This window comes from Bos javanicus, chromosome 5, assembly GCF_032452875.1.
Source record: "Bos javanicus breed banteng chromosome 5, ARS-OSU_banteng_1.0, whole genome shotgun sequence".
NCBI classification, from domain to species: domain Eukaryota; kingdom Metazoa; phylum Chordata; class Mammalia; order Artiodactyla; family Bovidae; genus Bos; species Bos javanicus.
The window spans coordinates 100,393,652-100,519,895 of NC_083872.1; the positions used below are offsets into that span (position 1 = coordinate 100,393,652).

General features: G+C 37.9%; 5 protein-coding genes across 13 annotated transcripts; 4 read left to right on the forward strand and 1 right to left on the reverse strand.

Annotated features, from left to right (window-relative positions):
* The first annotated feature begins 6,658 nt into the window (after positions 1-6,658).
* Positions 6,659-22,508, forward strand: LOC133248144 (C-type lectin domain family 12 member A-like). 4 transcript variants are annotated; one of them, XR_009736624.1, is made up of 7 exons: positions 6,659-6,880; positions 11,820-11,918; positions 12,607-12,795; positions 14,200-14,357; positions 16,428-16,531; positions 18,928-19,194; positions 19,321-22,508. XR_009736624.1 is itself a non-coding variant. In XM_061417919.1 (7 exons), exons 2-7 carry the CDS (start codon positions 10,896-10,898, stop codon positions 19,100-19,102), a joined length of 765 nt encoding a protein of 254 aa, XP_061273903.1. In that variant the 5' UTR covers positions 6,794-6,880; positions 10,774-10,895; the 3' UTR covers positions 19,103-22,508. The 4 variants fall into 4 exon arrangements, 3 of the variants coding, with proteins under 3 accessions (XP_061273901.1, XP_061273902.1, XP_061273903.1); XM_061417919.1 differs by adding an exon at positions 10,774-10,935 and having other exon boundaries at positions 6,794-6,880; positions 18,928-22,508; XM_061417917.1 differs by having other exon boundaries at positions 18,928-22,508.
* On the forward strand, positions 19,440-55,560 carry LOC133248146 (C-type lectin domain family 12 member B-like). 5 transcript variants are annotated; one of them, XM_061417920.1, is made up of 11 exons: positions 19,440-19,527; positions 24,332-24,380; positions 30,225-30,547; positions 33,991-34,189; positions 35,923-36,024; positions 44,429-44,527; positions 45,927-46,037; positions 47,363-47,440; positions 48,929-49,104; positions 52,587-52,695; positions 54,092-55,560. In XM_061417920.1, the coding sequence occupies exons 4-11, from the start codon at positions 34,102-34,104 to the stop codon at positions 54,106-54,108; spliced, it is 780 nt and encodes a 259-aa protein (XP_061273904.1). In that variant the 5' UTR covers positions 19,440-19,527; positions 24,332-24,380; positions 30,225-30,547; positions 33,991-34,101; the 3' UTR covers positions 54,109-55,560. The 5 variants fall into 5 exon arrangements, with proteins under 5 accessions (XP_061273904.1, XP_061273906.1, XP_061273907.1 ...); XM_061417922.1 differs by lacking the exon at positions 47,363-47,440; XM_061417923.1 differs by lacking the exon at positions 35,923-36,024.
* Positions 55,561-61,858: 6,298 nt separating this feature from the next.
* Positions 61,859-72,694, forward strand: LOC133248142 (C-type lectin domain family 2 member F-like). Of its 2 annotated transcripts, XM_061417913.1 has the most exons (5): positions 61,894-62,607; positions 63,104-63,196; positions 68,418-68,602; positions 69,364-69,470; positions 72,512-72,694. In XM_061417913.1, the coding sequence occupies exons 1-5, from the start codon at positions 62,514-62,516 to the stop codon at positions 72,624-72,626; spliced, it is 594 nt and encodes a 197-aa protein (XP_061273897.1). In that variant the 5' UTR covers positions 61,894-62,513; the 3' UTR covers positions 72,627-72,694. The 2 variants fall into 2 exon arrangements, with proteins under 2 accessions (XP_061273899.1, XP_061273897.1); XM_061417915.1 differs by lacking the exon at positions 63,104-63,196 and having other exon boundaries at positions 61,859-62,607.
* An 18,397-nt stretch (positions 72,695-91,091) lies between these two features.
* Positions 91,092-101,677, forward strand: LOC133248770 (C-type lectin domain family 2 member A-like). The gene is made up of 5 exons (XM_061419078.1): positions 91,092-91,230; positions 94,728-94,814; positions 96,886-97,061; positions 99,516-99,619; positions 101,507-101,677. The coding sequence occupies exons 1-5, from the start codon at positions 91,092-91,094 to the stop codon at positions 101,619-101,621; spliced, it is 621 nt and encodes a 206-aa protein (XP_061275062.1). The 3' UTR covers positions 101,622-101,677.
* On the reverse strand, positions 101,592-120,677 carry LOC133248143 (killer cell lectin-like receptor subfamily F member 2). Its single transcript, XM_061417916.1, has 6 exons — positions 119,870-120,677; positions 116,342-116,440; positions 114,413-114,460; positions 109,790-109,938; positions 108,826-108,941; positions 101,592-104,399 (listed from the first exon to the last, which is right to left on the reverse strand). The coding sequence occupies exons 1-6, from the start codon at positions 119,955-119,957 to the stop codon at positions 104,282-104,284; spliced, it is 618 nt and encodes a 205-aa protein (XP_061273900.1). The 5' UTR covers positions 119,958-120,677; the 3' UTR covers positions 101,592-104,281.
* Positions 120,678-126,244: the final 5,567 nt, after the last annotated feature.

Here is a 126,244-nt window from a genome sequence, read left to right on the forward strand (position 1 = left end):
TTATCCGTCTCTTCAATTTTATGGTATGGTGATTTGCCCTGTGACCGCGGTTCTCTGATGGATATAAGAAGGGTTGCTTACTTTTAGTTTTTTTTTTTTCTTAAACTTGTTGTATGAATGGGCATGATCATGTCTAGACTCCTTACATGTCAGACTAAAAACCACAAATATGTAATTTATTGTGTAATCTTAAAAGATAAAGGCAAAAGGAGAAGTGGACAGCAGAGGATAAGATGGTTAGATAGCATCACTGACTCAGTGAACATGAATTTGTGCAAACTCTGGGAAACAGTGAAAGACAGAGGAGCTTGGTATGCTATAGTCCATGGGGTTGCAAAGAGTTGGACATGACTGAGCGACTGAACAACAACGACTACCATTTCTGTGATTAAGCATGCTCATTGATTGACTGGCTGGATAATGAATAAGTAAGTGAATACAGTAGGAGTTAAGTAAAAAAAGAAGCAACTAGAGTCATATATGACAACATGTTTTTATTCCCTTAAAAATATAAAATGAATCCAGAAAATAATCACTTTAGCTTTTTTTTTTTTTAATATGTAGGATTCCTCAGCAAATAGTCTCTAAAATTCTGAGATTTCTATGTAGAAAATTTAATGCTATATGTTCTTGAGAATAAGCACTTAGAGGGTAGACAAGCAACACTGGATAAAGGTAAAAGTTCATCCATACAACACAGTTGAGGATTAGGCCTCAGCTGATGAAGGTGAAAGTGGAGAGTGAAAATGTTGGCTTAAATCTCAACATTCAGAAAACTAAGATCATGGCATCTGGTCCCATCACTTCATGGCAAATAGATAGGGAAACAGTGGAAACAGTGTCAGACTTTATTTTTTGGGGCTCCAAAATCACTGCAGATGGTGACTGCAGCCATGAGATTAAAAGACATTTACTCCTTGGAAGGAAAGTTATGACCCACCTAGACAGCATATTAAAAAGCAGAGACATTACTTTGCCAACAAAGGTCCGGCTAGTCAGGGCTGTGGTTTTTCCTGTGGTCGTGTATGGATGTGAGAGTTGGACTGTGAAGAAGGCTGAGCGCCGAAGAATTGATGCTTTTGAACTGTGGTGTTGGAGAAGACTTGAGAGTCCCTTGGACTCAAGGAGGTCCAGCCAATCCATTCTGAAGGAGATCAGCCCTGGGATTTCTTTGGAAGGAATGATGCTAAAGCTGAAACTCCAGTACTTTGGCCACCTCATGCAAAGAGTTGACTCATTGGAAAAGACTCTGATGCTGGGAGGGATTGGGGGCAGGAGGAAAAGGGGACGACAGAGGATGAGATGGCTGGATGGCATCACTGACTCGATGGACGTGAGTCTGAGTGAACTCCGGGAGTTGGTGTTGGACAGGGAGGCCTGGTGTGCTGCGATCCGTGGGGTCTCAAAGAGTCGGACACGACTGAGCGACTGAACTGAACTGAATTGAATCCTATAGGGAGGAGAAGGCAATGGCACCCTACTCCAGTACTCTTGCCTGGAAAATCCCATGGACGGAGGAGCCTGGTAGGCTGCAGTCCATGGGGTCGCGAAGAGTTGGACATGAATGAGCGACTTCACTTTCACTTTTCACTTTCATGCATTGGAGAAGGAAATGGCAACCAACTTCAGTGTTCTTGCCTGAAGAATCCCAGGGACGGGGGAGCCTGGTGGGTTTCCATCTATGGGGTTGCACAGAGTCAGACAATGACTGAAGCGACTTAGCAGCAGTAGCAATCCTATAAGGAACTCTGGAGCTAAGCTGGTCCTTCAAATTTGCATCTCTGGAAGCCAGAAGGCTGAATCTTTATACCCTACACCTGTTACCTTGTCCATTCATTTGATATAGGCTGTCCCTGAGAAGGGTGACTCACTTTGGCAGACAACAATTCCCAGAAAAAGACTCAGCATAGAATTCAGTTGCTAACCTTCTCAGTAGCTTGGGAAGTACATCAGTCCTGATGGGAGAATCTTGGTAGCAAACCAGAGTACTTGCTGTACTCACTGCTTGATTTGCTTGATTAGTATGTGACTTTCCTTTACCAGCCCCTCCAGTGTCCTATCCAGTCTCTTTTCTTGATGAAACTCACAAAAAATTAGTGGGACAAACTACACTCCCAATCGTTGCAGCCTGTCCTGAAACGGCAACTAATATTCATCACCTTCCTATCCCACTACAATTCTAGTTCCATGACCCTTGACAACACCTTGAACTAGACCAGACGTTTCACCTGGTAGGGTGACCAAGGTACTCATCACTAAGGGGTTTAAGCCCCTGTATATAATACCCCATTTCTACTGAACTTACCTATTTTCTGTCAAAACTTAACAGGGGACTATCAAGAGATATCTAGTGGATCAGCTTGGAGTCAAATACATGCTTCACTTCCAGCCTTAGGCAACAGCCCTACATTCTCCTGATAACCAGGATTAATGAGTCCTGTTAGGACTGTGACTCATTTTCTTTCCTGCTGGGCTCCTGGCATAAGAAATCCAGAGGAGCAAACATAGCTTAAAATTTAATGAGATTCTCACCGTGTTGCCTGAGTTTGCACTCAGGAAACCAGAGCTTCTGACAGATCCTAAAATGGTGAGGACATAAGCACAAATTCCCCTTTTACTAGCATAATCATGCATTTCAGAAAAGGAAATAATCAGACCTTTCAGAAAATACTAGTCTCTGGCTCTGAACCTATACTAATTCCAGGAGACCCATAACATCATTGTGACCCACCAGACAGAGTAGGAGCTTAGGGAGGTTAGGTGATCAGTGGAGTTTCAGTTTAGGTCCATCTCACTGTGGGCCCAGTGTTTCCCCAAAATCCATTCTGTGGTTATTTCCATTTCCAGAATGTACAATTGGAATAGATCGGCTGGCAGAATTCCCCCTTACCAGGCATTTGGTCCTGTCCAAAACATCCATAAGACCCATACTGAAAGGTCTTTGATACTTGGTCATACTGAAAGGTCTTTGATACCTGGTCATATTTGGTCTTGTCTAAAACCATTTCTTTCAGTCCAGTGTTTCTCATGATGTACTCTGACTATAAGTAAATAAACAGGGTGACAATATACAGCCGAGACGTACTCCTTTTCCTATTTGGAACCAGTCTGTTGTTCCATGTCCAGTTCTAACTGTTGCTTCCTGACCTGCATATAGGTTTCTCAAGAGGCAGGTCAGGTGGTCTGGTATTCCCATCTCTTGAAGAATTTTCCACAGTTTATTGTGATGCACACAGTCAAAGGCTTTGGCATAGTCAATAAAGCAGAAATCGATGTTTTTCTGGAACTCTCTCGCTTTTTTGATGATCCAGAGAATGTTGGCAATTTGATATCTGGTTCCTCTGCCTTTTCTAAAACCAGCTTGAACATCTGGAAGTTCACGGTTCACGTATTGCTGAAGCCTGGCTTAGAGAATTTTGAGCATTACTTTACTAGCATGTGAGATGAGTGCAGTTGTGTGGTAGTTTGAGCATTCTTTGGCATAGCCTTTGGGATTGGAATGAAAACTGACCTTTTCCAGTCCTGTGGCCACTGCTGAGTTTTCCAAATTTGCTGGCATATTGAGTGCAGCACTTTCACAGCATCATCTTTCAGGATTTGGAATAGCTCAACTGGAATTCTATCACCTCCACTAGCTTTGTTTGTAGTGCTGCTTTCTAAGGCCCATTTGACTTCACATTCCAGGATGTCTGGCTCTAGGTCAGTGATCACACCATTGTGATTATCTGGGTTGTGAAGATCTTTTTTGTCCAGTTCTTGTGTGTATTCTTGCCATCTCTTCTTAATATCTTCTGCTTCTGTTAGGTCCATACCATTTCTGTCCTTTATCGAGCCCATCTTTGCATGAAATATTCCTTTGGTATCCCTGATTTTCTTGAAGAGGTCTCTAGTCTTTCCCATTCTGTTGTTTTCCTCTATTTGTTTGCATTGATCCCTGAGGAAGGCTTTCTTATCTCTTCTTGCTATTCTTTGGAACTCTGCATTCAGATGTTTATATCTTTCCTTTTCTCCTTTGCTTTTCACTTCTCTTCTTTTCACAGCTATTTGTAAGGCCTCCCCAGACAGCCATTTGGCTTTTTTGCATTTCTTTTCCATGGGGATGGTCTTGATCCCTGTCTCCTGTACAATGTCACGAACCTCATTCCATAGCTCATCAGGCACTCTATCTATCAGATCTAGGCCCTTAAATCTATTTCTCACTTCCACTGTATAATCATAAGGGATTTGATTTAGGTCATACCTGAATGGTCTAGTGGTTTTCCCTACTTTCTTCAATTTCAGAAATATCAATGGTCTAGTGGTTTTCCCTACTTTCTTCAATTTCAGAAATATCAATAACCTCAGATATGCAGATGACACCACCCTTATGGCAGAAAGTGAAGAGGAACTCAAAAGCCTCTTGATGAAAGTGAAAGTGGAGAGTGAAAAAGTTGGCTTAATGCTCAACATTCAGAAAACGAAGATCATGGCATCCAGTCCCCTCACTTCATGGGAAATAGATAGGGAAACAGTGGAAACAGTGTCAGACTTTATTTTTCCGGGCTCCAAAATCACTGCAGATGGTGACTGCAGCCATGAAATTAAAAGACGCTTACTCCTTGGAAGGAAAGTTATGACCAACCTAGATAGCATATTAAAAAGCAGAGACATTACTTTGCCAACAAAGGTTCATCTAGTCAAGGCTATGGTTTTTCCTGTGGTCATATATGGATGTGAGAGTTGGACTGTGAAGAAGGCTGAGTACTGAAGAATTGATGCTTTTGAACTGTGGTGTTGGAGAAGACCCTTGAGAGTCCCTTGGACTGCAAGGAGGTCCGGCCAGTCCATTCTGAAGGAGATCAGCCCTGGGATTTCTTTGGAAGGAATGATGCCAAAGCTGAAACTCCAGTACTTTGGCCACCTCATGCGAAGAGTTGACTCATTGGAAAAGACTCTCATGCTGGACGGATTGGGGGCAGGAAGAGAAGGGGACGACAGAGGATGATATGGATGGATGGCATCACTGACTTGATGGACATGAGTCTCAGTGAACTCTGGGAGTTGGTGTTGGACAGGGAGGCCTGGCGTGCTGCGATTCATGGGGTCGCAAAGAGTCGGACATGACTGAGTGACTGATTTGATCTGATCTGATCTGAAAACCATTTGGCATGAACAAAATATGTTCATGGGCTTTTTGAGTAGCTCAGCTGGTAAAGAATCCATTTGCAGTGCAAGAGACCTCAGTTCCATTCCTGGGTCCAGAAGTTCCTCTGGAGAAGAGATAGTCTACCCACTCCAGTATTCATGGGCTTTCCTGGTAAAGGATCCACCCACAATATGGGAGACCTGGGTTTGATCCCTGGGTTAGGAAGATCCCCTGGAGGAGGGCATGGAAACCCACTCCAGTGTTCTTGTCTGGAGACTCCCCAAGGACAAAGGAGCCTGGTGCACTACACATGGGGTCACAAAGAGTTGGACATGACTAAGCACAGCACAGCACAAATATGGTCATGGACATTTCGGATAGGAGGAAAATGTCAAGAAACTTTTTGCATGGACCAGATGTCTCATGGACCTTTTGGCAAGGATCTAATGTGTGCTAATCTCCTGACCTGCAAAGCTATTTCTGGGACTTTCGGTATACTGACCCTAGCCATCAATATGCATACTCCCTGGTATGGTTTTCTTCTAGATCCCTTAGTATATTTTTTGTTTTTAGAGAAACTAGGTGTTCTTTGGCCCTTTTAGGCTATCCTGTACCTGTGTATCAGGGTGTAGAGGTGAGGCTTTCCTTTTAAAAAAAAATTATTTATCTATTTGTATGGGCTCTCAGTCACCTGACATGGGATCTTCATTATATCATGCAGGATCTTTCCTGGCAGTGCACGGACTATCTAGTTATGGCATGTGGGCTTCTCTCTAGTTGTGGTGCATGGCTCCAGAGCATGCAGGTTCAGTAGTTGTGGTGCATGGGCTTAACTGTTCTGCAGCATGTGGAATGGGTGGCTCAATGGTAAAGAATCCACCTGCAATACAGGAGACGCAGGTTAGAGCCCCTGGAGGAAGAAATGGCAATCCACTTCAATATTCCTGCCTGGAAAATTCCCATGGACAGAGGAGCTTGGCAGGCTACAGTTTGTGGGGTTGCAAAAGAGTCAGACATGACTTTGGCAACCAAACGAATGTGGGACTTTAGTTCTCCAACCAGGTATTGAACCCATGTCCCCTGTGTTGGAAGGTGGATTCTTAACCACTGGACTAGCAGGGAAGTCCTGGGGTGGGGCTTTGCTCTCCCTCTCTCTGTGCATGTGTGATCTCCCAGCTAAGCAAATCTCTCTATCAAGACCTCTGCCAAGACACATACAGAATATCTATGCCAAGTCACTGCTGTACACTAGTGAGAGTTTGAGGGCCGTGTCCTTTCTGTTATTTTTTTTCCTTGAGAGATTTTCTCCAAGAAACTCCATGTTATATTTGCACCATGTTAACTTGTGCCCCTTTGCACAATACTAATAATACCCAAACACAATTTTAAAAAACACTTTCTGTGGTCCGTAGATTCAGAGAAATGAGAAAGGGAAGAGACAAGAGGAAGAAAAATGCTCTCTGTTCTTCTCTGAGGTCACGTATAGCAGCTCATTTCCGGAGCTGTGAGTGACTGGTACTGTGGATTTAAAAAACAGAAGTTTAAAGATATGTTTAAACTTTGGCTTATAAACAGAGATCGAAATCACAGCTGTTTATTATCCAACTCTATTACTTTGTCCTCTCCTTTTTTCCAGTTTGTTGGGCTTTCTTTGCATAACATCAATGTCTGAAGAAGTTACTTATGCAGATCTAAAATTCCAGGACTCCAGTCAGACAGAAAATATCCAGAAGTTTGACAAATTTGAGAAAGAAGGTAAGATTTTGAGCTATAGATGTGTTGTAAGGTGGTCAGGGTGTACAAAGTGGCAGAAGCGTTAAGAGTAGGTTCCACTTGGATGTTAGTGAATTGGCAATGATTTCTCTATTTGAATTTTTAATTAAGCATCTTAATTTTATCCAAACTACCAAAAATGTCCATACAAAATGACTGTAAAGTTTTTTTAAGGCAATGATCAAGGTACTGGACACTTAATCTTTTACAAATTTTCTGGGTTTTTTTTTTTTTCATATCATAATCAAGATAATTATGATAGGATAATATTTTCATATGACTGGATTGTGAAACATTTTTCCCCCATGAAAGGAAACTATGGAACAATGAACATGTGCTGTCCAAGAAAGTCAAGGCTTTGTACCTTCTTTTTCTAAATAAATGCTAGTGTGTATGTGTGTGTGTTTGGGGCACAAGATACCAGAGAGACAGAGAGAGAGACAGAGAGGAACTTTAGAGGATTTCATTTGAAATTTTTTTTTTTTACCAAACTGAGCCTATATTAATCTCTAAAATTGTTTCTACTTCTTTTGGAGATCTTTTCCCAATTTAGTAAAATAATAGAAGGGGTTAAATTAAATGAAAGGATACATCAAGTATTAAAGGAAGAAAAGAGATAAAGAAATATCAGAAGAGACACATTCAAATCCATCCTATGCCAGGAAGTTTGATATTTTTTAATCCTAATTTATTTATGAGATAAATGGACTACTTGTGTTTACTTCCTATACTGTAATTTCCATCTTATTCACAATTATGTATTTCTCCAATTGTATGTAGCTTCTACCTCCTGGCTTTTTGTCTTTTGGATGAAATCTGTCCCAGAATATGCAAACTTAAAATCAGTGTGCATAAATTAAACAGTAGATATGGATAACACGAAAAGTTGGTAGAAGCAGTGAAATTAGGAGACAGAACCAATAGAAAACTTCTCATATAGTCTTTAAGTGTTCTCCCTCTCCCCAAAATGTAGCATTCTTTGAAGTTCTAACTTTATTGTGAACAGCATTTTCATTGTTGAATCTTGGGTCCATTTATCATTAGCATTGTAAATCCTGAGAAGGGATAACACCTTAATTCTGTGGCCTTTTCCTCTAATACAAACTTTTTTTTTTAAGGACAGGAAGTTAAGGATTTTACAATACTTTCTGCCAACTTCCTTGTTGGTATTTCTCCTTTTATATGGTTTGAGAGGAATGGAACATATCATGAACTTAATATACCATAATTGCTCTTAACATATCTCATCACATTCTATCTCATTTTCTGTCCTACTAATTGTCCTTATTCTAAATTTCCACTTCAGAAATTCTTTGACTCCAAAAAAATCTTGAATCCATGTCTTGTTGGCTTTCTCAATTTTGTCTAAGTTTCTCATTATTCAGCTTAAAGTTTATACTGTATAATATAAACTTTGTATTATTTAACATCTATCCCTTAGTCTCATATGCTCCCTCCCTGTGCTTTTTCCTTGAAAAATTCCAGTTCTTAAATATCTACCCACTTTGTGCCCCATCTGAGCAGCTGAACATTGCCACATAAAAATGCACAAACTCTCAAACCCAGCTTACTCTCATTTGCCAATATATGTATATGTGTGTTCAGTATTGTCCAACTTTGTAGCCTCTGTGCAACTCTATGGGCTGTAACCCACCAGGCTCCTCTGTTCATGGGATTTTCCCAGGTAAGAAGAGTGAAGTGGGTTGCCATTTCCTTCTCCAGGGAATCTTCCTGACCCAGGAGTTGAACCCATATCTCCTGTGTCTCCTGCATTGCAAGCAGATTCTTTATCGCTAACCCACTGGGGATGTCCATTTCATTTGACAAGCTTTGCTTCTATTTCATTCTATCCCTTTTCTTTCTACTACAAAAATTTCTATTCTGCTTTATTTTGACTCATACTCTCTGTTTCACTTCTAGATGATATTTACAATATCCTGTTTCACTCATCAAAAACCAAATCTTTTCATTTGGTTCTAAATTTCAATCCAAGTATCCTTCTCAAACACATTTCTTCAACAATTTTCAACTTTCTCTCTTGCTTTATTATTCTCTCTCCTTCCTTTAGTTCATTACCCCTTTCTGGTACAGCGACATACTTTTTGGTGGCCATGGTGGTTTAGTCACTAAGCTGTCTCCAACTCTTTGCAACCCCTGAACTGTAGCCCACCTGGCTCCTCTGTCCATGGGATTGTCCAGACAAGAGTACTGGAGTGGGTTGCCATATACTACCCCTATTTTAACAAAAAATAATCCTCACTTGACCACTTAAGTCTCTCCATTTTCCCTCCATTTCTTCATCTCCTTCCACAACTCAACTTGTTGAACCCATTGTCTTTGGTCACAGACTCCTAGTTATCCCTCTCTCTCTTCTCATCTAACTCTACTAGGTTTCTGCTCTCAGTGTTCCATGCGGATTATCCTTGTTTCAGTCATGGATGACCTCATCCCTGACCCATTGTGACAGTCACATCTCTGCTCTAATCTGTCTCCTGACTTCTCCTTTGACCACTTCTAATATCATTTCTCTTGGAAACAGTGTCAGGCTTTATTTTGGGGGCTCCAAAATCACTGCAGATGGTGACTGCAGCCATGAAATTAAAAGATGCTTACTCCTTGGAAGGAAAGTTATGACCAACCTAGATAGTATATTCAAAAGCAGAGACATTACTTTGCCAACAAAGGTCCGGCTAGTCAAGGCTATGGTTTTTCCAGTGGTCATGTATGGATGTGAGAGTTGGACTGTGAAGAAAGCTGAGTGCTGAAGAACTGATGCTTTTGAACTGTGGTGTTGGAGAAGACTCTTGAGAGTCCCTTGGACTGCAAGGAGATCCAACCAGTCCAATCTAAAGGAGATCAGTCCTGGGTGTTCTTTGGAAGGAATGATGCTAAAGCTGAAACTCCAGTACTTTGGCCATCTCATGCGAAGAGTTGACTCATTGGAAAAGACTCTGATGCTGGGAGGGATTGGGGGTAGGAGGAGAAGGGGACGACAGAGGATGAGATGGCTGGATAGCATCACCGACTCAATGGACATGAGTTTGAGTGAACTCCGGGAGTTGGTGATGGACAGGGAGGCCTGGCATGCTGCGATTCATGGGGTCACAAAGAGTCGGACACGACTGGGCAACTGAACTGAACTGAACATCATTTCTCACCTTGGCCACAATTCTTTAGCCACTCTGAATCTTTTCTGTTTTTTTCAAACAGGTAAAACTTTTCTCCAAATTAGAGTCTTTGAATTAGGTGTCCTTGCTATCTGCAATTTCTTTGCACTGATTTTTCATTCCCAGTGGCCATAAGTTCTGAACTAAATGCTCTTTATAATATAGCTCAGTTTCAAACCTATGCATACCGTTTAACAGTTAGAGATATCTCTCAGCTCTCTCATAATTAAAATTTGTCTCCTGTGAAAGCAGGGGCTGGTATGTCTTGCTCACTTTTGTATTGTTAGTATCCAGACTACTGTCCAGTGTCCAGATATATTCAATAACTATTGATTAACTGAATATATAAATAAATTAGAAAAAGCATGTAAAAATAATAGCACTTGAAGTCATGTTTCTGACCTTAGAAATGATCTTGACTATGTAATCCTTTCACTGTTAACTATTGTCCAAGGTCTAAAAACATTGTTTCACATTTCATTTTCAATTCTCTCTCTATTTCACAGTATCATGGTATCACCAACTGTGATATGAAGGACATAGGTACAGTATAGTAAGTATAGTAAGGTTATGTAATCTCTGAATTATATTTTCAAGAAATATCTAGTATCCATTTATACAAGTAATGATTATTTAAATCACATAGTAATTTAATAGCAATTAATTTATAATATAAAGTTTATAATTTCTTGAGTTTTTTTTTAATAGGGAAATGATCTTTTCAACAAGTGTTCACAGTTCAACAAAAAAGAAATATTCAATCAAAGTTTGCTGCTCAAAGCATGAAAAAATTCTGAGGAAACTATTCAGTCTGACCTAAGAACTGGCTGATGGGAGAACACCCAGGACATTACAGGGACACTTTCTCATGTATGTTCCACAGCCAAACTCTCAGTATTTTCTGGGGAAAACATAGACAAAGGAAATTATTTTCTCTGATACCCCACATTTGTCAACTCAAGGAAGGAATGCTTAAATTGACCTTGCTGTTAGCCGCTTGCTGCTCAGTTTCCCCAGTTTTGTACAGACAAGATATATCTTTTTCAGATTAATTGGTCTTCTCACTTCTTTTTCTTTCTCTTTTTCATAGATTTACTATTTATTTTTATTGGAGTGAAATTGCTTCCACTGTGGTGTTAGTTTCAGGTGTAAAGCAAAGTGAATCAGAAATGCATGTACATATGGTCCTTTTTTGGATTTCCTTTCCCCTTTGTTGTTGTTTAGTCACTCAGTCATGTCTGACTCTTTTTTGACCCCGTGGACTGTAGCCACCAGGCTCCTCTGACCATGGTATTTCCCAGGCAAGTATACTGGAGTGGGCTGCCATCTCCTTCTCCAGGGGATTGTCTCAACCCAGGGATTGAATCATGACTCCTCATGCATCTCCTGCTCGGCAGGCAGAGTTTTTACCATTTGGCCACCTGGGAAGCCCTTTCTTTCCCCTTTAGGTCAGTACCTTCTCACTGGTTTTTCATCCCCATTTTTGCTTCTGTTTCTTGAATCAGCCTACCAATCCCAAGCTTCTGCTTTGAAAACCAGTTTGCATGCAAAACAATTAACAAAATGTTTTTTGACTTCTTCTTGACTTACTTGGTCTTTAAAAAGTTATTTTTAAATGCCTTTGAGTTTCTAGCAAAACACATTCCTTTACCACAGACCTATGAGGAAAGAAATAAAGACAACATAAATGAACACATGAATCGAATTAAAATGTACACCGTTCTAAGTGTCTTTACTAATTTTGCTTCCCACAGACCCACCTGTTCCTTCCCACGTATGGCGTCAAGGAGCCTTGGCTCTGACTCTTCTGTGCCTTCTGCTGCTGATTGGCCTGGGAGTCTTTGGAGCCATATGTATGTATTCCCTATGTTTTTACTGCCAGGGAAAACACTTAGAAGTGAGTTTTGCTCTTTAAATCGAAGCCTTGGAATAGGTGATATGTCCACAAAGGGACTTAAAACTAGGCAGTTACAACATGGTACTTACTCTCTTTCTAAAATTTTACAATTAAAAATTTTTTAAATGTAAAATTTTATTTTTAATTGGAGGATACTTGTTTTACAATATTATGTTGGTTTCTGCTATACAACAGGGTGAATCAGCTATATGTATGCATATATCCCCTCCGTCTTGAACCTCCCTTCCAATGCCTCATCCCTCCCCTCTAGGTTAGCACAGAGCATCGGTTGAGTTCCCCATGTTATATATAGCACTTATATGTAAATACCTGTTTATTTTACATATGGGAATGTATATGTTTCAATGCTACTCTCTCAATTCATCCCACCCTTTCCTTCCCCAGGTGTGCCCACAAGTCTGTTCTCTATATCTGCGCCTCTATTCTTGTCCTCTAAATAGGGTCATATGTATTCAGTCTCTTTCCCTTACTTCTGTGAAATAACTGCTTCCCTAGACATTTAATGTTCTTAATTCAGCGGAAAGGAGATGATGGTTGTACTGAGAGACTGCAGTTTTTTTGTTTGTTTGTTTGTTTTGTTTTTATCATTTCTCTTTTCTTCAAATGTGACATTCACATATCAGATTTAAAAACTTTGAAGACAGGCATGGAAAAATTGAATAAGCTACAAAATTTCAAAGAAGAACTTCAAAGAAATCTGTCTCTACAACTCATGCAGAACACAAATAGTTCCCAGAAAATCAGGAACCTTTCTATCAAACTTGAAGAAATAGCCACCAAATTATGTCGTGAGTTATATACAAAAAACAAAGGTAATCCATTATTTCTTTCTGAATTATTTATTAGACAATGAACTAAACCTTGGAGTCACTTGATCACTTCACCAAAAGCTAGCAGCCTTTCCCAGGAAACTATTATTTGGAAGAAAGAATTAAATGTGGGTGATTGAAGACCCATTGATGTTTCTGTGCAGTTAGAAGAAAAACAGAAAAATAACTATAATTCCCAAATTATCAGGAGATGATACTTACTGAATAAGATGGTCTGCAGTTTCTATATTCTGACGTTTACCACTACTATTTTGGGCATGGAAGTCAATAGAATATAGAGAGGAAAGGATAGATCACCTCTTTAATTTATTTTCCTGTGGGGTTCAGTGGCAAAGAATCCACCTGCAATGCAGGAAGTGTGAATTCCATCCCTGGGTAGAGAAGATCCCCTGAAGAGAAAATGGCAACCCACTCCAGCATTCTTGTGGGGAAAATCCCATGGACAGAAGAGCCTGGCAGGCTACAGTCCATGGGGTTGCAAAAGTCAGACACAGCTGAGCATGCATAAGGCACATCTGAGCACTATATGATTTTTGGCTACACTGAGTCTTTGCTGCTGTGTGCAGTCTTTCTCTAGTTGTGACAAACAGGGGCTAGACTCTAGTTGTGGTGCATAGGCTTCTCACTGCAGTGGCTTCTTATTGTGGAGCCTGGGCTTCAGTAGTTGGTGCACGGGCTTAGCTGATCCATGGCATATGGAATCTTCCAGGACCAGGAATTGAACCCATGTCTCCAGCATTTGAAGTTGGATTCTTAAACATTGGACCACCAGGGAAATCAGATCACCTCTTTATGTTTTTTAAAAAGAAGAGCAATAGAAGATATATCACCTTTTTATAGATGACCTTGTTCCTAAATGTCACTCAATGTTTGATAAGAGTTAATAGAAAAAAAAATTCAAGTTTAGTCTTACCTTTGGAATTGGGAGGCATTAGTCTTTTAATATCTCTAACAGTTTCTATAGTTATTATAACTAAAACATATTGTCATCTTAAGAAGTCTCCCGAATATTCAAAAAGTCAAAGAGCTGGAAATGCTCTAGTTGGAAAAGGCAGTATGTCTTGTGATTGGCCTTTATTGCCATGTAGAAATACACAAAATGACAAAGTGAAAGAAGAAGATTAATTAGTTGCTAATCAGGGCTCCTGAGACTGGAAAATAGACTGAAATCCAAGTGTTTAATTTCAAATGTGTTCAAATTATGTTTCGGACACATTGTGGTTGTATATGGGAGCCTGGAATACAAGATTTATTTTCTTCACTTTTGGTGTTAGAAGAAGAAAGACAAGTAAATATGCTTTATTTTTTTAAACTGAGAGGACAATGGGAATAATAAGAATTATGAAGATATCTACACAACCAAACGAAAGTATGCTCTTCTTCCAGAGCACAAATGTAAACCTTGTCCAGAGGAGTGGATGTGGCATGATGACAAATGCTACCTTCTACATGCCTACCAACGTCAGGAAACGTGGCAAAAGAGTGATGAGATTTGTTCTGACTACAATGCCAGCCTGTTGACGATTAAAAGCAAAAGTGTGTTGGTAAGATCACATGGATCTCTGCCTGTAAGGGAAGAAGTCACTTTCCCCAACATAGAATAGAGGGGGAAGACATGTTGGGGAAGATTTGTATTAGTCCAGACATGAATCTGGCTTATTTTAGTTGGGGTATGAGGTGAACGGAACTTAGTATACTCATATCACGATACCGAGTCAAGACAGGCCATGTGAAACTTTAGCTTAGCACCTTAGCATCAGTGGATTCTCAGAGGCTGATGGGCAGATGGTAGATGTGGAGTCCCCAGAATCTTTAGGTCTGTGAATATTTCCAAACTAGAACTTTAGAATCAATTCTCAGGACATAGGTTTGAGCATTTATCTAAAAACAGAAGATTTGTAATTATTTCTGAGTTTTACCAATTCTGTAAAATCACACAGAAGGAGGTTCACCGTTTCCACCCTTTTGCATTTGCATTTTTTTAACTAAGAGGAAAAGGCTACATATACTAGAATAATGATGCTTTCGAACTGTGGTGTTGAAGACTTGAGAGTCGCTTGGACTGCAAGGTGATCCAACAAGTCAAACCTCAAGGAAACCAACCCTGAATATTCATTGGAAGGATTGATGCTGAGGTGGAAGCTCCAATACTTTGGCCACCTGATGCAAAGAGCCAACTCATTAGAAAAGACCCTGATGCTGGGAAAGATTGAAGGCAGGAGGAGAAGGGAAAGACAGGATGAGATGGTTGGATGGCATCACCTACTTGATGGACATGAGTTTAAACAAACTCTGGGAGATAGCAAAGGACAGGAAGGCCTGGTGTGCTGCAGTCCATGGGATCACAAAGAGTCAGATGTGACTGAGCAACTGAACAAAAGAATTAAGATTAGGTGGCAAACGGGAATCCCCTGGAGGTCCAGTAGTTTAAAGACTTGGCTCCTTCACTGCTATGGTCCCAGGTTCAATCCTTGGTTGGGGAACTAAGATTCCACAAGTTGTGTGGCACATCAGGGCCAAATAAGTAAATAAAAGAGAGATGGCAAAGGCAAGTGCCAAGCAGATATATTGCACTGAGTTCCTGGGTCCCAGGAAAAGGGAATTCTCTGAAAGATTTAGTTATTTATTTATCTTATTTTTTTCTAATATTTAAATTATATCTCTATATTTTGGAGAATATAAAGAATCCCATGGAAAGAGGAGTCTGGTGGGCTATAGTTCATGGGGTCTCAAAGACCTGGACACAACTGAGCGACTAACAAACACACACACACACACACACACACACACACACACACACATTTGGACTTCCCTGGTGGCTCAGCAGTAAAGACTCCACCTGCCAATGCAGATGTGGGTTTGACCCCTGAGTGGAAAAGATCCCCTAGAGTAGGAATGGCAATCCACTCTTGTATTCATTCTTGCCTGGAGAACTCCATGGACAGAGGAACCTGGTGGGCTATAGTCTGTGGAGTCGCAAAAGTGTAGGGCATTACTTAGCAACTAAACAATAACAACAACAACAACTCTCTAGAGTTTACTTATTCATTGGCATTTGTGGTTTTTCAGATAGTAATCCCATATTTATTTTAAAACAAAAATATATTTTTTTCAAAAGTCTCAGCTTCCTTACTGTCAGAATTCTTTTTCTTCTTTATAAAAGGGGGGAAATCAATCTAGTTTCTGCCTAGTCTTATTATTTTCAAATGATCCATTCATAGTTATTTGCTTACCAAATGACTGGCATATAAGAAAAGAAAAGAAAAAAAAAAAACTATTACTTTGGCTACATATCTCTGAACTGGATTTGAATTCTAGTCTATAACCATTCTCCTCTGACCTTATTACATTTTTCTCATACTCATGTTTCTCTTAACTTGGGTTTTTTGACGATGAACCATCTCTTCACCCCCAGATAATAACTGAGATATAAATGTTGAAAGACATCTCTCAGTAAGGGGCACTCTGTCTCAGTTTTTTTTTGATGGCATAGAAAATAGTAGAAAAGTGTCAAAGATGTCACCTTGACATAGTAATTTGTAAGAAATTACACTGTGAGGTAATTTACAGAAAAGGGAGACAATGATTTTAAAAGCCACCTTTGTTTCCTATAGGAATTTATAAAATCTCTGAAGTTAAATAACTATTGGTTGAGATTATCTCCCAGGAAAGATAACACAAAATATGGAAACTTGGATACAATTTTCCCCCTCAACTGGTAAGTCTTTATTCTTGTTGAATTTTAATAGCTGGTTTCAGTAAAGGTGAATTTTCTCAGGGGCACTGTAGCTTCTACTGAAATTGTATCCTCAAAGAACCCTTTCCATCAGACTTCTATGATGTGTTTAATAATGAGAAAATTATTGCAAAGGGCTTCCCATTATCTTGACAACTACAAGCCAAATAAGGAAGGATTTCTGTGAATAATGCTTTTATCTAAGAAAACTATAGAAGCCAACACAATTCACTGGGCTTGAATATGTACTTAAAATTGTGCAATGCTAGGATTCTAAAACAAGTGAAAGAGGATGCACAGACAAATTAATTTAACAGATGAAAAGAATAAAATGTGTAAATGCTTCAGTAATAATACTCAGAATAACAAAAAATAGATTTTATCTTTGAAATTTATGTTATAACTGAAATTTGAAGTAGACATTTTTGAATAAAAAATTTAGAGATTGACTAGAAGAGCACTTCTGGTAAAGAGAATAAACTGAACATGGGCATGATATAAAAAAATATTTTGTTGCACAACATAGTAAGAAATTGGTTATAAATATGCCAGTATAAGTGGACTCATATGTTGTATTTGTTCTGCTTATAATGGGGTGGGGTCAAGGCGTATATAAAAAGAATGCCAAAATTCATTTGTGTTTTATAATTCCTTAAATTTAGGAAGCAGGCAGGATTCAACTAAAGAAAGAAACAACAGCCTCAAACTGCTAGATGTTGTTTAGTTGCTAAGTTGTGTCTGACTCTTTGTGACCCCATGGACAGTAGTCTGCCAGGCTCCTGGATTTCCCAGGCAAGGATACTGGAGTGGGTTCCCATGCACTACTCCAGGGGATTTTCCCAACTCAGGCATTGAACCCAGGTCACCTGCATGGCAGGTGGATTCTTTATCACTGAGCCATCGGGGAAGCCCACTGGATACCCTTACAATCTCACAATTTTGTACAGATTTGTTTGTTGAGGACACATGAAGCTGGAGTGAGCTCCATACATATGTGCTGGGGTGCTGACACTCTGAATCTAAACCCCGAGATTCCTCCATATACATGACGTTGGGCAAGGCAGCAAATAGAATCTTTGGTTGTGTTTTGATTATTGTTTTGTTGTGTCCTGCTTGTTTTTTTCCATCAGATAGAAATAGTATGGTAGGAATATGGGTCAGAAAGATACTGCAGCTCCATCTTTGTCAGTCTGCAATAATAGCACAGAACAGGGGATATGCTTAGTTGCTCAGTCCTGTCCAACTCTTTGTGATCCCATGGACTCTAGCCCGCCAGGCTCCTCCATCCATGGGAATTCTTCAGGCAAGAATACTGGACTGGGTTGCCATGCCCTCCTCTGAACAGGGGATACGATTTGCACAAAGGAGAGAAAGATGTATATTCTAAAGGTCTCATTTGGAGTGAAATTCTAGAAGTAAAGGTAGTGTGAGCATAAAGGGACAGTATAGATGTAATCTTGTTTCAAAAGCTAGAGTTTCCTTGTGTTTATTTGTAATTATTGCTAATGGGAAAGTAAACTATAATGGGATGGAAAATGCAGTGGCTATTTCAAATCACAAGAAATAATATAGAAATAGAAATATATCCTAGTATATGTATATAATACACTTTTATATGTATCATGTACATATAATATATGTAATTTTTTTTTAATCTTTGATGTTATTTTGGGATTTGTTCCTGGAAATTAGCTAGGATTAATATAATCTGTGTTATGCTACTTCAAATAGAAAATTAAAGTTATTTGAGGAACTTATTTATTAATAATTGTTAGTTATTAATCCAAGTGGTGATGCTACATTTTTTTCCCGAAGATAATGTATTCAGTTTACAAGTTTGTCTTTGATCTCTAGTCTCTCAACAGTCATCTTGTGTTAGGACCTGGCAGTCATTCAGGGCTTCATCGTAAAATTTCTGGAAAATGGCTGAGGGAAATGTCACTTGGAGATGATGCTGAGCTTAAGGTATCACAGATGAGGTTAATTTCTGATTTTGGTGATTATGAAAAATATTTGAGGAGGACAGCCTCAAAATTTATTACTTGTCCAGTTTTCCTGAAGAATCTAATGGAATTGCATTACTTTATTCATTCTAGGTGCTGTGGAAGGGAGGTGCTAGGTCTGGAAGAAAAGGACAACAAATACTCCAGCTGTGAGAAACTAGAAAAGCCTGAGAGAAATCAGGCAGTGTGTGGCATTGCACATTTGTCCATAAAAATAAGTAACTTGGACACTTGCCATTCTAAATAATAATTAAAATTCATTTTAGACAACACAGACCATAGGAGAAGTGATATGTTGGAAAAGTGATTTTTTTTTCTGGGACTGTGTTTCAAATGTTTGACTTGCCAAGTGTAATTCTTTATTTTCTCTTTCAGGTTTACAAGAAATACAAGTGTCATAAATGATCAGATGTATTGTGGATATGTATATTATGCAAACTTTTATTATATTAAGTGCACTGAAACTAAAAATATTATATGTGAGAAGCTTGCCCAACCAGTGAAGACTGAGAGTATACTAATGAGTGAAATATTGGATGGAAGAAAATAGTGCACTTATTTTGTCCCAAGTATTATCTTGCACTTAAAGGACACTTTGGGGACCATACATCTTATTGACCACATCTATAGAATAAAGATACAGTACAACTACATTTCTGCCTCCCTCCTAACAATTTACATTTTCAAACTTTCTTCTTTCTCTTCATTTGCTGAGTGAATGGAGCCTAACGTCATAGTTATATTTTATATTTCATTCACTCAATCCAGATACTGCTGAACATAAATACAGTATTTTGGGTGAGAATACAGAAAACCGATGGAGGAAATGGCAACCCACGCCAGTATTCTTGCCTGGATAATTCCAGTGGACAGAGGAGCCTGATGGGCTGCAGTCCATGGGGTCACAAAAAGTCAGACACCACTGAGCACACACAGAAAACAGAAGCTAATTTTTCTTGCTTCTCCAGAAATAAGGTAAATATAAACTTTACAGAAAATCAATGAAAATGAAATCTTGGAATATACAAAGAAGATAATACCATCATGACCAATTAGGACAATACAGGTTGATTTACTTACTTTTGAGGAAAAAAAAATAAAAGAGAGAATACAGTGCCATTTCAATAGATATAGAAAAAATGTTAGATAAAGTTCAACACCAAATCTCTTAAAAAACTAGAAGCAGAAGATATCTCTAATCTGATAAAGAATGTTAACATTAAAGAAAAACAAAACAAAAACTAACAAAAGCAGCAACAGAAACCCCTAAGCTTAACATATTTCTAGTAAAAGAGTAAAAGTTTTTCTTCTGAATCCTGGAAGAATATAGAAATTATCGGTTATTTTATTCAACAACTTCTACTGTCTATTGGAGGGCCTGAAAGTGAAATAAAGCAAGAAAGAGATTAAAAATATTAAAAAAGAGACAGAAATAAGATTTTATTTGTAGATCATTTAATTATTTACATAGACCAATATAATTTATAAACTATTAATTTAGCAAGCTCAGTGATAAATTATATATAGTATATTCCCAATTCATGCACATCATCATAATTCTATATATTAGCAATAAGTAGTGCAAAATAAAATTTACAAAAGCAATACCATTAATAATAGCATCCAAAAACATAGTAATAATAAAGATTAAAATGTGGAAAACCTCTATATGTAAATATTATATGCAGTGTGATCCTAATACCTCACCTAAAGTTACACTTCCTTCTAAAGATCTGTAAATCCAGCAACTGGTAATAGCATAGCAAGGGCCAGGACTCCACTGTCATGCCTTAAAGAAAACTATAAGCTGTTTGCTGCCAAATTAGCTAATATATACCCATTTCACAATGGAAAGAGCTTTGACAGGAATAGATGCATATTTGGGTATGGAATTCTTGTCCTGTCCATAGGGTTCATCCAGAACCATTATCCACAAACTGGAATAGGACCTTACATAACATCATGTCTGATGCTCTCTAGCATTCAGATAAGGGAATGGAGGATTGACCATGGGATCCACTAGTTACATAAAAACAGAATCAACACACAGCTTCAAGTCAGACAGAGCAATGGAAGGCTAAAGGTCCATTGAAAGCACAGTTGGAGATCCATCTCAAGAGTTAATACTACAACATGATGCCATCTTCCAAGTTATAATGTATCCTTTAAACCAATAACCTTTATATGGTACTGTGTCTTCAACAGATAGAATACATGGGTCTGGAAACCAAAGGGAGAGGCAGGAGTGACCCTTCTTACCATCATTTCCAGTAACTAACTTGGGAGATGCATGCCTTCTGTCAGAGTAACTCTGGGTTTAAGAAAATCTTGTCTGTAAAGAACAAAAGCTTCCACCAAGGGGCACAACATCTCTTTAGATGAATCAGGATGAGCTATTTACTCTGTCCAACAGAAGACGGGGCTGTTTTTACACCACAGGGGAACAGAAAGAAAGACATTTGGCATCCAGTTATGCCATTTGAGGACATATTTATAATCCATCCTCTATTTTGATGGTATAAAGGCAAATTCTGCAGTCTCAGCTTGAGAATGGTGTGATGGGTTCAAACCCCTGGTAGGCGAAGGTGACTAAGATCAGCAGATGTGTGGAGAGCGAGAAGAGTAGCCAAGTCCCTTTGCTGTTCACCTGAAACTATCATAACATTGTTAATCAGCTATACTCCAATATAAAATAAATAGTTGAAAATTTTTCTTTAAAAATAGGAGAGAGAGACAATGAGTGTCAGTTGTGACTCTGAGCTCAGCTGCAGGGTCGGGAGCTAGAATTAATGCCACACACCTTCCACTTACAAGTTTATTCCAAGAGAAGAGACATACCTTTAACCTCAACTTGCTTCATTTCCATGAAGAAATACATCTAGGCTGAAGAAAGTTAAATTGTACTGGACCCTATGACATGATATACAGATTTCTCTTCAGGACTGAAGGGCTTATTCTCCTAGTTGCTGGGAGAGCTATCAGCATCCAGCTATCAAATGTGAGCCCTTGCCTCTGTTGAAGGGAATGAACTCAGTCAAGGTTATATTCCCTTCCCAGAGCAGCTCGTTTCTGCGATGTGGAGATGTGAAGGCCTTGATGCCTTGGCCTAATCGGGGAAAACTCAGAAGCTCTATTCCAGCCTCAGAGCTCCAACTTCCCTCTCTCCAGTTCTGCTTTCTTCTGTTTTTTTCCACAAGTGGACACACCAAGGATGTCCCTGATAAACCTCCATCATACTAATCTTGACTTCAGAATCTGCTTCCCTGGAAATCAAGAATGTAGGGGTTGCTGACAAAATTAAAGAAAACCTCAATAAGTGGAGAGATAACTACATACTTGGATTAGAAAAGTTCATATTTGGGGTATGTCAACTTTCCTAAATTTGCCTCTAGATTCAATACAATCCCTGAATTTTTCAGAGGGATTTTTAAAAAGTGATGTGCTAATAGTAAGATTAATACAGAAATGCATAAGATTTAGAATAGCCAACATAATATTGAAAAAGAAGAATATTTGCAGAAATTACAGTCTTCAATAACAAGACTTACTCTAAAGCCATAATAATAAAAATAGTTTTGACTTGATACCAGGATAGGTATACATCCACAAGCCCAGATCAAGAGTCCAAGAAGAGAGGATATAGAATGAGGTGGTCAGAAAGTAAAAACTTCCAGTTATACCATATAGTTATTGTCCTGAGGATCTAATGTACAACACAATGACTATAGTTAATACTGCTGTGTGGTACAATTGAAAGTTGTTAATGGAGCAAATTCCAAGAGTTCTCCTCACAAGCAATTGTTTTCCTTTTTTCGTATCTATATGATATGATGGATAACTAAATTTACTGCACTAATCATTTCATAATATATGTGAGTCAAATCATTATACTGTATACCTTAAGCTTCCACAATGCCATGTGTAAATTATATCCTAATAAAATTGGGGAAAAAAGAGTTTTGTTTGTTTGGTATCTTCAGCAAGACTGATATACGTCTTTCTGTTTCTTTTTTTTTTTTTTTTTTTACATTCTAATAGTTATGTAGGGGTGTCCCTTGTTGGCTATCTTTTCTTGTGCTTATCTGACATTTGTATAACTTCTTTGATAGTGTCAGTGCCAATCTTTGGCCTATTTTGTAATACTTTATTTATAGTGTTGAGAGTTCCTGTTGAGAGAGATAGTCTGAATATCAGACATGTTATATCAATTACGTGAATGGCAAATATTTTTTTCCTAGTGTTTGATTTGTGGAAGTTCTTCATTTTCATTGTCTAGCTTTTTATTTATTTTGTTATTTTTGGATCATGTTTTTGCTGTTATGGGCTTCCCTGGTGGCTCAGATGGTAAAGAATCTGCCTGCATTGCAGGAGACCTGTGTTTGACCCCTGGGTTGGGAAGATCCCCTGGAGAAGGGAATGGCAATCCACTCCAGGATTCTTGCCTAGAGAATTCCAAGGACAGAGGAGCCTGGTGGGCTACAGTTCATGGACTCACAAAGAGTCAGACATGACTGAACAACCACACTTTCACTTCACTTTGTTGTTGTAGCTAGAAAATATTTTTCGCCCCCAAATTGTAAAGATTTTCTCCTTTATGTTGTTTTTGAAGTTTCATCATTTCAGATTTTACCTTTAAGTCTGTGGCCCATTGTGAGATTTTGTTGTGGGGCTGTTTTTTTTGTTAGCTATTTTCTATGGTGCAAAGCATGGATACAAATTCATTTTTTTGCCATAGTGATAGCCAGCTTTAGAAATTAATATGCTGTCTTCACTGAATCACCTTCGTATCTTAGTGAAAATAATCAGTTGACCACATACATAACAATCTATTTTGGACTTCCATATTTTTAACTGAATCATTTATTTGACAATAACATCACACTGTCTTACATATGATAGTTTTTTTTAAGTCAGGTAGAGATTAAGTTTTCCAACTTGTCTTTTTCAATATGTTTTTCATTATGTTTCAGTACATTTGTCTATTCATCATCGGTGCTGTAGAATGTCAATCAGGCCAAATTGGTTGATAGATGTGCTCAGGTATACTATATACTGTCAAATTAATGTGCTTCATTTCAAATGAAGCTTGGCAATCTGTTGATTGAATTGCCTCTTTAACAAACTATTCTATTGAAATAGTTCTCATATGTCAAATACTAGAATGAGAACAGGATGCAGGGGATAATTTGGATCAGAAAGCCAATGATCTGGCCAATGTAAAAATCAACTATATGTAAGGAGATTCTGTTCTCTGAGACACTTTCAAATTCTATTTCTACAATACTTTTGTAGTACTTTGAGACAGTTGAAGAGAAAGGGTCTATTCATGGGGAATAATTTATTAATTTATCCTATACCCATGTTGTGAATTAATACATTTTCACTTGGGAAAGAATGTCCCAAGTTTTGAGATACTGTGTTTTGGTGGGAATTGTTTGCCAATTTTTTTTTGCAATTTTTTGCAATTGTTTGCCCCATATTTTCCCCCCAAGATAAAGTACATATTGCTACATGGAAAGTAACCAAGGAATGACTTTTGCTTTTGCCCAAATGGCAAAGTGAAGTTTTGTTTATTTATGAAATCTCTTGACACTTGTGGGCTATTCTGAAATGAGACACGTGATAGTGAGTTAGGAATAATGCCAAATTGTGTTTAATTATACTATTTCCTCAAGGAAAAGTTCCAAGAGAGTAGAGCTAAAATTAAGCATTAAAATGTTTAGTTTTACTACATAAATGTTAACAAGATGTTTTAACTACTCTGAATTCCTCTCTCAAGGATATGTTGTAAGTTGGAAAATCACCTCTGAATATCCAAAACTTAGTAGGTAAGTAATAAATGATTCTCTTTCTGTCGACTGAAGCTTTTTCCAAATTTGCCAATTTTTAAAGTCAATTAATAAAACTCAAGGTTAAACTTTCATTTGATTTTTAAAAATAACTTGTCTGTGTAAAATATGAGTCAAATTCTATCATAATCTATCTTTTCCAGTTATAGCCAAGCCTCATTTTATTTTATAAAGTATTTAATAATTTTTAACTTCCATTAATAGAGATATTATATGCTGGTTGTTTAATAGAGTAGATTACAATAGGACAATATATACATTTTTTTGGCTATTTCGTTATATATGTTGGAAAATTTGACCATGAACTTGATTCGTGCATGTGTATACACATATATATATATATAAACATGCACACAACTATTTGATAAAATGCAGTGCCTTTTGTTTTATACTGTACCTCATTTATATTTGGGCTTCCCTGAGAGCTCAGTTGGTAAAGAATCTGCCTGCAATGCGGGAGACCTGGGTTTGATCCTTGGGTTGGGAAGATCCCCTGGAGAAGGGAAAGGCTACCCACTCCAACATTCTGGCCTGGAGAATTCTATGGACTGTATAGTCCATGGGGTCACAAAGAGTCGGACACGACTGAGTGACTTTCACTTTACTTCATTTATATCTTGGAATCTTATCGACATTATGCCTTGCATGATTAAAATAAGAAGCAATGAGAATAGCATATTGATTGATTACCTTGCCTTCATAACACAAAAGTGTATAAATTAATTTTATTAGGTCTACATTATTTTAAATGTGATTTAAGTGTTTTGATGTAATAAATGCAGCTCATAATATATTTTTAGTGGTTTTAATGCATCTTAAAAATGTGTATTATCTGTTAACATGACTAAGAATAAGGTATTTTTTGACACTGAGTAAGTCAGATTGGATGATTTGATAATGGTTACTGATTTTGCCAACAGGATTATGAAAAATATTTTTATAAATTCATTGCACCATGTGCCTATCTTTTATTGACACAGACATACTTAATACAATAAAAACATTTTGTTTTAAAAACACATTCATGGAGTACAGTGAAATTAATAGGGTTTTGATATTTAAATATATTATGTGTATATTGGGTTAAAGAAGTAGTCTCTAAGTGAAAAAATATGTTAGAGTTGTCATAGAGATAAATTTTTAACTTTATATAGTATATAGTACTTTCCCCGGAGAAGGCAATGGCACCCCACTCCAGTACTCTTGCCTGGAAAATCCCATGGATGGAGGAGCCTGGTAGGCTGCAGTCCATGGGGTCGCTAAGAGTCGGATACGACTGAGCAACTTCACTTTCACTTTTCACTTTCATGCATTGGAGAAGGAAATGGCACCCCACTCCAGTGTTCTTTCCTGGAGAATCCCAGGGATGGGGGATCCTGGTGGGCTGCCGTCTATGGGTTCACACAGAGTCGGACACGACTGAAGTGACTTAGCAGCAGCACCAGCAGCAGTACTTTCCCCCCAAAACTTGAGAAAATGGCTCTCTCTCTCTCTCTCTTTAGTCGGTAAGTCACGTCCAGCTCTTGCGACCCCATGGACTGTAGCCTGCCAGGCTCCTCTGTCCACGGGATTCTCCAGGCAGGAATACTGAAGGGGGTTGCCATTTCCTTCTCCAGGGATCTTCCCTACCCAGCAATTGAACCCGGGTCTCCTGCATTGCAGGCAGATTCTTTACCAAATGAGCTATAAGGGAAGCCCAATTCATCTCTAGATTACATATAATCCTTGGTACAAAGTAAATGTTAGGTAAACAGTTGCTAATGCAGCAAATTTGTGTTCCTTTTTGGAACTTCCTGGAATTTTTTTTTTTTTTTCTGAATGTATTTTATCTTATTTGGTTGAATTTTTGGATGTTGAAGGTGAGGATACTGAGGGCTAACTATACTACAATTATAATGGTTTTTAAGAAGTTAATTTTTAACACAATGTTCCCACAGAGTAAGTCATATATTATAGGGTACTTTTCTAAGTTAGCTTCTGATACAATTACAAATGAATCTAGTATCTGATATGTTACTTTTTAAACAAAAGTAGGAAGCAAACTATTTTTGCAATTCTCATGGTTTCTAATTCTTTCACCAAAATTGGGAGATTTAATCAACGTATTGGGTAATTAAGTGATATTTGCCATTAAATAATTATGTAACCTTAGAAGGTAATGCAGAAGAAATCCAAATAGCTGAATGGCATTGTTAGAATGAATCTTTTTATTTCATCTTTTTAGTTTTATGAACAAGAATTTTCTTAGTTTATATATCTACAAATAATAATATAAACTGCTTAAAATTGTCTCAGTATTATGTAAACATACCTGAACAAATTATAGAATGTACTAGTGTCTTTAAAGAAAACATTTCTAAACAATATTATGTTTGTGTTCAAACGTTATTGAAATGAGTAATACATTTATTCTGATTTCCAAATCGGGAAAGTATGTCAAGGCTGTATATTGTCACCCTGCTTATTTAACTTATATACAGAGTACATCATGAGAAACCCTGGGGTGGAGGAAGCACAAGCTGGAATCAATATTGCCAGGAGAAATATCAACCTCAGTTTATGCAGATGACACCACCCTTATAGCAGAAAGGGAAGAAGAACTAAAGAGTTTCTTGATGAAGTGAAAGAGGAAAGTGAAAAAGTTGGCTTAAAACTCAACAATCAGATAACTAAGATCATGGCATCTGGTCCCATCACTTCATGGCAAATAGATGAGGAAACAGTGGAAACAGTGGCAGACTTTATTTTTGGGGGGCTCCAAAATCACTGAAGATGGTGATTGCAGCCATGAAATTAAAAGACACTTGTTCCTTGGAAGAAAAGTTATGACCAACTTAGACAGCATATTCAAAAGCAGAGACATACTGCCTTACGATCCAGCAATCCCACTGCTGGGCATACACACTGAGGAAACCAGAAGGGAAAGAGACACGTGTACCCCAATGTTCATCGCAGCACTGTTTATAATAGCCAGGACATGGAAACAACCTAGATGTCCATCAGCAGATGAATGGATAAGAAAGCTGTGGTACATATACACAATGGAGTATTACTCAGCCATTAAAAAGAATACATTTGAATCAGTTCTTATGAGGTGGATGAAACTGGAGCCTATTATACAGAGTGAAGTAAGCCAGAAGGAAAAACATCAATACACTATACTAATGCATATATATGGAATTTAGAAAGATGATAACAATAACCCTGGGTACGAGACAGCAAAAGTGACGCTGATGTATGGAACAGTCTTATGGACTCTGTGGGAGAGGGAGAGGGTGGGAAGATTTGGGAGAATGGCATTGAAACATGTAAAATATCATGTATGAAATGAGATGCCAGTCCAGGTTCAATGCACGATACTGGATGCTTGGGGCTAGTGCACTGGGACGACCCAGAGGGATGGTATGGGGAGGGGGAGGGAGAAGGGTTCAGGATGGGGAGCACATGTATACCTGTGATGGATTCATTTTGATATTTGGCAAAACTAATACAATTATGTAAAGTTTAAAAATAAAATAAAATTAAAGCTTGAAGAAAAAAAAAAGCAGAGACATTGCCAACAAAGGTCTGTCTTGTCAAAGCTATGGTTTTTCCAGTAGTCATGTATGGATGTGAGAGTTGGACTATAAAGAAAGCTGAGTGCTGAAGAATTGATGCTTTTGAACTGTGGTGTTGGAGAAGACTCTTGAGAGTCCCTTGGACTGCAAGGAGATCCAACCAGTCCATCCTAAAGGAAATCAGTCCTGAGTATACATTAGAAGGACTGATGTTGAAGCTGAAACTTCAATACTCTGGCCACCTGATGTGAAGAATTGACTCATCTAAAAAGACCCTGATGATGGGAAAGATTGAGGGCAGGAGGAGAAGGGGACAACAGAGGATGAGATTGTTGGATGGCATCACCGACTCAGTGGACATGAGTTTGAGTAAAACTCCGGGAGTTAGTGATGGACAGGGAGGCCTGGCATGCTGCAGTCCATGGGGTTGCAAAGAGTTGGACATAGCTGAGCAACTGAACTGAAATGAATACATTTATATTGTTTTTATAAATATCTACTAATTATTTTAATTGCAAAGTTTAATTCTTAGAGATTAAATTGATATATATAGGAATAAAACAAATATAAAATTCATTTCTATCTATATATTACTGCAGAAAGTTTAATATGCTAATCAGTGGATTTTAAATTGAGGGCAGAATCTACAGCAATGAAATCTACTGGGACAAGGTCAGAATGAAGGCAAATTATGAAATGGAGACAAACTTGCTCAATAGATGTGAATATACACAATTGCTATTATTTTCATTTTTCCAAAGGAATATGTTTAAAACAAAATAGACCAGAACAGCTGATTAGCCAATAAAAACATCTCCCCTCAAAAGACTATTTTGCTCCTCAATGGCAATTGTTTTTAATAATTTGTCTATATTTTTTATGGTGATTGTAGCTTTAATATTTGTCTTATGCTATATAGATTTATAACTTTAGAAGTTGTCTACTGGCTTTTGTTTTGATAAATGAATTCTTTTTTTTCAAGAATTCACTCTCTCAATTCTTTTCCCTGACCCCCTCATGTGAGTGAAAGTCACTCAGTCGTGTCCGACTATTTGTGACCCCATGGATTGTAGCCCACCAAGCTCCTCTGTCCGTGGAATTCTCCAGGCAAGAATACTAAAGTGGGTAGCCATTTCCTTCTCTAGGAGATCTTCCCCACCCAGGGATTGAACCTGGGTCTCCTGCCTTGCAGGCAGATTCTTTACCAGCTGAGCCACCAGGGAAACCCCCTCATACAAACCTTTATTTCTTATTGTCACAGCCATGTGTCTCTTAAAAAAAAAAAATACAACATTTAATTTTGTACTAGAGTGTAGCCAAATAACAATGTTGTGATGGTTTCAGGTGGTCCACAAAGGGACTCAGCCATACATATACATGTATCCATTTGCCTCCCAACTTCTCTCCCATCCAGGCTGCCAATAACATTGAGCAGAGTTCTCTACGTTATACAGTAGTTCCTTATAGTTCACTTCCTCCTATTTCTTCTGTCTTCCCTCCCCCTGTCTCTTAATCTCTGTATTGATCCTTTCCTTTTATCCTGCTAATATTTCAATATTATGAATAGCATGCCTATGCACCATAGCCATAATTATTTCATGATTTTACCACTGGTTGATTTTAAGAGTGAATTTTTAAAATGCATTTATTATCACATTCAGTTCAGTTCAGTTCAGTCGCTCAGTTATGTCCGACTCTTTGCGACCCCATGAATCGCAGCACGCCAGGCCTCCCTGTCCATCACCAGCTCCCGGAGTTCACTGAGATGCAGGGAAAGATTTGCAGTCACTTCACTGAAATTAATCATTATGCAATAATAATGTGATAAAAAATTTATCCACTAAGCAATTCAAAAGACAACATTCTTAGCATAAATTTCAGATTGAATACTATTACTATGTCTCACTAATTGTTCAGTCATGCTAAATGTGTGTTTGCCCCACATTTGAAAAAGGTATTCCTGTATTTGCTTTTGCTCTTGATTGTCTAGTTCCCATTCTTCTTTCCTTATTTTTTAAAATATCATAATCTCCATATTTTTGGATTGTCTTTGTTGCATATTCTGTGGTGTGTCCTGTTCTCTCACTGTCCTCCTTCTCAGGGTTCCTAGTTCTCTGAGCTCATTTTGCACTAGCATTTTGCAAAAACTGTTGCAATTATCAGTCTGGAACATGTTACTGCCCTTGGGAGGATTGTGCACTGTTAGCCAGATTCCATTTGTCAGGTTTTAGTCACTGCTTTCTTTTGCTGACTTGTTATTTTTCAGATAGTACTGTGTTTGTGAATCAGTCATTGTGGATATATCTGGTGATGAAGGAGATCTGATTCAGGCTATCAGGCTAAAGAATCTTTGGTCGTGAAACACACCCAGAAGTCAATGTGCATCAAATTTCTGGGACTGGATCAGTGGATCAGAAACTGAGAACATGAAGTTATTCTTATTCAGGAGAGATGAAAACCAAATATTTGACATACTTCTCATTGTCAAATTTGTCAAGGGAGTCAGAAGTTGAAAATGAGGAACATATTATGAAGAAATTGAAAAGAAAGGGGAAATTTAAAAGGAACTGAAACCTTTGAAATTGAAGAGTAAGTAACTTCTGACTTTTAGATTTCAGAAACTGAAAAAGTTAGTAGGTATTACAGTATTAAATTAGCATGTTTTCATAGGATAATATTTTTGTCATTGCTATTCTCTGGTTGTTTTAAATGACAACCCCACAGAGAAGTCTTCCATACATCCTCTATTTGGGATAAGCCTCCTCTCCTTTCTCTGTCACACTTTCTTCTACCCTACTTTATTTCTATTCTAGTATTTTTCACTACCTTATATTATATTGCTTATCCATTGATACTGTAAAAAAATCAATATAAGCTATATATTTACAAGTAAATACATGAAGCATAGAATGTAAACTACCTTACGAAAATAAATGCTTCTATCAGATGGTCTGGAATATTGCTTACCATACAGTGGGTACTCAGTCTGTTGAATAAAGGAAAGAATAAATGGATGAATAAACAAATGTTTCTGAATGCCCAGGGAAAACTATTTATTACATTTTTCAAAGTTACATAGGCAGATCTTGTTTAGTCTCTAAGTTGTGCCTGACTCTTTGTAACCCTATGGACAGTAGCTGCTCTGTCCGTGGGAATTCCCAGGCAAGCTTACTGAAGTGGGTTGCCATTTTCTCCTCCAGGAGGTCTTCCCAATCCAGGGATCAAATTCACGTCTCCTACTTGGCAGGTGGATTTTTTACTGCCGAGTGACCTGGGAATCGGCAGAACCCACTTATAAAATAAAATGCATTGCATTTGTATTTATGTAGAGAAAGTTTATTATGATATGATTAGAGTAGGATGAATATCTTTATCTGGGAGAAGAGATTTGATCCTTTGAAAATTTAGGAAATCAACTACTATTCAAGTTTTCAGTCAATTAAAATAGTGAATGAGTTTTTCTCAGGTAGTAGGCTTTGTTCTTATTCAGTTTCTCAGTCGTATCTGACTCTTTGAGACCCCATGGATTGCAGCACACCAGGCTTCTCTATCTTTCACTATCTCCTGGAGTTTGCTCAAACTCATGTCCATTGAATCAATGATGCCAACCAACCATCTCATCCTCTTTCACCCCCTTTTTCACTTGCCCTCAATCTTTCCCAGCATCAGGATCTTTTCCAATGAGTTGGGTCTTTGGATCAGGTGGCCAAAGTATTGGAGTTTCAGCTTCAGCATCAGTCCTTCCAATGAATATTCAGGGTTGATTTCCTTTAGGATTGACTGGTTTTATGTCCTTGCTGTCCAAGGGACTCTCAAGAGCCTTCTCCAACATCACAGTTTGAAAGCATTAATTCTTCAGCACTCAGCCTTTTTATGGTCCAACTCTCACATCCATACATGACTACTGAAAAAACCACAGCTTTGACTATACTTGAGAATGTACATTTAGGAGGATGGTGAAAACACCTATTGCTCCAGAATGAATTCAAGCCAGTGAAAATTCTGGGCTTCAGGGTAAGAGTTTTTGGGATTTCCTTTTATGTCAAGGTTTACATATCAGAACATGGTTTTCATATATACACTTACATATTTATGTACATGTGCAAATATTGTCTTTCTCAACAACACATGAAATATTCCTTAACTTCTACCTTTATAGTGTTTTTATCTACCCCAGACATCATACTCCATAAACATGTTTTCTGTTAAGAGAGGTGCAAAACATCAACTTGGCTTCTGATCTCATTATCTAAATGGTCAAGAATGTCAACTTTTCCTTTGTTCAATATTTAACTCATTAATCATTTCTCACATGTATAAACTGACAAAATGATGAGCATGCAAGTGTATAGATCATTGTCTAATCTCTGCATCATCTAAACAATGAGACTACTGGCTCAAAGCAAATGTATGTTTTAAGATCTCATAGAAGCATTATATTCACTCTTGGAAGGAGAGGTAGAATAAGAACATCATATGCATTTAGAAAAACAGTTAAAAACTTTAGGTTCATCTGTTCAATTCAGTTCAGTCACTAAGTCGTGTCCAACTCTTTGCAACCCCATGAACCACAGCATGCCAGACCTCCCTGTCCATCACCAACTCCCAGAGTTCACCCAAACCCATGTCCATTGAGTCAGTGATGCCATTCAACCATCTCATCCTCTGTCATCCCCTTCTCCTCCTGCCCTCAATCTTTTCCAGGATCAGGGTCTTTTCAAATGAGTCAGCTCTTCACATCAGGTGGCCAAAGTATTGGAGTTTCAGCTTCAACATCAGTCCTTCCAATGAACACCCAGGACTGATCTCCTTTAGGATGGACTGGTTGGATCTCCTTGCAGTCCAAGGGACTCTCAAGAGTCTTCTCCAATACCACAGTTCAAAAGCGTCAATTCTGCAGTGCTCAGCTTTCTTCATAGTCCAACTCCCACATCCATACATGACCACTGGAAAAACCATAGCCTTGACTAGACAGACCTTTGTTGGCAAAGTAATATCTCTGCTTTTGAATATGCTGTCTAAGTTGGTCATAACTTTTCTCCCAAGGAACAAGTGTCTTTTAATTTCATGGCTGCAATCATCATCTGCAGTGATTTTAGAGCCCAGAAAAATAAAGTCAGCCACTGTTTCCACTGTTTCCCCATGTATTTGCCATGAAATGATGAGACCAGATGCCATGATCTTAGTTTTCTGAATGTTGAGTTTCTAATAAATGAGAAAAATGAGACCTAGAGACTTCCCAATTTACTTAATATTAAATAAAACACTAAAGCTCATGCTACCTACATATTCCCTCCCCATCCCTGTCTCCACCCCAACTCCTGTTTTTAAAAAAGTTTCAAACTCTATAGTTTAAAGCAATTTCCTTTTTCCTTGAGTCAATTTTCAGAACACTTTTCTAAATTTACTCCTTACAGTTCTTTTTTTCTTTCTTCTTTTAAATTCTGTGGTAGGTATCTTCTGTTCATTGCACAATGCTCCAATCTTTCTTGACAGTAAATATAAAGGAGGGTGGGGTACAATATTTAGTGTAGTTCATTGTAATCCTTTTCTTCTTGATTTTTGTTTTGATCCATTAATATTTTGCTTTTAAATTCTCAGGAATCTGCAATCCACAAAAAATCACGTAAAAATGGAATGAAAAATTTTGATTAGAATTAACTCACCTGTGGTTTTCAGGGAGTCAGCAATGGGTTATGCACTCCATGCAATTCTAACAGAGTTCTCACAGGCACATGCTTTCTAAGAACTGATTATACATGCAGAAATAAATACATGTTTATTTGTATTTCCATAGGGTAGTGTTGAGTCTGGAGATACAGATGTTTTCCCCTCTAGTTGAAAAATGAAAGATTGTTTATATTTAAAACCCACATTTTTCTCTTAGTCATTTCTTCAATTTGGTGTTTTAGTGGAGGAAGTTAGAAAAAGTGAGATAAGAGGGATGTACAGAGGTGAGAATAATGCAGTTATGAAATTCTCAGGGGAACAGTTCTGTTTTCTGATACTTCTTTTGCTTGGTCTTTACAAAGATAGATCAGTCAGCTCAGTCCCTGCATGCACAGGCCATCTAAGAGTGGCTTCTGTGAGTTCAAGGTGATACGCACAGCACGCTGGTTGACTGAACTGTGCTTTGTTCAATAATGTCTGAAGAAGTGACCTATGCAACTCTCAAATTTTCAAATCCTAAGACAAAGGAACCCCAGGAAAGCCACAGTCTCAAGAGAACAGGTAAGAGTCTCCTTGAGGATCAAAAAGACCAGAGAAGAGGTTATCAGCTATACTGGTGGGTTCTCCTGTCTTCAATTCAAGGCTGTTAGTCCCTTCTGAGATTTAAATTCTGGAGAACTAGTCCATAGATCAGTCACTATGACAGAGCCTAGTTATGTCTATCTTATTTAGTTTGAAACATCATCATTGGGGCTTCCTGATGGCTCAATGGTAGAGAATCAGTCTGCCAATGCAGGAGACTCAGGAGACATAGGTTTGATCTCTGCATTGGAAAAATCCCCTGGAGAGGGAAATGGCAACCCACTCCACTGTTATTCCCTGGGAAATCCCAAGGACCAAAGAGCCTGCTGGGCTACAGTCCATGGGGTCACATAAGAGTCAGACTTAGTTTAATGAATAAACAACGACAACAACAAAGTTCATCATAATATGTGAAAAAAGACTGTGGTCTAAACCTCTGAAAATTCAGATTGCTGTTGCCACCAAAATAACAGTTCTTATATTTTTTAGACATTTTACGATGATTTTACATACAGGCTATTAGAGGAAGAAAAAGACAGCAATAGTGTGAGCATAGCTATCCAATATTTTTATTTAATTGCTATAAGATAAGAAATAGGTATATGCTATGAGTTTCATAGGATCATGGGACACCCAGTCAGTGATTATGCATTAAACATTTATTTCTTTCTGAGGAAGAATAAGACTGAAGGTTCCTTATCTCAGCATAATAGAATTGCAGTCTTCTTTATCCAGCAATTTAATTCCCAGACAGTTAATAACAATGAAGCAGTAGGAAGATATTTTTTCAAAACATGATAGTCATATTCACTGAAATTTCTTTATTGCTATGAGATATTTTATATTTAAATAATGAAGTAAAAGCCCTCTATGTGAACAAATCTCTGATTAGAGGAATTAGGTTAGTGGATCATGTGTTAGGGACTAGTTTCCCTCCAAAGAGTCATTTTCTCTGTCTCTATAACATCTGATGAAAGAACTGCATGTATTTGGGAAAAATACTACATCTTCATCATACAACAAACACCATAGACCACTATGGTGGTATCTATAAAATTGGAGATGCAATTTATGTTCTGCAGTGCTGTGCTAAGTTGCCTCAGTCATGTCTGACTCTTTGAGACCCTATGGACTATAGCGTGCCAGGATCCTCTGTTTGTGGGATTTTCCAGGCAAGATAACTGGAGAGGGTTGACATGCCCTCCTTCAAGGGATCTTCCCAACCCAGGGATCGAACCCAGTTCTTTTATGTTTCCTGCATTGGCAGGTGGGTATTTTACCATTAGTGCCACCTGGGAAGCCCTTATGTTCTGCTACATATTTTCTAATGTGTATTTCCTTATGTAACAATTTTATCCCTTTCTATATATCTAAGTAAACAGAGGATGAGATGCTTGGGTGGCATCACTGACTCGATGGACATGAGTTTGAGTAAGCTCTAGGAGTTGGTGGTTGACAGGGAAGCCTGGCATGCTGCAATCCATGGGGTCACAAAGAGTCGGACACAACTGAGTGACTGAACTGAACTGAAACTGTTTCAATTTTATTTTTATAAAAGTTTACATCATGTTTGTCTATTGGAAAAATCTATCATCAGAATCAGAATCAAGCCACAAACACAGGACTACCTGGATAATTAGAAGGCAAAAAGGATTATAGAGAAAAGAATGATTTTCTAAAAACATTGCCACTGTTTATCTTTCCTGAAAAAGATAGCCATGAAACTCCTGACTTGGAGCTGGGTGGTGAAGCTGAAACTGAAGCAGGGAGCATCAAGGGCACAGCTGAGGTGACTGAGAGCAGAGCTATGAAAGGTGAGACCTACTGGAGCTGGGAGAAAAGTAAGAAGGACCTAGTGGGAGATGTTGCAGCAGAAAAAATAAAGATTTCCTTTGAAAATAAAAGATTTTTCTGTAGAGGTTGTGGAAGAAAGGGAACTCTACTAACTATGGGTAGAAATGTAAATTGATGCAGCCACTATGGAAAATGGTATGGAGCTCCTTAAAAACTAATAATAGGGCTACCATATGATCCAGCAATCCCACTCCTGGACATATATCTGGAGAAAACCATAATTCGAAAAGATATGTGTAACCCCAATGTTCATAGCAATATTTACAATAGTCAAGACATATTAGCAACCTAAATGTCTACTGAAAGATAAATAAAGAAAATATGGTGTATATATATATATATAATGGAATACTACTAAGCCATAAAAAGAATAAAATATTGCCATTTGCAGCAAAATGGATGGACCTAGAGATTATAATACTAAGTGAAGTAAGTCAGACAAAGACATATACCATGTGATATCACCTATATATGGAATCTGAAAAATGATACAAAAGGAACTTAGTTACAAAACAGAAACAGACTCACAGCCATGGAAAACAAACTTATGGCTACCAAAGGGGAAACGGAGGAAAGAATAAATTTGGAACTTAAGATTGACATATGTACACTACTACATATAAAATAGATAACCAACAAGAACCACTGTATAGCACAGGGAATTCTACTCAATATCTTGTAATAACTTATAATGGAAAAGTATCTTAATATCTGTATACATGCATATATACACATGTGTATATATATATATATATATATATATATATACACACACACACACATATGTATATATACATATTTATGTATAACCAGAAACTGACACAGCATTGTAAATCAACTATACTTCAACAAAAAATAAAATAAAAGACAGAAATTTTTTGAGAAAATAAGGAAGACAAACCAAAGATGATAAACTCATGACCTTTAATTATGGAGAATCAGCTCTTTTTAATTACTTTCTCCATCCATCCCCAGAGAGTATTCGTGTACTTTTCTGAATCTTTCCAACTTTTATAATATTAAACTTCATTGACTTTTTTCCTCCCATTTTTCATCATTTTATCCTTTATTATATTTCATGGATGATTTTCTTAAATTATCTTTTTCCATTAAAAATGTTTCTGATATTATTTTATTTTCAATGAACTTCTGCTATTGTTTTCTAAAGGCTGTTTCTATGGCATTCTATTCTTATATGTGGATGAAAAATTGTATCTTAATTCTCTGATGGTTTTAAAAATTGTACTTTCAAGTCAACATTATAATTTAAATACAAAATAATATGCCCACTTAAGCATATGGTTGACTGGACTTAAAAAATATATACCCATACAACCAACTAAAATTAAGATTTACAGTATTTCTGTCACCACAAGAAGACAACTCGTGTGCCTCCATCTTATCCTCACCACCTATCTTAGTTTTAGCCCCAGCTTTTACTTTTTGTCATTCTAGACTATTCTGTTAAGTCTAGAGGTTTTATGTAGTAGTAGCAGTGTAGTTGCTCAGTTGTGTCTGACTCTTTGCGACTCCACAGACTCTAGCCTGCCAGGCTCCTCTATCCATGGGATTCTCCAGGCAGGAATACTGGAGTGGATTGCTATTTCTTTCTCCAGGGGATCTTCCCAACCCTGGGGATTGAACCTGGTCTCCCACATTGCAGGCAAATTCTTTGCCATCTGAGCCACCAGGGAAGAGTTTTGTTTTTTTTTTTTCAAAACTGCTGAGTTCAATATAAGGTCAAGTTTTTATTTTCCTTCTCTCTTTCTGATATTCTTGTGTTTATGGATAAATAGTTTCAAATAATATGCAATGATTGACTGTGACTTCTTCTATGACTGGCTTCATTCAGTAAACACAATGTTTTTGAGATTCATCTGTGTTCTATGCATTGGCAGTGAATTTCTTTCCATGGCTGAACAATATTCCAGAGTGTGACTACACCATACCATGTAAACTCACTCATCTGTAGATGAACATTTCCGTTGCTTCCAGTTTGGAGCTAGTATGAATAAAGCTGATAGATATACAAGTCTTTGTAGAGACCTGTTTTTAGAAATTTTTGAAGGATAATAACTAAGAGTAGAAGCCTGGTTTGGATGGCTTATGTTTACTGTATAAGAAACTGACAAAATTGTTTTCTACATTTATATACCTCCATGCCTTATAAGGTCTTCCCTGGTGACTCAAATGGTAAAGAATCTGTGTGAAATGAAGGAGACTTGGATTTGATCCCTAGGTCAGGAAGATCCCCTGGAGAAGGAAGTGGCAACCCACTCCTGTATTTTTGCCTGGAGAATTCCATGGACAGAGGAGCCTGGCGAGTCCATGGGAATGCAGAGTCGGACGTGACTGAATGACTAACACAGTCATATAAGAGAGTCTGTTTATTTACAGAGTTTTTGAACTGTTCTCATTGCATTATTTATGCTTTCCCTAAATTCTTATTGTCTGTGTTTTCTGTTTCTTCAGCCTCATATTGGCTGCTTTCCTCAAATATCAAATGATCCTTGGTTGTCTCTACTCAGTTAAGTGTGTGGTACTAAACTGATTTAATGAGAGCTTGTGTAGGTGAGATGGGCTTGCTAAATGGTAGCATTCATCAGTCAATTCAGTTCAGTTGCTCAGTCATGTGTGACTCTTTGTGACCCCATGGACTTCAGCATGCCATACTTCCCTGTACATCACCAACTCCTGGAGCTTGCTCAAACTCATGCCCATTGAGTCAGTGATACCATCCAACCATCTCATCCTCTGTCATTCCCTTTTCCTCCTGCCTTCAATTTTTCCCAGCATCAGGGTCTTTTCCAGTGAGTCAGCTCTTCACATCAGGTGGCCAAAGTATTGGAGTTTCAACATCAGTTCTTCCAGTGAATATTCAGGACTGATTTCCTTAGGATTGACTGGTTAGATCTCCTGTCAGCAAGAGTCTTCCGCAACACCACAGTTCAAGGGCATCAAATCTTAGGTGCTCAGCTTTCTTTATAGTCCAACTCTCATATTCATACATGACAACTAGAAAAACCATACCTTTGACTAGTTGGGCCTTTGTCGGCAAAGTAATGTCTCTGCTTTTTAATATGCTGTCTAGGTGGTCATAGCTTTTCTTCGAAGGAGCAAGCATCTTTTAATTTCATGGCTATAGTCCCCATCTGTGGTAATTTTGGAGCCCAAGAAATAAAGTCTGTCACTGATTCCATTGTTTCCCCATTTATTTGCCATGAAGTGATGAACTGAAGTAGCATTCATGAACTGGAGCAATTCACTGAGAAACCCAATTTTTGATATTTGAAATTTTTTCCCCCTTCTTGAGCCAGTTGACTATTCTGGAGTTGAATGAATCTTCCAGTACTCCTCCCTGGGCATTCTTCTGTTATAATGGGTAAGAGAGGGTAACCATTTTACAAAGTGAAGAGAAAAATACATAGGAGGGAATATGCATATCTTATATCAACTTTCGGGCATTTTTTTCAGTTTTCAGACTCACCCATACCTCCACTTGGAAAGATAAAATACCAGGAGCCTTTGGGGTTCTTACGCAAGAGTCAGCTCACTTTTGTTTCCTCACTACTGACTTTGCTTCAGTTTCTAAGTGCCTACAAAGTTAGTAATAGCTTTTGTATCTGTTACCTACCTTCCCAAAGGCCATTTCTGTGGTTTCCTTTCTTTGTTATTATGAATCTATATGCCTTCTTTAACTACTTTCTATATTTTATTGGAGTTTTAGGAGAAAAATCAAGGTAAAGGGATGATGCATCTATAACTGTTCATTTCAGACTGGTTTTAATTAGCATTTCAATCAGCTCAAATGTACTTTCATTCTGCCTTTTTTTCCCATTTCCTACTGGCAAATACCTAAGCCCATGTAAGGAGCTACTGTTGGGGCTAGCAACCAGGCAGTGGATTGATGGTATGTACTCCAAACTCTTATGGTGCCAATGAAGAAAAGATTTGTGTACCACTGACCTCATTAAGAGCCTGAAGATTCACAAATAAAAGGCTTAGATTCAGGTCTCTCTGGTGCCTAGGAAGGATTCAGTCTCTTGAGATTTATTAGACTCTGTAGAAAAAAGATGGTGCCAACTTTCTTATGTGGTCCTGGGAAGACTTGCTTATCTTTTTGGCCTCTGAGGGTTAATGTGGAAACTAAATAAGAATGCAGGAAAGGTCTTCTATAATCCTAAATCATGGAAAGCCTCAGACTTTGCATCTCAGAAGACAATGGACCAGGTTTCTTCTTTTATGGGGTATAAAATGAAGACCTTGTTTTCTGACATTCCACTGGCACTTAGTAAAAGAAACACCTGTGCATTCCATCACACATAGATTTGATGCCACTCAAAGTACTCAAAGTGACTTCCTGGTGGCTCAGACGGTAAAGCATCTGCCTAAAATATGGGAGACCCAGGTTTGATCCCTGGGTGGGGAAGATCCTCTGGAGAAGGACATGGCAAACCACTTCAGTACTCTTGCCTGGAAAATCCCATGGATGGGGGAGCCTCGTAGGCTACAGTCCATGGGGTCACAAAGAGTTGGACACAACTGAGTGACTTCACACACACAAAGTACTCAAAAGCTTGGTATCAAATCTTAAAAGTCAGTAAAGCCAAGGGAAAACAAATAAAAGTTACTAATTTTATGGAACCCAGAACCATAGGAAACACAGAACCAGAGGAAAAGAAAAAGCCCAACAAACAGCTCCAAGTAAAACAGAATCCCTACAAGAGAAAGATAATCAAACTAATTTATGATATTAAATTATGGCACTAAAAGTTTTCAATTTGAAAAAACATGACTTTCATACAAAGAATGAATGATCATTAAGGCCCAGTTGCAGGTCCTAGAATGTCATACAAAAAAAAAAAATAAAATAAAGAGACATGAAAATCATGATGGACTTGGATAATAAAACCAAGTAATCTAAAATATAAATAATAAGATTCCATAAACAATAAAAAGAATAGATATAAACAAGGAAGTAATTAAAGTAACTAGTTACCATTTAGTATTGAGTAGATATGGAAAGAAAATATCTTCAATTCAGTTCAGTTCAATTCAGTTCAGTTGCTCAGTTGTGTCTGATTCTTTGCAACCCCATGAACTGCAGCACCCCAGGCCTCCCTGTCCATCACCAACTCCTGGAGTTCACTTAAACTCATGTCCATCAAGTCAGTGATGCCATCCAGCCATCTCATCCTCTGTCATCCCCTTCTCCTCCTGCCCCCAATCCCTCCCAGCATCGGACTCTTTTCCAGTGAGTCAACTCTTCACATGACGTGGTCAAAGTATTGGAGTTTCAGCTTTAGCATCATTCCTTTCAATGAACACCCAGGACTCATCTCCTTTAGGAGGGACTGGCTGGATCTCCTTGCAGTCCAAGGGACTCTCAAGAGTCTTCTCCAACACCACAGTTCAAAAGCATCAATTCTTCGGTGCTCAGCCTTCTTCAGAGTCCAACTCTCACATCCATACATTACCACAGGAAAAACCATAGCCTTGACTAGACGAATCTTTGTTGGCAAAGTAATGTCTCTGCTTTTCAATATGCTACCTAGGTTGGTCATAACTTTCCTTCCAAGGAGTAAGTGTCTTAATTTCACGACTGCAATCACCATCTGCAGTGATTTTGGAGCCAAGAAAAATAAAGTCTGACACTGTTTCCCTATCTATTTGCCATGAAATGATGGGACCAGATGCCATGATCTTAGTTTTCTGAATGTTGAGCTTTAAGCCAATTTTTCATTCTCCTCTTTAACTTTCATCAAGAGGCTTTTTAGGTCCTCTTCACTTTCTGTCACAAGGGTGTATCATCTGCATATCTGAGGTTATTGATATTTCTCCTGGCAATCTTGATTCCAGCTTGTGCTTCTTCCAGTCCAGCATTTCTCATGATGTACTCTGCATAGAAGTTAAATAAACAGGGTGACAATATACAGCCTTGACAACTCCTTTTCCTATTTGGAACCAGTCTGTTGTTCCATGTCCAGTTCTAACTGTTGCTTCCTGACCTGTATACAGGTTTCTCAAGAGGCAGGTCAGGTGGTCTGGTATTCCCTTCTCTTTCAGAATTTTCCACAGTTTATTGTGGTCCACACATTCAAAGGCTTTGACATAGTCAATAAAGCAGAAATAGATGTTTTTCTGGAACTCTCTTGCTTTTTTGATGATCCAGCAGATGTTGGCGATTTGATCTCTGGTTCCTCTGCCCTTTCTAAAACCAGCTTGAACATCTGGCAGTTCACGGTTCACGTATTGCTGAAGCCTGGCTTCGAGAATTTTGAGTGTTACTTTACTAGCATGTGAGATGAGTGCAATTGTGTGGTAGTTTGAGCATTCTTTGGCATTGCTTTCTTTGGGATTGGAATGAAAACTGACATTTTCCAGTCCTTGGCCACTGCTGAGTTTTCCAAATTTGCTGACATATTGAGTGCAGCACTTTTACAGCATCATCTTTCAGGATTTGAAATAGCTCACCTGGAATTCCATCACTTTCACTAGCTTTGTTCATAGTGATGCTTTCTAAGGCCCACTTGACTTCACATTCCAGGATATCTGGCTCTAGGTCAGTGATCACACCATCATGATTATCTGGGTTGTGAAGATCTGTTTTGTACAGTTCTTCTGTGTATTCTTGCCACCTCTTCTTAATACCTTCTGCTCCTGTTAGGTCCATACCATTTCTGTCCTTTATCGAGACCATCTTTGCATGAAATGTTCCCTTGGTATCTCTAATTTTCTTGAAGAGATCTCTAGTCTTCCCCGTTCTCTTGCTTTCCTCTATTTCTTTGCATTGATCGCTGAGGAAGGCTTTCTTATCTCTCCTTGCTATTCTTTGGAACTCTGCATTCACATGCTTATATCCTTCCTTTTCTCCTTTGCTTTTTGCTTGTCTTCTTTTCACAGCTATTTGTAAGGCCTCCTCAAACAGCCATTTTGCTTTTTTGCATTTCTTTTCCATGAGGATGGTCTTGATCCCTGTCTCCTGTACAATGTCACGAACCTCTGTCCATAATTCATCAGGCACTCTGTCTATCAGATCTAGCCCTTTAAATCTATTTCTCACTTCCACTATATAATCATAAGGGATTTGATTTAGGTCATACCTGAATGGTCTAGTGGTTCTCCCCACTTTCTTCAATTTAAGTCTGAATTTGGCAATAAGAAGTTCATTATCTGAGCCACAGTCAGCTCCTGGTCTTGTTTTTGCTGACTGTATAGAGTTTCTCCATCTTTGGCTGCAATTCATTTATCCTAAAATCAGAAAAGATACAATTTATCCATTTTAGCAAAATTAAAAAATCATCATATACTCCATTTGAGAAATACTCAAGAAAATTTTCAGTCCCATGATTAATTAATTAGAGTTTAAGGGGACATTTAGAGGTGTGCAAAAAAGCAATAGCTGATAATGGCATGACTATGAAAATTGCAATAATAAAAGTGCTAAACAATCTTTAAGTAAAACAGATATATTGTAAGAGAAAGTTTATCATAGTCTAGAATCATTTATAATAAACTCTCACCATATAACCTAGAGTTAGGGAGAGAAGCAGTGAGGGAATGAAAGTATTATACAAGTTTGGGTTGGAGAGTTGATTTTTCTACTAACATATTAAATACATCACTTGAAAAAAAAATTAATCATCAGAGAAAGGATTAGCAATTATATTAAATAGCATATTTCAAAACTATCCTGGACTCAGCCCAGAGCTCTGTGATGAACTAGATGGGGGAGGTGGGCTGAAAGGGAAGTTTTTTTTTTTAATTTAAATTTATTTATTTTAATTAGAGGCTAATTACTTCACAATATTGCAGGATACAGGATGCTTGGGGCTGGAAGGGAAGTTTAAGAGGGAGAGGATATGTGTGTACTCATAACTGATTCATGTTGCTGTAAAGCAGAAACTACCACAACATTGTAAAGCAACTTTATTCCAATTAAAAATTCAAAAAGTTAAAAATAAAAGGAAACAAAAATCTAGCCTGGAAAACATAAGGAAGAACACCCAGCAGGTGGTTAACATTAATCACCTGGGGCTAGGAAGGTAGATCAATGAGAAAAAGACTAAGAAGTTAGTGAGGAAAAACTACTGCTAAAATATAAGTGAGAGTGTTCATAAAATACCCAGAATATGTCATATGATCACATTTATATAAAATTCTGTGTTTTTAGTGTCAGATGTGAATGTACAGGTGTGTTTATGTTGGCCGAATATAAATGAGGTCTCATTGACTTTGCAAGCAATTTTTTAAATTAAACTTTAGAAGTCTGATACCACTATGTATAGAAGAGCAGGAGTTGGAGGGAATTAAGGAAAGAGGAAGTAACATAAAATGCTTGACTTCTTGTCATTCTCCTCACAGGACACAGCGCTCCATCAAAGGTGTGGTACCCTATTGCTTTTGTTTCACTGTTGTTGAACCTGGTGGTGCTGGCTGGACTGGGAGCCCTGGGCTTAATGCGTAAGTGTTCACTCTTTTCTGAGGCTGTCCCTTACTTTTCTTAGGCATATTGCAAATGAATCCAAATCCCAAGACATATCCGTATAAAACTTCCAGATAAACAGAGGAAAACAGGTTTCATTTTTGTATGCCCATGTAACACTAGTCATTCTTTTTAGGCTATCTTAATATCAGATTCCTTCAGTACAACCAATGCTGAAGAGAGTAATGTAAAGCCTATGTTTCTAAAAGTTATAAAATTAATGCAACAGAAATATACTAATTTATACCCTGAGAGTTTTCATGAGGAGTCCATTTATTAGAAATAAATTCTTCATTTTCATGACATTTTTGAAGTATCTCTTCTCAAGCCTGAATGCCATTGGGAAACACTTATTCCCTTTCCATTCCCTCCTACAAGAGTGGGTACAAAGGCATTCTAAGGAAATAGAGGATGATTACGGCAATAATTGGAGAAGGCAATGGCAACCCACTCCAGTACTCTTGCCTGGAAAATTCCATGGATGGAGAGGCCTGGTGGGCTGCAGTCCATGGGGTCGCTAAGAGTCGGACACGACTGAGCGACTTCACTGTATTTTTTCACTTTCATGCATTGGAGAAAGAAATGGCAACCCACTCCAGTGTTCTTGCCTGGAGAATCCCAGGGACGGGGGAGCCTGGTGGGCTGCCGTCTCTGGGGTCGCACAGAGTCAGACACAACTGAAGCGACTTAGCAGTAGCAGCAGCACGGCAATAACTGTTTCTTTGTGTCCATTCTTCGTGATTGTTTCTCATTTAATTCTCATAAAACTTAAAGATTCTGTTAGGATTAAGGGCTGGCAAGTAAACTAATATCAGTCTTGTAGAAAAGATGGGTTTTGTTTAATAATCCACAAAATGGATATATTATGTTTTTTTAATCTTCTGATATTCTTAGGTACATGATTTCTGTTTTCTGAAATTCTTATTTTTTTAATTCTGAGGCTAGTATTTACTAATTCTATATCCATAAAATATGGTTATTTCTGTCCAAGAAACTCAAAAGTTACAACACGAAGCCTCACCAATGTATTCTGGTGACTCCTGGTCTCAAAAGTGTGGTTTGCATTTTTAAAAACTAACTATTGAATTAGTCTTTTATTTTGAAATCTGTGCATCACATAGACATTTTTCATTTTGTATTTTTAAACTTATTTGGGCATTTCCTTATATAAGAACTAGTACTCTGTTGAGTAACATCAAACATTATTATTTCAAATAAATGTTAATCTTAAAAGTATGTAAAGTTGATATTCTACTCTTATGTAGCTATCATTTTAAAACATGCTTTTTATTAAATTTTTAAATAACTCTGTGTTATTAGTATAATTTATTGGAAGATTCTATGTGAAAGTTATTAATCTCCTTATATGAATTACAGATTACTACAAGCTCATTTTTAACAGCAAGACAGTTTATGATGTACAACTGAATGTAACAGATCATATGGAAACAACCACATTACCCACAGATATGCCTACAACTGTCTCAGGTGAGCACATCATTTTAATATGTTAGAATACACACTAAAGTGTTGAATAACTTTACTTCCAAGTACTTTGAAGAGTTAAAGCGGAAGGAAAATAAAAGTGAAAGATCTTTCTGTTTCAGAGTTATCAGTAACATAGTGTTCTCCAGTTTTCTCTCTTCTTTTTCATTGTGTTCAAAGTCCTGAAATATTTACAAAATTAAAGAAAAACCATAAAAATATGGTAAACATGTATAGATTCTTCTGTTAAATAAGCATTTTCATCTATCTGTACTTAGTTTCTTTCTATGTTTAATTATTTTTTTTCAAATGAATTGCCTTCTGTCTCCTTAGACTAGGTTTTCTTAAAGCCCTTCTTTCTTCCTTCTTTAGTACTGACATTTAAACATTTTAATGGAGTTTAGCTGTGATGGTGTTTAGCTGGGTATATGGAAGATAAATATTCTGTATTCTCATATGTCTGAAATAAGTCTTTAACTTGGCTAGCTATAAATTTCATGGCTAAAAATTCACTTCTTAGAGAAAATTAAGGGAGTTACTTCATTGTCTCTGGGAAACAATGTTGTTAATAAGTCTGTCCCCAATATAATTTTTATTTTATAAAAATGACCCAACTTTAGCTGCTGGGGTCCTGACATTTTGGGTTTTTCTTGTGTATGAGTGTTTTGGAAGAACTAATGCTGACGCTCCAATACTTTGTCCACCTGATGCGAAGAGCTGACTCATTGGAAAAGATTCTTTTGCTGGGAAAGATTGGAAGCAAAAGGAGGAAAGGGCTGCAGAGGATGAGCTGGTTAGATAAAATCACCAACTCAGTGGACAAGAATTTGAACAAACTCCAGGAGATAGTGAAGGATAAGGGAGCCTGGCGTGCTGCAGTCTTCTCAATCTGAAAGTTTAGGGCTTTCAAATTTAGGGAGTATATGTGCTATTCCTTATAGTTTATTTTTTACTTCATTTCATTTCCTCTGTTTTTTCCATGACTTCTCTCTTTTGGATGTTCAGATTTACAAGTTTTCATCTTTCCTTTATATTTTCTGTTTATTTTAACACTAGATTCTGGAAGATTTCTTAAATTTTACTTTTTAATCTATTGATTATTTTTTGGCTATCATATTTTTGAATGATTCTTAAGTTTGTTTGTTTGTTTTTGTAGCATCCTATTCTTACCTTATGTATATACTCTTTTGGAGACATCTTTGTAAATTGATTAGAGATACATTTTAAAATATCAGTCTGTTTTTTTGAAATCATTTTGAGGAGGAAGGCTGTTTTTTCTTTTCGTTTTCTTTAATCATGAGAATTCTCTTTCATGTACTGCTTCTAAGTCGCTTCAGTCGTGTCCGACTCTGTGCGACCCCACAGACGGCAGCCCACCAGCCTCCCCAGTCCCTGGGTTTCTCCAGGTAAGAACACTGGAGTGGGTTGCCATTTCCTTCTCCAATGCATGAAAGTGAAAAGTGAAAGCGAAGGCACTCAGTCGTGTCTGACTCTAGCGACCCCATGGACTGCAGCCTACCAGGCTTCTCATCCATGGGATTCTCCAGGCAAAAGTACTGGAGTGGGGTGCCATTGCCTTCTCCTTTCATGTGCTGGTGCTCCTATATACCCTAGGATTTTTGCTTCTCTGTTGATACTCAAGAAAGGAAGTGATGGCTAGTGTGGATTGCCTCTATTGTTATTTTAAAAAATAAAGAAGATAGTTTTTCCATTAGATCTCTCTAGAAGTGAGAACTCTGAGTACTTTTTTCTTTTGGCCCTCTACTTTATTTCTTAAAATTTTTGTTGTAGTTTTACAATGTTTTAGTTTCTGCTGTACAACAAAGTGAATCAGCTATATTTATACATATATTTTAAGGGTGGAAGACCAGGGAGGAGTGATGAACAGGCAACTTTCCTGTTCAGATTAAGTTGGATATAAAGTATGGTGTCAACAATGATAGTAGAAACCAAGGCCTTGCCAGATAGCTCGTTCAATATTTTTAGAGATTAACAATATCCTTTCCTCCCCTGAAAATTGTATGAATGTCAATGATTTTCTTCCTTCCTCTCTTAACTTCTTATCTTCTTTTATCAAAAAGATGCACTGTGCACCATATGTCAAGCACCTGGGAAACCTAGAGAATATAATTTTTTTTTGGTATAACAGTTACAACAATTTCTCATCTTGAGTGTGACAGGAGAAGCAGACAAGTAAACAGAAAAATTATAATTCAGTGTAATAAGTGTTCATAAACATGAACACATAGTGCAATAAACCATATAGTTGGAGGAAACAGTTCACACTGAATGGAGTACAATATTTAATGCAGGGATTAGATGAGTGTTTCCATAAAAGTAATGAGATAGCAAGACATTCTCAAGAAAAATTTAAGATTTTCAAGATAAATGGATGACAGGAAACTAAGTGGATTAAGAGATAACACTGGAGTGCCATGAGTGTTCCTATAAATAATGGGAAGAAGTTGGATTTCAACCTGAAATCTATTTGAATCATTTAGAGAAGAGTCTTATAGAAATATCACTGAAAACACCGAGGTGGTAAATATCAGAATAGATACAGACTAAGGTCTTGCTTTTTTTTTTTTTTGCAGCAAACAAAACATTCTGAAGTTTTCTCTGAGTGCTTTGAATATTCCCTTCATTATTTTTTCCCTTTATAGCCATGATTTTTCTTCAATCTTCAGATTGCTCCAGATCCAAATCTATTTCATCTCAGGCTGTGTTCTTTTCCTTCTCTCGTATTTTAAGCAATCATCTCTTTCAAAATATAACTCCTGTTAATCATTTGAATGTATAATGCAAATATTTAGAAATTCTGATGTATATGCTAATTTATACTATATCTGTGCATACCTGTCATGCATGTGTGTGTATGTATCATATCTTTATAGACTGTCCTTATTCAGACCCAGCGCTTCACTTATGTTCAGAGATATGGATACAGTATGGAAGTAACTTCTATAACTTTTCTACCAAAATAATTTGTAATACGTGCGACAGCGACTGTGAGAAGGATCACTCCTCCCTGCTGAATATGGATGATGGGGAAAATAGGAATAGAACCAAGGTTTGTGGTATGATTTGTGGTATGTCTGCAGCTATTTCTTGGTATTTTTAAAGTACAGGCACGGAGAATTTGGGTAAGAACATTAATTCTTGGCCATTCCTGATAAATGGCTTTCATGCCCTTCACTTTTGCTCTCTCCATCTGAGTGGAAAATTTCTATATCATTGAAAAATTCCTATATCACAGTTTCAGAAAGCAAGGATCTACAGTGATTAGAGTTGCTGGTTCATATGGTAAGCTATGGAAGTCTATTTCTTTGTTATTTCTTGTTCCCCGTGATTTCTGTTTTTTTGTTTTTTATAGAGTCAGGAAGGAGAGGGCAATTATGTATTTCCAATTGTGAGGTATATTTTAAATAATCACTCCTGCAGATTAAGTTACAGGATTCTCTTCCCCCTTAGAATTGTCCACTGATAAAAAGTCATCCTCTGGACTATAAGCCACTTAATTATCTATCTTATCCTCACATATTACAACTCTACTTGATCTTACTTAAGTTAAAATACAGGAAAATCAGATCAAGTTATGCTCATGCTTATTTTGCTGTTGTTGTTTTTCTTAATATTTGACTGTAGCAAAAATACCAAATTCCCAACTGTAGAATGCCCCAACCCCTACTATCCAGAACAATATACCTGTTCATTTTCTTATAACACACAGCAAGCTCCAATCCAAAAGATTTTGTCCTCAGCATTAACCTGAATGTGGTTAAATGTCTCAGTGACCTTTGCCCTTTCTGGTTTTACTACCTGGATTATTTTGTATCTTTTGAACCTGATTAACCCAACTCAGGTTTCCAGTATGTGGCTTAATATAGGCATATAGTAAATAGTTTTTGTCACTACTCTTAATGCATTATTTAAACTTTTTGAGGTTTTTCACTGTTAACTGCATTATTCTTGAAACTCTTTCTTTGTTAGTTCCCATGGCATCATGCCTTCTAGCTGATGTTTTACTTAACTTCCAAACAGGCTCTATACATTATTCCTAAATTTAAGATTCAAAAACTGAAATTCATAGAGGATAAATAAATTTCTTAAGGTCACATGAGCAATAAGAAGCAGAAAGTAAGCTCAAAACCTAGTCTGCTTATCTCCAAAGACTGAAGTGTGTCTAAAAATAATTGGTTGACAATTTACAGATGACTCTGACAAGGGTATTTTTCATGTAATAAGTAATTTGGGTGAAATATTGATAACATTTCACACAAGTACTTCTTAAGTGTTTACTAAGGTCTGCAATGTGGACTGAATGCTGGTAATATGAGTGATACACATAATAAAGCTTTTAAACTAAGGTGGATTGAAATAATAAATCAAAAATTATGCAAATGATTATCTAACTGCAATTATGATGTTGCATTTATAAAAAATGAAAAACATAGCTTTCAAACTGGAAGAAAAGAAGAACAGATGTGTGCCATTAATGGCTTCCTTACTGAGTGGTTGTGAGGTCTTTTCGGAAATTACCTTATCTGACTGCTACTTACTTCTTTTCAGAGATCATTCTTCTGAGCTGATTTTTCCTTAAAGAAGGAAGTTTCAAAGTTTGGGGCTTCCAGAGACCTTCACTACCTTGGTTACACTCCTCTCATCCAATTAAAAAAATTGTTTTAAATTGTGGTAAAATATGCATAACATTTGGAGAAGAAATGGTAACCCACTCCAGTATTCTTGCCTGGGACTTCCCATGGACAGAGGAGCCTGGAGGGCTGCAGTCCATGGAGCCACACAGAACTGGACACAACTTAGCAACTAAAGAACAATAAATAACATTAAATCTCCTGGCTTAGCCAATTTTAAGTGTACAGTACATTCCCAACGCTATGCCATCAATCTCTGCAACTCTTTTCATGTTGCAAAACTGAAACACCATACTCACTAAACAACTCCTCAATTTCTGTTTCCTCTGCCTCCTGGCAAGCCTGATTCCACTCTTTATTTCTGTGAATTTGACTAGGGTAATAGTCAATAAATGAATTTTACATTTAACTTTACATTTAATTGAATCATATAATATTTGTTTTTCTGTGACTGTTCATTTCACTCACCATAATGTCCTCAAGGCTCATCCATGTTGTAGTATGTGTCAGACCTCAAAGAGGATAGTTAGAGACCACTTGAAATCTGAATGAAGAAGAAGCATGAAAACAAACCTTAAACTCCAGATTTCCTCTTAAGAATCTTGGAAGTTAATGCAAGATAAAATACCTTTTATATCTCAAGAGAAGATTCATGATGCCAGGAAAAGTTTTAAAGATACTATGACTCATCTCAGCATAGGGCCCAGTGAGGAGGGAAAAATTAAAAGAGTAGGTTAGACTACTGTTGAGTGAAAATTGTATAAATCTTAATTATGTTGAATTGGTTCATGGTACTTTTCAGGTCTACTATATCCTTCTACTTTTCTGTATATTCATTCTTTTAATTTTTGAGAGTTTGATATTGAAACTCCAACTGAAAATCTTAATTTGTCTACTTAAAAAATAATTGTATTTTTTTAATTTCTAAAAATTTTCAGGCTTCTTTTTTTAATTAATTTAATTGGAGAATAATTACTTAACAGTATTTTGATTTTTTTGCCATACATCAGTGTGAATCAGCCACAGGTATACATGTGTCTCCCCTATCCTGAATCCCGCTCCCTCCTCCCTCCCCACCCTATCCCTCTGGGTTGGCCCAGAGCACTGGCTTTGGGTGCCCTGCTTCATGCATCAAAGTTACACTGGTTATCTATTTTACATATGGTAATGTACATTTTTTTAAAGTAGTAATTGTAATATATAGTGGAACTAAGGGCTTCCCTGGTAGCTCAATTGGTAAAGAATCTGCCTGCCAATGCAGCAGGTGCAAGAGACATGGGTTCTCTCCTTGGGTGGGGAAGATTCCCTGAAGGAGGAAATGATAACCCACTCCAGTATTCTTGTCTGGGAAATCCCACGGACAGAGGAGCCTGGCAAGTTGCAGTCCATGAGCTTGTAAAGGGTCCAACACAATCGAGTGCACGTACATGCACACATGCAGTGGAACTATATATAACTTTGTTCTATGTTTTCCAAGTCTCATGTGAATGTGTTATCATACTTTCATAACTTAAAAAAGAGAGAGAGAAAAAAAAGAGTACATAAAGACAGGTAAATTGGAAAAGAATTGGGAGGTCTCATCGGAAAGGTTGAATGAATGTGATCCTATTCCATGGTGAATACAGAAAATTAGAACCTCTGCAGATGTCTACATGATGGGTTACCTGATGACTTGTTTTCACCTATCACCTGCTAACTGTTAAGAGTGTAGTAATGGTGTTAAATAGAACACTTGAGAAGAATAGAGAAGGTCTTCAAATCCCACTGAGGGTAAGGGGACAATGAACAAGGGAGCAGTAACATGAACGTTGAATGGAATTTTGATGACATGAACTTGTTTTTGTTGCACTTGAATTAGCTCCAAGCCATTCAAACTAACTGATGTTTCCTTTATTTATAGCTGTTCCTTAGATGTCGTCCATTATATATCTTCCAGACGCTTCTGAATTCTGTTTCCAACAACACAAATCAAACAGAAAGGAATGTTTCAGATATCTCCATTTTGACTTGTGAGTTAACCTGTTTCTTCCTTTTTTTTTTTTTTTTTTTGTCAATATAAAGGAATACCTTGTGTGTTAATTTTGTTGATGTTTCTCTGACAGTCACCCTCTTACATGGTCAAAGATGTATGAAGGGCAAGAAAGATATCCTGGAAGCTTTTCTCTATAACTTAGGCAATTCTTTTTTTGAAAAAAAAAAAAAAATCTATTCTATACAGAAATTCCTTGGAATTGAAAGCACTGGGGGAAGAAATTCAGAAGTGTTGCTATACTTCCCTGCCTTTATTTTACATGACTGCTTCATGCTTTTCTAGGACATTAAGGAATGGAGACAAGGTATAAGGACAAAGTCAAATCAGGGTTAAGGACATTATCCAGTGCAATAAAAAATAAATTATCTCCTTGGAGCCAAGAAATTCTGCTTTGTTTCTAGTACTTTACATTGTTAAAGTAAATAATATGAGCTTATATACTTTACTAAAGGAAGATTATAACAATATTTTAAGTGAACTATAATCCAGATGACTATATGATTTATTGGTCATATGATTCATTTATTGACCATATGATTTTGAGAGTGAAATGAGGCACTATTGATAATTATACCAAGTAATTATACCAATTGTACCAGGCATAAATCAATAGTGTCCTGGGAAAGCCAAGGTTACTCAATGACCTCTTGGGTAAAATTGGTAACAGACACATATATTCCCTCTTTTTTTTTGGATTCTCTTCCCATTTAGTTCTTCACCAAGCACTGAGTAGAGTTCCCAGTGCTATATAGTAGGTTCTCATTAATTATCTATTTTATACATAGTATAAGGGATTGAATAATCAATGCCAATATCCAAATACAGTAGAAATTAACACATCATTGTAAAGCAATTATGCTATGCTAAGTCGCTTCAGTTGTATCTGACTCTATGATCCTATGGACTGTAGCCCACCAGACTCCTTAGTCCATGGGATTCTCCAGGCAAGAATACTGGAGTGGGTTGCCATTCCCTTCTCCAGGGATCTTTCCAACCCAGGAATCAAACCTACGTCTCTTATGTCTTCTACATTGTCAAGGGGGTTCTTTATCACAAGTGCCACAGGAAACCCTGTGGAACAATTGTACTTCAATAAAAAATAATTTTAAAAATTCTGACAGCAGATGATAATAAAAAATAAAAAGTGGTAATAGATAGACCAGAGGTAGTTTTGAGTCCAAGAAAGCTGAGGGCACTAGAGAATTCTAACAATAGTAGAAAGAATCAGCAGAGCTATTGTCACTGTCTTCTCTCTTAACTAAAATGATTTAACAAGAGATGAGCAAGTTTTGGAAGTAAGAGTTTATCTTTACGAGGTAATTGTTTTTCAAGATAAAGAACAGGACCCATTTTTATTTATCTTTTTCTTCCAGGTTTGGTACCTCCATAAGTATTTCAAGTGCCAAAACAGTGAAGCATGCAGTGTTCAATGGAAATTTAACAATTGGAAAATCTAATGAGTCTAGTAGTTATTGTACCTGTGAAAACAAAGTAGATGTACCAAATTCTCAACCTTATGTAAATTCAAGCACTTACAAGAGTTTAGGATATAGAAATGACTGTGTAAGCTGAAACTATGCAAAAACAATCTCAGAAACAAATGTGGTAAATTTGATTGGTTTGTGACCTTTAAAACTTTTTGTAAAAACATTAAAAACTCATCTTCAGTTGATTATAATTATACAGGAAAAGGTTTTTTTTTAAATAAAATTGATACTATCTGGTCCAAATTTAATTTGAAATATTAGAAACTTTGAGAATTAAAGTGGTTTATTTTGTTTATAAAGAGTAGTATAAACAGGGCTACAACTTCTTTCAATACACCTTATTATGTCTATACTGAAGGAATTGTTACACTCCTTTCTAAGTTGGGATAAGCTTTTATTGTTTTATCCTTTCTGTGCTCAAAGACATGAAATATTTTCAACAGTTTCTTTAATTGTGAAGTTTTTTTTGTTTGTTTTTTTGTGTTTTTTTTTTTGCTGGCATCACTTCCTTTAGACAGTTTCAGTGTCATTTTGTTCACACAACTACTTTTGTTAATATACTTTCTTCACTAAGTTCCTCTGACTGCATATTGAGACTCCTTAAAATGATGGTAGAGTCAATATTCCCACAGTGAGTGATTTCTTTCATAACTGTATTTAGATTATTATTTGTACAATGTGGTAAAAGTTCCTGTCATGCTATAAACATGTTATTCACTCCTTCTGACAGGATATTTGAGTATTTTCAGCTAGATGCTTTATGTCAGATTTCTAAAACTCAGCTAGAGAGTTTTTGATTGCATTATGATTGTATTATCAATAGTCTGCCCACATGTCCATCAAACATAAAAGGTCTTAAAAGACAAGATAATTCCTTGACCCCTTGACTGGATTAATGATGCTGCATTTAATGATAAACAGAAAATTTTCACAAGTTCACTCAAGCCCCTAAGAGAATTAGCATGACCTAGAGCATTATCTGAGTAGAAGTGCTCTAAAAACTATATTATTTTGCTGACAGTATCTCAACAACATGGAAACAAGGAGAAAAAGGAAGGGTACACATTACTATCTATATCTGAACTGAATAAGAGATTCTCAGTGACCAACCCTGGAGAAAAAAAAATTTTTTAAGTGACAAGATTGAGTATCTGTTGTTTACATAGGAGGAAAGTTTGTACTTCATGTGATTACTCAGAGTTAATACACTCTGGTAAATTAAAACTGAATCCTGTAGGTGGGAGGCTGATGTTTAGGTGAATCATAATCTCTGAAATTTGCACTTGTGAGAATCATGTAAAAATAATTTCTGATAGCTTTCAAAGTTCAAACAATAAATTAAAACAAACATCTGAGGTGTGCTCCATTTTATGATAATATGATTCTTTTCCTCCAGATTATTACATATATTTATCAACAGGAAATCTGTGAAGGATTCTCAAGACAACAGAGCTGATACTTAAGGAATATGTAATCTACCACTAATCCTCTCTTTTATGTTAACATATCCTTGGTGGTGGTGGTTTAGTCACTAAGTTGTGTTCGACTCTTGTGACCCCATGGACTATAGCCTGACAGGCTCCTCTGTCCATGGGATTCCCAGACAAGAATACTGGAGTGGGTTGCTATTTCCTTCTCAAGAGGATCATCCCAATCCAGGGATCAAAACAGGATCTCCTGCATTACAGGCAGAATCTTTACCAACTGAGGTACAAGAGACGCCCTAGATGAAAATATCCTTAGTCATTGATTAAAGCTAAGAAGTAATCAGGCCAAAACAGGAGAAAACAGGAGCTCAGAGAACTAATTTAATCATTATGCCCTTTTTTTTTTTTTTTTTTCTGAGAATATGCTTGCATTTTCACGCAAATTTTAACTTTTATTTAGACAGATCCTGGGTGCTGGAGGTCTTCCTTGATGGTTCAGTAGGTAAAGAGTCTGCCTGCAACCTGGGAGACCCAGGTTGAATTCCTGGGTTGGGAAGATCCCCTGGAGGAGGAAATGGCAACTCACTCCAGTTTTCTTGCCTGGAGAATCCCATCGACAGAGGAGCCTAGTGGGCTACAGTCCATGGGGTTGCAGAAAGTCAGACATGACTGAGAGACTAACACTACACTGGGTCTTGGAGAAATGAAAGTTAGAACAAAGTCATCTCCATACTATGAGCTCAGTTCAGTTCAGTTGCTCAGTCATGTCTCTCTCTTTGTGACCCCATGGGCTGCAGCATCAGGCTTTCCTGTCCATCACCAACTCCTGGAGCTTGCTCAAACTCATGTCCATCTCTAGTCGGTGATGCCATCCAGCTGTCTCATCCTCTGTCATCCCTTCTCCTTCTGCCTGCAGTATTTCCCAACATCAGGGTCTTTTCCAATGAGTCAGCTCTTCTCATCCGGGGACCAAAGTATTGGAGTTTCAGCTTCAGCATCGGTTCTTCCAATGAACATTCAGGACTGATTTCCTTTAGAATTGACTGGTTTGATATCCTTGCAGTCCAAGGGACTCTCAAGCATCTTCTCCAACACCACAGTTCAAAAGCATCAATTCTTCAGTGTTCAGCTTTCTTTAATGGTCCAACTTTCACATCCATACATGACTACTGGAAAAAACCATAGCTCTGACTAGACTGACCTTTGTTGGCAAAGTAATGTTTCTGCTTTTTAATATGCTATCTAGGTTGGTCATAGCTTTTCTTCCAAGGAGCAAGTGTTTAATTTCAGGGCTGTAGTAACCATCTGAAGTGATTTTGGAGCCCAAGAAAATGAAGTTTGTCACTGTTTGCATTGTTTCCCCATCTAATTGCCATGAAGTGATGGGACCAGATGCCATGATCTTCATTTTTTGAATGTTGAGCTTTAAGCCAGCTTTTTCACTCTCCTCTTTCACTTTCATCAAGAGCCTCTTAAGTTGCTCTTCACTTTCTGCCATAAGGGTGATGTTATCTGCATGTCTGAGGTTATTGATATTTCTCCCAGCAATCTTTGATTCCAACTTGTGCTTCATCCAGCCTGGCATTTCTCATGATGTACTCTGCATATAAGTTAAATAAGCAGGGTGACAATATACAGCCTTGACATACTCCTTTCCCAATTTGGAACCAGTCTGTTGTTTCCTGTCCAGTTCTAATTGTTTCTTCTTGACCTGCACACAGATTTCCCAGGAGGCAGGTAAGGTGGTCTGGTATTCCCATCTCTTGAAGAATTGTCCATAGTTTGTTGTTATCTACACAGTCAAAGACTTTGGCATAATCAATAAAGCAGAAGTAGATGCTTTTCTGGAATTCTCTTGCTTTTTTGATGATCCAACAGATGTTGGCAATTTGATCTCTGGTTCCTCTGGCTTTTCTAAATACTATGAGATAGGGACTCAAGTAATTCTACCTTCACTGTAAGATTGAACCAAAAGGAAACAAGGCTTTTAAAATCTTGCAGCCCCGGTTGTGATCATCTGTGTTTTCAAGAAATTTCAACCTTTATTCAGGGATTAAGGGGTCAAAATTCATAAAGTCCTGGATCCTGAGAGAAGTAACTTGTGACTCTTTTCTGGAGAAGGGTAACTTAATTCCAGAATACAGAGACAACAGTCATAGTGACATATTCAGTTTCAAAAAAGAGACCCACAGAGAGGTTCCAAAGAGAAAAACAAGTACAATCATTAAAAATGGAATTTTTATGCCAGTGGCTAAACACTTTTATCTCTTGAATTCCCTTTTGCCCTCATTTTTCCAGTGGTCATGTATGGATGTGAGAGTTGGACTGTGAAGAAAGCTGAGTGTCAAAGAACTTTTGAACTGTGGTGTTGGACAGGACTCTTGAGAGTCCCTTGGACTGCAAGGAGATCCAACCAGTCCCCCCTAAAGGAGATCAGTCCTGGGCGTTCATTGGAAGGACTGATGCTGAAACTCCAATACTTTGGCCACCTCATGTGAAGAGTTGACTCATTGGAAAAGACTCTGATGCTGGGAGGGATTGGGGGCAGGAGGAAAAGGGGATGATAGAGGATGAGATGGCTGGATGGCATCACCGACTCGATGGACATGAGTTTGGGTAAACTCTAGGAGTTGGTGATGGACAGGGAGGCCTGGCGTGCTGCGATTCATGGGGTCGCAAAGAGTCAGACATGCCTGAGCAACTGAACTGAACTGAACTGAATCCTTAATTAAATTATTTTTAATGTCATTTCTAACTCATTTAGGTTCTGGAGTTTTCATTTGACCCCTGAATTATTTCTATGCTGTGGAAATTCTTCACACTTTTCTCTCTAACTTGAACACTGATCATTTTGATTTTAAATTTCCTATCTGATATCATCAGTATCTATAGGTCAGTTTTTATTACTTGTCAATTAATGTTTTGTCATTTAGTCTATTTTTTTTTTAGGATGCTTCACAATTTTTCATTAAATGCCAACCATGTATGCAAGAGACCTGGGTTCGATCCCTGGGTTGAGAAGACCCCCTGGAGGAGGGCATAACAACCCACTCCAGAATCCCATGGACAGAGGAGCCTGGCGAGTTACAGTCCACAGGGTGGCAAAGAGTCAGACACAACTGAAGCGACTTAGCACATGCACATGTATATAAAAACAGTAAAGATTATGAGTGATATTTTTCTAGAAAGAGAAGTTTTTATTTGTTTGTTTTCTAGCAGGCATGTAGGATATAAGTCCCTTATATTCTACATGTAAAGCATGTAGAATATAAAAAGTCCCTTGAGTTTGCCTTTTCAGTTGTTTTACAAATTCTGTTCAACTTGGATAATAATTTTTTGGTAGGAGGTTTTATGTGATACAAGCCACAGTTTTGTGGTAGGAACAGGGAGATCTCCCTTCTTTGATTACACAACACCTACCAAGCACATACATATTTAAAAGCTAATGGTCAAATAATGCATTCCCAACAGAACATTTATTAAGGAACAGTATCACACATACAGAAAGCATGGCAGTTGCTTAGCTCTCCTCTCCTTTTTCACAATATGGAGTTATGCACAGTGATCAGGCAGGTCTGCATGTCAGATTCCAGGAAGGAGATTCTGATGCTGCAAGTGGGTTTTATGTGCCTGACTAGGAACTTAGCACTTCCTTGCTAGTGTGTTCAAGGGCTGGGTTCTACGTGGTTTGGTCACAGCACTATTGCATGGGAAAGCCTTACTTTTCCCACATTCTGCTGCCTAAGCATTTAACCACAGAAACCACCAGACCCCATCCTCATGTCTGTAACTTCAGGATGTGTCAAAACCTGTCACCTCAACTGTGATGCAATGAATCAAATGGTTGTCTTAAGCACTGCAGCCCGTTACTTTGGAGAGTTACAGGACCTACCCTGAAGCATCAGTTCAGTTCAGTTCAGTCGCTCAGTCGTGTCCGACTCTACTCGACACCGTGAATCGCAGCACACCAGGCCTCCCTGTCCATCACCAACTCCCGGAGTTCACTCAGACTCACGTCCATCGAGTCAGTTATGCCATCAGTATCCGTTAATTCCTTCAGGTCTTGACAGAAAGCTTGATGGCAAGTGGCAGAAATTTATCCCACTGCACTGAGCAAACACGTCAACCTGTAAGGGCTGCAAGGCTGGGTCCCTGGAACAAAGCCCCTGGAAGGGAAGAAACAGTGACACTCTGAGGGCAGGGTGGGAAGTTGATCACTCCTGCTTTTACAACTACATAGAGCTGCATCATTACCAATTCATAACTTTGCTTAAACCTATCAGAGCTCTGAGGTTATAGTGCAGTCAGCTAAGCTGAAATCTGAAAAAGACAGGTACCTTCAAAGAAAGATAGGGCATGCAATCTTGCTCACCGGGGGAAAAGACTCAATTCATAGAAGCTGTTATAAAGAATTCAGCCAAAATGTTTAACAAGTTGCTAAAGGCAGACTGTGGTTTTGCTTGAGAGCACAGACACCCTGAGAACTGGGGACACAGAGGTAAATCACAGATACCTGGAGGTACTTTACAAACTGCACCGGATTCTTTAAGTCTGAAAGCAGGTCACAACATATCAGCAAATTTCCCTTATGTTTCAGGTCTGAGGAGATGAACAGTCACTGTTGAAAAGACACAAAGCCTGAAATTTCTCCCCTAGGGAACAAGAGCCTTATTGCCACTGAAGGCAAAACATCAAGCTCTCCTTCTCAGGCTCAAGAGAAGCTCATTACAGCTGAAAATGACAGAGAAGGGAACAGCCTGATGGTGTTAACCATGGCTGCTAGAATTTCTCTGCTAAATGAACCTCCAGATATCCACAGTGGTGACTTGCTTGACAGGTCTCCTGTTTCAATTCTCTTGTTCCTTCACTGTTGCTCTCACTTTCAAAATAAACTGCCTGCACTAAGTTCTCCACATCTGCTTCTCAGCACTTCATGTCCTCTTTTTCTACTTCCGCTTTCTCTAGTTTCTTTCCACCTTGAAAGGGACAGCAATCTGTCTTCTCTTTGTTCCCTGCTCCTTTCCTGTTCTCAGTCCCTGGGCTGCATCACAACCTAAGGTTCACAGAGAAATGTAAACAGAGAATCGAGGAAAAACCTCCAGCCAACCCCTGGAACACCTAATAATTTAAAAGATTTAAAAAATGTTGTGATCTAAGTAGAGTTGTCAGGTAAAATACATCTTGTATTTTGAATTAACTGAATAAGATACCTGAATATCTTATTCAGTTAAATTGTAAATTTAGATTAAAAATAATATGTTTTTCAAGTAAGTATGCCTTATGCAATATTTTTATTTATTTGTAATATGTATTGTTGATAACTAAAAAGCCTGTTGATGAAAGAGTGAAAGAGGAGAGTGAAAAAGTTGGCTTAAAGCTCAACATTCAGAAAACAAAGATCATGGCATCCGGTCCCATCACTTCATGGGAAATAGACGGGGAAACAGTGGAAACAGTGTCAGACTTTATTTCTCTGGGCTCCCAAATCACTGCAGATGGTGACTGCAGCCATGAAATTAAAAAACGTTTACTCCTTGGAAAGAAAGTTATGACCAACCTAGATAGCATATTCAAAAGCAGAGACATTACTTTGCCAACAAAGGTTCGTCTAGTCAAGGCTATGGTTTTTCCAGTGGTCATGTATGGATGTGAGAGTTGGACTGTGAAGAAGGCTGAGTGCTGAAGAATTGATGCTTTTGAATTGTGGTGTTGGAGAAGACTCTTGAGAGTCCCTTGGACTGCAAGGAGATCCAACCAGTCCATTCTGAAGGAGATCAACCCTGGGATTTCTTTGGAAGGAATGATGCTAAAGCTGAAACTCCAGTACTTTGGCCACCTCATGCGAAGAGTTGACTCATTGGAAAAGAGTCTGATGCTGGGAGGGATTGGGGGCAGGAGGAGAAGGGGACGACAGAGGATGAGATGGCTGGAGAGCATCACTGACTTGATGGACGTGAGTCTCAGTGAACTCCAGGAGTTGGTGATGGACAGGGAGGCCTGGCCTGCTGCAATTCATGGGGTTGCAAAGAGTTGGACACGACTGAGCGACTGAACTGAACTGATATATTGTTGACCTGAAATTCAAATTTAAGTGGAAATTCTAGGTTTTAATTTGCTAAATCTGGTCAGTCTGCACATAATTGCATTGGAAAGGGTCAGCTAGAAAAATGAAGACAAATTTGTATAGGCAGAAAATGTTATTTTAAACCGAAGGAAGCTGTTTCCTGACCCCCCGACCTCACCCCTCCACCCACATATCTGTCATTGTATCTATTTGTAATATTCATTACAAACCTCATGCTTTAACCTTTTCTTCTTTGTATCTGAAACTTTTAAACACTCCTTCTGAAGTAAGTGCGTGCATGCGTGCTCAGTCGCCTCAGTCCTGTCCGACTCTTTATGACCCCATGGACTGTAAGCCCACCATGTAAAATTGTCTCAGATTTGAGCTTTTCGGGAGACTGTAAAAAGAAGTCAAAACTGGATCACAGTGGCTTTTCTGGGCTCTGCTTTGAGTAGTTACCGGGTGAGAGAGAAGGAGCCAATCAGATATGAAATTCTCAGAGTTGCCACTGTGCTCCAACCAATCCCAGGCTGCTGATCCACCGCCCCTGCAGCTAGAGTACCGGTTGGTAATTTCCTGGTAGCCGTTACTACCCAGGTTCATGAAAACCTAAAAGAAAAGGACACATGATATGCGCCGGCCAAGGGGGCATCTGCCTGAAGTTCGGTTCTGAGATTGAGTGGAGGATGCTAGATTTCTGCACTGTTTCCAGTTGAAATTGCTTCCGCCCGCTCCTCGAAGAAAACTGGCACCTTGCTTTTCTGCAGTGAGGATCAGATATAATCATCAGTTCATCCCCAGGATTATTCCACCCTCTATGACTGTCAAAGAGCCTTCTCCAAGAGCGTCTGAGATGGAGAGTGAAAGGATTGAGAATAGGAAGGTTGTGGAGCAGAGGATCAAAAGGCCAGGTAAGAGGGAAGACAGAAGTTGCCCTCAGATACAGGAACTGAGCATCCTTTCTTGATCCCACTTTGCATCCTCAGAATTTTGGTTTATATCATACATAATCTGACCCTTAAGTAGAAACAATCTTCTTTATAAAGCAAAGACGTCAGAGAAGTTGTGGATCTACCCTTCTCCGCCGGATTAACACCCATCTCTTGGAAAGGGCAGTATTTCATTAAAAAGCACCAGGAGAAACTTGTTTTTCTGTTCTGGAATCCAGACAGAAGATTGAGTAACATAATTCTCAGAAATGGCACCAAAAAGTAGAGCCAAAGCACTTTTGAGACTGCTGCTGCTGCAAATTAGATCTCTGTGCCTTTCCTCATTTTCCTAAGTGTTAATTACTGGGTTGTGAACTATAGCATGTAGAGAAGATAGAGGGGAAAAATTATTTGGGCCTTTTGTTTCTTTACTTGTTTGCTTTTCTTTACAAGATAAACAGTGACATGTTTTCCACAGGTATAGTAACAAAGAAAATGCTAATCATGTCAAGTATGATTTGTGGAGGTATTGCCTTTCTTCTTTGGGCAGTGTTAGGATTTCCTCAAAAATGTGAGTAAACAATTGCTGCTAAAAATATATTGATTGTATTAATATTGATTTGGTTATACCAGTAACTAGCTTTTCCTTCCCCTTCACTGAACAACTGGACTCAGAAAATATTTTCCCTACCAGAGCCATCTAGTTTTTCTTCAAAATTAGTTACTCTGCTTTGTCTTCTAGAGTGAACATTCCTTTAATAAATATCTCTTGAACTTCAGGCATATGATGATACCAAAAAAAAAGTAGATTTTTCTGCCCTGGAAGGAATTCATTATTAACTGAAGAAAAAAGCATATAAACATGATAAGAAAAAAGTGTCAGTTGCTCAGTTGTGTCTGACTCTTACGACCCCATGGACTGTAGCCTCCCAGGTGAGATTTTCTAGGTAAGAATACTGGAGTGGGTTGCCATTTCCTTCTCCAGGGTGTCTTCCTGACCCAGGGATCGAACCTAGTTCTCCTGCATTGGCAGGTAGATTCTTTACTGCCTGAGCCATGATAAAATAACTACTAAGTAGAAGTACATTCAGTTTGAAGCAGAAGAAGAGATTATAAGTCTACCTCGAGTAGTTGGGCTTCCCTGATAGCTCAGTTGGTAAAGAATCTGCCTGCAATGCAGGAGACCCTGGTTCAATTCCTGGGTCAGGAAGATCTGCTGGAGAAGGGATAGACTACCCACTCCAGTGTTCTTGGGCTTCCCTTGTGGCCCAGCTGGTAAAGAATTCGCCTGCATTGTGGGAGACCTGGGTTCGATACCTGGGTTGGGAATATCCCCTGGAGAAGGGAATGGCTACCCACTCCACTATTCTGGCCTAGGGAGTTACATTGACTCTATAGTCCATGGGGTTGCAAATAGTCAGACACTATTGAGTGATTTTCACTTCACTTTGCTAGTAGTCAAGTGAGACTTTGTGATGGGAGGAGTGTTTGTGCTGAATCAGGAGATCAAGTAGGCATTTATCAATGAGCTTGCCTTTGAGGAGAAAAAAAACATTAGCATCAGAGAATCATACCAGGTGCAATTAGGATAGAGTTAAAAAGAAGTGGGTTGGGGTCTAGCAATGATACTACATTCCCCTAGTGCATCCTAAAGGAGATCAGTCCTGGGTGTTCACTGGAAGGACTGATGCTGAAGCTGAAACTCCAATACTTTGGCCACATCATGTGAAAAGTTGTCATTGGAAAAGACCCTGATGCTGGGAGGGATTGGGGGCAAGAGTAGAAGGGGACGAGAGAGGATGAGATGGTTGGATGGCATCACCAATTCGATGGACATGAGTTTGAGTGAACTCCGGGAGTTGGTGATGGACAGGGAGACCTGGCATGCTGTAATTCATGGGGTCACAAAGAGTCGGACATGACTGAGCAACTGAACTGAGTGCATTAATTCTCTCACTTCCATAGATGATTATTTTATACTTTATCCTTTCTATCCAAACCTTTAGGGAGTCTTTCCACATCTTCATTATCAAGTCTATATATTTGCTTCCAATCTTACAGTTTAGTTCAGTTCAGTCGCTCAGTCACATCTGACTCTTTATGACCCCGTGGACTGCAGCATACCAGGCCTCCCTGTCCATCACCAACTCCTGGAGCTTATTCAAACTTGTGTCCATCGAGTCAGTGATGCCATCTAACTGTCTCATCCTCTGTCATCCCCTTTTCCTCCCACCTTCATTCTTCCCCAGCATCAGGGTCTTTTTCAAGGAGTCAGTTCTTCGCATCTGGTGGCCAAAATATTGGAGCTTCAGCTTCAGCATCAGTCCTTCCAATGAATATTCAGGACTGATTCCCTTAGGATTGACCGGTTGGATCTTCTTGCAATCCAAGGGACTCTCAAGAGTCTTCTCGAACACCACAGTTCAAAAGCATCAATTCTTCGGTGCTCAGCCTTCTTTATGGTCCAACTCTCACATCCATATGTGACCACTGGAAAAACTGTAGCTTTGACTAGACAGAACTTTGCTGGCAAAGTAATGTCTCTGCTTTTTAATATGCTGTCTAGGTTGGTCATAACTTTTCTTTCAAGGAGCAAGTGTCTTTTAATTTCAATGCTGCAGTCACCATCTGCAGTAATTTTGAAGCCCAAGAAAATAAAGTCTGTCACTGTTTCCATTGCTTCTGCATCTATTTGCCATGAAATGATGGGACCAGATGCCATGATCTTAATTTTTTGAATGTTGAGCTTTAAGCCAGCTTTTTCACTCTCCTCTTTCACTTTCATCAAGAGCCTCTTCAGTTGCTCTTCACTTTCTGCTGTAAGGGTGGTGTCATCTGCATATCTGAGGTTATTGATATCTCTCCCGGCAACCTTCCTTCTAACTTGTGCTTCATCCAGCTTGGCATTTTTATGACAATTAGTAGAAAACTTCCAAATAACTCTCATCACCACACCTATTGTATTACCTCTTATCTCTACCCATAAACTCTATCCAGATTCTTGGTACTATATAGATGGAGTGTTCATGTTCTATGCTAGATCCTATAGCCTCTTACCTGATTAGTATTACTCTAGTAAATCTTGTCTCTCTTCTCTATGTCATCAGCCTTTTCATGCTCAACTGAAACATCCTCATGGGCAACATGATACAGTGATATCTCTCCTACTCCCCCTGCCAAAAACAAAACAAAACAAAACTCTCTAGACTTTACTCTTCCTTCATCTACCAATTTGTTTTCTCCTCTGTACAGTAGCCTCCTTGAAAAATCTTTGCTAGCTTTTCCTAATGTCTGTTTTGCTGTTTTCTGTTAAATCTACTTTGCTCATATTCCCATTTCTTTTTCTACCAAATTTACCTTACAAGTCCATTAGTAACTTCCAGGTCAATTCCTAGTCTTTATCAAACTTGATCTGTGTAGTAGTCAGCACTGTCTCTGTCCTTGGAAATGATTTGTTCATTTGACTTCCGAAACAGCATTTTCTCATGCCTTGCTTCCTACCTAATCTGTTGCTTATTTGCAGGTTTCTGGTATTTGTTCCTTCTTTTCTCCCTGACCTCTTACCTTTGCCCCGGGTTCAGTCCTAGAGCAGGTCCCCTCTTCATCTGTCTTTGTACTCTTGGTAACCTGAACCAGACTTAAAACTTTTACATTAATATTGATGATTTCCAAATATACATCTCCAGTCTGGTTCTTCTCACTGAATTCCAAATTGTTAAATCCACCTACTTGACTCTCTAACAAACATCTCAAACCTAGCATTGTCCAAGATGACAAAAGAAAATGTGATAGATAAACTTCTATCTTCTATAGCCCCTTCTATCTGTGGTTTTCCTCATCTCAGGAAATACCAACTTTATCTTTCCATTTTCAAGGCAAAAATTTTATAGTCCTTTTTTGACTCTTTTCCCCACTCTCAAGCCCCAAATATAATCAGAAAATTCTGCCTGGCCTGTCAAAATATCACCACAATCTGAGTACTTTTCATCATTTCTACCCTCTTGATTATTCCCAGTCCACATCTTCCATCTTCTAAATCTTCTTCTCTCTTCCACTCTTGACCTTCTAAAGCAATATGCCCAGTGAAAATGTAGTGTGAGTCACAAATGTCATTTAAATTTTAACAGCCACATTGAAATTAAAGAAAAATTGAAACAGTTTTAATTGCATTTAATTCAAACGTAGTCAATGTATTATTTCATCATGTAGCTATGTAAACAATTATTGAGATCTTCATATTATTTTTTGTAGTAAGTGTTTGATATTCAGTGTGCATTTTATACTTACAAGACACCTGGATTTGGACTAGCAATATTTCAGGTGCTGAATAGTCACACCTAGCTATGGCTACCATTTCAAGCAGTACAGTTCTAGAGTATATTTTTAACAATTTTTTGAGACAAATCAGATCTGTGCAAAATGCTGCAGAGGTCTTTTATTCTGTTGGAGCAATGCCAAAATCCTACTAATTGCCGTAAGGCTCTGTTGGATCTGGTCATTCAACTATCTCTGTGATCTCATCTCTTACTATTTCATTTTTTCTCCAGTCCTCTGGCATCCTTACTATTTTGTGAAGAAGGAAGACACATTTATCTTTGTCTTTTGTCCTAGGTCTTCTTTTTGTTTGGGAAGCTCTTCCCCTATATGTGAATATGCCCCTACCCAGCTACCTCCTTCAAGTCTATAATAAATATCTCGTGGAACACTGTCTGGACTATTGCATTAAAATTGCACCTCTTTCCACCAACAGTCCCAATCCCCTTTACTTTGATGCATTTTATGACAAACTAGTAAGGCAATGGCACCCCACTCCAGTACTTTTGCCAGGAAAATCCTATGGATGGAGGAGCCTGGTAGGCTGCAGTCCATGAGGTCGCTAGAGTCGGACACGACTGAGTGACTTCACTTTCACTTTTCACTTTCATGCATTGGAGAAGGAAATGGCAACCCACTCCAGTGTTCTTGCCTGGAGAATCCCAGGGACTGGGAAGTCTGGTGGGCTGCCATCTCTGTGGTCGCACAGAGTCGGACACGACTGAAGCGACTTAGCAGTAGTAGCAGCAGTATAGTTTACTAGATGTGTAAGTCCCATTAAGCAGAAGGATTTTTGTATCTTATTTATAGAGTTGTGCTTCTAAAGCTACAAAAGTTTATCTGGCACATGGTGGAAGCTCAAATGATAATTGTTGAATGAATGAACAAATTAGTGAGTGAATTAGAAAACATGGCTTTCTGGTGACCCAAGTTCTGAGCCAAATACTTGATTTTTGAACAAGATGTTTATTTGAACTTGACATTTTAAAATCATGTTGATGTATGGCAAAACCAATACAATATTGTAAAGTAATTAACCTCCAATTAAAATAAATAAATTTATATTAAAAAAAAATAAAGTCATTTTTAAATTAATATTGGTGACCTGAGATGTGTCCCAGCCACCATAGTAAATTACAGGGGCAAAAACAGGTAAATAAAGAAAATACCAGTAGTATGAAAAAAAAAAAAATGGAAGAAAAAATGTCTAAAGAAGATTAAGTTTCTGAAAGTTTGTTTATTATCACCATTTTAAAGTATGCATAGATCTGCATTCTTCAGTGGTGATTTGTTTTATGCTCTGTTCTTGATCTTTAATTTTCCTGAATTATGTCAGTTATATAATTTGAATTGAACATGGAAATAACATATATTTTCTCAGTCTGAAATATATGAGAATCTTTTACAGTGAAGGTTAAACTTTTTCATTTTCTTACACTTTCTTCATTTTCCCCCCTCAATTACTGTGTTAATTTTAGCTAAAAATCCAATGATCTTCAACAAGACATGCTCTGAGGATGCAATTATATGTCCACAAAGCTGGAACCGAATCAATAATAGTTGCTTCTTTCAATCTGAACGTGAAAAAACTTGGATGGATGGCCAGAAAAAATGCATGGCTCACTCTGGATCTCTGGCCATATTCAACTCCAAGAATGAAGTGGTTAGATATCTCCTTCACAATATATATTCCATTTAATTTATTGAGTAGCTGCTCTGTAACAGGTATACCTCAAGGGTGTAATAGATCAGTCAATGAGACAGTCAAAGATCTTTGTCTTTATAGAGGTTAAATCACATAGGAAGAGACAAGGAATACAAAATAATCATAATAAACATATAAATTATATAGTATGTTGCAAGTTAGTAAATTAAATTTTATGCAAAAAAATTGTAAGTTGAGAGGATTTTATGAGTGTTTTCAGTGGGTAGACTGCAAGTAAGATAGTCAACTCAGTGATAACACTTGAGCAAAAATGTAATGTAGATAGGGGAGTTAGTTGGTCAAGAGAATATCTGGGGGACAAACTTCCCAGAAAAGGAAATAGTGAGAACATGAATCTTAAGGTAGGTACTTGCCTGGAAAATTCAATGAACAGAAAAGAGGCAGCCAGTCAATGTACCTAACATGAGAATGTGAGTGAGGGATAGGGACCATCTAGCTCTTGTAGGCTTTTTTAAACTAGAATTAGGAGATATTGCAGAAAATGAAAAATAAAGAATATGACATGATTTGACTTAAGTTTTAAAACAATCATTTTCTTTTAAATGTTATGTGCCCATGAATTACAAATATAAAAGCAGAGTATATGTTATTAGGCTGTTGCAATAACTCTAGCAAGAGGGTAGTGGGCTCAAAATGACCTTAGCATTGGAGGTAATAAGAATGAGAAAACTAGGAGAGCACTCTGTATTTTGTGAAAGGAATCTTTGATGCCCTATCTGGGATCCTCTTGCTATTGGATTGGACTGAAAATGGACAGCACAAGAAAACTCTGGGTATGGACAAATGGAGATATATTCAGCAACTGGTAAGCATTAATAGCGTGTATTTGTTCATAAATGTGTTAAGGATGGTAAGAACTCTGAATCTATAATTGTTCTTGTTTGTTTAGTTGTGCCTGACTCTTTTGTGATCCCATGGACTGCAGCCTGCCAGGCTCCTCTGCCCATGGGATTTCCCAGGCAAGAATATTGGAGGGGGTCACCATTTCCTTCTCCAGGGGATCTTCCCAACCCAGGGATCAAACCTGAATTTCCTGTATTACAGACAGATTCTTTACTGTTGAGCCATCAGGGAAGCAGAAATCTATGATTAGCCACCTCCATAATTTCCTCTACACCATCTCCCAAAAAGGCCCCTCAACAAATTAAATGCCAAAGAGAAGCTTCAGACAAATATATGATCTTGGGCGAAGGTCAGATACCAATATTTATTTCTACACATTCAGATGGACTATACTACTCGTGAGCCACAAAGATTACTTTTATTCTAGACGAAATGAAAATCCAACGTGTATGAACCTTGCCTTATTCTCAGGGCTTTGCCTTTGGTTTGTTTGTTTACTATTGCTTCACATTCTCATTGGCATGGGAGTCTTAGAAAGTTTACTCAAACCTACACTTACTACACCCACTGGTGACCTGAAATGGAAGAAAATTAAGTGATAAAGGCAAAATGTTTGCTTCCATTGACCATTGAAAATCTAGACTTTCTCTATGTTCCGAAGCTTGAAGAACTGATTGTGCCTGTAGACTTCACTTCTGTTCTTGAAATATTTAAGATCTTCTCCAACTTCATGGAGGAGAAAGAAATTGGAAAGATACTGATTTCCCCATAGAGAGAAGACACTAGCTACAATTTATTGAGCACCTACTAAAGATAGATGCTGTCTCAGTCCAGTGGCATTTGGTGCTAGATATGATAGAATGTGTATGATGTAGCAGAGTAACAGGAGTTGCTAAATTTAGAGAAATTTCTGTCATCACTGTGTTTATATCCAATTTGGGGTGAAAATACACATGCAATGATTTGAGCCCAATAATATAGCCAATCATTATGTTTTCAACTTTGAAAAATACATGACAAAGTATAACATAAACTTTCTGACTACCAAACTTAATAATTATGGAATTTTCTTGAGAGAAGATATTGTGTATTATATACAGCTCCACTTCGAAAAAAAGATGAGAGAAGTAAAACTAAGTTGGTTAAAATTGGTGCAATAGTTTGCTAAGGCAGGCTACTGTAATAAATACCACAGACTCAGTGGCTTAAACAATAGTTATGGAGACCGGAAGTCTCAGATAAAGGTTTGGCAGGATTGATTTCTTCTGAGGCCTCTCTCCTTGGCCATCTTCTCCTCTGTGTCTTCACATGGTCTTCCCTCTGGCATTTGCCTATCTGTGCCCAGATTTTTTCTTCTTATGAGGAGATCAGCCATATTGGAGTAGGGCCCCCTGTAAAGACTTCTTTTTAACTTAACCAACATTTTAAAACACTTCATCTCCTAAGATAATTGCATTCTGAGCTATGAGTATTGAGGTCCTCAATATATATATTTGAAGAGGGGGGTACATAATTCAGCCTATGACAATTATTGAGCTCTCAACACCAAAGAATGCATAGGAAAAGAAATCGCATACATTTTGGAAACAGGCAGAAAAAAATTTCCAGTTACACTAGAAGTTAGGAAGTGACACCAGTGTCACAAAGTAACTCCCTATGGCTGAAAGCATTTTAATTAACAGAAATTATATACCAGGAATCATCGTAATTCTCCATTCTATTTTTCTTTTACTTATTTTGAACTCTCAAATTCCTCTCTTTATATATGACCCAAGATAGGAATTTAGTAAATCCTTTCAAGATATTTTATTTATAATTATTTATGTGTGTCATAACCTATCCAGCAAGAAATACCCAAATGACAATGGTTGCAAGAGTAGATGAGTGAACATCTATTTCAGCCTTAAGACTGTCTGATTTTTTTTTTTTTTAACAAGTGAAGAGTGGTCAATTTAATGTCAGTTATAATGTCTCCCTTTATATAATCTTTAAATGGCAAAAAAATTTATTTGATCATTTTTATTCTGAAGTATATTGCTTCTCAGGTAGCTCAGTGGTAAAGAATCCACTTGCCAGTGCAGGAAACACATTAGACATGGGATCCATCCCTGGGTAGGGAAGATCTCCTAGAGGAGGAAATGACAGCCCACCCCAGTATTCCTGCCTGGAAAATCCATGGACAGAGTAGCCTGGCAGGCCTACAGTCCATGGAGTCACAAAGAGACCATGACTTAGTGACTGAAAATGCATGATTTTGAAGTATAAAAGGAAGAATTCCATCCTTTATAAAATGATTTATCATGTTTCAGTTCAGTTCAGTTCAGTTGCTCAGTCGTGTCCAACTCTGCAACCCCATGAACCGCAGCATGCCAAGCCTCCTTGTCCATCACCAACTCCTGGAGTCCACCCAAACCCATGTCCATCGAGTCGGTGATGCCATCCAACCATCTCATCCTCTGTCATCCCCTTCTCCTCCTGCCCTCAATCTTTCCCAGAATCAGGGTCTTTTCAAATGAGTCAGCTCTTTGCATCAGGTGACCAAAGTATTGGAGTTTCAACTTCAACATCAGTCCTTCCAATGAACACCCAGGACTGATCTCCTTTAGGATGGATTGATTGGATCTCCTTGCGGTCCAAGGGACTCTTGAGAGTCTTCTCCAACACCACAGTCAAAAGCATCAATTCTTTAGCACTCAGCTTTCTTTATTGTCTAACTCTCACATCCATACATGACCACTGGAAAAACCATAGCCTTGACTAGATGGACCTTTGTTATAGTGTTTACTACCCTGATAACCCTTTCTTCTCACCATCACAGGTTAAGTTTGGAGGTAAAAATTGGATAAGAAAAGAAATGCAGCTTACTTCGCTTCCTCTATTCCTTCCACATCCCACATGTTGAAACATAGTCACCAGAGTTTGCACTGCATATTTTAGGTTGTGCTTTATTGTTTCTCATGAAGTTCAGTCAATAAAGAGTGAAATCTTTTTGTTTTGTTCTAGGTTCAGTATTGATGGAAGTGGAGAGTGTGCCTGCATGTTTCAGAAGGGCATAAGTAGTGACAATTGTAGTGATGCAAGAAAGTACACATGCAGCAGAAAAGGGTTTTGTCCTTAGACAAATAATTTTTCCCATACAGGAAATAAAGCGATTAAATAAAAACTTATCTTTTTATACTTTATAAATTCATGTAGTTGCATTTTCTTTTCCATCAGACATATTCTTTTTTAAAGTTCACTGATGAAATATTCAATCATTTTTATCTTCATTTGAATATTTATCTAAGAAGACAGGAGTCAAGGTGGTGGATTAGTAGAATGTAGAGTTTGCCTCTCCCCACAAATGCATTAAGAATAGAATTACAGGGACTACCCTGGTAGTCCCATGACTAAGACTTTGCACTCCCAATTCAGGGGGTCCAGGTTCAATACCTGGTCAGGAAACTAGACCCCATATGCTGCCAAATACATGTATATATATCAGTACATTTATAAATGGAGCAATTTTCAAAGAGCAACTGTTGAACACTATTAGAGGAATTTGGACATCTAAAAAGACAAGAAAAAGTCCTCACACAACTGGGTTGGACAAAAGAAAGGAAGAAAAAGAGGAAACAGGAAGGGACCAGGACCCCAAGGAATATTTGAAAAAGAGGAGAGGTTCCTTCACTCAGAGAAGCCCACTCATAGCTAGGGGTACTAGCTGGGGAAGGGAGGAATCTTCAGGGGACCTGAGTGGAATGAAGCAACAGGTCTGTGGAGGGCAGGAGGAGTAGGACCTATGTGCAAGTTCCACGTCCCAGACAGTGCACCTCAGCTTGAGACGTAGGTCTTTGGTGCAAAGGGAGACTAGGTGCTAGAAAGAAGAGTTTGGAGAATGGACCCAAGAAGGAACTGCAGTTGGCTGTGAGAATTGCCTGAATAATCTCGTTCATTCTGTCAAAATTCTTTCAGGAATCATCTTCTTTCTGTCAGATATTCTTGAGAAATTTCTTTCTTTCGGTTATGTTTCCCTCAGATACATCCTTCTTAACATTTGATACATTCTGAAATCTTTCTATCAGAAATCCTTCAGAAACCTTTTTATTAGAATTACTTTACTAGTCTACATCATATATGAAAATTCCCTTAGACATCTCCTTCTTTCTATCAGGTGTCCCACAGAAATCTCTTTCTGTCAGATTTTATCACAGCACTTCTTCATTTCTTTCAAATTTTATATCAGAGCCTCCTCCTTTCAGAATATTCTCTGAAATTTCCTTCCTCTGTCAGTATTCCCTCAGTAATCTCTTTCTTTCTGTCAAGTTTCCCTTAAAAATTGTCTTCTTTTTGTCAGGCTTTCCTCAGATGTCTCCTTCTTTCTTCTGGCACCCCCTCAGTAATCTCCTTCATTTTTTCAAATTTCTTTCAGAAATTTTCTCTTTTGTTTTATGTTTCCCTTGAAATGAAAATGTTAGTCACTCAGTTATGTCTGACTCTGCGACCTCATTGACTGTGCCCGCCAGGCTCCTCTGTCCACGGAATTCTCCAGGCAAGAATACTGGAGTGGGTGGCCATTCCATTCTCCAAGGGCTCTTCTGGATCCAGGGATTCAGTCACCTGCACTGTGGGCAGTTTCTTTATCATATGAGCTACCAGGGAAGCCCATGTTTCCCTTAGTAATTCTCTTTATTTCTGACAGAATTTTCTCATAATTGCCCTCTTTCTCTTAGGTTTTCCTCTCACGTAGCATTTCTTTCAGCATTCTCTTAGAAATCATCTTCTTTTGTCAGAATTTCCTTCAAAATTACCTTTTTTCTGTCTAGTTTTCCTTTGATATAGCCTTCTTTAAGGTTTCTCTTAGAAATCTTTTTTCTCTCATGGTTTCCTCAGAAATATCTTTTCTGTCAGATTTCCCTCAGATATCATCTTTTTTCTGTCAAGTTTTCCTCAGAAATCTTCTGTCAGGTTTCCTCAGAAATATCCTTGTTTCTTTCTTGTTAAAATAGTGCAGAAAGAAGGTGAATTATACAAGAAGGCAAACAGAAAGAAAACAGAAAAGAGGTACCAGAAGATATGGGTTCCAGCCCCAACATATCTATATTTAGTTTGTTGAATGATCTCAGGCCAATCTCTTGATTTTTCTGAATCTTAATTTTGTTATCAACATTTCTAATGCCTGTTGCATAAATATAATTTTGTAATGTAAGTATAATAATACAGATAAAAAGAGCTTTGTAAATTGTAGATCACTGACTAAATATTTCTGGTTGTTGGTCACTATCTCCTTTGAAATCAGTAAGAACTGTCCCAAGAAAAGAAAGTTCCCCAACAAAACACCCTTAAAATAAAAATTATCCACCTGCAGGGTTTTTTATAAGCCACGAAACTCAAAGCAATCTGAAATCAACTTGTAACCTACACATGAACCACCTCTGAAATGTCCAGTTCAACACATTAACATAGATACCCATGAAAATTAATCAACAGTAGACAAAAACAATGATTTTATTAAATTTTATTAGATGATGTCACATTTTTGGTGGAAATATAAATTGGTATAATCCCTTTGGAAAGCGATTTAGCCAGATCCATCACAATTTACATGCATAATTTTTGACTCCACTTATAAGATTTAGCCCTCTAGATATACTTGAAGATGTGTGCAAAGATAAATGTAAATGGATTTGTACTTCAGAGACTGAGAAACAACCATAATATCTAAAGGAGCAAGCTAGATTTGTTTTACCCATACAGAATATCTTGTATTCATATAATTCTTAAAAAGGAGTTATATGAACACCTTTTAAGATTTATTGTTAAAAAAGAAGGTGTAGAATAATATACATTATATGTTAATATTTGTATAAAAATATAAACACCCATATGTGAACATATGTGCATAAATATATGTGTGTGTGTTAATTTCTATTTGTGTCCGACTCTTTGAACCCCATGGACTATAGCCTGCCAGGCTCCTCTGTCCATGGGATTTTCCAAGCAAGAATTCTGGAGTGGGTAGCCATTACTTTCTTCAGGGGACCTTCCTGATCCAGGGATTGAACCCAGGTCTCCTGCACTGCAAGCAGATTATTTATTGTCTAAACCACCAGGGAACCCCATGTGTATATACATATATATGACATCTGAGTATACATATCTTCCTCTGGCATTTACTGAGCCTGAGGAGAGAACGAACTGAGGTTCACATATCCTATGTTTAAATATGCATATTTATAATTCAAGCTAACAGAATTTTCTATGCTCTATCCTCCTATCTGGACAAAAATAACTTCAGTTCAGTTCAGTCACTCAGTCATGATGGACCCTCTGTGACCCCATGAATCGCAGCACCCCAGGCCTCCCTGTCCATCACCAACTCCTGGAGTTCACTCAGACTCAGATCCATCAAGTCAGTGATGCCATCCAGCCGTCTCATCCTCTGTCGTCCCCTTCTCCTCCTGCCCCCAATCCCTCCCAGCATCAGAGTCTTCTCCAATGAGTCAAATCTTCACATGAGGTGGCCAAAGTACTGGAGTTTCAGCTTTAGCATCATTCCTTCCAAAGAAATCCCAGGGCTGATCTCCTTCAGAATGGACTGGTTGGATCTCCTTGCAGTCCAAGGGACTCTTAAGAGTCTTCTCCAACACCACAGTTCAAAAGAATCAATTCTTCGGCGCCCAACTTTCTTTTTTTTTTTTTTTCTAATTTTATTTTATTTTTAAACTTTACATAATTGTATTAGTTAACAGTCCAACTCTCACATCCATACCTGACCACTGGAAAAACCATAGCCTTGACTAGCCAGACCTTTGTTGGCAAAGTAATGTCTCTGCTTTTGAATATGCTATCTAGGTTGGTCATAACTTTTCTTCCAAGGAGTAAGCATCTTTTAATTTCATGGCTGCAGTCACCATCTGCAGTGATTTGGGAGCCCCAAAAAATAAAGTCTGACACTGTTTCCACTGTTTGCCCATCTATTTTCCATGAAGTGATGGGACCGGATGCCATGATCTTGGTTTTGTGAATGTTGTTTCACCTTCATCAGGAGGCTTTTTAGTTCCTCTTCACTTTCTGCCATAAGGGTGGTGTCATCTGCATATCTGAGGTTATTGATATTTCTCCTGGAAATCTTGATTCCAGCTTGTGTTTCTTCGAGTCCAGCATTTCTCATGATGTACTCTGCATATAAATTAAATAAGCAGGGTGACAACATTCAGCCTTGACGTACTCCTTTTCCTATTTGGAACCAGTCTGTTGTTCCATGTCCAGTTCTCACTGTTGCTTCCTGACCTGTATACAAATTTCTCAAGAGGCAGGTCAGGTGATCTGGTATTCCCATCTCTTTCAGAATTTTCCACAGTTTATTGTGATCCACACAGTCAAAGGCTTTGGCATAGTCAATAAAGCAGAAATCTATGTTTTTCTGGAACTCTCTTGCTTTTCGATGGTCCAGTGGATGTTGGCAATTTGATCTCTGGTTCCTCTGCCTTTTCAAAAACCAGCTTGAACATCTGGAAGTTCACGGTTCACGTATTGCTGAAGCCTTGCTTAGAGAATTTTGAGCATTACTTTACTAGCGTTTGAGATGAGTGCAATTGTGCGGTAGTTTGAGCATTCTTTGGCATTGCCTTTCTTTGGGATTGGAATGAAAACTGACCTTTTCCAGTCCTGTGGCCACTGCTGAGTTTTCCAAATTTGCTGGCATATTGAGTGCAGCACCTTCACAGCATCATCTTTCAGGATTTGAAATAGCTCCACTGGAATTCTTTTTTTTTTTCTAATTTTATTTTATTTTTAAACTTTACATAATTGTATTAGTTTTGCCAAATATCAAAATGAATCCGCCACAGGTATACATGTGTTCCCCATCCCGAACCCTCCTCCCTCCTCCCTCCCCATACCATCCCTCTGGGCCGTCCCAGTGCACCAGCCCCAAGCATCCAGCATCGTGCATCGAACCTGGACTGGCAACTCTATCACTTTCACTAGCTTTGTTCGTAGTGATGCTTTCTAAGGCCCACTTGACTTCACATTCCAGGCTGTCTGGCTCTAGGTCAGTGATCACACCATCGTGATTATCTGGGTTGTGAAGATCTTTTTGTACAGTTCTTCTGTGTATTCTTGCCACCTCTTCTTTAATATCTTCTGCTTCTGTTAGGTGCATACCATTTCTGTCCTTTATCGAGACCATCTTTGCATGAAATGTTCCCTTGGTATCTCTAATTTTCTTGAAGACATCTCTAGTCTTTCCCATTCTGTTGTTTTTCTCTATTTCTTAGCATTGATCGCTGAGGAAGGCTTTCTTATCTCTTCTTGCTATTCTTTGGAACTCTTAATTCAGATGCTTATATCTTTCCTTTTCTCCTTTGCTTTTCACTTCTCTTCTTTTCACAGCTATTTGTAAGGCCTCCCCAGACAGCCATTTTGCTTTTTTGCATTTCTTTTCCAATGGGATGGTCTTGATCCCTGTCTCCTGTACAATGTCACGAACCTCTGTCCATAATTCACCAGGCACTCTGTCTATCAGATCTAGGCCCTTAAATCTATTTCTCACTTCCACTGTATAATCATAAGGGATTTGATTTAGGTCATACCTGAATGGTTTAGTGGTTTTCCCTACTTTCTTCAATTTCAGTCTGTATTTGGCAAAAAGGAGTTCATGATCTGAGCCACAGTCAGCTCCTGGTCTTGTTTTTGCTGACTGTATAGAGCTTCTCCATCTTTGGCTGCAAAGAATATAATCAATCTGATTTCAGTGTTGACCATCTGCTGATGTCCATGTGTACAGTCTTCTCTTGTGTTGTTGGAAGAGGGTTTTGCTAACACCAGTGCATTTTCTTGGCAAAACTCTATTAGTCTTTGCCCTGCTTCATTCCGTATTCCAAGGCCAAATTTGCCTGTTACTCCAGCTGTTTCTTGACTTCCTACTTTTGCATTCCAGTCCCCTATAATGAAAAGGACATCTTTTTTGGGTGTTAGGTCTAAAAGGTCTTGTAAGTCTTCAAAGAACCATTCAACTTCAGCTTCTTCAGTGTTACTGGTTGGGGCATAGACTTGGATTACTGTGATATTGAATGGTTTGCCTTGGAAACAAACAGAGATCATTCTGTTGTTTTTGAGATTGCATCCAAGTACTGCATTTCAGACTCTTTTGTTGACCATGATGGCTACTTCATTTCTTCTGAGGGATTCCTGCCCCCAGTAGTAGATATAATGGTCATCTGAGTTAAATTCACCCATTCCAGTCCATTTTAGTTCGCTGATTGCTAGAATGTCGACGTTCACTCTTGCCATCTCCTATTTGACCACTTCCAATTTGCCTTAATTCATGGACCTGACATTCCAGGTTCCTATGCAATATTGCTCTTTACAGCATCGGACCTTGCTTCTATCACCAGTCACATCCACAACTGGGTATTGTTTTTGCTTTGGCTCCATCCCTTCATTCTTTCTGGAGTTCTTTCTCCACTGATCTCCAGTAGCATATTGGGCACCTAATGACCTGGGGCATTCCTCCTCTTTCAGTATCCTATCATTTTGTGTTTTCATACTGTTCATGGGGTTCTCAAGGCAAGAATACTGAAGTGGTTTGCCATTCCCTTCTCCGGTGGACCACATTTTGTCATGTTTAAATATGCATATTTATAATTCAAGCTAACAGAATTTTCTATGCTCTATCCTTCTATCTGGACAAAAATAACTTCAGAACCACATAATTGAAAAATATGTAAAAGGAGCATAGGAATGATGAGTGTGTGATTTCTATTTTTTTTTTTTTTGATTCAACAGAAACTCAAGATATACTTCTCACAGAGAACAAAAAGTATACAATATTGTAAAGTAATTAACCCCCAATTAAAATAAATAAATTTATATTAAAAATAAAAAAATAAAACAAACAAACAAAAATAGACATTAATTGTGTTATTTAAATTTTACAAGTGACCACTGAATATACACACATACAAAAGTTTATGTGTGTCTGTGTGTGTATAGATCAAATAAGAAGAAGTAGGGCTGCTATTTTCCTCAGGATTTTTATTGATAATCCTCAGTTATCAGTAAGAAATTTAAAAGAGAGTATCTATAAAAAATAATATAAGCATATTTTTGATAGTTGCTTTTGGAACCACCAGAAAGCCACAAACAATACTATAACTTCATCCTTTTATTTCTTAGTGAGAAGATTTATTTTAAACACCCTTTATTACATTAACAAATATTTTGAAAATTCTTTTTTTAAGGCAAAACAAATCATCAGCCTTTTAGATATCTTATAAGTAAACAGCAGTCTTTCTGTTGGTGCATTTTGTATTGTGAAAGGTTGGAAGTTGCCATTCCAACATAAGCCAACCCAGAGAGAATGGCATGGGATTATTCACTAATAATAAAGTACAAAGCAGAAACCCTCAAGGTCAACAGGAAGACCCCCAAATAGGCTAAATATATTTAAATTCTCTAGCAGATAGAGGTTAAAGAAAACTATGTGTGTGAATTATTGAAGAAAAATAACGTAGCTCTAAAGAAGCTTGGATATAGGTGTGAAATCAATGCTTACTGAGAATCTGTAATGTAGAAAACAGCCTCACCATCTTTGTTTCTGGATATCCCACGACCATATTCCCCAGGTGCAAAAGTAGAGTCACTAGTTTAATGTCACCCCAGAAACTGAAGTGCATCAAATAATCTGCATTTTTAAAGTATGACCAGATAATGACAGCATTCTCACAAGTTACCAGGCCCTAGTAGTATTGATACATATGAGTATTTTGTTGTCTCTGTCAGGTTTAAGAAAAACAACAATGGTGATTGCAAGGCAAAAGGTGGGGTGCTTTAATACAAGTCCCCAACCTCCAGGATCTAATGCCTGGTGATGTGAAGAGCTGATGTAGCTGATGTTGAGCTGATGTAATAACAATAGAAATAAAAGTACACAATACATGTAATGTTCTTGAATCATCTCGAAACCAATCCCCACCCTCCGCCCCCATTCATGAAAAAATTGTCTTCCAGGAAACCTGTTCCTGTTGCCTAAAGGGTTGGGGGTTTAAGAGAAATGTAAATAAGACTGTGAGGGAACACATAAAGGGAATTCAGTTCAGTTGCTCAGTCGTGTCTGACTCTCTGTGACCCCATGAATCGCAGCACGCCAGGCCTGCCTGTCTATCACCAACTCCCGGATTCCACCCAAACCCATGTCCATAGAGTTAGTGATGCCATCCAACCATCTCATCCTCTGTTGTCCCCTTCTCCTCCCCTCAATCTTTCCCAGCATCAAGGTCTTTTCAAATGAGTCAGCTCTTCGCATCAGGTGGCCAAAGTACTGGAGTTTCAGCTTCAGCATTAGTCCCTCCAATGAACACCCAGGACTGATCTCCTTTAGGATGGACTGGTTGATCTCCCTGTGGTCCAAGGGACTCTTAGGAGTCTTCTCCAACACCACAGTTCAAAAGAATCAAGTCTTCGGCACTCAGCTTTCATTATAGTCCAACTCTCACATCCATACATGACCACTGGAAAAACCATAGCCTTGCCTAGATGGACCTTTGTTGACAAAGTAATGTCTCTGTTGTTTAATATGCTGTCTAGGTTGGTCATAACTTTCCTTCCAAGGAGTAAGCATCTTTTAATTTCATGGCTGCAATCATCATCTGCAGTGATTTGGGAGCCCCAAAAAATAAAGTCAGCCACTGTTTCCACTGTTTCCCCATCTATTTCCCATGAAGTGATGGGACCGGATACCATGATCTTGGTTTTCTGAATGTTGAGCTTTTTTTTTTTTTTTAATTTTTATTTTTTTTAATTTTATTTTATTTTTAAACTTTACATAATTGTATTACTTTTGCCAAATATCAAAATGAATCCACCACAGGTATACATGTGTTCCCCATCCTGAACCCTCCTCCCTCCTCCCTCCCCATACCATCCCTCTGGATCGTCCCAGTGCACTAGCCCCAAGCATCCAGTATTGTGCATCGAACCTGGACTGGCATCTCGTTTCATACATGATATTTTACATGTTTCAATGCCATTCTCCCAAATCTTCCCACCCTCTCCCTCTCCCACAGAGTCCATAAGACTGTTCTATACATCAGTGTCTCTTTTGCTGTCTCATACACAGGGTTATTGTTAGCATCTTTCTAAATTCCATATATATGCGTTAGTATACTGTATTGGTGTTTTTCCTTCTGGCTTACTTCACTCTGTATAATAGGCTCCAGTTTCATCCACCTCATTAGGACTGATTCAAATGTATTCTTTTTAATGGCTGAGTAATACTCCATTGTGTATATGTACCACTGCTTTCTTTATCCATTCATCTGCTGATGGACATCTAGGTTGCTTCCATGTCCTGGCTATTATAAACAGTGCTGCGATGAACATTGGGGTACACATGTCTCTTTCCCTTCTGGTTTCCTCAGTGTGTGTGCCCAGCAGTGCGATGGTGGGATCATAAGGCAGTTCTATTTCCAGTTTTTTAAGGAATCTCCACACTGTTCTCCATAGTGGCTGTACTAGTTTGCATTCCCACCAACAGTGTAAGAGGGTTCCCTTTTCTCCACACCCTCTCCAGCATTTATTATTTGTAGACTTTTGGATCGCAGCCATTCTGACTGGTGTGAAATGGTACCTCATAGTGGTTTTGATTTGCATTTCTCTGATAATGAGTGATGCTGAGCATCTTTTCATGTGTCTGTTAGCCATTTGTATGTCTTCTTTGGAGAAATGTCTCTTTAGTTCTTTGGCCCATTTTTTGATTGGGTCATTTATTTTTCTGGAGTTCAGCTGTAGGAGTTGCTTGTATATTTTTGAGATTAGTTGCTTGTCAGTTGCTTCATTTGCTATTATTTTCTCCCATTCTGAAGGCTGTCTTTTCACCTTGCTAATAGTTTCCTTTGATGTACAGAAGCTTTTAAGGTTAATTAGGTCCCATTTGTTTATTTTTGCTTTTATTTCCAATATTCTGGGAGGTGGGTCAGAGCTTTAAGCCAACTTTTTCATTCTTCTTTTTCACTTTTATCAAGAGGCTCTTTAGTTCTTCACTTTCTGCCATAAGGGTGGTGTCATTTGCATATCTGAAGTTATTGATATTTCTCCCAGCAATCTTGATTCCAGCTTGTGCTTCTTCCAGTCCAGCATTTCTCATGATGTACTCTGCATAGAAGTTAAATAAACAGGGTGACAATATACAGCCTTGACAACTCCTTTTCCTATTTGGAACCAGTCTGTTGTTCCATGTCCAGTCTAACTGTTGCTTCCTGACCTGTATATAGGTTTCTCAAGAGGCAGATCAGGTGGTCTGGTATTCCCATCTCTTTCAGAATTTTCCACAGTTTATTGTGATCCACACAGTCAAAGGCTTTGGCATAGTCAATAAAGCAGAAATAGATGTTTTTCTGGACCACTTTTGCTTTTTTGATGATCTGGTGGATGTTGGCAATTTGATCTCTGGTTCCTCTACCTTTTCTAAAATCAGCTTGGACATGTGGAAGTTCACAGTTTACATATTGCTGAAGCCTGGCTTGGAGAATTTTAAGCATCACTTTACTAGCATGTGAGATGAGTGCAATTGTGCGGTAGTTTGAGCATTCTTTGGCATTTCCTTTCTTTGGTATTGGAATGAAAACCGACCTTTTCCAATCCTGTGGCCATTGCTGAGTTTTCCAAGTTTGCTGACATATTGAGTGCAGCACTTTCACAGCATCATCTTTTAGCATCACTGCAGACTCATATGCCCACTCCGCAGCCAGTGTACTTTTTAAAATATCATTTTATTTAACAACTTTTGAAACAGAATGATGAAGTCGTGTGTTTAAATTGGGAAAGGCATGTTTTTTGTTGTCTTGAGAACCCCATGAACAGTATGAAAAGGCAAAATGATAGGATACTGAAAGAGGAGGAACTCCCCAGATCAGTAGGTGCCCAATATGCTACTGAAGATCAGTGGAGAAATAACTCCAGAAAGAATGAAGGGATGGAGTCAAAGCAAAAACAATACCCAGCGGTGGATGTGACTGGTGATAGAAGAAAGGTCCGATGCTGTAAAGAGCAATATTGCATAGGAACCTGGAATTTCAGGTCGATGAATCAAGGTAAGTTGGATGTGATCAAACAGGAGATGGCAAGAGTGAACGTCGATGTTCTAGGAATCAGCAAACTGAAATGGACTGGAATGGGTGAATTTAACTCAGATGACCATTATATCTACTACTGGGGGCAGGAATCCCTCAGAAGAAATGGAGTAGCCATCATGGTCAACAGAAGAGTCTGAAATGCAGTACTTGGATGCAATCTCAAAAACGACAGAATGATCTCTGTTCGTTTCCAAGGCAAACCATTCAATATCACAGTAATCCAAGTCTATGCCCCAACAAGTAATGCTGAAGAAGCTGAAGTTGAATGGTTCTATGAAGACCTACAAGACCTTTTAGACCTAACACCCAAAAAAGATGTCCTTTTCATTATAGGGGACTGGAATGCAAAAGTAGGAAGTCAAGAAACAGCTGGAGTAACGCAAATTTGGCCTTGGAATACGGAATGAAGCAGGGCAAAGACTAATAGTGCTTTGCCAAGAAAATGCACTGGTCATAACAAACACCCTCTTCCAACAACACAACAGAAGACTCTATACATGGACATCACCAGATGGTCAACACCAAAATCAGATTGATTATATTCTTTGCAGCCAAAGATGGAGAAGCTCGATACAGTCAGCAAAAACAAGACCAGGAGCTGACTATGGCTCAGACCGTGAACTCCTTTTTGCCAAATTCAGACTGAAACTGAAGAAAGTGGAGAAAACCACTAAACCATTCAGGTATGACCTAAATCAAATCCCTTATGATTATACAGTGGAAGTGAGAAATAGATTTAAGGGACTAGATCTGATACACAGAGTGCCTGATGAGCTATGGGATGAGGTTCATGACACTGTACAGGAGAACAGGGATCAAGACCATCCCTATGGAAAAGAAATGCAGAAAAGCAAAATGGCTGTCTGGGGAGGCCTTACAAATAGCTGTGAAAAGAAGAGAAGCGAAAAGCAAAGGAGAAAAGGAAAGATATAAGCATCTGAATGCAGAGTTCCAAAGAATAGCAAGAAGAGATAAGAAAGCCTTCTTCAGCGATCAGTGCAAAGAAATAGAGGAAAACAACAGAATGGGAAAGACTAGAGATCTCTGCAAGAAAACTAGAGATACCAAAGGAACATTTCATACAAAGATGGGCTTGATAAAGAACAGAAATGTTATGGACCTAACAGAAGCAGAAGATATTAAGAAGTGACAAGAATACACACAAGAACTGTACAAAAAAGATCTTCACGACCCAGATAATCATGATGGTGTGATCACTGACCTAGAGCCAGACATCCTGGAATGTAAAGTCAAGTGGGCCTTAGAAAGCATGACTATCAACAAAGCTAGTGGAGGTGATAGAATTCCAGTGGAGCTATTCCAAATCCTGAAAGATGATGCTGTGAAAGTGCTGCACTCAATATGCCAGCAAATTTGGAAAACTCAGCAGTGGCCACAGGACTGGAAAAGGTCAGTTTTCATTCCAATCCCAAAGAAAGGCAATGCCAAAGAATGCTCAAACTACTGCACAATTGCACTCATCTCACACGCTAGTAAAGTAATGCTTAAAATTCTCCAAGCCAGGCTTCAGCAATATGTGAACCGTGAACTTCCTGATGTGCAAGCTGGTTTTCAAAAAGGCAGAGGAACCAGAGACCAAATTGCCAACATCCGCTGGATCATGGAAAAAGCAAGAGAGTTCCAGAAAAACATCTATTTCTGCTTTATCGACTATGCCAAAGCCTTTGACTGTGTGGATCACAATAACCTGTGGAAAATTCTGAAACAGATGGGAATACCAGACCACCTGATCTGCCTCTTGAGAAATTCGTATGCAGGTCAGGAAGCAACAGTTAGAACTGGACATGGAACAACAGACTGGTTCCAAATAGGAAAAGGAGTATGTCAAGGCTGTATATTGTCATCCTGTTTATTAACTTCTATGCAGAGTACATCATGAGAAATGCTGGACTGGAAGAAACACAAGCTGGAATCAAGATTTCCAGGAGAAATATCAATAACCTCAGATATGCAGATGACACCACCCTTATGGCAGAAAGTGAAGAGGAACTAAAAAGCCTCTTGATGAAAGGGAAAGTGGAGAGTGAAAAAGTTGGCTTAAAGCTCAACATTCTGAAAACGAAGATCATGGCATCCGGTCCCATCAATTCACGGGAAATAGATGGGGAAACAGTGGAAACAGTGTTAGACTTTATTTTTCTGGGCTCCCAAATCACTGCAGATGGTGACTGCAGCCATGAAATTAAAAGATGCTTACTCCTTGGAAGGAAAGTTATGACCAACCTGGATAGCATATTCAAAGGCAGAGACATTACTTTGCCAACAAAGGTTCATCTAGTCAAGGCTATGGTTTTTCCAGTAGTTATGTATGGATGTGAGAGTTGGACTGTGAAGAAGGCTGAGCGCCGAAGAATTGATGCTTTTGAACTGTGGTGTTGGAGAAGACTCTTGAGAGTCCCTTGGACTGCAAGAAGATCCTCCAGTCCATTCTAAAGGAGATCAGCCCTGGAATTTCTTTGGAAGGAATGATGCTGAAGCTGAAACTCCAGTACTTTGGCCACCTCATGTGAAGAGTTGACTCATTGGAGAAGACTGTGATGCTGGGAGGGATTGGGGGTAGGAGGAGAAGGGAACGACAGAGGATGAGATGGCTGGAGGCATCACCGACTCGATGGACACGAGTCTGAGTGAACTCCGGGAATTGGTGATGGACAGGGAGGCCTGGCATGCTGCGATTCATGGGGTTGCGAAGAGTTGGACACGACTGAGCGTCTGATCTGATCTGATGTTTTTCTAGAGGAGCAGTGAAATAACACCATGAAAAGAGTTCATGTAACTTTCCAGAAGTCAAAAAAAAATAGCAATTTAAACCCAAAATTAGAATCAGATTGATCCAATTCCATAAGTGGCTGCTTCCAAAAATTCACCAGACATGGACCAACCACAGTGAAGTTACCCAAGCCTCTAGCAAGATTGAGTAAAACTTAGGGGATGGTCATTGATCCTTGTATATAATCTTCTCAATTCCACAGAAATGAAAGAGTACTGGCTGTATAAAGCAAGTAAAAGGTATGCACAGATTTTTGGTTGTCATAATTGCAGGTATTTCAATACATTAAAACTTAGAGAGTAATGCTGACCACCAACAAAAGTGAATCAGTGATCTAATAAAGGACATAAAGATGTAACTTTCTTTAAACATAATATAGCTTCATACATAAAATTATTCACAAAGAATTGCTTTATTTTAGGTCACATAAATGCTGGGGTTCAAAAGCAGATTCCAAAGTAACACAAAATATACCAGAATATATGTGTACAGATAGATAGGAGAGAGAGAGAAATATGTTTGACATAAATGCCAGGTATGGACATTCTGAGCTTTGTCCATATAGTGTCTCATCTGATCATTGTATCATTTTTACAAGATTAGTACAATTTTCCTCTCAATTTTACAAAACAGACAACTGAGAAAGAGCATTTAGGTAACTTGCTCAAAGTCACACAAATAATAAATGTGTTTGAATCTATACAGACAATGTCTGTGTATAATTATTATTAATGATTGGTGTATAGGTTTTCTATAAAAATGAAAAGTGAGAGACCACTTCAAAAATAGCATGAAGTGCTATACAAGATAAATACTACTTTCTATGTGCTCCACTCAAGATGTTTTTCTTGTTAGAGAACAAAAAGTTGTCACTCATTTCATGATGTTCCTTGCCTGTGGATGAGTCAATTTTCTGATTTCTTTTCTGAACTAACAAGTTTGTCTACATTTATATTTGATTTAAACCAGTAGTGAAAGTTTATTTGGATTGCAAGAGCCTATTTTGATCATCAGTTGTTTCCATTCTATCTTGTTAGTCAAGCCCAGTGTTTTTTTTATAAGTGATGTATACAAGGATCTTGGTTTCCTCCTATTGATCTGGATTAGTTTACCACCTTTTCTATTATTATTCTGGAGCTATATATTGACAGGCATGACAACTGGATACACATGACAGTTAAGTTGCATAGAATGAATGAGAATAAAAGGAAGAGAAATAAAAATCAAATACAAGACAGCCTCAAAATGCTAACTTTCTTACTTGGGAGGAAAACTGCTAAAGGAAGTGAGGTATGGCAGGGGTGAAAGTACTGCTGCAAAGTAGCAGAAGGTTTGGGAGAATATGCAGAGTTTTATATCTGCAAGAGAGGGCATACATAAGCTTGTGTGTATATAAAGATACTCGGAGTTGAATTTTGTGGCATGCGTATTATATTCCAATACAAAAGATTTTTTAAATGTGCTTTTACAGAAATGAAAGAGGTTGTTTACTACAGTTTTGCCCCATCCTGTAATCAAGATATTTTTCCCCCGATTCAACTGGCACAGCCCGAGAATGGGTGGAAATAGCTAATGTCTGGCTAAAGTGAATGAAGTTGTTTTTAAATGACTGATCTTAACTCTGGTTGATGTCAAGAATCATTAGGCATCTAGCAGCTTCTGTTGTTTCCTCCTTACCACCTTAAAATCATGGAAAATATAAATAGAAGTAAAGAGGAGGGTAGGAGGGAGTCTCAAGAGGGAGAGGATATATGTATATATTTGACTGATTCATGATATTGTACAGCAGAAACTAATGTAACGTTGTACCCCAATTATATTCCAATTAAAAAAAAAAAAGAAATAGAAGTAGAGAAAGTCTGAAGGTGGCTTAAGGATGCATAATGAGACCTAAAAGTGCTTTTAAAGAAGTATAAGGATCGAATGAACCTAACAAAGTTGTAGTTAGTGCCTGAAATACGAACAAACAAGTGACAACAGCAAGGCACAAAAACAGAACAAAACAAAACCCCACCAGGCACAACAATTCATAGGGTTTATGTTAGACAAAATGAGTGAATTGTGTGCCAAAGGACTGGAATAGGCAACCTATAAAACTTCAAGATAAAGACAGTAAAGGGAAAAACTAAACATTTGATATGAATTGCAGATAACAATTGAAACCACTGATAAAAATTCCAATGCTGGCTACTCGATAACTCTCTTAATAAATAAATCTGATCATCTTAAAAGTTAAAGAGACTTCAGCAGTCACTTAACAAAACTTCTTGTCTAATGTGGTATTCCCAACTACAGCATTCCTAGCAGCCTGTATTAGAAGACCTTCAGTGATGAGAATATTTCTGCCTTTCAAGGCTGTCTATCTCAATTTTGACAAATTTTAACTAGAAGTGTCTTTCTTTAGTGAATGGATATAATGTCACTCATGATTTATTTAAAAGTGGATAAAATGCTTACACATATGCATAGAGTAGCCTTAGATCTCCAAAAGAGTTTCCAGCATTTCCTCATGGAATGTTCTCTAAGCTATGAACTAGCAGAAATTAAATTCAAACGAGAAGAATACAAAAGAAGTGGGACAGGAAAAGAGCTCGAGAGCAAAAGGACAAAAAATATTGAGTGTACATAAGTGCTTTTTATAATTTTAAACTGACCTTGCTGCTGCTGCTGCTGCTAAGTCACTTCAGTCGTGTCCGACTCTGTGCGACCCCTGAGACAGCAGCCCACCAGGCTCCCCCATCCCTGGGATTCTCCAGGCAAGAACACTGGAGTGGGTTGCCATTTCCTTTTCCAATGCATGAAAGTGAAAAGTGAAAGTGAAGTCGCTCAGTCGTGTCTGACTCTTAGCGACCCCATGGACTGCAGCCTACCAGGCTCTTCCATCCATGGGATTTTCCAGGCAAGAGTACTGGAGTGGGGTGCCATTGCCTTCTCCGAAAGTGACCTTAGATGACCTTAAATATTATCTCTCTGAGCATTTGTTTCTGCATTTATAATATGAAGATAATTAATCCTGTGTTCTAGCTATTGTTATAAGGAATAAATAGGACAGAATCTATGAAGACATTTTATTTCATTGCCAGATTAACACGGAATTCTTGGTAAAGGGTAACTACACACATGTTTACACACACCTGTGTTTTGGGTGTGCATGTGAATGGACAGATGGATGGATAGATGGGTGTGTACATGACAGATAGAAAGGTACAAATAGATTACAGTAATAAATGCAAAAAAGTGAGAATCAGAAGCTTTATTAATATGTCTACATTCACATCATTAGAGGTTCCCTTTCACCACTGGTAACCAATAGTGTGTTTCCTATCTGTGAATCTGCTTCTTCTTTTTTCAAATTAATTAATTTGTCTTAATTTTGCATCAGGTCTTAGTTGCAGCAGGCAGAATCTTGTTGTCTTTTGTGGGATCTTTGTAGTACATGAATTGTCTAGTTGTGAAGTGTGAGCTTAGTTGCTCCATGGCATGTGAGGTCTTAGCTCCCTGACCAGGAGTCAAATCCATGTCCCCTGCATTGCAAGGCGGTTCTTTTTTTTCTTTTTTTTTGTAATTTTAATTTTATTTTATATTTAAACTTTACATAATTGTATTAGTTTTGCCAAATATCAAAATGAATCCATCACAGGTATACATGTGCTCCCCATCCTGAACCCTCCTCCCTCCTCCCTCCCCATACCATCCCTCTGGGTCGTCCCAGTGCACTAGCCCCAAGCATCCAGTATCGTGCATTGAACCTGGACTGGCATCTCGTTTCATACATGATATTTTACATGTTTCAATGCCATTCTCCCAAATCTTCCCACCCTCTCCCTCTCCCACAGAGTCCATTTGAATCAGTTCTAATGAGGTGGATGAAACTGGAGCCTATTATACAGAGTGAAGTAAGCCAGAAGGAAAAACACCAATACAGTATACTAACGCATATATATGGAATTTAGAAAGATGATAACAATAACCCTGTGTACAAGACAGCAAAAGTGATGCTGATGCAAGGCGGTTCTTAACCACTGGGCCACCAGGGAAGTCCTTGTGTCCTTTTTTGTGTCAAGATCCAGAAGACCCTGAGGTTGTTGCCTGCCCTCTAGTGGGTGAAACCAGGTCCTGGGGTTAGTGAAGAACTACCTTCAGGTAGAGCAGCCCTGGAGTCTGATTGCAGGGCCCAGGGATCCCAGATCTGGTGTCAGGCTGCTGGTGAGGGGGTGCTGGTTCCTGTCATGATTGGGTACACGGTCTGGCCTAGGGTGTCCTAAAGCTTGTGTTGGCCTGCTAGTGGTGAGGGCTGAGGTTAAGCTGATCCCAGGGCATGGTCTGGCCTGCTGTGAACAGGCTGATTTTACAGGCTGTCTGACTATCATTTTCTCACCTCTGGTGTTTGCTCCCTATTGGGTAAGGCTGACTCAGAGTCCAGAGTGGGCTCCTTGGAGAGCAAGATCACTGGTAGGTGAGCCTGGGTCCTGGGGCCCTCCTGTGGGCCAACCATGGCCATAGGCTACTGTGGGCTCGGAAGAACTTTATGCAGCCTATGGCCTGTCTTCTGTGGATGGGGCTGGGTGGCCCCACCGAGCAAGGGGTGTGACCTGAAGCCTGCCATTACTGGCATCTACTTTCTATTGAGCAAGGTCAGGTCTTGGTGCCAAAGAGCTAGAGGGAAGATTCCAGGATGACTTCGTCCTACACCAGCATTTACCTGCCAGAAGAAGCTCCCAGTGTGGAAGCCGTTTGCTTCCACCAGTGTCCATGTCTCCACGATGAGATGCAGGCCCTCCCAGCCTCTACAGGAGATGCTCCAAGAGAAGCAGGTGGGTCTGGCTCAAGCTCCTATCAAATTTCTGCTTTTGCCCTGGGTCCTGAAGTGTGTGAGATTCTGTGTGTGCCTGCCGGGGTCTAGCCCTGGCTGATTCAGGGTATTCGAAGGGGAGACAGCTTCCGCAAGGACCAGGATACAATAGCTTCAATTATACATTAATTAGAGATGTAAAGAGTAATAGAATGCGGATAGCTCAGTAGGAAAATTCAGTGGAGAAAAGAGGCTGAGTAGCTTGATTTACGTGGGAGACCAATAAAACTTCAAGACAAGAAGCTTGCACCACTTACGTAGGCTGCAGGCGTCCTTCCATTCTCCCGAAGGAGAGGAGAAGGAGAGGAAACACTGAGGCCTCCCCGGTCGGATCTTAGAAGCCCAGGCATAATTAGTAAGCATGGTGGGTTCCACGCTCCAGATGGAGACTCAGCCAGAGTTTGAGAGAGAGAGAGAGAGACATGGGGAGACCAGTATTTCGAGGAACTGATCCCAATTCTTTATTTTCCAGAGTCTGTTTTTATACACTGAGATGTTATACAAAAGTCACCTGGGGACAGCAGTCCTGACTTTTATTAAAGTCAAGTGCTTCATACAAATGTATACAGAGGTCTTAGAGGTGTTACATCATCTTCTGGCCAGGGGGGCCTGCTGACAATTTATGACCCTCTCCTTGTGACAGTGGTCAGTCAACCAGAACACTTTTTTCTCCAAGGGTGATTATTCTTAAAACAGACGCCACCCAAATAAAGTTACATTCCTACAGGGTGAGGGTGTAGTGGGTTTTGGTTAAGGAAAGAATTTACTTAGCCTAAGGTCTAATGTGATTTATATCAAAGGTTAATACTTATTTCTTCTATATATTCATTAATGTGTGTAAGGGCAGGGGATGTGGAGTCTTAGCAACAAACATTGGCTCAACAAATGAAAAACCCTTCACCAATACAATTTCTAATCAGCCCACTATACTTATACTAATGGTTTTCTAAGGAACCTGTTTTTAGAAGATTTAAAGCATCTCGTGCCTCTCATGGTTGGGAGGCTGTGAGCAATCACATGTGACCGGACAAGCCTGTCAGGTAGGCTAGAGAACCTTCAGAGGAGTTTGTAAGTTGAAACACTCCTGCCACGCCCAGGAATTATTATTAACTGGAGCTCTAAGTTAACTCCTTCTCCGAAAGAGGTGATGGGGGACAGCCCCCCGTAAAGTCAGAGGTGTAGGGTAGAGCACAAAGTAGTAAAGTAAGCAGGCTCTGGTTATGGGGGTAGATGCTCGAGAATTTCCAGGGGAACTCCTGAGGCTCGATCCCGCCTTTGCGTATGTCGAGCCTCCTTCCTCATGACCTTTGCCATGGGCGGAGTGCCTCATGCCGGCCCCCAACATGTGCCCTTTAAGAGTGACGGTTCTATTTCCCCAGTCCTATGAGACTCCTAAAATTAAACCCTGCTGAACTTCAGAGCCAAATGCCCTGTGTGCCCATCCTTCAGGTGCGGAATCCCTAGACTGAGGGATCTGAGGAGCCTAAGGAACTCTCACATCTGTGGGAGAACCTCTACAATATAATTACTCTCCAGTTTGTGAATCACCCGCATGGGGCATACGGGACTTGACTAAACTGTGAGTTCACCCCTCTTACCCATCTCTTTATGGCTCTTTATTTATATCCTTAGTTATAGAAGATATTTTCTGGTAGGTTTCAGTCTTTTTCATTGATGGTTGTTCAGCAGGTAGCTGTGATTTTGATGTGCCTGTGAGTTGAGGTGACCCCAGGGTGTTCCTACTCCGACATCTTCACCCATCTCTCTTTTATATGTTAAGTTTATGCAGCATTTTTATGATGTTCAGTAATGAAATGTTATAGATTTACGATTAAGAACAAGAAAAGGTGCTCACTCTTGTACCCTTCAACCTAGTAGAGTTCTAGCTGTTGTCAGTGATACAAGAAAATTAAAGGAAATAAAAGTTGATTCTGTTGGTGTTTCTTTTTATGTAATCATACTGTCTGAAATCATTGCAGATACATCTCTTCCATTAGAATCCTTTACCCTTTTTATTGTGATAATGAAACTGAAGGAAACCGGAACATGTCACCTCAAAATTTGCCTTTTGATATAAAAATGACTTTGAGTTGAAGGCATGTAGAAACCAATAAACAGCAGGGAAAATTCATTGTGCCTGCCTTTGTTTCTGCCCAAAGACAGGATACAAATTCTCTCAATTACTCTATTAATTTCTCCCTAAATATTTGCCTTCTCACAGTTGGCCACTCTTAAAAGTCAAAAACTGCTTTTTCTGTCCTCTCATTTTTTCTGGAAATGTATTGTCCTTTGTGGAAGATGCTCCATTAGCTGGGGTTCTAAGCTATTGCTTTTAATTATTCTTCATTTAGGTTTTTCCCAAGTGGTGTGCACCACAGTCATTAATAAATTGTTTTTCTCTTATTAATCTGTCTTTTTGTTTAAAAAAAAAAAAAAGCCAGCTGAAAACCCAAGATGGGTATAGTTAAAGTTTTGCCTCCCCTACAAAACCTAAAAACTTCACTTTCAACCACTAAGTCTGTGATACAACTCTGAATAGAGACAGAGTGTATGACATCTTTTTTATTTTTTTCTTCAAATTTTTCTTTTTCTGGTATTAAATGTGTGTATGCCTGTGTGTACACAATCTTCCCAGATTGTTTTTATATCTGCTAATGGCATGACAGAGGATGAAATGGTTGGATGGAGTCACCGACTCAATGGACATGAGTTTGAGAAAGCTCTGGGAGTTGGTGATGGGCAAGGAAGCCTGACGTGTTGCAGTCCATGGGGTCACAAAGAGTCAGACATGATTGAATGACTGAACTGAATAATGTGTCAGACATGGTGATCTTAGTCATTAATAGAATTATTACTGTTTGTTCCTAATGTCCTAACATTTCCACAAGTGCTAAATTCCTTCTCCTTTGTAATTTATTCTGCTCAGTACAAATTGCTGTTTTTAGCTTAACATGCTTTTGCTCAAAGAAATTAAACTTCTGCCCTCTGTTGCTTACCAAATTAAAAAAAAAAAAATTTATCTTACATTTCAATTCTTCTGTCATACATACTTATGACTTTCTTTTCTTCCCTATCTTTGTTTTGGTTGATTCATATTTCCTTTGTAGCCATTTGTCTGATTATAGCCCTTTTGTTGATTATGATGCTTTCTTGATTCTAATCTTTCATTCACACTATTTCCACCTTAGGGATAACCTTGTTTTTCTTTATTCCTTCCATCAAATCTAAGTACTCTCCTCACTCCCCACTGCCAATCTGAGCAGTTACAGCAGTCACTGGGGCTTATCTTCCTTGTATTAGTACTTTGTAAGGCCAGTATATCCTTTAGTAATTTAAAATGTAGATGCTTTTAGTGAGAGTTTCTTGATTGATTATTATGGCAGAGGAATAAATGAATAATCAGTTCCCAGTCAGAATTTCTCTGGAAATTTTACAATAATTTTTTTTTTCATTTTACAGTTTGCAAGTTGAAAAAAGACTGGTGTAAGGAAAATAAATTTCTTATACTTGCCCTGATTTTTATAGCTGTCCTTGTAGTAGTAACAGGTGGGTGACTTGTGAATTTTCTTTGGTTCTTTATGCAGCAGGCTATGCATTTATACCTCATGCTTAGTCCCAAATCTCTCAACTCTGCAGTAATAAAAGGACTGTAGAGACAACCTCAGGTTCCTACTAGCTTGGCAGCTTTTGCCACCTTCCTTGGGGCTTTCCAGTAGTTCCACTGTAAAGAATATGCCTACAATGCAGGAGACGCAGGTTTGATCCCTGGGTCGGGAAGATCCTCTGGAGGAGGACATGGCTGCCCACTGCAGTATTCTTGCTGGGAAAATCCCATGAACAGAGAAAGCTGACTATGTACGGTTCTTTGGGGTCACAAAGAATCAGACATGACTGAGGCAACTGAGCACACATATACCACCTTCCTTGCCTCTCTTAAAAATACTCTGAGAACTTAGTCATCTTCTTGACTTCGTAAGAGTTCTTGATCTTTGAATAAAATAATCATAAATTCTCAGATAACCCTCAGACAGCAACAGCAATTACTGTTTAATTGAGAGTATTTTGTGTGAACTAATAAATAATAATTTAATAATTTATTAATTAATAATTTAATAATGTTAAATATACTATATTTATTATTATATTTTTTATATTTAATCTACACAAGACTATGAAATAGTTACAAAATCCATTCACACCCAAAGAAATAGCAATCAGAGTGAGTTAGTCGCTTTTTACAAATAATAAATTCCAGGGCCAACCAGAATTGAGATTCTTTTCTGTTGGCTAAATTCCAGTTCTCTAATTTCTGATATTTTAACTACCATACAACACTGTATCCATAATTGCATTATTTCTTTAATTTCTTTTGGATCAAGAGTGAGTTATATTACTAATAGTTGCTCTATGAAAATATTTGCTTATTTCTATTATGTTAAAAGAAAAAAGGAAAATATGGAACTAGGGATTTACTTCAAGATTTTCTCTGTTGGAGTAAATTTTCAAAGATGAAGAAGTTTACATTTTTTTCTGGATATCATGGGTCTATTTTGTGAAAAATACCCAAAGGTAGATTTTAATTTATGACTTGTAGCCTAATAGTCTCCAGAATTTGATTTTCCATCTGCAAGTTTTGCTGAATTTAGCTCTGAAATTAAATTAACAGTTAACATTCTTGAGTCTCGTTTTCTTTCTTTCTTTTGGTCATTCACAAAAGTTCTGATATTATTCCTGCTTATAGGCTCTTCTGTCATTATAAAGTTCTGAGAGCACAATACTAATTATATTTAAACATCTGTAAATTAAATATTTAGAGGGAAGAGTTTCTCTAAGACATATTTTCATTCATTTATTCACTAAAAAGGTAAAATTGAAACGATGTATTTTATTACCTGTTTGTGGTAGTCTGGATCCAGTTCTGAGTATTACAGAAGAGAAAAAGTCAGGAGTTAGGAGTTGGCTCTACATTTAAATGTTTACTTGACACTGTACCCGTTAATTAGCTTTAAACATTTGGAGGGCCAGGACTTTATCTAACCTAATTACTCAGCACCTCACTAAAATCCAGAAACAGTAAATTCTCAAAACAACATACAGAGAAATAAAGTCATCATTATTCCAGCTTCTTTGGCACTAAATATTGGTTACATAGAACCAATATTTGATTAATTCAGATTTCAATGATTCATTGTCCTTTATGATGACTTTCACTTCCTTAGCTCATATGTCCTCTCCTGTCTTTAACCTTTACATTTCTTTGAGGTAAAAATAAGCCTTTATTTCTTACATTGGTCCTTGACACTATATTATATTTATGTCTCTTCCTTGGTTGCTAAATCTGCAGCATAATTTTTGGTAGGATGTCAGTATAGACCATGAGAGATTTGCAGTTCCACTTCTCAAAATAGAAGCCAGGAAAATAAAATAAAGTCTAGACTTCTCAACCACTAAATGGTCTTCGTTATGGACAACAGAGGAATTGAATTCATCCATCATTCCATGAGTGAAGCTAGTTTTCAGGTTTCAAACCATGGTAGTGAAAAATAAAATTGATTCACCAGAATGAGTACAAACACTTTGTAATTGTTTTTATTCATTTCTTTTTTTTTTTTTTCAGTATTATGTTTGATATCTTCAGAAAGTGCCAAAGCTATGGAATGTTCAGAGGAGTGGATTGGTGTAAGAAGGAAGTGCTTCTATTTTTCGGATGATACCAGAAATTGGACAGCCAGTAAAAGATTTTGCAATTCACAGGGATCAGAACTTGCTCAGATTGATACACCAGAGGATATGGTAAGAAAAGGGAAAAGTTTTCAATTATTTCAAAGCTAAATTTTGTACAAAGGGAAAAAAAAAATGATAAAAGCTAATACTTCATGATTATGTCAGAGAGGGGAAAAAATTCCCCTACCCTTCTATGTTCTTCTGGCTCTAAGAATTCAACTGACATGAGACAGATTAACAGGAGAAAACCAAATTAATTATGTACATATGAGGGCTTTATAAGAAATGACTCTCATGGACAAGTTAGGCAATTGAGGCTTATATGTCATCTGAGAGAAGAAGAAAGGAGTAAGGGTTTGGAACATCAAAGTGAAAGAAAGCAATTCACATGAGATGGAAATACAAATTATTTATTTTTAATTAGCTTTTATTGTAGTATAATTGCTTTATAATGTTGTGTTAGTTTCTACAGTACAGCAAATTGAATAGGCTATATGTATACATATATCCCCTTTTTAAAAAAATTTTCTTCCCATTTAGGTCACCACAGAGCACTGATTCTGAGGTTCACATAAGCTATCTATTATATGCATATTATCAAAAGTGTGTATATGTCAATCCCAATTTTCCAATTCATTCCTCCTCTCCTCTTCCCACCTTGGTATCCATATGTTTGATCTCTATGTTGAAAGGCAAATGTTTGGTGGAGCGGTTTGTTTATTTATGAAGAAAAACTATAGGTTTGTGGTTCAGTAGCAAGGAATCAGTAGGAGAGACTGTGGAATATATTTTATTAGAAGAAATCATATTCTCCCAGAAATTAGATTTCTGATTATAGGAGACAATGTGCAATGGAAATTACATTGTCTCTTCTAGTTTTACTGAGATATAATTGTATAAGTTTAAGGTATAGAGCATAATGATTTGACTTACATACACCCATCATGAAATGATTATCACAATAAATTTAGTGAACATCCATCATCTCCTGTAGATATAAAATTAAAGAAATAGAAAATAGTTTTTTTCTTGTGTTGAGAACTCTGAGCATCTCTCTCTCAACAAATTCTATACATAACATACAATATGTTAATTATATGTATCATGTTGTACATGACATTCCTAGCACTTATTTGTATCTGGAAGTTTTTACCTTTTGACCACCTTCATCCATTCTCCCCTCCTCCCACCCCACCTCTAGTAACCACAAATCCCATCTCTTTTTCTATGAGTTTTTTCATTTGTTTGTTTTTGAAGTTTAATTGACCTGTAACATATGTTAGTTCCTGTTACACACAATAGTGATTTGATATTTCAATACTTTTCAAAATGACCACCAGGATAATTCTAGTTATGATATGTCACCATATGATATATATCCCCAGATGCTATCAAGCATTTATAGATTATATTCCCCACTTTGTACATTTCATACCCATGACTCATTATTTTGCAACTGGAAGTTCAAAGCTCTTTCAACTATTTCTTTTCTCTCCCCACCCATCTCTCCACTGACAACCACCTATTTGTTTTCTGTATCTGAGACTCTGTTTCTGTCTTCTTGTGTTTGATCATTTGTTTTGTTGTTTAGATTCCACATATAAGTGAAATCATACAGCAATGACATTATTATTCTGGTATCTGTTGTTATTCAGTCACTAAGTCATGTCTGACTTTTTGCAACTCCATGGACTATAGTACACCAGACTCCTCTGTCCTCCACTATCTCCCAGAGTTTGCTCGAATTCATGTCCACTGAGTGGATGATGCTATCTCACCACCTCATCCTCTGGCGCCCCCTTTTCTTTTGCCTTCAAACTTGCCCAGCATCAGAGTCTTTTCCAATGAGTTATGTCTTTTCATCAAGTGGCCAAAGTATTGGAGCTTCAGCTTCAGCAGCAGTAGCCACTGGTATCTATTCAAAGTAGTTTCTGAGTTTTCCTATTTTAACAGTACTTATACTTTCCTTTAAACACCCTCACCTCTCTATAATTTGGGAGAGAAGATCTGTGCACAGAATAAGATATGTGTTAGTCTTCTGCCACCCTTAAGAAACATGATATGCCTGTTCTTATAGAAATACTCAGCTCCTGAATTTGTCAGCCAGACATAACATCCTGTCAGTTTAGAGTCTCTGTCCTTTACTCTGTGAGAAACATACTGGTGTTTTATGCAGTAGAACTTGTAGGAAAGGAAGTCAAATATGATTTTTTCATCAGTTTCTCATTTGAGAGAGAGAAGTTATCCTTAATGGTAATTCAAGACATAGTAGCTCAAAGAGCTTTGATGACTTGTTAGAAGTCACTCTACTACTTAGATATATTTAAGAAGTAAAAGAGCAAAGTGAAAATTATTCTCATAAAGCTAACCTGAACATCACCATCTGTGTTGTTTGTTGCTATGGAAGCATTAGGGCACACAAATTAGGATGTAAATCATAAAATGGGATGTTCCAGTGAGAAGTATGTTAGCTATATGCTATAAAATATCGAGTAATGGATAATTCTCTGATTTGTGTGAAAGAAATTTTTGAAGAAGCATGCAGAAACTTCTATGTACTGGATTGGATTAAGCAGAAAACTAGGAGAGTCTTGGAAATGGACAAATGGCACTACATTCAATGCTGGGTGAGTTTCAAATTTACTAGGAAAGGTTCTATTCTGGTGCTGTATAAAAACTTTAAATCAGTTTGAGTTGCATTATTGTAAATAAGTCTCCCTGTTTTCTATGTGTAATTGTCTTTCTCAGTTTCTACCCTGTGACATGTGTCTTCTTAGATTGAAACATACCCTAGACCAACCCACCTTCCTTCTAATTTTGTTATATGGCATGCAGTGAATTTTCCATTTTTATTTTTGTTCCTTGTTTCATTTTATTTTTATTGTCAAGCTCTTGCTAATAAACCCTCCTATTGCTAACTGAAATTCAACTCTTCTGCAAATTCAAAGTCAAAGCACATGTATTGTACTTTTAAAATTTTTGTAAGATCTCTTTTTTTTTTCTTTAAAGTGTTAGAGACCATATGGAAATAACCATATTTCCAAGTTAAAAGTCTTTAACTCTCCAAGATTTCTTGGAGGAATATCAGCAACCTCAGATATGTGGATGATACCACTTTAATGGCAGAAAGCAAAGAAGAACTAAAGAACCTCTTGTTGAGGGTGAAGGAGGAGAGTGAAAAAGCTGGCTTAAAACTCAGTATTAGAAAAAACTAAGATCATGGCATCTGGTCCCATCACTCCATGGAAAATAGAGGGGGAAAAGGTGGGAGCAGTGACAGATTTCTTCTTCTCGGGCTCTAAAATCACAGTGGATGGTGACTGCAGCCATGAAATTAGAAGAAGATTGCCTCTTGGCAGGAAAACTATGACGAATTTAGACAGTATGTTAAAAAGAGAAGACATCACTTTGCTGACAAAGACCTGTGTAGTAAAGGCTATGATCTTTCCAGTGGACATGTATGGATGTGAGAACTGGACCTTAAAGAAGGCAGAACACAGAAGAATTGATGCTTTCAAATTGTGGTGCTGGAGAAAACTCTTGGGAGTCCCTTGGACAACAAGGACATCAAACCAGTCAGTCTTAAAAGAAATCAACCATGAATACTCATTGGAAAGCCTGATGCTGAAGCTGAAGCTCCAGTAGTTTGGCCACCTGATATGAACAGCCAACTCACTGTAAATAAATTTTATCAATTTGCTTAGTTGATAATCAATCTTTTTCTTTTTATGCAATGAGTATAATCTTTCATCTTTCCATAGTTCTAAATTGGTTTCCATTTTTCTATCTAGCAATTAATAATATTAAGGCAGGAAGACATGGATAAAAAGTCAGGAAACAACATTCCCTCAAGAAATAGTTATATAAATAAATAATATTGCTTTTGTTGTTGTTCAGTTGCCAAGTCATGTCTGACTCTTCTTGACTCCATAGACTGCAGCATGCCAGGCTTCTCCGTCCCTCACCATCTCCTGGAGTTTGCCTAAGTTCATGTCCATTGAATTGGTGATGCAAATTGATAAAAATTATTATAATTAGTCTCCTTGGTTTCCATATCAGTATATTTCAAAAGTGCCAAATGAATATAAATCTTGTTTCTTACTTTCAAAACTGAACATTGGCTAAAAATATACCAGGTAATATGCTAGGGAACTGCTTTTAAAAAATTCCATATATCACTTGATTTAGAAACACTTTCTCTCTCTCGAAAGAAATAAATATAGTTAGATAAAGTTAGATAAATGGAGATAGATATAAGCTTTTATTTATGTCTATTATTTCTCTTTGTCTATTTGTATCTCTGTCTTTCTACCTATTGCCCTAAATAAGTTGACAGATTATGCTAATAATAATAGTAATATTAAATACCTACATTGCTTTAAAAAAACAGATATTTGGGGAGTAGAGTATTGTGATAGGTGAGTAAAGCTCAGTGTTTTGTATAAAATGCTTCAAATTGCTCTTTGATTATAGTTGAAAATGGTCCCAAACTGATTTTTATTGTTTCTTTTCAGGTTTGAAATCAGTGGGAATGGACCCTTTGCTTTTTTGAATTCTGATGGAGTCCACAGTTCCAGGGGATTTGTTGATATCAAGTGGATTTGCAGCAAACCAATATCTAAAACATAGAATAAATTGAGAAATCAATAAAGAATTTTGTAAGTTTTTTTTTTTTTTTAATCGAAGTGTAGTTGGTTTACAAATGTTAGTTTCTGGCATACAATAAAATTTTTCAAGAATTAAAGGAACTTAAAGTTATTGAATGAATGAATGATTATATATAGAATCTTATTAATTCAAGGCACATAATTGCCCATCATGAGCACAAGTCAGGAAACTTCTGTTAAATAGGACCAAACAAAGTTACAGTATACAATTAGATGACATTTACTGTATTAGTAGTTATGATAAATTTAAAGGGATTTATATTGATAGGTCAGCCAAGACCTACTGCTTAAAAGTTAGAGAAATATATGTGCTTAATATGTGTAAATATTACAAACCACTAACCATAGCAACTTTGGTTTAAATAAATGTTACAAGAGAGTCATCTATGAACAAACATGTACTTAAATAATATCTTACAAATAAGGGAAAGGAAGGACCCTAACTCTATAACACAGATACATTATCAGAGTTCTATATTAAAATTACAAAGCTTAGATTACAGAAGATAAACTAGAAAAATAACATTAAAAGTTAATAGAGAATAGATTATTGAAAAATATTTCCCTTTTCCAAGTAAGAACAAGGAAATATGATAGGATGCAACCCTAGATGTGTCATAAAATTCAAACTCTGTAGGGTGTGGGGAAAATTATATTAAGCCCTTCTTTGTTACATTTGTTTGAGTTAACTTCCTGCCTAGGTAACTGTAACCTCTCAGTACAAGAAGGAAGGAGAGTGTAGGAGAATACATAGACACTTAGGATGGAGAAGCTGGAGAAAAAGAAAGAGTCTAGGTTACAGGATAAACATACAGAAACACACAGACTAATCTTTCTTCCATATCTTTTTTTTTTTTTTAAACTTTATGTAATTGTATTACCTTTGCCAAATCAAAATGAATCCGCCAATGGAGGCTCACTCCTAAATTAGTTTCAGATGAAACTTTCTGATAAATGAAAAGGAGATTCTTGTGAGTCCCACCCATAAATGTTGTTCCTGGAACTATATGTGAATGCAAATACTTGGAAAATATCAGCATGTAAGCAAGCACAGGCATATTGTATCTATTCATCATTTGTCACCAGGAAAACTTGAAAATATGAAATTTAGCCAAAATTACACTTTGGCACAGATTAAGTTCAAATTTTGCTTGATTTATAATGTGTTTTATTTTTGCTGTTGGTTCATGATTACAAATTAATTTTAACTGCTTAATGGTTTAAAGTAATTCACTCCTTGTTTTCCTTTAAGTCATACCTATCAGGGTGAATCAATTCCTGATGGCTCAGCATGAACTACAGGAACTTTCTGATGATGTTATGTCATACCTCCTCACCTATTTAGGGCACACAAACTGTTGAATTTACTTTGAAATATGAGTGCATTTTGGATAAATGAGAGAAAAAATAAGGTACTTTGTATAAAATTTCAGTTAGAAAACTAAGGGAGTGAGACAATTCTCAATATAACAATGTTTAAATGCAAATTTGATTAAAGGGAAATGAATTGTAAAATCACATTAAATACAAGATTGTATATTACTTCAGAAAGCCACTCATAATTACAATGGCTGAGTACTTTATTACCAGTTGAAAGTTTGATTTCTTTTTGATAAAAACTGAAAGTAATTAAGGACAAAGCCCACCATGAAGAAAAAAAAAATATTGTATAACCACATCTATGCACTGGTCTATTATTTCATCAAATGCACAGGAAGAGTTAGAACCTAAGAAATAGAGAATAAGCAGGATTAGAAAATTAAATTTCATATTTTTTAGACAACGCAGCAACAGGGATAAATAAGAATGTCAAAGACTGAAGTCATAAATCAACATTCTTCCCCAACCAAAACATGTTTTGTTTTGTGTTAGGAAATTGTCAAACATATTTAAAAGTAGAGAAAATAATACAGTAAGTCGCATATACTCATTATTCAGTTTTAAGTTATTAACTCATTGTCAATCTTGTAACCAGTCAATCTTAAAGGAAATCAACCCTGAATACTCATTGGAAGAACTAATGCTGAAGCTGAAGCTCCAATACTTTGGTTACCTGATGTGAACAGCTGACTCATTGAAAAAGACCCTGATTCCAGGAAAGATTGAAGGCAAAAGGAGAAGAGTGTGTCAGAGGATGTGATGGCTGGATGGCATCACTGATGCAATGGACATGAACTTGGGGAAACTCCAGGAGATAGTGAGGGACAGGGAGGCCTGGCATGCTGCTGTCCACGGGGTCAAGAAGAGTCAGACACGACTGGGTGACTGAACAACAACAACAACAATCTTGTATCATTTATAATTTAAGCAAATTCTAGACATAATATTGTGAATGTTTTCCTATCTGTCCGTACAACATAACCACAATACAATTACCACATTTAAAAGTAATTTATAATAATCTCTAATAGCATTATAAAAAAAACAATAGGGAATTATGTTTTCTAGTTTAAAAATAAGTTATTCCATTTTCTAATTTTGGAGTGTTGTATCTGTACAAAATACATGAAAATTTTTTGTCTGTATTAAAAAATAAGTTTGTATTCCAAAAAAAGATAGGCACTGTTAACATCCATATATTTCTCTTCCAATTATTTAACTGCACAGATTTGCTTTTGTTGTTCAGACAGCATCTCTCTCACAAATGCCATTAAATTTGGAGTCACAGTCTTCGGAATACACCTGATTTCTTGTTATGACAGCACAGCTCATGTTATCAATGGGTCCAATCACCGAGAAACTAGAAGACACAAGGTAGACTTTACAGCATTTATCTTAAAATAATGGTTATACTTCTTAAAGTTTCCCCCAGCCAAGTTGTGCAGGTAATTTTTTTTTTCCAGCAGTCAAAATGTTGCAGAGATTTTAGAAAAGACTCTTCTTTTGTTGCCAGGGACAACAAAAGATTTAGAATAACAACAACAGATTTGTTATAACAAATCTGTTATATTATTATAACAACAACAACAACAAAAGATTTTAGAATAGATTCTTTTGTTGCCAGTGAGGCACTCTTGATTTGCTTATCCTACACCCTCTCCCTTCTGGGATGGCTCTTATTTGAGTATCAATACTATGGGAGTGCAAGTCTGAAGACTAGGCGCATTCCTGACTGTTCCTGCCCTCTTAACCCTCGAATTACATGCATCAGCAAGTCCTGGGCATCCCATCTCAAAATTAGTCCTGACATCTATTTACTTCTCTCCCAAGCTACCATTACCTCTCTTTCTCCCTGGTCATAGCCTTGTGATTGAAAGTCCATTTCCATGTCACTTTCCATCTACTCATTTTTCACATAGCAGCATAAATAATGTCCTTTCGAGACAGCTAAATGCTAAAATGAAAGTTTTTGATAAAGGTTATGTGGTGACAGGTATTCTACATACCAGTGGGAGTTTCAGGAGTTTTGAAGTTGGAAACTAGGGATATTTTCAAGTTAAAACTGTTTAAATAACTGCTAATTCTTCAGTGGTATGATAGGGTTAGGAATAGGTGTGAATAGAATAATTTTTGAGAGAGCTATTTCCTTAACTATTTTTTCTAGTCATTGATTGCATGTTTGTTAGTCACTCAGTCATGTCCAACTCTTTGCAACCCCATGGACTGTAGCCTGCCAGGCTCCTCTGTCAATGGTATTCTCCAGGCAAGAATACTAGAATGGGTTGCTATTCCCTTCTCCAGAGGATCTTTCTGACTCAGGGATTTATCTGGCATCTCCTGCAACTCCTGCATTGGCAAGTGGATTCTTTACCACTGAGACATCTGAGAAGCCCCATCTGCATATCATTTTTCCTTAAATAATTAAATGAAAGCTTTTAAAATGAAATATGTTACTCAGTTGTCTACTCTCCTTCTACAATAAATTTCTCTTTTGGCTACAGGATTAAAAGAGAGAGAGAGAGAGAGATGCTGCCGTAACAATATTCTGCTTTCCAAATAAAAGAATAAAAAAAGAGCCTAGTTATTTCTAACTAAATTTTGTCAAGTTTGCAATCAAAGCAGGTCCAAAGAATGAATACTACTTCATATTTTAGTTTAATGTTTGTGAAAGACAAGAATGAGTGGCGAATAGCAATCAGATCAGATCAGTGGCTCAGTCGTGTCCGACTATTTGCGACCCCATGAATCACAGCACGCCAGGCCTCCCTGTCCATCACCAACTCCCGGAGTTCACTCAGACTCACGTCCATCGAGTCAGTGATGCCATCCAGCCATCTCATCCTCTATCGTCCCCTTCTCCTCTTGCCCCCAATCCCTCCCAGCATCAGAGTCTTTTCCAATGAGTCAACTCTGCATGAGGTGGCCAAAGTACTGGAGTTTCAGCTTTAGCATCATTCCTTCCAAAGAAATCCCTGGGCTGATCTCCTTCAGAATAGACTGGCCGGACCTCCTTGCAGTCCAAGGGACTCTCAAGAGTCTTCTCCAACACCACAGTTGAAAAGCATCAATTCTTCGGTACTCAGCCTTCTTCACAGTCCAACTCTCACATCCATACATGACCACAGGAAAAACCATAGCTTTGACTAGACGAACCTTTGTTGGCAAAGTAATGTCTCTGCTTTTGAATATGCTATCTAGGTTGGTCATAACTTTCCTTCCGAGGGGTAAGAGTCTTTTAATTTCATGGCTGCAGTCACCATCTGCAGTGATTTGGGAGCCCAAAAAAATAAAGTCTGACACTTTTTCCACTGTTTTCCCATCTATTTGCCATGAAGTGATGGGACCAGATGCCATGATCCTCGTTTTTTGAATGTTGAGCTTTAAGCCAACTTTTTCACTCTCCACTTTCACCTTCATCAAGAGGCTTTTGAGTTCCTCTTCACTTTCTGCCATAAGGGTGGTGTCATCTGCATATCTGAGCTTATTGATATTTCTCCTGGCAATCTTGATTCTAGCTTGTGTTTCTTCCAGTCCAGTGTTTCTCATGATGTACTCTGCATATAAGGCAAATAATCAAGGTGACAATATACAGCCTTGACGAACTCCTTTTCCTATTTGGAACCAGTCTGTTGTTCCATGTCCAGTTCTAACTGTTGCTTGCTGCCCTGCATACAGATTTCTCAAGAGGCAGGTCAGGTGGTCTGGTATTCCCATCTCTTTCAGAATTTTCCACAGTTTATTGTGATCCACATAGTCAAAGGCTTTGGCATAGTCGATAAAGCAGAAATAGATGTTTTTCTGGAACTCTCTTGCTTTTTCCATGATCCAGCGGATGTTGGCAATTTGATCTCTGGTTCCTCTGCCTTTTCTAAAACCAGCTTGAACATCAGGAAGTTCACGGTTCACATATTGCTGGAGCCTGGCTTGGAGAATTTTGAGCATTACTTTACTAGTGTGTGAGATGAGTGCAATTGTGTGGTAGTTTGAGCATTCTTTGGCATTGCCTTTCTTTGGGATTGGAATGAAAACTGACCTTTTCCAGTCCTGTGGCCACTGCTGAGTTTTCCAAATTTGCTGGCATATTTGAGTGAAGCACTTTCACAGCATCATCTTTCAGGATTTGGAATAGCTCAACTGGAATTCTATCACCTCCACTAGCTTTGTTCATAGCGATGCTTTCTAAGGCCCACTTGACTTCACATTCCAGGATGTCTGGCTCTAGGTCAGTGATCACACCATCATGATTATCTGGGTCGTGAAGATCTTTTTTGTACAGTTCTTCTGTGTATTCTTGCCATCTCTTCTTAATTTCTTCTGCTTCTGCTAGGTCCATTTCTGTCCTTTATCGAGCCCATCTTTGCATGAAATGTTCCTTTGGTATCTCTGATTTTCTTGAATAGACCTCTAGTCTTTCCCATTCTGTTGTTTTCCTCTATTTCTTTGCACTGATCGCTGAAGAAGGCTTTCTTATCTCTTCTTGCTATTCTTTGGAACTCTGCATTCAGATGTTTATATCTTTCCTTTTCTCCTTTGCTTTTTACTTCTCTTCTTTTCACAGCTATTTGTAAGGCCTCCCCAGACAGCCATTTTGCTTTTTTGCATTTCTTTTCCAATGGGATGGTCTTGATCCCTGTCTCCTGTACAGTGTCACGAACCTCATTCCATAGCTCATCAGGCACTCTATCTATCAGATCTAGGCCTTTAAATCTATGTCTCACTTCCACTGTATAATCATAAGGGATTTGATTTAGGTCATACCTGAATGGTCTAGTGGTTTTCCCTACTTTCTTCAATTTAAGTCTGAATTCGGCAATATCTAGGACTAAATAAACAGATTGAAATGAACTGACATTTCATGGTCTTTGTCCCAAACTTGCCAAATCTCAGGTGCTCTGGCATGTTAGAATGTTAAGAAAATCAAAGCACAGAGAATATGCAAACATCTGTGACACCTAAGAATCTTAAAGCCTCTTACATAACGTAACATGTATTACGTTATAGTGTTCACACAAGAATATTGTGAGAAAAGCTTCATTTTCTTTTCATACATACAAAAAATATATATTTTCCTACATGCAAAAAAAATTATTCAATGAGATTGAAATAATTTTATAAGGGCAAGATTGCAAATTCTCACTTTCAGATATCAGCTCAAGAGATGTTTGTATATATTTCAGGTGTTTTTCATTTATAAGTAAAATTTACCTTTGCATTTTGTATATGGAAAATATTTGCTTGGTAATATTTTAAAGGAGATTTAAATCAGTTTAACAATTTAAAAGTAACTATCATTTTTTGCAATTAATAATTTACATGTTCCATAATGAATACCTTCTATTCCCTTTGCATGCTCAGTCACTCAGTCATCTCTGAATCCTTGCAGTCCCACAGACTAGCCCACCAAGCTCCTCTGTCCATCAGATTTTACCAGCAAGAATACTGGAGCAGACTGCCACCTCCTCCTCAAGGGAGTCTTCCCAACCCAGGGATCAAACCTGTGTCTCCTGCATTGGCAAGCTGATTCTTTACCACTGAGCACCTGGAGACCCCCTCTATTCTCTTCAGTAAATGTTAAAAGGAGAAGGAGAGGAAGGAAAGAAAAGAGAGTAAAGGAAGAAAGAAAAAAGAAAGAAAGTAAAAAAAAAAAGGAAAGAAAATGTTTTTCAAAAGAAATGATAAAAGAAAGAAGAAAAAGACCAGAAAGCAAAGAAGCTTAAATACAAATACTTTTCTATAAATAAAACATCAATACCTCTACCATCTCTGCCCCGCAAATAAGTACTTACATTTCTTGTTCCACAAAAAGGTGTTCATTTATCCATACCCATTGTTTTCCTGGGGATGTAATACATAGTCCAAGCCAACTAGGTTGTCCAGATTTCAAACTCTTCTGTATGAACTTCTATAGGAAAAATAGTATATTCATTCGTTAAAAAAAAATGGGGATGTGAGGGCAATAGGGTTGTGACATCTGTCATCACATTGATCACCAGGGTTGATTCAGCTGATCTGGCTGGCTAGATGGGTGTCCCTTCCTCCCTTGCCACTCCGTGTGTATCCCTCCAGAAGTTGCGAGTTCCATCAAAGAAGATGATCATCGCAATAGAGGAGGACTTGTCTGCTGTCAAGAGTATACAAGTAAATGTACTCCCCTGCTAGAACCTCCAAACAAGCTCTCAAAAATTTTTTTGATGCCTTTTATACAGTAAGGCACTGAGCCAGGCATTAATGAAATGATAAATAACCATTTCTTTCAGAATAATAGGGTTTTAAAAAATAAACAATAGTAATTGTAGGCCCCCCGGGGGGGCCAGAGGGAGCACAGAGACCAGGGTGCCCTTTACTCCTCCATGTCCTCCAAATTTGGCTCCAGCCTCTCCCACAACCCTTCCCAGTCACTCCAGCAGGGCCTTTGTCTGACCCCAGGCTGCTTGTTGACCAACACCCAGTGGCCAGTGAAGGTTTTACAAGGCTCAAAAGAGGACCAGCAGTGGGACAGCCAGGACACCAGGCATGTCATCCAACTACGTGGAGCAGCTGAAGGGCATGTCCCTGCTAGTTAGGGCCGGACAAAATGTGGTTCCCTGGAGAAGGAAGTGGCAAACCACTTTAGTATTCTTGCCTTGAGAACCTCATGAATGGTATGCTGGTTAAGGAATGTTCAAAAGCAATAACTATGAACCACCCACACTTAGAATTGTACCTAGTGATTCACCCTTGAACACTTAAAAACTGTTTTTGACTCCTCACCAGCTCTTTTGAATTTTGAATCACAGGTAAATGTGCCTGTAGCTTTAAACAATCACGTTGACTTTCATTCCAAGTTTTAGAAAAAGTTGAAAACCTGTAACATTTTCCTTGATTTAGTAGCCAGTCACTTGGGCACACATAATTATTTCCTGAAGGAAAATACAGGGGAAAGAAATCAGTTAAACTACAGTCATTAGAGAAAGTGTGAATAGTATCAAACATGATTGAGTGGAAAATAGATTTTTGCCAACTCACTTTTTGTAATTAAAAAGTACCTCATTAGCAGAAGGAGAATGAAATTAATTCAGAATCTGTATATTTCCTGGAAGGGAGGCATTGTTCGAGGCTATGGGTTGCAGAGAGCAAAGCTTATGAATTCTGACCTCATAATTAGGAGAGACAAATATATAATATTTTTAAGTGTTTATAACTAATCAAAAATTAAAAACCTGTTGTTTGATTCTTTCCCCTGTTTCTAATTTCTTTTCCTTGAGATTGTCCTTATAACCTGCACTTCCTTCCTGTGAGATTACTTTCATCATAGTTTCTTACCTTATTGTGTTGATTGCTTTTCAATCACACTGTTTCCCTAGTCTTGAATAGCCTTCCCTTCCTCTTCATCCTCTAAATTATGTGTATCTTTTAATGATCAACTGCATTTCTGAGGTACGAGATAGGTCCCTGAGCCAAACAGCTGCTGTTTGTTAAGTGTACTAAAATTGAAGTTTCCTTCTCACCCAGACCCTCCAAGGACAAAGCTAGTGGCAGAAGCTGAGCACTACTAAAGTAAAGAGATAAGATGACCACTTCTGAGGTCAAGGAAAACTCCCCTGTCTGCATGTATACAGGAAGACTCTTTGGGGGTCAAAATGGAGGGTGCACCATCCCATAATAAGTGTGGACGGGTACCCACAGGCCTCTGCTGTGCGATCCATCTCAGCAAAATGTTTTTGTGCACCCACGTTGGGGAGGGTCCAGGACTAGTCAAGTGTGGGAAAAGAACTGAGATAATTGGCCAAAGGTAAACAAAGACCCAGAAGAACTGTCCTATACCAGTGATGTAAATTGCCTCTTTACTGGGCTCTGCCTCATTAGCAAGGACGCCCACACTCTTCCTCTATGGGTGTGTATCTCTGCCTTGATTGGGTCTTAAATAAACAAACTGCTTCTCTGTGTGCTTTCCCACTTTTTACACTGTTTCTAATAATAAACTTTGTGCATGTGTTTACAGTTTTTGCTTCCTTGAAACATTCTTGCTTTCAAATGAGGGAAAGAGCCAGGGCTGCTTTTCTTGGAGTCTGTAACCCCTGGTGGACTAGGGGCTAGGATTCCTGATTATCATCGAGGCTACCTAGGTTCAGTTTTTGAGGAGGGGAATAAGATCGCTCTTTAGGACTGCTCACTGCTATCTCTCAGCGATCATTTTTCACGTCAGGAACAAAGTTTTCAAACAGTCATAATTTCTGCCACCTCTAAGAATCAGAACACCCAGGTGCCACTTAACTAAGGATGAATTGTCCATGTCATTGTCACCTGTGAATGACTCCATAACTTTTATCTGATTGGAAGGTTCTTCAGGTAACTGACATACTCATCATTGAATCTCCTATCATACATCACTTTAATTATAGTGCCTGAAGGTTGATTGTTGAATGATTGAATTAAATATCCATAAGTTACAGCATGTCACACTTTTCATGGCTAATATTTTAGTCTGTCATCTATAAGCCTAAATTTTTAAAAAATTCATTTTAGGAAATTAAATTAAAGATATCTAGCTATGATGGGAAAACAAAGTTACATCAGCAGACATGACTTGAAGAAGACTATCATGGACTAATTTTCAATATATAAAACATCAAATATATCTTTAACTACTTTCTACTAGGGCAAGAGTTGACAATTCTGAATAATTTTAATCTTCCAAAATTATATTATGTATGGCAAAACCAATACAATATTGTAAAGTAATTAACCTCCAATTAAAATAAATAAATTTATATTTTAAAAAAAATTTAAAAAAAGCAAAAACAACAACAACAAAAAAAGTATGTGATGACTCAGGGTAATTGGATTCTAATCTCAGCTATACAAGTACATACCTGCCTGTGTGTGAAGTCACTTCAGTCATGTCTGAGTCTGTGTGACCCCATGGACTATAGCCTGCCTGGTTCCTCTGTCCATGGGATTCTCCAGGCAAGAATACTGGAATGGGTTGCCATTCCCTTCTCCAGGGGACTTTCCTGACCCAGGGATTGAACTCAGGTCTCTTATGTCTCCTGCATTGGCAGGCGGGTTCTTTACCACTGAGGCCACCTAGGAAGCCTGTACAAGTACATAGTCATGTGCTAAAATGACCTTAAATACACATCTCAATTTATGATTGGAGAGATGCTATTTATTCACTAGTGAAAAGGAGTCATTTGGACAAACTAATTCTATTACATGGATTCTGATAGACTAGTCAGTAAAGTACAGGTCTAGAGCTGCAAAACACACTGAAAGTACTCCAAATGATCAATGTAATATGTTAAAACGACAAAAAAATGCAAAATGTGGACACTTATTGTCCAGAAGAGTTATAAGAGTTAATTCAGTTTCAAGTACCACGTTCTACAATAAGGAGAAATATCATGAGGATGAGGATGGAGAAAAATACTTATTGAGCAACACTTTGTATCAATTCCTATCTCAGATGGTTTGCATAATAATAACTAACACAAAATGTCATTACTGTGGGCCAAGCAGGTTTCTAAGCACTTAACATATATTTATTTTTAAAAACAACTTTATAAAATAGATACATTCAATGAAGCAATAGAGATAGACACAGTAAAATCCAGAACATGAGAAATTAGACACAACCATAATCCATTTTTTTAACATTAAATAAATGTCTAAGAAGGAAACAAAAGGAAGAAAGGAAAATGCACAGATTTAGAGACTCAAGAGACATTTTAGCTGATGTAACTGGTCTTTGCTCTGATTCTAACAAATAAAATGGAAACAAAAATCTAATGCTGATGGAATAGTAGATGATATTAGGAGGTTATTGTCAACTTGGTTTTAGGAATTGTGGTAGAATTCTAAAATGGGCCCAAGGAGACAGCAAATCGTGCAGTTGTTTGGAAAACAGTGGCAGTTCCTCCAAATATTCAAGCAAAGAATTGCTATGTAACTCAATAATTCTACTCCTAGGCATTACCATATATGAAATGAAAACACACCCACACTCACGTCAAGAAAGAAATGGTAACTATGTGATGTGATGGAGATAGAAATCATCTTGCAATATATGTATATTAAATCAGCCCATTGTACACTGTAAACAAACACAGGACTTATAGTGACATTGTGATTATGTTAAACCCTTAACTGTCAGAATCACATACTAAAATATTTAAATATTAAATGGCATAATAGCTGGTAATTGCTTTAATAAAACCTAGTATGAGAGTGTGATGGAGGCGGAGATATAGATGAGATAATCTTCATTACTTATTAATAAGTGTTGATACCAAATGAAAGGCACATGGAGATTTATTATATAATCCTTTCCACTTTTAGTTATATTTTGCATAATACAAATCTGTTGTTTAGTGCTAAGTTGTGTCCAATTCATTTGTGACCCCTTGGACTGTAGCCCACCAGGCTCCTCTGTCCATGGGATTTCCCAGCCAAGAATACTGGAGTGGGTTGCCATTTCCTCCTCTAGGGGATCTTCCCCACCCAGGGATTGAACCCATGTCTCCAGCATTGGCAGGTGGTTTCTTACCACTGAACCACCAGGGAAACGTAATAGAAATACAAGAATATAATAAAACAAAACCTTATGAAGTAGATATTATTATGCTCAATTTACAGATGAGAAAGTGAGTCACACAGACATTATCACTTTCCCAAAGTCATACAGCAGATAAATATTAAAGCTGAAGTTTCAACCCAGTTACTTTGGTTCCATAACCCACGTTACTAATCACTGAATCATGCCATCCTGCCCAATGCTAATTGGTATGTTAGGGTTCTTCAGAGAAATAGAACTAACAGAATTTTGTGTCTGTGTGTGCATGTTTAAAGAGAGAGAAAGAAAGAATCAGAATGAAAGGAGAGAGATTTTAAGGACCTGGCTCATGTGATCATTAAGGCTAGCAAGTCTAAAATGTTCAGGCTAGCAGGTTGGAGACCCAGGGAAAAGTTGGTGTTGCAGCCCAAATCTGAAGGTATTCTAGAGTCTCAATTTCCTCTTCCCTTGAAAACGTCAGTGTTTGTCTCTTAGGGCTCTCAACTGATTGGGTGAAGCCCACCCACATTCTGGAAGGTGATTTGCTTTACTCAAAATCTATTGACTTACATATTAACATAACCTAAAAAGTACTTTCACAGCAACATTTAAACAAGTGTTTGATCAAATATCTGGGTATTGTGCACTACCTAATCAAGTCCACACATATAATTTGAACAGTTATAATTGGTTCAATCTACACTAAAAGTTCTATGATGTTAGTTACTACATTCTTCCTTTGCAAGTTTTCAAAACTAATGTTTAATTTTCCTAAATTCATGTGACCAGTTGATTGAAATCTTTGATTCAAACAGAACAGCACATTACAGACAGATGATTACCTGCGAGGCTGGTGATATTAGCTTTCTGAAGGAAATCCATTTCTCTATCTGCATTCAATGCAAAGGGGAAGATATAAAGAGAAACTTAAAATGGATAGAAGTCTAGGTATATGAAAATAAGTATGCTAGCACAAAATAAAAACATACAAATAAAAATTCAAAATCTCTCTTTTCTGCTATGCCTCTATTCCTCTCTGTCCTGAGAGTTAACTACTTTTTACCATATCTACTTTTACTGCTCTAAGTACTAATCAAAATTCCAAATATTCTGTGCATTCTTAAAATTCATTTCTTTTACTTTTTTGTGTATTATGTTCTTCACTGAACTTTTTAATTGATATTATTTCATCTTGTTGCAGGCATACACTCAAGAATCTTATTAAGTTCCTTCAGCTTCTTATTTGCATTATCCATAGATTTTTTTAACACAGAGTGAATTAATTGCTTTCCAGAACACAGAACAGCTGATAATCTGAAAGGTCTTTAGATTACATTCCCAGGCTAGTTTCACTCTATCTAAAATTAGCCTCACCCCCTTATTTGTTCCAAAAGAATGCATAAAAACTTACATTAAAATCAAGTTGTTCATAATTTTTAGAACATTGCTACAGTGGTATAATTTTATGTACATTTGAAAATGCAAGGCCAATTTGCCTTTGAGAGGAAATGAATTCTTCATGTAAACATTTAGGATTGTGTCTTTGTCTATGGTGTTCTGAAATACAAATGAATCTATTCTGTCTGTCTATCTAATTGCTTTAGGAGCATTTTCATTTGTTTTTGATATGATATGATGGGAAATGCCACTATAAGCAGAGTAAGAGGCTGTCAAGACACCAGTCTAAAGAGCATTCCGTAAAGTCTTCCCATTAATAACTTTGCTTCTGCACTCTTATCTCTGAAATTGGGCTCCTCTTCAGGTTTCGCTGTGAGGAACCGCTTCATCTAGATTGAAGCCATCTATTAACGGTTTTCTTTTTTTTTTTTTTAATTAATTTTATTTTATTTTTAAACTTTACAATATTGTATTAGTTTTGCCAAATATCGAAATGAATCTGCCACAGGTATACATGTGTTCTCCATCCTGAACCCTCCTCCCTCCTCCTTCCCCATACTGTGGTTCCCTCCCTTGATTTATCAAATAATATTAACCCATCCACTTTTCATTTTCTTTAAAATTTTCTTCATTTACCCTTTTGTGTTTCTATTCATTATTCTACTTTTTTTTTTTTTTTTACTATTCTAATATAAAATCTTGGGAAAGAGTGTAAGTAAATATTTATGGTCAACACTTTGTTTTGAACTAGAAGCATGGAAAGTATTTTTAAACTGGTCAAAGTATAAGCACACATCTAAAAGAAATATCAATATTAAAATTGTCACTAATTTATTAAAAATATATATATAAATAGTAAAGAATATTATCCCCACTAATATTTTAATTAATGTATTAAATTTTATCGGTTTCCTTGAGCCCTATATTTTCAAGAACTACAGTTTCAAGAAAAAGTTATAGAAACCATGAATTAGTCTTGTTACTTCAAAAAGAACAACTACAGAATATGCACATTAACTACTACTTCAGAAAAAAAAAAGTGTGTAGATACTTTTAAATCACTGTCCTGTCTCTCAAGGTGATGCCAATGAGCACATACTTTTAATAAAAATACAGTACTAATTCTTTAATAAAATGGTGCCAATCTTTTACTGGAGGTTCTTCATAAGAAGAGATATGGAGTAAGTGTTAATTTTATACTTGAGTGTTTCCTAATTTTTCTTAATTTAAAAATAATTTTGTTATATGAAATATATAACTGGTCAGCTTACCAATATTGAGCTACAGTGTGGAGGTTATCTTGATAGTAAAAGGAATTAAAGATCAACTATTATTTTTGAAAGTGAAAATATAAATTATAATTCCATACTCACTCCAAAAGTTCAAGCCAATTACTGCCATCATGAAAATAAGGATGCCAATGCATCCAAGTACTAGCATGAGACAGTAACACTGTAGATACAGGGCGAAATCTGAAATATTGAAATTTAAAAAAAAAGTTTTAGCAGTCTGTGACTATTTACTTTGTATACATTTTTCTGTTTTGTTTTTATTACAGAGAAAATCTGTTCATTTTAGATACAGCATTAGAATCTATGATTAATTTATGTATAAGCTTTTCACTTTAATTTATTTTTATTTAATCTTTAGTTTATAATTTTAATTTATACCCAAATTATGACAAAAAGTATGATTAATTGAAAATTTAAACTACAATACAAAAACAAAGAGATGCTATGGTTATTGAATGTGTTGGATTATGCTGAAATTGTCTTGCTTTGATTGTTTGGTGACTTTTGATGACTTACAATGACATTAAATTATCTCTGCATGAATAAATATAATGTATATATATATATGAATAATATATCATGTATATAATGTGCAGTAACATATTAAGGAGTTTGAGAGAGAATGGATTCAGATTTATGTACAGCTGAGTCCCTTTGCTGTTCACCTGAAACTATCACAGCATTATTAATAAGCTATACCCCAATACAAAATAAAAAGTTTAAAAAATTAAAAAAATTTAAAAATATAAAATAAGAGGAGATGCAAAAGTAATATATTAAAGACATGAAGCATTAGTGTATAAAAAACAAAATATATAATTTATATTCTATATGTAGAATAATATATATATATCAGCTATTGTCATGTATATTATTTATTTTAATGACTCACTATAATAAATAAAAGAACATTTATTGAAGTTCTATTAATGTACCAGCCACTGTGCTGGAAATATTTCCATGTTATTCCACTTTTACATATGCTATACTGTATTTTCCTGGCTTTGATATTTTGGACAGAAATCAACATCAGACTAAACAGCATAGATCTCTGATTAGTGAAGCTTGTCTAGAATTTATGCCCTAGTACTCCTCTGGCTCAGATTTGGCAGGAATGGTCCCTTTACAGAGGAGAAAACAGGGAACTTCCAAATATCTTAAATAGGGATACTATGTTAAGATCCTCTTTTAATTTTAATCTATTTTTGGTTACATACAAAAGTAGAAAAACCTCTGAAAAAGTGAAAGTGAAGTTGTATCTGACTCTTTGCAACCCCATGGACTATACAGTCCATGGAATTCTCCAGGCCAGAGTACAGGAGTGGGTGGATAGTCTTTCCCTTCTCCAGGGGATCTTCCCAACCCGGGGATTGAAACCAGGTCTCCTGCATTGCAGGTGGATTCTTTACCAGCTGACCCACCAGGGAAGCCCAAGAATACTGAAGTGGGTAGCCTCTCCCTTCTCCAGGGGATCTTCCTGACCTGGGAGTTGAACCGGGGTCTCCTGCATTACAGGCAGATTCTTTACCAGCTGAACTACCAGGGAAGCACCAAAGATCTCTGCTGCTGCTAAGTCACTTCAGTCGTGTCTGACTTCAGTCGTGTCTGACTCTGTGCGACCCCATACGGCAGCCCACCAGGCTCCCCCGTCCCTGGGATTCTCCAGGCAAGAACACTGGAGTGGGTTGCCATTTCTTTCTCTACTTCACCAAAAATCCTCATAATACATTTTCTCAAGTTTATGACCACATAGATCTGCAGTTAATAGATTCCATACTTGCCAGAGAGGGAAATTTTAAGCTTAATGCCAAATACTATTATAGGTATAAATTAAAAGCCAATGTTCTTTTACATAAGCCACAACTTATATACTGTATCAAGCCAGATACCTGAAGTGCATTGTACTGGTCCATTCTATACCCACTTAACTGTTTGCCATTAGCCTAAATGGTTCAATATTAAGAAACTGCTCTTTGAATTCCATTATAATCACTCCTGCAAGATTATTAGTGGTGTTATTCATATCTGCTTTATGTTGGGAAATTTTCCTTGCCTGGTGGACTACAGTCCATGGGGTCGCAAAGAGTCGGTCACAACTGAGCGGTTAACACTTACTAGCTTACTTACTTACTTATGCAATAAGTGTAACTTTATTTTACAGTATGAGTCAAATAACTGGGCAGATTTTCTTTTCACTCATCAATAATAAGCAAGCTTAGAATCCAATTTATCAAACACAAACATGTTTAATATGTAATTTCTGCTGAATTACAAACTTAATATGGGAGAAGGCAATGGCACCCCACTCCAGTACTGTTGCCTGGAAAATCCTATGGATGGAGGAGCCTGGTAGGCTGCAGTCCATGGGGTCGCACAGAGTCGGACATGACTGAAGCGACGCAGCAGCAGCATAAGCATAATATATGTTGCCAGTACTTTTCATCTTTCACTCATAATTTAAATGGATATTATCTTATATTCTATGTATCTATACTAAGATTTCATATGTCTCTACTCCCTTGTCTATTACAAGATGGTTTATACATTAAAGAAGAAATAGCCAATAATTTAGTTTCATTTACTGTAATGTCTACATTAAAAAAATCACAATATAGGGACATCCCTGGCAGTTCAGAGGTTAAGACTTCACACTCCCAATTCAGGGGGCACAGGTTTGATTCCTGGTCAGGGAACTAAAATCCTGCGTGCTGCATGCTGCTGCTGCTAAGTCGCCTCATTCATGTCCGACTCTATGTGACCCCATAGACGTCACACGGTAGCCCACCAGGGTCCTCTGTCCCTGGGATTCTCCAGGCAAGAATACTGGAGTGGGTTGCCATTTCCTCCTCCAATGCACGAAAGTGAAAAGTGAAAGTGAAGATGGCACAGCCTAAAAAATAAATTAAAAATAAAATAAAATAACAAGAAGAAATGTCCATAAAAAATAAGGGAGCATAAAATGAAAGTAGATATTTAAATAAACATTAAGAAGAGAGAGAAAAAAATCAGTATATATATTTGCTTTATTATAAATAAAAGAATTGAGATTTAAAATAAAAAAGAAATTGTCAAAGGTCAGTCACTTTGTGGGGCTTAGGGTCAAATTCAGTCAATTTGACTCAATTTGACTCTCATTCCCAATGGATTATTCTGCCAATTCCATGGATCTTTTGTGGACATTGAAAATAGATATGTATAAACATGACTTTAAGGCTGTAAAAAGTACCACTGCTACTCCCACCGGGATAATAGATGTCTTCATGTACATAACACATCCAAATTGTCGCTTATGTTTTGTAAAAAAAAAAATGATTTATGCAAAATACTGTTTTTGACCTTTTAGTTGAAAGTTGCATTCTTATTCTCATATTGCTACTTTGAAGGGATTATACATTATCCTATTAGCATTTCTCTGTACCCATGGCTGCAAAAATCATCTTTTTATGGTTGATGCTTATAGAAGTCTGAACAATTTATCTTAGACGATTTATGATCATCTTTTAAAATCCCAGAATATGGTTAATTTTAAAACATTAGGGATAATTTTGCTTCTAAGAGAATAATGCAGTTTTAAACTGGAGTCTAAATAAAGGGGAATAATATTCTTACCTTTAGATTTTTTTCTTGATTCAAAGCGATTCTTGATTTTCAGCGTCATATAGCCATCTTCATTCTCCATTTCCTTAAACGTTTTCATATAATATTACCCAGAAAATAGGAAAAATAAAACAGAGAATAGCCTCAGCCTTGAATATTTCTCCCAAGCACGATATACCAAAAGCTAAAAGGAAGTCCAAAAATAATCAAAATTCACTCTGGCAGGGCTATCTAAAACCACACAGGATATGTTGGTGAATGAAAATGAAAAGACATGTTGATTTCTAGATAAAATTCTGTGTGTTGCAAGGTAAGAGTGGCTATTTTATTTGACTCTTTTCTAATACCCTGTTATAAATAGACAAATAACTTGGCTGAGTTAGGTTCTGGTGTTATGGAAGGTAGAAATTGTGAGAAGTGAAATTGAATATTTTGCTAAGGAGATGTATAAGCAAAGTGTTGAAGGTTCTTCCAGGGTGTCCTTACTATTTATAGTAATATGTAAGAGGAGAGAGATAAATTAAGGAATCATTAAGCAAAAAAGAAACCAGAAATTGAAGATTTGGAAAATTCTCAGCCTACCCATATAAAGGAAGTAAAAAAGGCATGCTCTGCAGAAAAGACCAAAAGTATGGCCAGACAATCATTCCATAAAGAGACTATGCATAATTTTAATTAGCCATATCATCAGCCCACTAGGGGTTGCAGTGGTAGAGAATCTGCCTGCCAATGCAACAGATGTGGGTTCAATCCTCGGTGGGTAGATCCCCTGGAATAGGATATGTCAACCTGCACCTGCATTCTTGCCTGGGAAATTCCATGGACAGAGGAGACTTGTGGGCTAGAGTCCATGAGATCGAAAAGAGTCGAACACAACTGAATGACTGAGCACACACACACAAACACACATCATCACCATCATCAGAAGCCATGAGTAAAGGTAGAAATATACCAACAGAGACATTGCAAGTTTGAAATAAATGGGGCAGAGGTAAGCTAATATAAAGGACGGTTTTCAGACTTCTGGAGCTATCCAGCTGTGAACATGATTTATCCTTCAAGAAAGAATGGTCCTGAAGACCATTTGGGAATCATCACGGTTACTACTCCCACCATAAGCCTAGAGCATGCAGAAACAGGCAGGGGTGAGGAATGGTGACAAGACTATTTCCTCCTGGATTTCTGAATGTGGGGCCACCTCGTCAGCTTCAGCAGACAAGGCCGCCCCCATTCAGAACCTCAGGGACAAGGCCGTCACTCAGATCAGAGGAGGCAGGGCCTCCACCTAAGACCTTGGAGATGACACTGCTGCTCCAGTAGACCCAGAAAGCAGAACATCCAGTCAAAGAGGATAATTCTTGAGCCTTCAGGGCCAGTGGAATTTGCCTCTCCAGGATTTGGACTGGCATGGAACCCATGACTACTTTATTCTTTCTGATTTCTCCCTTTTGGAGAGGGAGTGTCTGCCTTGAGCCTGCCTGATCCTGTATTATAGAAGCACATAACTTGGATGGTTTCACAGCTACAGAGGCATTTTGCCTTGGGATGAATCACACCTGGAGTCTCACCATCTCTGATTTAGATGAGACTGTACACTTGGAATTGATGGATGGGTTGAGATTCTTGAGACTGTTGGGTTAAATGTATTTAACATATTAGAAAGACATGACTTTTGGGAGCCAGAAGATGGAAAATTACGGGCTAAGTTTTGTCCCTCAAAGTTCAGACATTGACGCCCTAACTTCAAATGTGACTGTATTTGGAAACAGGGCCTTGATTGAGATAATTAAAGTCGAATAAAGACACTGGGTGGAGCCCTAATCTGATTAAGATTGGTGCCCCTGTTAAAAGGGATGAGACTCCAGAGAGTGCTCTCTCTTCTTGCACACAGGGGAAAAAAAAAGGTAACATGAGGACACAGTGAAAAGACAGCCATCTGTAAACCAGGAAGAAAGATCTCAGCAGCCATCTGCCTTCTGGCACCTTGATCTTGGATTTTCAGTCTCCAGAACTGTGAGAAAATAAATTTCTATTGTTTAAGCCACCACGTATTTTTTTTTTTACAGTGACCTGAGAAGTTGCCATAACAAAAGTCACTTTGAGGGTGGACTCGGCATTTATTAGGATTTATACTAGTCGTGGTATTGAAGAGAACTTCCTTCTGAGGACCTGCTTTCTCTTTCAATAACTGAAGTCCAATCATTAAATAGAATCATTATTGAAAATTACATTATCTAAACTTAAATAACTCATATTAAATGCAAAGTATCTACACTACTATGTATAAAATAAATAACTAATGAGAACCCACTGTATAGCCCAGGGAACCCTACTCAATGTTCTGTGGTGACCTAAATGGAAAGGAAATCCATAAAAGAGGGGTTATGTGTATATGTATAGCTAACTCACTTTGGTTTACAACAGGAATTAGCACGAAGTTGTAAACACTATGATCCAGTAAACTTTTTTTAAAAAAACAAAGGTGATTAAAAACACACAAAAATTCAAAGCAGTGGTTTCTCTAGCAGTCATGTATGGATGTGAGAGTTGGACCATGAAGAAAGCTGAGCACCAAAGAATTGATGCTTTAGAACTGTGGTGTTGGAGAAGCCTTTTGAGAGTCCCTTGGACTGCAGGGAGATCAAACCTGTCAATCATGTAGGAAATCAGTCCTGAAGATTCTTTGGAAGGACTGATGTTGAAGCTGAAGCTCCAAACTTTTGCCACCTGATGCAAAGAACTGACTCATTAGAAAAGATCCTGATGCTGGGAAAGATTGAAGGCAGGAGGAAATGGGGAAGGCAGAGGATGAGATGGTTGGATGGCATCATTGATTCAAAGGACATGAGTTTGAGCAAGCTCCAGGAATTGGTGATGGACAGGAAGCCTGGTGTGCTACAGTCCATGGGGTCGCAAACAGTCAGACATGACTGAGCGACTGAACTGAACTGAATAAAAACACAGAAGTCACCAGTTTTTTTATTAGTAGTAATAGTATGAAGCTATTTATATCTATTATATCTATATAATAGAAATACTGTGTATTTATACACAGATCTGCTACTGCACATCTCTATTAAATTCTGGTATTCAGTAATGTCACAAAGGTAGCTTGCAATCAGCCACATAGGGCATAATTGCATCATAGAAACCACTGAATTATTACAATAAAGAGACTGACCATATCAAAAGTTGCCATTGATGTGAAATCACTGGAACCATTCTACATTAATGATGGGCATAGTACAATTTCTTTGGAAAATGTTATATTTTTATAAGCTGTTTTAAACATATTTTCATCTAATAAGAAAATAGCTTGAGGTAAAATTTATAACCAAAATGTTTGTATTTAATGCATGCAATCTGAAGAGTGTGGACATAAGCCAATGATAACTTCAGCACAACTAAGATGGTAGACATACCCATCACCTTCCATATCACAACTGGAGGGTTCTTATCACAAAAGAGAGGGAAAAGACAAAAATACATATTTTGTATGTGACCTAGCAATTCTACTCCCAGGTATTTCCTCAAAAGATAAGAAAATAAATGTCCACAGAAAGACTTTAACAGAAATATTGATGCCAGTTTTATATGTAGTAGCAAAAAGTCAGAAACAACTCAATGGGCTAATGATAAGCAAAACTTTATAAATCCACACAATGAAATACCATGTAGCAATAATAAAGAATGAACCATTTGTCTATGCAACCATATGGATGAAACTCAAAAGCCTTATGCCGAGTAAAAGACACTAGACTTACAAAGAATTTATACTGTGTGTTTCCATTTATACAAAATTCTAAAACCAGCAAAATTTATCTCCATTAATAAGAGGTTAGTGGCTGCCTGCTTCCACAGGGTAGGGAAATGAATTGCAATGATACATCAGGGAACATTTTGAATAAATGAAAATGTTTTATATTTTGAGTCAAATTTTATATCTTGACCTTCCTTTGGAACAAAAGTAGATTTCACTCAACCATGATATTGTGGTTTTGGTTTCAGACCACCACAATAAAGTTAAGATTGCCATAAAGCAAGTCGCACAAATGTTTTGGTTTTCCAATGCATATAAACTTTATATTTATATGATATTATAGCCTGCTGCTGCTGCTGCTAAGTCACTTCAGTCATGTCTGACTCTGTGAGACCCCAAAGACGGCAGCCCACAAGGCTTCCCCGTCCCTGGGGTTCTCCAGGCAAGAACACTGGAGTGGGTTGCCATTTCCTTCTCCAATGCATGAAAGTGAAAAGTGTGAAATAGTTATGTCTAAAAAATGCACATAGTTTAATTTTTAAATATTTTATTGCTGAAAAATGCTCACCATCTCTGACACACTCAGATCAGATCAGTCCCTCAGTCGTGTCCGACTCTTTGCGACCCCATGAATCGCAGCACTCCAGGCCTCTCTGTCCATCACCAACTTCCAGAGTTCACTCAGACTCACGTCCACAGAGTCAGTGATGCCATCCAGCCATCTCATCCTCTGTCGTCCCCTTCTCCTCCTGCCCCCAACCCCTCCCAGCATCAGAGTCTTTTCCAATGAGTCAACTCTTTGCATGAGGTGGCCAAAGTACTGGAGTTTCAGCTTCAGCATCATTCCTTCCAAAGAAATTCCAGGGCTGATCTCCTTCAGAATGGACTGGTTGGATCTCCTTGCAGTCCAAGGGACTCTCAAGAGTCTTCACCAACACCACAGTTCAAAAGCATCAATTCTTCGGCACTCAGCCTTCTTCACAGTCCAACTCTCACATCCATACATGACCACAGGAAAAACCATAGCCTTGACTAGACAAACCTTTGTTGGCAAAGTAATGTCTCTGCTTTTGAATATGCTATCTAGGTTGGTTATAACCTTCCTTCCAAGGAGTAAGAGTCTTTTAATTTCATGGCTGCAGTCACCATCTGTAGTGATTTTGGAGCCCAGAAAAATAAAGTCTGACACTGTTTCCACTGTTTCCCCATCTATTTCCCATGAATTGATGGGACCAGATGCCATGATCTTCGTTTTCTGAATGTTGAGCTTTAAGCCAACTTTTTCACTCTCCACTTTCCCTTTCATCAAGAGGCTTTTTAGTTCCTCTTCACTTTCTGCCATAAGGGTGGTGTCATCTGCATATCTGAGGTTATTGATATTTCTCCCGGCAATCTTGATTCCAATTTGTGTTTCTTCCAGTCCAGCATTTCTCATGATGTACTCTGCATATAAGTTAAATAAACAGGGTGACAATATACAGCCTTGACGAACTCCTTTTCCTATTTGGAACCAGTCTGTTGTTCCATGTCTAGTTCTAACTGTTGCTTCCTGACCTGCATACAGATTTCTCAAGAAGCAGATCAGGTGGTCCGGTATTCCCATCTCTTTCAGAATTTTCCACAGTTTATTGTGATCCACACAGTCAAAGGCTTTGGCATAGTCAATAAAGCAGAAATAGATGTTTTTCTGGAACTCTCTTGCTTTTTCCATGATCCAGCGGATGTTGGCAATTTGATCTCTGGTTCCTCTGCCTTTTCTAAAACCAGCTTGAACATCAGGAAGTTCATGGTTCACATATTGCTGGAGCCTGGCTTGGAGAATTTTGAGCATTACTTTACTAGCGTGTGAGATGAGTGCAATTGTGTGGTAGTTTGAGCATTCTTTGGCATTGCCTTTCTTTAGGATTGGAATGAAAACGGACCTTTTCCAGTCCTGTGGCCACTGCTGAGTTTTCCAAATTTGCTGGCATATTGAGTGCGGCACTTTCACAGCATCATCTTTCAGGATTTGGAATAGCTCAACTGGAATTCCATTACCTCCACTAGCTTTGTTCATAGTGATGCTTTCTAAGGCCCACTTGACTTCACATTCCAGGATGTCTGGCTCTAGGTCAGTGATCACACCATCGTGATTACCTGGGTCGTGAAGATCTTTTTTGTACAGTTCTTCTGTGTATTCTTGCCATCTCTTCTTAATATCTTCTGCTTCTGTTAGGTCCATACCATTTCTGTCCTTTATCGAGCTCATCTTTGCATGAAATGTTCCTTTGGTATCCCTGATTTTCTTGAAGAGATCCTTAGTCTTTCCCATTCTGTTATTTTCCTCTATTTCTTTGCATTGATCGCTGAAGAAGGCTTTCATATCTCTTCTTGCTATTCTTTGGAACTCTGCATTCAGATGCTTGTATCTTTCCTTTTCTCCTTTGCTTTTTGCTTCTCTTCTTTTCACAGCTATTTGTAAGGCCTCCCCAGACAGCCATTTTGCTTTTTTGCATTTCTTTTCCAATGGGATGGTCTTGATCCCTGTCTCCTGTACAATGTCATAAACCTCATTCCATAGTTCATCAGGCACTCTATCTATCAGATCTAGGCCCTTAAATCTATTTGGTACAAACCTTCAACCTGTA

Coding starts and splice junctions, on each gene's coding strand:
- LOC133248143 (XM_061417916.1), bottom strand. CDS start 119,957: ATGAAAACGTTTAAGGAAATGGAGAATGAAGATGGCTATATGACGCTG. Junction 114,461..116,341: donor AATTGGCTTGAACTTTTGGA/GTGAGTATGGAA, acceptor CATTGAATGCAG/ATAGAGAAATGGATTTCCTT. Junction 109,939..114,412: donor TAATATCACCAGCCTCGCAG/GTAATCATCTGT, acceptor ATTTTCCTTCAG/GAAATAATTATGTGTGCCCA.
- LOC133248146 (XM_061417920.1), top strand. CDS start 34,102: ATGTCTGAAGAAGTGACCTATGCAACTCTCAAATTTTCAAATCCTAAG. Junction 46,038..47,362: donor TATGCCTACAACTGTCTCAG/GTGAGCACATCA, acceptor ACTGCTTCTAAG/TCGCTTCAGTCGTGTCCGAC. Junction 47,441..48,928: donor CAGTCCCTGGGTTTCTCCAG/GTAAGAACACTG, acceptor ATATCTTTATAG/ACTGTCCTTATTCAGACCCA.
- LOC133248142 (XM_061417913.1), top strand. CDS start 62,514: ATGACTGTCAAAGAGCCTTCTCCAAGAGCGTCTGAGATGGAGAGTGAA. Junction 63,197..68,417: donor GTTAGGATTTCCTCAAAAAT/GTGAGTAAACAA, acceptor TGTTAATTTTAG/CTAAAAATCCAATGATCTTC. Junction 68,603..69,363: donor TCAACTCCAAGAATGAAGTG/GTTAGATATCTC, acceptor ATTTTGTGAAAG/GAATCTTTGATGCCCTATCT.
- LOC133248144 (XM_061417917.1), top strand. CDS start 6,790: ATGTCTGAAGAAGTTACTTATGCAGATCTAAAATTCCAGGACTCCAGT. Junction 6,881..11,819: donor TGACAAATTTGAGAAAGAAG/GTAAGATTTTGA, acceptor TGCTTCCCACAG/ACCCACCTGTTCCTTCCCAC. Junction 11,919..12,606: donor GGGAGTCTTTGGAGCCATAT/GTATGTATTCCC, acceptor TTCACATATCAG/ATTTAAAAACTTTGAAGACA.
- LOC133248770 (XM_061419078.1), top strand. CDS start 91,092: ATGACTTCGTCCTACACCAGCATTTACCTGCCAGAAGAAGCTCCCAGT. Junction 97,062..99,515: donor TTGATACACCAGAGGATATG/GTAAGAAAAGGG, acceptor TTTGTGTGAAAG/AAATTTTTGAAGAAGCATGC. Junction 99,620..101,506: donor GGCACTACATTCAATGCTGG/GTGAGTTTCAAA, acceptor GTTTCTTTTCAG/GTTTGAAATCAGTGGGAATG.